The following is a 144179-nucleotide window of genomic DNA, read 5'->3' on the forward strand; positions in this document are numbered from 1 at the left end:
ACTGGTGGGCGACCTAGAACTGAAATGTATTCCCGCATTATACTGGTGGGCGACATAGAACTTAAATGTATTCCCGCATTTTACTGGTGGGCGACCTAGAACTTAAAAGTATTCCCGCATTATACTGGTGGACGACCTAGAACTTAAATGTATTCCCGCATTTTACTGGTGGGCGACCTAGAACTTAAAAGTATTCCCGCATTATACTGGTGGGCGCCTAATTGGTAAAGAATAATTTGAATTTGTTTCCTTGATTCTCCGAGAAAATTTCCACTTGTGGCAGAAAATTTTCTGCCCCAATTCTGGCGATCTTTCTTATGGCGTATCTTTAGGCCATCATCAACACTTTATTTTCCTGTTCAAATCAAAGAAAATTTAGTTAGATTTTTTTTTTTTCGAATATGGCGAGTGGTCATGTCACTCCTGATGGGGATGATTATCCCCTTTCCCTTATTCCTGTCCGGCGTTCTCAAAACTTGTTGGGGATGATGTTATTTGCTGGAGATAACATTCTGTTGGGGATGGTTTTTCCATTTATCCCTTCACCATTTTGTATCTCAAAAATTTCTGGAGGTTATTTTGCCGAAGATGGATTTTCCTTTCTTCCCTTCCACTTCTGTGTTGTCCGACCACCTCGGAGCTTGGTCGATATTCGGTCGGAGTACTCTGGGGATCGTCTTGGAACTTGGCTTACAATTTCCTCAACATGTAAGCCATGTTGGGGATCGTCTTGGGAATCGTTTTTCTGCTTTTTTTTTTTTCCGGCTCTTACCCGTACTTTCCTTGCCATTTTAGGACAGTATTATTCGGCCTGGCAATCAACATCTTCTGCCTTATTGCCTTGTCTCTGGATTGCCCTTTTCACCTTTTATGTTGTACCATTTTGGCAACTGGTAGTAAGCTCTGAAAGACCTTTCTTAAAACATAAATTTCTAGAAAAATTCTTTTAAACAAAGAAATGAAAAGATAGAAAAATGAGAAAATCTTTCTGAACAAAAAAATGAACTTATCTGGGTGATACAACCGATTCCAATGATCATGTTGTGCATTCCGGATTAATCAACCCAGTCTATTTGTGTCGATCAAACTTTCTGATGTCTTCACTTGCTGGGGATAAATAGGTGCCCAATTCTTCGCAAAATACGGATCTTTTCCGTCAATCTATCTTGTCGCCTTATAGTGCCCTTCGCGGGGTTTTCACTAACAAGGCTCTCTCATTTCTCACAACTCCCGTCGCCTTATGGTGCCTGTGAAGGTTTTCACCGATAAGACTCTCTCATTTTGTATTTCTCAGCTTACGTCGCCTTATGGCGCCTGTGAAGGTTTTCGCCGATAAGACTCTCTCATCTTATTTTCTCAGCTTGGGATTGGAGTGTTGCCGATAAGATTTATCTCTGCCGGGAATTCTTTTGGCTATAAATTCTTTCAATTCATGATCCTCATTCAGTCAGGGACCGATGTTTTATTCTTGGTTTTCATTTGCCTATCTTAACACCTCTCGGATACTGATCGGGAGGTCTTTTTTGGATATCAATATAGGTTTTAGAAGAAAAGGATATAAAATTCAAAATAACTTTGATGGGTAAAGTATTACAACTCTTGGAATCAAACTCTTTCTTTTCTTTTTTTTTTCAAAATTTAGAAACATAATTTCTGCCCCAGTTTTCTTACTTGGGGATTTTTCTTTTGATTTTTTTTTCTTTTTTTTTTTATTACCTTATGACCGAGCCGTGAGGTGCCTACGTATCCTCTTTGAGGAATCAGGTCGAACGTAGTTCACTGACTCCTTTGTTTTCTTGCGACCTTCAAAAAAAAAAAATTTCATACATTTTTTCATTAATGATTCCAAGAGAGGGGTATAAAAAGATAAGTATGGCTCAAAGGGGTAAAGCAAAGGTTAAAAGTGTTTGGATAGAAGAAAGAATTGTCTCCGTCATTTCATTATCCGATAAGCACTAAGTACAAACAAACAAATAAACAACAAAAGAAATTACACATAATATCTTTTGACTGCATCAGAATTGATAGCCATGTCGACGCATCTTCCTTCAACATCCGTCAGACGTAAAGCGCCATTGGATAATACTCTGGTCACAATATACGGCCCTTGCCAATTCGGGGCGAACTTGCCTTTTGCCTCAATCTGATGTGGGAGGATCCGTTTCAATACTTGTTGCCCTACTTCAAATTTTCTGGGGCGCACCTTCTTATTGTATGCTCTTGCCATTCTCTTTTGATACAACTGGCCATGACATACTGCTGCCAATCTTTTTTCATCCATTAAACTCAGCTGCTCTAGTCGGGTTTTGACCCATTCATCATCGTCAATCCCGGCCTCAGCGATAATTCGAAGGGAAGGAATTTCAACTTCCGCTGGTATTACTGCTTCGGTTCCGTATACCAACAAATAAGGAGTCGCACCTATTGAAGTACGAACAGTAGTGCGGTATCCTAACAACGCAAATGGTAGCTTTTCATGCCATTGTCTGGATCCTTCAATCATTTTCCTCAATATCTTCTTTATATTTTTGTTGGCTGCCTCAACTGCTCCATTCGCCTTGGGCCGATACGGGGTGGAATTACGGTGTGTAATCTTAAACTGTTCACATACTTCTCTCATCAAGTTGCTGTTAAGATTAGCACCATTGTCCGTGATTATTATTTTTGGGATCCCAAATCTACAAATGATATGGGAATGGACGAAATCCACCACTGCCTTCTTGGTTACAGACTTGAAAGTTTTGGCTTCAACCCACTTAGTGAAATAATCGATGGCTACCAGAATGAACCTGTGACCGTTCGAAGCTGCCGGCTCGATAGGCCCAATGACATCCATGCCCCATGCTACAAATGGCCATGGTGCGGACATTGTGTGCAATTCCGTTGGTGGAGAATGAATCAGATCTCCGTGTATCTGACACTGATGGCATTTTCGTACGAAACTGATACAATCATGCTCCATAGTGAGCCAATAATATCCCGCTCGCAGAATCTTCTTTGCCAACACATATCCGCTCATATGGGGCCCACAGACTCCAGCATGTACCTCTGTCATCACTATCGTGGCTTGACCTGCATCAATACATCTCAGCAATCCCAGATCTGGGGTTCTTTTGTACAACATTCCTCCACTGAGGAAAAATCCATTTGCCAGTCGTCGAATGGCTCTCTTTTGATCTCCGGTTGCCTGCTCCGGGTATATTCCCATCCTGAGGTATTCCTTGATATCATAAAACCATGGCTCGCCATCCATTTCTTCTTCTATTATGTTGCAGTAGGCATGCTGATTACGAACCTGAATATACAATGGGTCAACATGGATTTTGTCTGGATGGTGCAACATCGATGCTAAAGTGGCCAAAGCATCGGCAACCTCATTGTGAACTCTCGGGATGTGTCTGAACTCCACTGATCGAAATCGCTTGCTCAAATCGTGCAAACATTGTCGGTATGGTATAAGCTTCAAATCCCGTGTTTCCCATTCACCCTGGATCTGATGTACTAGGAGGTCCGAGTCTCCCAAGACCAAGACGTCCTGAACATCCATGTCTGCAGCCAATCGTAGGCCCAAAATACATGCCTCATATTCAGCCATGTTGTTGGTACAATAGAAACGTAGCTGAGCTGTAACAGGATAGTGATGTCCTGTTTCTGAAATAAGTACTGCTCCTACTCCAACTCCTTTTGCATTAGCAGCCCCGTCAAAGAAAAGCTTCCACCCTGGTTCCTCATTCAGTTCTAACTCCTCTATATGTATCACTTCTTCATCTGGAAAATACGTCCTCAAAGGCTCGTATTCTTCATCAATAGGATTCTCAGCCAAGTGATCGGCCAATGCTTGGGCTTTCATGGCCGTCCTCGTCACATAGACAATGTCGAACTCTGTGAGTAATATCTGCCATTTTGCCAATCTTCCTGTGGGCATAGGCTTCTGGAAAATATACTTTAATGGATCCAGACGTGAAATAAGGTATGTAGTATGTGACGACAGATAATGCTTAAACTTCTGTGCTACCCAAGTTAGAGCACAACATGTCTTCTCAAGTTGAGTGTACTTATTCTCATAGACTGTAAACTTCTTGCTGAGATAATAGATGGCTTGCTCTTTTCTTCCTGTGATGTCGTGTTGACCCAACACGCAACCAAACGAATGATCCAGGACCGTTAGATAAAGGATTAATGGCCTCCCCGACTCAGGTGGAACCAATACAGGTGGATTGGATAAATAACCTTTGATCTGGTCAAATGCCTCCTGACATTCTGCCGTCCATTCTATCGCGGCATCTTTCCTCAGCAATCGAAAGATGGGTTCACAAGTTGTTGTGAGCTGAGCGATGAATCTGCTGATATAGTTCAATCTTCCCAACAGACTCATTACTTCTGTTTTGTTCCTTGGTGGCGGCAATTCCTGGATGGATTTGATCTTTGACGGATCCAACTCAATGCCTCGCCGACTGACGATAAATCCTAACAGCTTTCCAGATGGAACACCAAATGCACATTTGGCTGGGTTGAGCTTAATGTCGTACCTTCGAAGTCTTTGGAAAAACTTCCTAAGGTCTGCTACGTGGTCTTCCTGACGCTTGGATTTGATGATCACATCATCTACGTACACTTCGATCTCTTTGTGTATCATATCATGGAACACAGTAGTCATTGCTCTCATGTACGTTGCCCCAGCGTTCTTCAAACCGAATGGCATTACCCGATAACAATAAGTCCCCCATGGCGTAATGAAAGCTGTTTTCTCTGCATCTTCTTCATCCATCAAAATCTGATGATACCCAGCGTAGCAATCCACAAAGGAGCCGATTTCTCGCCCGGCGCAATTGTCGATCAAGATATGGATATTGGGCAATGGAAAGTTATCCTTTGGGCTTGCCCTGTTCAGATTACGGTAGTCGACGCATACCCTGATCTTCCCATCTTTCTTTGGTACTGGCACTACATTAGCCAACCAATCAGGATATCGAGAGACCCGAATAACCTTTGCTTGCAGCTGCTTGGTTACTTCTTCTTTAATCTTCACACTCATATCTGTCTTGAACTTCCTCAGTTTCTGCTTGACGGGAAGGCATGCCGGGTCAATGGGCAATTTGTGAACCACTAGCTTGGTGCTTAAACCCGGCATGTCGTCATATGACCATGCAAAAATATCTTTAAACTCAATGAGTGCTTTGATTAATTCTTCCCTGATGCCAGGCTCAATGTGGATGCTGATTTTGGTTTCTCGGACATTATCCGCATCCCCTAGATTTACAGCCTCGGTGTCATTCAGATTAGGCTTGGGTTTCTCTTCAAATTGGCATAGTTCTCGGTTTATTTCTTCGAAGGCTTTATCCTCATCATATTCAGACTCATCGTCATAATCGATCTCTTGTATCATTAAATCAGAGTCAGATTGATTTATTAGACTAGGTCGAAGATCCGTCGTGCATGCCATGTCATTAGAACCAGTAAAAAGAGAACTGTTCAGAAAGAGAAAAGAATAAAACAAAATTAAAATGAGACAAGAAAAGAATTTTATTAAAATGCGGGATAACAGGGTTCACACTTTTACAAGATAAAATAAGATTTGGATTACACCCTGAATAATCCGAAAAATAAGAAAGCAAAAATCAAAGCCTACTACCAGGACTCTCCCCGAGTAGGAAGAGGAGTAACCGTCCAATTGTTGGTTTTGGCCTCAGGCCCCATAAACTGTATGTCTGTTCCGCTGGAACCCTCTCCGACTTCTACCATATTGACATCAGTGAACAATCTTTCGAAGCTCTGATTCAGATCCCCGTCAATCCCAATCAATGGCCCGAGAACTTTCGGGACCGGTGACCCCTTGGCGCTTGCTCTAACAAAAGATCTTGAGAGACGTGGCACAGGTTTGGGAAGAAACCAAACTTTCTTCTTCATTTTCCGCGCTCGTTTTACATCTGCCGCAGTCGGTTTGAACCCCAACCCAAAGGTCTCCAAATTCTTGGGCAAGGAAACAGGTTGAACAATTCCCTGAAGTTCAGCTCCCAAGCCTTTTCCTGGCATAAACCCATTACCCAGCATTTCTGAAACCATCATAACCGTTGCGGAAGCTATCCTAGGATGCTGAATGATTTCACCCTCGGGGATCTTGTTTGCCGACACTGCATCAAAAATCTGGTAGACCCAGGGACCTTTGTCATCATTGGTCTCTATGAAGGGTACAATGGCGCCTCCTACGGTGCACGCAGTGTCCTCGCCGTGCAACACGACCTCTTGTCTATCCCACTCGAACTTGACCATCTGATGCAAGGTGGATGGCACTGCTTTGGCTGCATGGATCCACGGTCGTCCCAACAGAAAGTTATAAGATACCGTAGCATCTAATACCTGGAATTCCATGGTAAACTGGACTGGACCGATGGTCAACTCAAGTACAATATCCCCCATGGTGGCTGTTCCATTTCCGTCAAATCCTCGGACGCAAATGCTATTCTTTTGGATTCTTCCGTGGTCGATCTTCAATTGGTTCAGGGTGGATAATGGACAAATATTGGCACTTGAGCCGTTATCCACTAATGCCCGAGTAACTGCCGAATCTTCACATTTGACAGTTAGGTAGAGAGCTTTATTATGCTCCGTGCCCTCCACTGGCAGATCATCATCTGAAAATGTTACCCTGTTCACCTCGAAAATTTTGTTGGCAATCGTTTCCAGGTGATTTACAGAAATCTCATTGGGCACATGAGCTTCATTCAGTATCTTCATCAGGGCCCGACGATGTTCATCCGAATGGATTAATAATGATAGCAGTGAGATCTGGGCCGGTGTTTTCTTCAACTGTTCGACCACGGAGTAATCCTGCACTTTCATCTTCTTTAAGAAATCCTCAGCTTCTTCTTCTGACACAGGTTTCTTTATTGCAGCTGGATTGGGTCTTCTCAACTCCGCCGGAGCAAAACACCGTCCTGATCGAGTCAGTCCCTGCGCCTCACAACTATTCTCCTCCACTTGTTGTCCCTTGTACATCACCACTGCCTTCTCATACTTCCAAGGCACAGCCTTGCTATCAATCACTGGTGTTTGGACTACTGGTTTTATGATGACCGGTTCCCTGCAGACCCCCTTCACAACAACCACGGGTGCAGATGATGCTCCCGTTATTACCAACTTGGCTGGTTCTGGTTTCCTTGTAGCGGCAGATGGATTCTTCCCCAATATCACCACTGGCTTGACATCTTCCCCCTTCAACTGTACCCCTGCTTCCTCATTGATCGATTTTTCTTTCGGAGTGGCACGGATCATCATCACTGTCTGTGAGGGTTTCTTCGGCTCCCCTCCTTCGTGCACAAGTTCGATCATGTGGGCTTCAGGGTGCTTTGGCAATGGGTTCTGGTTAATGTTGGGTGCCTCCGGTGCCTGTACCTCGATCTTGTTGGTATCAATAAGATCTTGTATTGCATGTTTCAGCCTCCAACATTTCTCGGTATCATGTCCGGGAGCTCCCGAACAATATTCACATCTTACCGAGTGATCCATATTTTGGGGTAAGGGATTTGGTAATCTAGGCTCAACAGGATTTAATAAACCCAACTGCCTCAATTTGTGGAACAAGGCAATATAAGTTTCCCCCAACTCAGTAAAAGTTCTTTGCCTCTGCAATCTTTCATTTCTGGCGGCCGGATTTCCCCTGAAACCCATCCCTGGAGGGTTCCTGTAGGCTCTTGGTGGTGGATAGGTGTTTTGTGGTGGTGGGTATGTGTTATGTGGAGGTGGGTATGTATTGTGGGGAACCGGCGCGCGCCATTGTGGGCGAACCGGAGGTTGGGTGTATGTCTGGGCTTGATGGACGGTGAAATGTTGTTCTTGTGGTTGGTAGTAGGGTTGTGGAGGGTAATTTGGAATGTGTGGGTAGTTTAGACGATGGGGTCTGGGTTGGTAATGAGGGGAAGGACCTCTAGATCTGGACCAATTGTCGGCCTCTAATGTCGTGACCTCCTCTCTCCTTTTCTTCCCTAGCGCACCTCCCGTGCCGCTCTGAATGGCCTGAGTTGTTGCCTTAATTGCCGAATAACTCAGGATCTTATTGGACTTAAGTCCCTCTTCTATCATACCTCCCATTTTCACAACTTCATTAAATGATTTGCCAACTGACGTCACCAAGTGACCAAAGTAAGTTGGCTCGAGAGTTTGTAAGAAGTAATCCACCATTTCTCCTTCTCTCATTGGGGGATCAACTCTGGCTGCCTGTTCTCTCCATCGGAACCCAAATTCCCGGAAGCTCTCTCCGGGTTTCTTCTCGAGCTTTAGCAATGTGAGACGGTCTGGGACTATCTCAAGGTTGTATTGGAAATGTCCTGCGAAAGCCTGTGCCAAGTCATCCCAGGTGTACCACCTGCTCGGATCTTGTCTTGTATACCACTCTAACGCCGACCCGCTCAAACTCTGGCCAAAGTAAGCTATTAATAGCTCATCTTTGCCCCCTGCTCCCCTCATTTTGCTACAAAAACCTCGTAGATGTGCCATAGGATCACCATGCCCTTCGTATAAATCGAACTTGGGCATTTTGAACCCTGCTGGTAATTGAACGTCAGGGAAAGGGCATAGATCCTTGTAAGCCACGCTGACCTGGTTACCTAACCCGTGTATGTTCCTGAAGGATTGCTCCAGGCTTTTAAATTTCCGCATCACCTCGTCCTGCTCTGGGCTCTTAGCCGGCTTTTCAATCTCCGCCGGGACCTCAAAGTGGGGATTATAGGTATGTGGCTCGGGTGCTTTGAATGTGAGTTCAGGGGGGTAGTATTGTGTATCGTGAGCCTGAAACAGTGGCTCACTAGATGATCTGTGCAATGGGGCTGGGGGAGGTGCCACAAAGACGGGAACATTTGGTGGAGGAGGGTTTTGAGTGGGTGGTGGAGCTTGGGAATCATAAGCCTCTCTTCCCTGATAATAGTGATGGCTTGGGAAACTTGTTGAAGGACCGGGAGAGGGGTATTCCGGCGTGTGTGTTGGTTGGAGGGTAGGAGTAACGGGTAGTTCTTGCCCCTTCTGGGCTCTAGCTAAGGCTATCTGCATTTCATTCATTTCTAGCCTCATTTTTTCCATTTTCTCCAGGGCTTCCTTCAGCATCTGATTGGCCGTTTTTTCTGACTCAACGCTGTTGTCTGACCCAGTCATGCTTTCTGGTATAGGACCTTTTGATCTTGTCTGATAATGGTACGGTGCCAGTACGCTCTAACAACTAACTGATATTGATTGGAAAAACAACAAACTTGTCAGTGTTAGAGTCTTAACAGATATTGTAATTGCACGTTAGGGGGATGCAATGCTCCTAGGCAGTTAATCATTTCTAACATGCTTTTGCTCTGACCGCATGCATCATCCCGACTTATTTTTTGCTCTGACAAATATATATTCTTCCTCTTTTTTTTCTTTTTTTTTCTTTTTAATTACGGTCGAATCCTATAGAGATTGCCTACGTATCGTGACCCCGCACGAATCAGACCAAGCGTAGTTCGTGCCATAAGACCAAATATTTTTTTTATTACTCAAAATAATGCTATTACAAGCCATCACAAAAAAAAACAAAAAATACAGACTTTATATATATATATATATATATATATATATATATATATATATATATATATATATATATTTTTTTTTTTTTTTTTTTTTTTTTGAGAATGTTTGAAGAAAGAAAAAAAAACATATGGGTAGACAACAGACTCGAAAAACAAACAAGTGCAAGATTGAACTAGGGATACATTAAAGCTTTGAATTTTGGTGCCCGCGAGGCATCATTCGGCCTTTCCGCGGGCTTGGGGGCCAGGCTTCTTTGCAAGCTTTTTAGTTCCTCCATGATCTGATGGACATAACCCATGATTGAGGCAAATAGGACATCACGAGGCATCTCTTCACATGTTAGGCACTTTGTGGTGATATAGCGCCCTATATCATTGATCCTACCCCTGATTCTATCCCTCTCTATGCACAGCTGTTCTATCCGTTGATTCTTTAGTCCCAATATTCGAGTATTGTCAATGAGCTGCTCTTGGAACCTCTCCATTTGTTCTTCCATCCGGGCTATCGACTCATGGCAGTGTTCTCTATATGTTCTAGCATCCTGGGCTTGTTTGAGGACCCGATTATTGAGAATGGAGTTTATCTCTCTCAATGTCGCAACACTCATTTCGTAGTCCCTTTTTACTTGCCATAGGTGCTCTCTCCGTGATGTTGTAACTGTAGCCCACCTGACCCGCATTCTTGTTATACAAGCCTGGGATCTCTCCAAGTCTTCTCGGCTTTGGCTGACTTGATTTCTCAATTCCGCTATCAACCTTTCATCAGATCGACGTTTCTGTCGGTCGCTATCACTCTTACTGACTTGGCGAATTCGGGCTTTCAGTGCCTGGTTTTCTTTGGCTAATTTGTTCTTCTCACCCTGCTCTGAGGCTACTTGAACGTTGTTTTCAAACATAAGCCTTTCAATTTGTCGCTTCAGCTTCCCGATTTCAACCCGGTAGCCTTCCTCTCTCACTAACCAGCCCCACTGTTCCTGCGAATCATCCGTAAATTGTTGGACGTGAGCTCTTTTGGCAGGCCTCTGACGAATCTGGAACCTTTTCCCGAACCAAACATCGTATTTTGGGTCTACCTCACCCTTAGCCAGCTCTCGAACCATAGTCTTGGGTTCAAGGAATCTACATTCGTGCCACAGCTTTCTAATTTTTCCTTCGGGGAACACGACTCCTGGACTCAACTCAATGGCGTGCTTGCTTAGATCCTCATCAGTGGGAATTACCTGAAATCTTCCTAGTTGGCGCAGTACCCGATGAGGAGCATATGGTTGGATGCTACGAAGTCCCATCAAAAGAACATGACATTCCTCGGCCGCCATGTATATTACCTCAGTATCATTCAACCACCCAAATGCCCATTCAACTTGGTCGGCTGTTGTTGACCTCAATTGTGCAAGCCATGCTTCGACGCCTTCGGGAAATATGACGCCTGTCATTCGTTTCTCAAAGCCGCTAATGCAGTTTTTCTCAGTCAACCCGTGGTTCATGTATCCCACTCGGTGATGGAGGTGTTCTTGCATCCACAGCTGGAGTAACAGATTGCATCCCTGAAAGAACTTGCCTCCTTCTCGGCATATAGTTAAAGCTCGGTAGATTTCAGACAAAATCAAAGGAACCACAGTACTGTCGGTTCTTTTGATTGCAACATCGGCCATCCCTACAAGGCCTATCTCTATTTTTTTATCTTTGCGGGGACAGACCACAACTCCCAGAAATGCTGTGATAAATGCCAAAGTACGTCTTGCTTCCCACTTGATTCTGTTCCCAGTGTGAATTAATCCGAGGTTTGGTTCTTCCAAACCCTGAGGAATTCCGTACCGTTGATACAAGAATTGGAGAGTACAACATCCCTTCGACAAATCATCATTCTGTACCTTCCGACTAATGCTTAGCAAATCCAAGAACGCGTGCGGAGATACTGGTCTTGGTGAAAGTAAATACTGCCCTCTTAGTTTCCCATTCAACCCCGCATATCCGGCGACTTCCTCTAGTGTAGGTGAAAGTTCAAAGTCAGCAAAACGAAACACGTTGCGTGTTGGGTCCCAGAACGGTATTAGAGCCTCGATGATATCTGTCCTTGGCTTGATATTCAACAGATCGACAAAACCTCCCAAAACTCTTTCCACTATCTTTATACTATCCTTTCCCATATCATTCCACCACATGTGGAGTTGCGAAGGGACCTCGCTACACACTGAGAATGGTTCATTTTGACTTGTGCTCATCCTGCACATTTATTATAGTGATTAAAGAAGGAAAAACTTTTATTTGACTTAAAAACTATCTATATTCTAAAGAAATATTTTTTGGATTTTAATTTTTTTTTCTTGAAAAAAAAACTTTTAAGGAGAAAGGAAATATTTTTGAACCAATATTCTGAATTTATGAAAGAAATACTACAGAAAAATATTTTTGAATTTTATTTTGAATATCTTTTAAACAAATAATTGGGATTTTGAGATTAAAAGGAAATATATATATTTTTTTTTAAAAAAAAAATTTGAGGTCTAAAAGAAAAACTTTCTAAAGAAGTGAGTAATGTTAAATATTTTTGGATTTTTTTTTTGAATATGGTGAGCCGAAACCAAAGAGGTTTGCCTCTGATCTCACATCCGGTGAGAATCATACCCGCGTAGTTCAGGCTATAAACTAACTAATTTTTTTTGAAAACAAACAAATTTTTCCTTTTTCTTTTATATCAAAAAAAACTATTTTCCTTTTTCATTTTTTTTTAAATAAAGCAAATTAAAATAAAAGACTTATTCCTACACACTTTCTGCTTTCTAGGCAAACCAACAATTCTAAAAGTAAAAATATATATGTTTTTTTTAAAAAAAAAAATTCGGCAGCATTTCGACAGTACTTGGACACTGATTTTTTCTAAATTAATCAAATAACTTTCCACTTGCTATTTTTATTTTATTTTATTTTTTACACTCCCGAGACTCAGAAGCCGGTCAACATGCAAGACCGAGCAAATAAATGCACATAAAACAAATAAGATGCATCAGGATGGTCATTTTCATTTTTGGTGCACCTGTCCTAGACAGACCCAACCCCTGTGTTGAGCCTCCAAAGTCAGATGCACGTGATGCAAACAAACGTTCCTACTAGGGATCCGACATGTGGTTTTGTTATACTAGGTTCAGAACCTGGGTGTTTGTTCTAGACCTGGCTTACCCGAGCGGACAGCTCGAGCCGAGGGGGGGTAGCGTACCGGGAATACAGAAGCTTCACCGGCTTAGCAACTTGTCCGAACCTCGTTCTAAATTGGGATTTTACACTATACAGAAAAGAAGTCGTACGAAGTACACCCTTCTTCATGATTTAGAAGACTCAGAGAGGAGATGGGTTTCGGCACAGTTTATACACAGTTCATGTAATATCAAAGCGGTAAAAGCAGCATTTAGCACATTAGGCTCAAACATGTAAAAATCAGATAAAACCAAATATAACAATTTATATGAGCTCGAATTTCTAACCCTGAACCAGAGATTCTGGGTTAATTCCCCAGCAGAGTCGCCAGAGCTGTCACACCTCCTTTTTCCGCACCCGATGGGGTGCAAGGGAGTTTTTTCCAATTAAAGGACAATCGAAACGGGATTGGTTTAATTATTTCAGAGTCGCCACTTGGGAGATTTAGGGTGTCCCAAGTCACCAATTTTAATCCCGAATCGAGGAAAAGAATGACTCCATATTACAGTCTGCGTACCAGAAATCCGGATAAGGAATTCTGTTAACCCGGGAGAAGGTGTTAGGCATTCCCGAGTTCCGTGGTTCTAGCACGGTCGCTCAATTGTCATATTTAACTTATTTATCTGATTTTCATACAATTGTGAACCGATGTGCCAATCTTAACTTTTTTATCACTTTATTATTATAATTATTATTTTTTAAAAAAAAAAATTAAAAATTGTGAACATTGTTTAAAACATGTCTTTGGATTACGTCACATGAAATGCACCCGCAATCCGGAACATATTTTATTCAATGTTTTAGGATTTAGATTTGGGTCGCATGAAATGCGCATCCGAGTTTAAGAAGGTAAAATTAATTAAATCGCGCCTAAAGAGTCTAGCGCGTTATTATCTTTGGGGAAGGAAGTGAAATTCACTAAACAGTCCATCCCAAATTCTAAGTAATTTTTTATAAAAAAATAATTAAATAAATAAATGAGATTAGAGAATTATGTAAATTTGTATTATTTACATCTATTTATTTTTAGCGAAATCCTTCCTTATTTTAAGAAAATCCTTTAATGACTACCTTTTTATTATTACTAAGTTTGTCTATAAATATAAAATCAATATCTACATTCTTGAAAATAACATATTAAATAGAAGAGAAAAACAAATATTAACAGAAAGTAATAAAAATTATAATCATAAATACAACATGGAATTATCGAAAAATAAAATAAAATAAAATAAAAAAAAAAACAAATTATCCCATAGTTTGATTAAAAATTTAAATTGTTAGTAAGACTTAAGCTTATTGAAACTAATTATTTATAAATACTGAAAATTGAAAGAAAGAAAAAAAACTTGATTACTAAACCATATTTCTAAAAATTTAAACGATTTAACCTTAACTAACTTTGTTTTAATTCACATCATGTCCTAATACTTGTTCGCAAACTAATTCATGTTTTAACTGAAATTGACTACATGATTCCGATTAAATTATTGTTGACGAAAAAAAAAAACCTTATGAATAAGGAACTTAGTTAACTTTTGCCAAACTGATTCAATAACGCCATTTTTACGTTATTTCTTCTATTTTTCTATTAAACAGTTTTAATTAATAATCAGGCTTAAATATATTTCCTAATAATCTGGTTAAGGCGTTATTTAATATGTCGCTATAATATGCCTAGTTATGCCTATGACAGTGATTTACAGAATAATAATACATGAATAACCTAAATACAATACAAAAAATTAAATTAAACTAAATTAAAAATTTAACACTCCATTCTTCCTTTCAGCTTACAAAATGCCAAAATTACAGTTGTGTACCTGATATTGTCAATATAAGAAGAAGAAAGTCAGCAACGTAATACGTAACACAGCAGCAGCAACAATAACCAGCAATAACCAGTCAACGAAAATCCCAGCGACAGCTTTGAAAAATTCAAAATAAAATCCAGGAATGCCAAAAATAACGGACAGAAACCAAGGGAGATTTTCAGATTTTTGAAAAGCTAGTTAATCTTCAACCCTTAATTTCTACACCTGTATACCAGAATATTTATCAGGTGTGTACTACTTTCTCTTCTAATTTTCAACTTTTTTTTATTCTTTCTTTGTATGTTTTTCTTTTCTTGAGAGTTTCAATATTTTTTTTTTCGGAATAATTTTTCTCTCTTCTATTCTCTGTCCGTTTTTTTTTTCTCTCTGTCTGTATTCTTCTTCCTATTTGTGTTCAAGACTTCACATATATATAACACATCCCATAAACCTTTTAATCAATTAAATCAATACTTTTTCTCTACCCAACCCATTATCTTTCCACTCATCCCCATTACATTAAATAAACATATCACACCACCCCATTATATTTTGTCCCCCATGCTTTATTTAAAATAATGCAAGATTCCCCTTTAATTTAAATCTTGTCCCCCCTTTATATTAAATAATCATATCACAACCCACCCCATTTCATTTTGTCCCCCATGCTTCAAATAAACAATTTCAAAATGTACAATTCCTAAACTACCCCTTCCGACCTTACTGAAATTACCAAACTACCCCTGAACGTATTACAAATTTACCAAACTACCCATCAGCTATAACACATCAATTAATCAAACTTAACCAAAATATAGACAATATGATCAATTTCTAACAATGTTCAAACAACAATATGAACACGGATGAACATCATAACAACAATATCACATGAACATGATTTTAACAACATTTCAACAACAAATCACATGAACACAAATTGAACAACCAAGAACAACTAAAATTTGATTGAACAATATTTTTAGCAACAACAAACCTATTTTTCGGATTTAAACAACAACAATCAAACAAGTATATTTAGATTCTTAAATTCAATAATATTGAACTTAAAATCAACTCTAACAACATTACAACAAACAATTCTTATATTAAATTTTAAACAAGATTATGAGACCAATTCAAGAAATAATCACAAATGATAAACAAGAAATCAAACTATACAAAATTCGGATTCAAGATCATCCAAACAAAGTATGAACATGAATGAATCTATTTAACACAACAAACATGACGGATTAAACGATTAAATCAATATATTCCTTTAACACAACTAAATTCTTTAAACAAATAACAAGATCGACGAAGAAACAATTATGAACTTAAACTTGAACTTAACAATACTAACAATTTCTAACAATACATAAACACATGAAACAAATTGAAGAAATAGTTAATTAAATTTCAATTTGAATCTAACAAACAACAAACTAACAAATATTCACTTAAACAATAATACAAACATGAAATGAATATGAAAACAACTAATTAAACTTCTATTTTGAAATCTGAAAATTAATTTTAACAAAGCACATGAACATGAACAAACTAGAAAAAATGATTTCAACGATAAACAACGAACAAAACAAGAATCAAATATTTAACGATTTTAACTTTTAGAAATATAAAAACGAAATATGGACAAAATAAAACTCAAAAACAACTAACCGGAGATGAATCAACGAAGAACTTTGATTGTAAACAAATCTGTCCGAGCCTCGACCAAAGCTCGAACAAATGACGACGAAGACGAAGAGAAGATGAAGCAGCCCGTAGCTACTGCCGCGACGAGCAGCAGCAGCAGTCCGTCCAACACCTGCTGCGACGAGCAGCAGCAGCACGACGTCAAGACAGCGGTCATGGCGACAGGCAGCAGCAGTCCGGCGGCGACAGGCAGCAGCACATCGCGGACAGCCATGGACGACGACATGGTCGACGTCGAAGCTCGTCCATGGCTGTGTTCGTTTGGTTGTTTGATTGAGACAGAAGCAGCAGCAGCTGGTCGATCATGGCAGCGGCAGTCCATCGAGGAGGATGACGGGAAGACGACGCACCGGCGGAAGCAACGGGGAGCAGAAACTGGCAGCAGTGCGCACAACGGAGGTTTGACGAAGAAGATGAAGCAACGGAGAAACCATGGACGACGTCGACGGAAAAATGAAGACGTGAAGATGGAGGGGAAGCCATGGTTGGGGTGTAAGGGGGCAGCCATGGTTGTGTTTTTTTAGCTTGGGGAAGATGATGAAAAGAGAGAAAGAGAAGAAAGGGGGGGCGGATTGGTTAGGTCGTTTTTAGGGTTTTTTTTTTTTGTGTTGTTTGTAAGATAATAGGATGTTGGGTTATGGACTGGGTCGACCCAGTTCGAAATTGACTGGGTCGTAGGGAAGATTGGGCCATTTTTTAGGCCTATGGCTTGAAATCGAAGAAGAGGCTCAATTCCGACTTTCTTTATATTTTCGCTCTCTTTTCTTCTTTTATTTCTCTAAAACTAAATTATAAAAATACTTAAACTATTATTAAGAACTAAATTAAGTTATAAAAGCGCAAATTAACTCTCAATAACAATTAACGCACAATTAAGTATTAATTAAGCATAAAATTGTATATTTGGACATTAAATGCTAAAAATGCAAACGATGCCTATTTTTGTAATTTTTAATTTTTGTAAAACAAATTTAATCACTAACAATTGTAGAATTAAATCCTATATGCAAAATGCGACATATTTTTGTATTTTTTATTAATTTAGCAAATAAACATGCACAGACAAATACAAATAATTATTCAAAATATCACAAAATATCACAAAATTGCACATCAAAGAAAAATCATTTTATTTTTGAATTTTTTGGGAGTAATTCTCATATTGGGCAAAAATCACGTGCTTACAGTGGTATTAGACCTTCTTGATGTACACTACTTTGTTAGAATCAGAAAATTGAGAAGCTTCATCGTGAGACCAGAATATAGAAGAAGAGCGCTAACTATGTACTATAGATTTTTCATATCGCCACAAAATCACATTAGATTTGGCTTCTTTATTTTCTTTTACTTTTTTCTCCAAAGTATAAGATATTCTCTGTATATAACTTTAGTCTAGAATCTTTTAAAAGCCCAAGATCAAACAACTTTTCATTTTGATATGATATGACTGAGAACCAAAAGAATTGCAACAGAAAACTATAAAGTCTAAGAACAAGCACATCACCTTTCAAAGGTCCAAGATCAAGCAACTTTTCTTTCTGAATTGAGAAGAATGCAAATATGACAACGAACAATATCAACCAAGGAATTTACTTTTACAAGAGTTAGACAGAGTTTTCTTACCGTGATGTCATCCATAAGTCTTGAACAACTTGTACCATCCGAACCACCTAAATTAGAAAAAATATTTATAATTGCAGCAGGAACTCCATTCTGTTAAACATAATAAAACTGCATAACTTAATTTGTTGTACAAATCAATGGAAAGGAATGATATAGGAACGAGGAAGAAACAAAGATAGTGCAACAAGAGTAATTTATGGATTCGACTACTTTAATATCTTTGGTTCCATAATCAAAGAGTTTTCTTTTCTCTGTCTCTTTGTTTAATTCTGTTTAAGCAGAGGGTGTAGAATCATTCACTATTCAATCATAGGGCATAGAATCATTCGTTGTAACAGTATCACAACACAAGACAATGAAAATGTCATCCCAGATGAGATCTATTTTACAATTTTATACCATATTTGAGAGAAGCAATGACCCTAGAGTTCCAAGGACAAAAACATCAACTGACATTTCGATTGTATCAGCATTGCATAACAACTGCTGCCAGCATTCCAGAAACATTAGCAGTACCACCACCATCACCAATTCAAGCCGTAGAGAATGAACAGAATACCACAAAAGAGGAAAGTGATGCTACCACTTTTACTGTTGTGTAGTTTGAACGAAATATTTTAGGACCAAAAGCAAGAAATTGAAATACCTCATTACTTAGTATATGTGATGCTAGTGCCATCATGCTCTCTTTTAATAGTTTTTGGTCACGCATTATGGCTTCTCGATTTTTTCGCTCTTCCTCAAGCTTAATCTTTACTTCCTTTAGCTGGCATTCTACACTCTCTCGTTTACGACGCTCTTCTTCTACCTCTTTTTGTTGTGCTTGTAGTTTATCTTGAATTTCATTCATGGATCTCCTACTTGTTGAATTAACTCCCGAACCTTGACCACGACAATAACTTGACGTTTCTCCAACAACTTTCACAAATGCAGCATTAATAACTGGGTCCAAATCAGTATCTTCTTCAATTTCTTGAATTTGTTCAGCAATATATTCTTTCACCTTATCCTACAAAAAATATATATAGGCTTTAACGTTCAATATTTATTTCTACGGACTCACATTCTAGGAATAAGGATAATAGTCTCGCACGTACATGTAACTCAGCAGATGCATCATTAACCCAATGTCCATTCTTCATGTGAGTCAATTCCCAAAGTTTCTGCAAGTTTGGCTCTTTTCCGGTGCTTGTATCTCTCTACCAAAATAAATCAAATTATGTTATAAAATTAAAAATAACCAAAATTCGTCAAAATAAAGATATATGTTACCTGTTCAAAAGATATTACCTGGAAGGATTTTCTGCCGCAAATATGATTCATTTCTTGTTTTGCCTTATTGGTTTTGTTTCGATCACTCATTCTCTGTATTGAATTTGAATTTGTAAATATATTTTCTTGATGAATTATAAGAAGTAGAATAAGAAAATAAATAATTTACAAAGTTAAATCAATTTAATTTTGGCATATTCCTAATTAATTACCTTAAAAGTATCAGAATCGAAATATTCAACCAAGAATTTCCATTCAGCTTCACTAACATCGGTTGGCATGTTCTGCAAGCGTTCCTCCTTTATAGCATATTTTTTGAAATGATCATGGAGCCTACTACAACGATATCTATATAAATTATTAGCTGTTTTAAGGATAGTATCTCGATTGTGTTGTGTGTCTGGAAGTTGGAAGGTGTCCTGAATTCAGAATAAACTTAAGTGAGCTTACTTGAAATAGAGTTGTGATTGTCTGCCAATGAACCGAGGACTGTTTCAGAGTCAGCTTCTCTATATTTGTATACTTACACTGAGAGTTTTCTTATGTTTACTAAACCAACAAGAAAATTCTAAGGGAACAGAGTGAATTACCAGCATATGAGCAACAATCCTATCTTTTGCTATATCAGGAACTTCCTTCCAATTCTTGACATCATGCCTAGCATTATGCATAACTTTAACAGAGAGCTCAGTAATGAAATCATTAGCTCCAGGACCTACTGCTACAGTTCGATCTGGTGGAATAATCACCTTCAGCTTTCCATTGTCACTATCTTTGCGTTTCTTTTGGATTGAAAGTCCTGTTGTCTTCCCTCTTCCTTTTCTCTTTTTACCTTCAGCTATATATGGAAATATTTAGATGTATAGTAAACATAACATATACAAGCTAGAGTTTTTATAGGGCAGAATTTTAACAAATAAATTAACTTACCCGGTGGTGGGTTTGAGATTACATCAACAGTTTCATCATTGTTAGAAACATGCACATCCGTCATCATGATATGCTGCAACATATTAAAAAAAATTGTATTATTGGACTAGTCGAATGTACAAGTGACAGAAGCAAAATACTAAGAAAGAGACAATATATTTTCAGAAACCGAGAGAAACAAATCAATTGAAAGCAAAAATTATAAAGAAATTACAGAAATAGAAAAGAAATTAACCATTTCGGCAAGGTGATGGAAATATTTTTGTGAAGAAAGCGATTGAAATAGGCAAAATTATCTGACTAGTTGAAAATTACAACCAGTCATCATCCTCAATTTCATCAAACTCATCAGAAAGATATTCTTAATCTGCATTGAAGTCATCTCCATTTTCATGATCAGATTCATCAAAAGCTTCTAAGTCTACTTCTTCCTCATTACTTAGAGAAGGGGCATCTACACTCACTCCATCAATGTCTTCTCTTTGTATTTTAATAACATCATTGTCGGACTCTATTTAAAGATCTACTTCTCCTCTTTCAACCAAGTCAATCAGTTGATACGGCTCCGTTTTATCTTCTTGTTCGGGTAAATCAAACAAATTCCGTGGTCTTACTCTTACCACAGCATGCCAATTCTCATTTTGATCGTGTTTAACATAATACACAGATTGTGCTTGTGAGCCTAAAATGAATGGATCATTTGTATAATGGACTCGTGTCACATCTACACATATGAATCCATATTCATCCCTTTTATAACCTCTACTTTGACTACGACCTTGAGTAGGAACTTCAAACCAGTCACATTGGAATAATATGACTGAATTATTATCCAAATATTGGATCTCTAAAATCTTTCTTATCTTTCCATAATAATCAACATTTCCTGTATGTTCATCACTTTTCACAACTACACCACTATTTTGAGTTTTCAAACCTAGCTCAGATTTCATTGTTCGAAACCTAAACTCATTCATGATATATCCATTATGGCAATAAGCACGAGGATCTGGACGTCTTGCCAAAGGTAGTAATCCACTGGTAATTCGGCCATCACCATTTTATTTTAACTGTGCCACCTATAATATTTCAATTACAAACTCACAAACATTAATACTATTTAAAAAATATAATTTACAAATTATCCTAAATAAAAATAAACAAGCATTAAATGATATAATTTACCTTTTTCTCAAACCACAAAGGAAATTCCTCCTTGTGCCTCTTGAAAACATTTCTAGTATTCTCATTCCTTAATATTTCTAAGTGTTGCCTATGGAATGTGAGCATTTAATAAAATCAAAATAAATAATATTAAAACATAGTTGTTGAGATTTCCATAAAAATAAAAGGATGTAAACTAACTGAAAGGTATCTTACTCAATCCAAGGTCTGACTTCCTCACAATTTTGGAGGATATAAAAATGAGCTTGATTGATTTCATGAGTGCTTAAGTTTATCCAATCACCCCCTACTAAAGGCTTACCACGACAATTAAATACAGATAAACCATTTGGTTCGATATTAGAAGAATCAAAATTTCTATCCGGACGATTTTGCTTTGTCTCCATATCAGTCAAATATTTGGAACAGAATATCATGCATTCCTCAACAAGATATCCCTCGGCAATTGATCCTTCCGGGCGAGCTTTATTTCGTACATAACCTTTCAAGGTGCGCAAAAATCTATGACGTAAAAATAGATCAGTTTTGCAACAAATTTTAACTAGAAGAGAAACTAAAGGAATAGTTTAGAGGAATACGAATCCAACCTTTCAATGTAATACATCCATCGAAATTGAACGGGACCACCCAACTTTGCCTCCATTGCCAAATGAATTGCCAAATGAACCATAACATCAAAGAACGTTGGCAAAAACACACGTTCTAATTTACAAATTGTCACCCGTATACTTTTATCTAGTTGATCTAACTTCTCCACATACAACTCTTTAGCGCACAAATCGCTAAAGAATAATGACAGTTCAACTAATGGATCACATGCATCCTTTGGCAAAATCCCTTTGATGATAAGTGGAAAAAATGCGTTGAAACAAAACATGGTGGTCATGACTTTTAAGTCCGAAAATTCTTGCTTCCTTAACATTGACACAACGACTAATGTTAGAAGCATAAGCATCGGGAAACTTGACTTCTTTAATGAGCTGACAAAATTGAATCTTCTCAGTTTTAGACATTGTATAGCTTGCTGGAGGAAGTATGTACTAATTACCACTTTTTATTGGATGAAGGAGTTTTTTTTATTTTCATCTCTTGTAAGACCAACCCAGATTTTAGTGTGTCCTTTGTTTTTCCTTCAATATCTAATAACGTTCCTATCACACTTTCACTGATATTTTTTTCTATATGCATCACATCCAAATTATGTCTCAACAATAAAGTCCTCCAATATGGGAGTTCAAAGAATATACTTCTTTTCTTCCAATTGTCATATCTTATTGTATCTCGTTTTCTTTTTCTTGTGATGCCGTCAACTAACATTTGTGAGGATGTATTAAGTTGTGCAAGCACATCATCTCCACTCAAAGCTTGTGGCGCAAGTCTTTCTTCCTTTGTGTTATCAAAAGAACTTTTATTTCGACGATAGGGATGATTTATTTCCAAGAACCTACGATGACCCATATAGCATTGCTTGCGACCGTATTTCAAGTAAATAGAACAAGTATGTATATGACAAACCGGACAAGCTAATTTACCTTTAGTGCTCCAACCGGACAAAATACCATAAGCTGGAAAGTCATTAATTGTCCACAATAAAGAAGCACGTAAGAAAAAATTTTGTTTCATAAAAGCATTATAAGTCTCAATTCCACTCTCCCATAAGGTTTTCAAATCATCTACCAAAGGTTGGAGATACACATCAATATCCATACCAGGGCCTTTTGGTCCAGGAATAAGTAAAGACAACAAAAGATTTGATTGTTTCATGCATAGCCATGGGGGGAGATTATATGGGATCAACACTACCGGCCACATACTATAAGCATTACTCATTGAACCAAAAGGATTAAAGCCATCTGAAGCAAGCCCAAGCCTTACATTACGTGGATCTGAAGCAAAACTTGGATATTTTTCATCAAAATTTTTGCACGCCAAGGAGTCAGCTAGATGTCGTAAAACTCCATCATCGACTTTCTTATTTTTATGCCATCTCATATCTTCAGCGGTACGTTTTGTCATAAACAATCGTTGTAATCTTGGTATGATAGGAAAGTATCTAAGAATCTTTCTAGAAATTCCTTTCTTTCTCTTATTCGAATTTTCTGAAGCAACCTCTTCATCAGTATGTTCTCCTTTTCTTACCATCCATCTTTTCTCACCACATTTAGGGCATTGCTAAAGATCTGCATATTCCTTTCTATATAAAATGCAATTATTAACACATGCATCTATCTTCACATAATCTAAACCCAAACCTTTAATTATCTTTTGAACTTCATAGATAGAATTCGGGAGCATATTTCCTTTGGGTAAAACATCACTCAATAGTTTCAATAAAAAGTCAAATGAGGTATTACTCCAGCCATGTAGACACTTCATTTGAAAAAGACGCATTACAAACGAGAGTTTGGAGAACTTTTCACAATCAGGATATAACTTTTGCTCTGCATCTTTTAATAATCTATAGAAAATTTTAGCTTCTGTAGTAGGCTCTTCAGAACTAGACTCACTGTTCTTATCAAACTCATGACTATGAGTGGGAATACCACGATACAAGTCATGCAACATTTCAAAAGTGGAAGCATCATCATTTCTTATATCTGAATCTGTACCAACATTTGTTCCATCATCTGAAGATGAATCCGACTCACCATGATAAATCCACCTATCATATGTTTAATCTATTCCCCGTCTAAGTAAATCTGTCTTTACTTCTTCTCGCGTTTTCCAAAGAACATTGTTACACCTAATACACGGACATTGGATTCTTACACCAACATTAGGATTAGAAAATGCGAAGTTTAAAAATTGTTCTACACCATTCAAGTATTGAGATAACGCCCTATTCTTAATGAATATCCAGCTCTTATCCATCATGTACTTGCCTACAATAAAATATAAAAGTAAAACTATATGATTGTCTTTCTCTCTATTTTTTATTATCTGTTGTATCGGAAAAAAATAGATTAGAGAATTACTTAGAAACATAAGGCTTTGAGTTGAACTGAAAAGCCAAATAATTAGAATTAGTGGACAAAATTAGGCAAACAAAAGCTCCACTTTGAGCTATGCATATTAGGCAAATAAAATTTTTACTTTGAGACTCTTGTTTATTGTGGGAATCACGGAAGTATTAATGTCTAGACAGAGTATGTGCCCTTCTTAAAAAATCGCATAGGAGCACCAACGTGATTCGATTCAGCTATGGTTGGACAATTTTTCTCTTTCACACTTTCTCAGGAATTAACAGAGTGCAAGGGAATGAAATACTTATTTTCTAAAAAATTTCTTTTCTCAAAAAATAGAATAATATAAATACTTAGTAAAATAATGCATTTTTCCAAAGTTGAAAGCATCTACAATTGCAAATCACTCATACTACAACCAGTGTAACTAGAAAATACTCCACGCTTTTGATGAGTAATCCAGAATTTACTTTACGTCGGATTCAATAATAGCAATACACAACAACAACAACAACAACAACAACAACAACAACAAATCTAGTGTATTCCCACAAGTGGGGTTTGGGAGGGTAGTGTGTACGCAGACCTTACCCCTACCTTCAATAGGTAGAGAGGTTGTTTCCGATAGACCCCCGTCTAAGGATAGAATGAGAAATAATATATTAAATATTCTAAAGTCCAAATAAAGAAATCTACAATTTTTTATTAAAACTTCACAAGATGTTAGTACTAAATGAAGGACACTTTAAATGGATACATATATAGTGGCTTCAATATTCCACCTTACTGTTTTGATGAAATTTTTGAAATTAACTTTCAGAGTATTTTGGGTAGAAAAGAAAGGGTAGAACCATTCGTGGAATACATATATCTATTGAAGATTAGTAATCACCTGCCAAATTATTGAACGATTGTGATATCCAGGAACCATGACATAATCAGCATAGATGAATAGCAATAGACATGAATAAAATATTCAAGAACCAAAAATTAGACAGGGGACATAAAGAAAACTTATGAACCAGACCAACATCAGAAATAACATCAAGTAATTGATAAACTTCTCACAAAATTAGTATTAAAACTTGAAGTGTAAATCTATTGACCTTCAATATAATCTATTAACTTCGAGAAAATATTGTTTCACATTAATATGAAAGGCAACAGAAAAGATCCATAATTCATATGAAAAGCAACAGAAAAGATCCATAATGCTACACGTAACAACAGAAAAGATCCATTCATATAAAGAACAAGAAATTGGACAATGCTAAAAGAAAAACTTTATGAAAAGTTTCTTTTTGAAAACGGTATTTTCATTATTCGGTGAACCAGCAATCGATAAAGCAATTTGAATAGGGTTCTTACCGATTCTTTTCCGATCAGCAGTAATACGACGCAGCAAGGAGGATGAAGCAGAGAAGGAGCTCGTTCAAGAATAGCAGATAAAAAAAACCCTAGCCAGATTGGTTATTAGAGAGTGCGCTAAAAATTTGAGTAAAGTTATTAAAAGGGGAAAAGTTTGTCGCGTTTAATTTTGGCGGAAAACTGGAAAGTTTTAGGCCACAACCCACGAACCTTCTTGATAAAATATTATGTATTGCCAACAAAAAGATTTTGTTGTTGCAAATTCTGTTTATATTTTAAGTTTATATATTATCTTAAAAGTTCTATTAACTAAAATCAGTTGTTGCCATTTATTAAATTCGGCAACAATACCATAATTGTTGCTAGAATATTTTTAAAATTTAAATTTTATTATCTGAACCATAGAATATGGCAACAAAATTAATACGGTTGCCAACAATAAAAATTTGTTGCAAAAAAGTTTATTCTATAGCAACAAATTTGTGGAATTGTTGCCATTTATCCATTTTTGCCAACAATATTTCAGTTGTTGCTAAAACATTGTTGTAAATTCCATTTTCTTGTAGTGATCCCTAATCCCTCAGTCAAAGTTAGACCAAACACTTACCTCGATCCACAAGGCACTCACTGCTCAATATTATATTGAGATTCAATTAATTTTGAAAAACTGCTCCAATTTTTGTTTTTTTTTGCCAAAAATATATTCTATGAAATATTTTTTTTATATACAAATACAACTATGTAAGGTAATTTTTCTACTATAAGTTATTTGTTTGCTAAAAAGGAATTTCTGAAACCAAGGAATATTGGTTCTGTCATTATATAATGCTTATTAATTAAATAAAATACAAAATAAGAGGACAGTATATTTGCCACCGAGCAACAAATACGTAAAGCTAATTAAGATAATATAGCTCCATAATGGTATATGAGATATGTCGAACGAATTTTCTACTCCAGATTTCATGGTAGATGCATGTAAAATACATCTAATGTAATTAGCAATAACTATTCTTGCTAAAACATATAGAAGAACTAAAACAATTGACCAAACATATAGAGTAAATTTATATCTCCACAAAATCTCCAAATAAAGCACAACATATGTACATCCACTGTCGCCCTAAGTGTTTAAAAGTACGTGATGATTATAGCTACTTCCATTAATGAAATACTTAATTACTCCACAACTAAAATACATGCACTTTCAATAAAGAGTACAGGATGAACATCGTGGATCTCTTTGTTTCAGCATCTCATCAACCTTTAGAAAGTTATCAGTTAATACAAGGGCCAAAGAGAAATAGTGGAGTAGTATCTAAATAAACAAGAGATGCAATAATTAAACATGATGCATATAGCTAACTCTAATGAAACATTTTTATTGCTAACTTGTTGAAGTATATATAGAATAGTGATGAGGGTCATCAGATTTTTTAGTTTTTCCCGCCCCTTGATAATGATACATTAAAAACACTTAATTCCCAAGAAGAGCTATTAAGTTCACATCTGTAATTAGTGCCAAGAAAAAGGTGCATGCACCTTACTTATGTGATGTGTCAATGGCTAATTTATTGTACATTACAATTACGAATCTATTTGTTGTCTTGCTAATAGATAACTTACGATTCCTTATTCCACCGTAAATTTTGAAATACATATTCATATTTTATAGATGGAAGGTAAAAAGGCCATCCAACTATTAATGGGTATTTTAGTATTTTAACTTTTACTTTGTGGCTTATAATATACTAATAATATAGTATGATGATTATATAGTCATCCTCACAAAAAGAATTTTTCTTGTTCTGAATCCAACCTTATGCTTCATTAAAATATATAATTTTCATGGAAATGGTGGAGTCCGCCCGGCCCTTGCAGATGATCCGTTTTTGTTTGGTTTCTTAGTTCGATCGGTAGAACTCAGTGTTTAGTGGTAATTGGAGCGTGTATATATATTATATGTGCAAACTATAAGCATAAATAGAGTTATGTGTACATTTCCGAATTGATCATTTTATAGCTCACAATCCACAGTTAGCATTTAAATTATTTTTGATCCGGCTATATGAACTGAATTTGGCCCTATGATGTCAAAGCGAAAAGAAAAGATGCAAACCCTTAGAAGATGGAGAAAAAGGTACTACTCCTATATTAAAAAGACAGCCATCACTACTAACTGTCACTGAAGCTATCATTGCATGGATAAACCGAAGGAAGAGAACCACCAAAACTATGCACTATTAGAATTTAAACTTTATGAATCCTAAATTTTAGAATAGTAATATTATGTGTTAGTAAATTGGGTTCCGAATTTATTTATACATATTTACTAAATTTCTTGATATAAATACAAGATTTGAAGTAAAATTTCTGAATTACACCGAACTCGTACCTCACTAGATCTGATGCCAATTTTTAACGTGACCTAATAACAATGGATCACGAGGATTATTCGAAGAAGAGAGTGCCTTCTTCGACAACAACAATAACAATCTAGTAAAATCTCATCAGTGGAATTTGGGGAGGGTAGAGTGTACGCAGACCTTACCCTTACTCTAGAGGGGTAGGGAGGTTGTTTCTAGGAGACCCTCAGCTTAGATACAATGTGACAACAAAACCCAAAAAATAATCAACAACGTGAGAGACAATAAATAAATGGAAAAGCAGGAACACAAATATTATGCAAAGGTGTGAAATACAACATAAATTGATGGCAGTGCTAGACAAAACACTATCGTACTCGTCGGTACAAAAAGGGAAACTAGGACAAAGAGGAAAACCGCTCAACTACCCTTTAACCTACAACCCTGATGCTCGACCTCCGCCTTCCTATAAAAAGTCATGTCCTCGGAAATCTGGAGTTGCGCCATGTCCTGCCTGATCACCTCGCCCCAATACTTTTTGGACCGCTCTCTACCTCTTCTTGTACCTGTCAAAGCCAACCGCTCACACCTCCTAACCGGAGCATCTGTTTCTCCTCTGCACGGTGTCCGAACCATCTAACTATGAAAACCGCATCTTCATAGTTGTTTATTTATTTATTAAATTACCGAATTTGTTTCTCTTTGTCCATCTCCTGCATGTCTTTTCTGTCTATCATTAAAAGATAAGTGGATGGGGTACTTTACTGAGCTATCACCCGATTAATTGGACAAGTATTCAATCGATAATTCTTCGAAACTCAACTCACTGAATTAAACTTTGAGTGGATGTATCAAATCTGATTAGACAAGACCAGACCTTTTGTATCTAACTTTGAGCTAGACCCTAATTGGACAGATACGTGACTCCGGAACCAAAATGTGGTTCTTTTGAACTCAAACTATACAAATAGTTGGTAAAAAAAAATTACATTTTTATATATAGCGCCATAATATCTGGCACTATACAGTAACAGTAACGGCACCGTTAATGTATAGCGTCAGGTATTGTGGCGCTATACTGTAAAATCTGACACGCCCAGGTATAGCGCTACAATACCTGGCGCTATACATACATCATTAATGTATAGCGCCAGGTATAGTGGCGTTATACATACATATTCGGCCGGTACCCCCTATTAAATATATGAGTGTTAATACAAATTCAATACGCCAAAAATATACATAATTAACACAAATGAAAATTGAAGTTTACCACTCGTCTTGTGAATTATGGAAAGCAGGGTATAAATTATTTTCTCGCTGGAAAGCAGGGTATAAATTATTTTCTCGCTGCTCATTCGCCGGCGGTGATAAGTTTAAATCAAGAAAAACTCTTTCATCTGGAACCTGTCCGGCAAAAACTGCTCCAGAATAACCACTCGATGACTGGGGGTTATCTCTACTACGCACAACCTCGTTTTTTGGAACGTCTTCGACCTTCACGTACATCTCCAACATTGTGATTACAAGAAATTCTCGGCATTCGTCCGGAGTCCTCAGAAAATTACTCAAAATGTTAAACTCCGAGTAAAAAGCAACCCCTTGCGGAGTGACGGAATACGGATATCTTCCGGTTACTTTAAGTATCACTGAACATTTCTTCACACTCAGTTTTTTGCATAACAACGATATCAATTTATCGTACTCTATTGTAAGTGGCAATTTAACATGACACTGAGCAGGTAAACTGTAGCCCACAGAGTTATTCTCCATCACAACCTCACCCCCCAATATAATGAAACTCTTATTCTACGCTCTTCAAACATAATGAAAAAATGCTGGAGAATTTAAGAACAATAAACGTTTCAACAAGAGTTAAAAAAAATTTGAATGAATTTCTATACAATCCTAACCTCTTTATATAGGAAATGGCTAGCCGGGAATTTTTTTTTATATATAGGTATAGCGCCCAAAAAGTTGGCACTATACGCTTTTGAATTATTGAAGTCAGAAATTATTGGTGGGGCAAGGAAAAAGAAGTATAGCGCCACTATACCTGGCGCTATACATTAATGATGTATGTATAGCGCCAGGTATTGTGGCGTTATACTTGGGCGTGTCAGATTTTACAGTATAGTGCCACAATACCTGGCGCTATACATTAACGGTGCTGTTACTGTTACTGTATAGCGCCAGGTATTATGGCGCTATATATAAAAATATAATTTTTTTTACCACCAATTTGTGTAGTTTGAGTTTAAAAGAACCACATTTTGGTTCCGGACAAGGGTCCAACATGTGTGATTATTTGATGAAGAATTAAGTTGTACACGTGTCACCATCAACCAAAAGATTTTTGGACTGTTTCATGTATCTTTCTACTGATTTCCCAAAAAAGGAAAAAAGAGATTCAAACAACAAACGTTACATTTGAAGAAATTACAAAGGTAAAAACATCTCCACATGTAATATGTTCAAAACATTAGATAGATCATAAGGTAATGGCCAGTGGGTCCAATAATATTTAGAAGAAAAAAGTGAAGAAGTTTAAGACTATCATTTTATAAAAGCCAACTACAGTTAACTGTTTATAGTAAGCATGGATTTAATACCTAAAAATTATTGCAAGTAATTAACTTGCTACGAACAATTAAACGACACTAATTAATTATACAATACCGGAAACAACCTCTCTACCTCCTCAGATAGGGATAAGGTCTGTGTACACATTACCCTTCAGATCTCACTTGTAGAATTATACCGGATATGTTGATGTTGTTGTTGTTGTTGTAATTTATACTATACATAACTTACTGTAATTCATAAAGTACTTACATCATGAGAGTTAACTAATAAGAAAAGTAATATATCACTACTAGAAATTAGGTAATTTCCGTCCAAGGCTTTCCAACCGAAATCGATCGGAAATAAGAGTATTTGGTCGCAAAAGTCAACAAAAATTGCATGCCAGCAAAAAAATAAAATTTCCGACCGAAATTGGTCAAATATTTGGTCATACTTGCATATTATGTACAAAAATAATTATTTATTAAAAATTTACAAAAATTTCCGATCGAATTCGGTCGGAAATTAGTCAACTATTTGGTCATATGTACAAAAATAATTATTTATTAAAAATTTACCAAATTTCCTACCGAGTGGTCAACTATTCAGCCTCCCTTGTATATAATGTACAAAAATAATTATTTATTAAAAATTTACCAAATTTCTGACCGAATTCGGTCGGATATTGGTCAAATAATTGGTCATACTTCTATATAATGTAAAAAATAATTATTTATTAATTTTTTTTTCAAATTTCCGACCGAATTCGGTCGGAAAATTTGATATTTTTTGTTTCCCGCCCAAGACAAAAATTATATATATTTATTTAACCAACCAAAATAATTATAATTCAATATTTCCGACCGAATTCGGTTGAAAAAATACTTTTATACAAATTTAAATATAAATTTAATAATATTTATGTGTGTAAATAATAAAGAGGGTTTAAATAAATAATATTTAATACTTATATATGTATAGATATATAGTATAATGTAGTATATATACTAAGTTTGACAGACAGTCGGTCCGCAATTTCCGAACGAAATCGGTCGGAAATTGATAATTTCCGACCAAATTCCGACCGATTTTAATTGGACGGGAAAATGTTGGTCCCAAGCGTCAGAATGATGGTCGCAAACGTATATCAAACTTTATGAAAGTATATATATATACCGAGATGGTATCTTACGTGGAAAGACAGGTCTTTTCCTCCTACGTGCATGAGTTTTTGTGGGTTTGGCAGAAGAAATGCAAGTAACAATGAAGAAATACCTCAGTGGCGAGAAGAAAAAAGATTGTGCAAATGGACAAGAAACTAATTAATCTTCGATTTCAAAGCCATTTTGTCTGTCGTAGTCTCACGTCTCCAGATATGAGTGAAAGGTCCTAATTAATCCAGTGCTTATCTTCACTATAACGTGAGGACATAGAGAAACTGGCGCACTTAGAAAACATATCCCCCCCAAAAGGAAAGCCACTAAGGCAACTTCCAATTATCTCTTCACTAACAAGTTCTTTTATTTTGTTTGATGTTATTTGAAGGTGAGCTTTGGAGCAACAGTATTACACTAATATTAGAATAGGCTGCCTACATTACACCCATTGGAACGCTAGTGTCAGAATAGCTGCCTACGTTATACCCATAGGAATGCGGCCTTCTCGCATCCTGCTTGAACGTGGGATGCCTAGTGTACCGGGTTGCTCTCTAATTATTCTTTGGTGCTACTTTTTGGGGTTGGTTTAAGACTATAAGTCAAAGCTAGACAGCACTTTTTCCCCCTTTTTTGTGCTTTCATTGACTATCATGGATTTTCTGTGACATGAAGTGTAAATATTCATGCATGTTGCCCTAATAAATCACTTTACGGGGTTAGAACTCTGTCACCTCTCCCAACTTCTTCAAATGTTTAGTAATGAAGAAGACAACTGCAAAATCCATTTTGCTGTTGGAAATGAGTAGCTTGGAAATGAGTCAAAGCTACGTTGGAGTAACATGCTACACCGAGGGCCTGTGCACCCCGGGAATAGTCGGGGCTCGAAGAGACTCGAATACCCGGTGCAAATAAAAAAAAAAAGCCATGATTTGACTAAGAGAAAAGGAGAACATAGTGATAAATAGAAATGTTTAAGGATTTGTTGCAGTCTACATCCTACTCCTAAAGGCATCACTAGAGATGAATGCAAAGAAAGCTAAAAGCAACTCGCATCAACAAGATAAGAACACTTCCACAAACAATCTCAATCAACCTTTACAGGGGAAAATGAAAGGACGAAACCAGAGTATATTCTAACAAAACCAGCATTTTGATTTCAACTTATCCTAACTAAGTTAATAATAGAAAAAGGCACACGTGGTAGAAGTGCCAATATAAGCTAAAAGGCACATGTGCATCATGCATACAGAGATATGCATTTCTAGCATAGTACTATGATTAATGTCTCGCAGTTTTAGAGTGTATGGCAGATCAAAGTATCACTATCCTTTACATCTTTGAGTATTGAAGTACACTAAGACACTCAGCAGTTTAACTGCTGAAAAATAAAAAGTATACATTGGTACAACAATCTATATACTACAACTGATGCTGGGATCAAAATCTCGAGTACATACATAATTTTCGTCCTCCCTTTAAACCACTATTGACCTATTGTAACCAATTGATGCAAAAAAAGGCCATTTCCTTCAGCTAAAACCTGAGACAACTAACACGTCACTAGCTACTAGTTGTAAAGCCAAGCAGTGGCAAACTAAGTTACGTTTTCCTGTATTACATGTAAGCAGCTAATTGAGGAGGAACAAAAACTTGGCCTGAGATTGCTTAAAGGGCTCCTCCTCGAACCCATCGAGCTGAACCTCCCTTTGCTGCACTAGAAAGATAATCACCAACATTAGCTACGAATAGAGGATCCCTCTCCTCAAATGTTATTTCATCAACATTATTCCCAGACAAATTTTTCTGATCTGTACATTCCAGTTCTTTCGTCAAATCTTCCATTGTCTTCTTCAAAGTGGCTTTGTTCACCTTCCCAGCCTCACCCATTGAGACACCAACCATAGTAATCTTTGGAAGCAAAGGTGATGGATGTAGTTCTCTGTATTCCCTGTCAGTATTAACAATTAAAATTTCAGTTTCTTTTCCACAAGGACTATTAATCTTAAGATGGCATGTTATTTTCATAAAACCAATAAACTGAATGGGACCTTTTATCTTGTATTATCTGCTGCTTCTGTCCTTTACTCCATGCAGGACTCAACCAACCCCCAAAAGGGAGCCGCAGATCCAGCCCTAGTTGTTTTTTATTAGAGACATTATCTGCTTCCTCCACTGCTGAACTGCTGATGCACTGTAGTTGGTTATCATTAGCCTCCAACTGAGATTTATTAACAAAACTGGAAATCCTGCATGCTCTCTGGAAAGAAGCTGCGCTCCTGCAATATCAGAGAAAATGTTGCGATTGAGATATTGCATCAAATGTTTTTACCATCCAAATCTTTGCTTACAGCTTGGAGAATTCTGAGATACCAAGATCTAGCCGCTGACAATGTGACATAAAATAGATGAATATCATCAGTGTTGAAAGATTTTAAGCTATGAACCATGTGAAAAGAACACTTCTCCCTCCAAAGAAACTCTTGAAAATGGATAACTTACCTCTTTTCAAATGAGTCAACCATGTAAGGAAACTTAGGTTGAATTCCTGTTGCTTTTCGTAACCACCTATTCCCTAGAAGAACTTTATCGACAGCATGTAGAAGATGAATTTCAGCAGCTTTTGATATTACACTCAAAGGTATCGCTGGTTGACCCACTTCATCGAGCACATCCTGAACCTGTCAATCATTTACCAATGGGTTAGTGATATTTTGCATTATCCACAGCACAACTAAACAAACGAATTGCTAAAACCAATAAAAGAATAAAAAGCAGGAAAAGAGAAGGAACCAAAATTGCTGGTGTACTTTGATCATGGGCTATAGCCACTCATAAAATGACCACAATGGTGGTTGACAGCTTTCCCTACCCTCATATCCATGTAAACGAAATTCAACTCATTCTATTGTCCATCTCTCTCCACCCCCAACCCAAAGGAAAACCACCTTAGAAAATATATCACGATCCTCATTTCTTAAGTTTTATTCATCACTATCTCTTTTGCCCCGAACACATACTTTCGAGCCTGACCAGTTTAGTACCTCAGGAGGCTCCCACATACTATCTCCCATCTCTTCAATTACTTCGGAAGCCAAATTATCATCAAAAACATCCCTTCGGCGTTGGACGTGTCGTGTTTGAATCAGCGAATGGAAATGTTGGTCAACAGATTCTTCAAGAATGTTATCTAACATGTTTTTGTCAAAGAAGTAAGGAGTATACCTGATAAGAAGACGAACAAATACATATAAGATAACAGGGAGAAAAGACAGAAGTAAAGACTGAAGCAGCCACAAATAGATTTTCAGAATAGTCAGTTGATAAGGCGGTACGGACAAAAGGTGAACTGGAGAGTCCGCCATAGAAGTTAAAATATATTTATAAAAAAAAAGGGGAGGACTGAATAGTCTAAATTCCATTCACAAGCTTTGCCATTTACTTCAAGACTGCTTATATTACAACTGTTTCATCCACATTTCAGTTAGTCTGACAACCTACAGAAATAAGTGATGAAGCAGATGGTTTATTTATTGATAAGAAAAGAAGATGGTTTATCCGAGGGTTTTTACACATCAGTCAATCACCTCATTCTTGAAAGTGTGTTGACTTGATATTCTGCCCGTTATTGTTTACTAACGACTAGATAAAATGTGGTTACAGCAAACCTTATCTACATCGAGTTAGTTTATGGAACATCATTATCATTATACTTAATATTAAATTGAATGTCTTGTAACTCTACAAGCTTCCGCATTGGTCAATTCCTTTGATAAGAGATCAGATATTTCCTATATTCTTATGAGGATATAGTCACGATTAAGTTATTTGCTCAATGTTAATCTGGGCTATAAATCATGATCCTCTGATTCTCAGCATTCATTACTGCTGGATCACAGAAGTCAGAAGGCTACACATTCAGATCCCTGTTTGACATTACGCGGACTTTTGTCTTTCATATCTGGCCTTCTTTACAGAAGGGCCAAGAAAAGCACCTAAAAAATGAGCACATTTAAAGACGTATACAGGAATTTTATAATGTACAAATTACGGACGAAGAGATTGAGTTCTTAGTTATAAATAGCTCCCCTAATAAATTAGAATCCTTCTCTTTTTCTCCTTTCCTTTAGGAAACAAGAGAGGTGATGCAAATGTTTGCTGAATATAATCATATTAAATGGTTTCTTTCATGAGGAACATTCAATCAAAGCAACTTGTGATGCTGCAGAAGTAAGACTCCTGAAAATGAGAATTAATTCTAAAAAGTGAACACCATGCAGAGATTGTGTATCACCATAAAGCTGGCCAATATTTAGGTTTCCATTCAATGACAATTTCATCTATCACATATTAATAAATTACCTCTCATTCTTAGGTTCTCCCAAAATAAACTCCATCATCCCTAAAGGAAAGCTTTAGAAAAAGTTTTGCACAATAAAGAGTAACATGTAGAATCCACCTTTAATCTGTTCATTTTTCTTCAAAAGTCAAAAGGTCGTCATATGACTCCACATCTTCCATAAGAGAATATTGATAATTCACACATTCAAAAAGATCAGTCCAATACAGAATATCATAACAACGAATAGGAATGAAACGGCTATAGCTCCTATACGAACTATTAGTAAGATTATACCGAAGAAGCTGAAACCTACCCATACACTCCATGTATTTTAATAACCACACATCAAATTAAATATTCAATTGGGCCAAAAAGAGTGTTATATTGAAGTTTTCACAAAGCAAAGATGGGGATTTTTGAGCCACTTCACTGATCAGAAAACAAACAACCATGCATAAAGCAGATAAATATACCATTTTATACCATCTGTAGTTGCTATAGCAATATCTAAGTTTTGAGCACTGAAAACAGGAACACCGTCCACCTTTTTCCTTCCATCAGACTGTGGCATAGCCTTAAGCAGCTTGTTGGCTTCCTTGACCTGAATGTGCACCAAATATTTGTAGAGATTTTAAGATGATAAATAAATAACTTTAACAGCTGCTTTCCAGAATTAAATCAAGATCTCAAAACAGGATCAAACCTGTTTCTCATTCGGAACAAATTGGAACAAGTGTGGTTTTTCCTGACAGAAAATTAATATGGTGTTAAAAAAATTCCTGGAAGATGAAAACATCATGAAGTTTCCAATAAGAAGGGGCAACAGAATCCCAGAACACGGCAAATGTACTATCAATAGTTTTCAGGTGGAAGGGAATCCTTAAACTCTAACAGGTATCATTTTCCTCAAAACTGTCTTAAACAATCAGAACTTGCAAGTTCACATCTCTCTTTCTAGTTGCTACACAACCCACAAACTACAGTGCCCTGATTAGAACCTTACTAATCTGGACACTGTAGGAGATGGGGTTGGTCCTGTTTCCTAATCCTATATGTATATTTTGTTCCTAAAAATATTGTTCCTTCATACATAGTTGGGTATCATTTTGGAATTGGACATCGTTGATATCTTATAGCTTAGCATAAATGTTTTGACCTATAAGAAATAAATTCAAATGCCTCATCATTAACCACTTAAGCTTTTAGATGAGTATTCGCATAGCTGGTACTAGAGCAGGCAGAAATCCAGCATCTGATTTTTTATTATCACATATCAATAAAATATTTCTTCGTGCTTGGCCAGAGAAAGATTCACACATGAGGGACGTCTTGCAGACCTATAATATAAAAATAAATTGTTCCCTTTTTAATAGTTTAAGTTATAATTCAATGATAGAGGGAAAAAAACATATTTAAGTTAAACCAAAAAATATATATAAAACTTATATATAACTTCTGTGGGTCGTTTGGAGAGAAAGAACTTGAGAGCTTTTGACGGGCATCATGCGGTAGAGTTGAATTTGGTACAATTGAGGAGTAGCCTCTTATTCTTGTTTCTTTTTGGTGCACCCATGAAGTTCCTTTATGTATAAAAATTTGAGTGTCGTTTGTAGAAAAACATATCATTGTGTAGGTTTTTCTACTTTTAGCATACTTCTCATATGCGGGTTTCTCTTTGCCCATTCAACTAAATAAAATTAATTATTTTATCAAAAAGAATATAAGAATATCTATAAATACCTACACATTTATCACTAAACTGTGTTCAATACTATAAGCTCTATAAAATATGTAGTCATGCAAGTTCGGAAAAAAAAAATCCAGAACAATGAATTTTTCAAGTAAGAGATGAGTAAATCCGAAATTCAATTAGTTTGATTAAATGCAAAGTAATTTTTTTAAAAAAATACTATATAGAGGAGGGTAGGGGAAGGGGAAACCGGGAGGGGATTACAAGGTGGGAAATCAAACCCTATATGCAAAGTAGGTTAACTCAATCTACATCATTCTCAAGCTAGGCCATAAAGCAGGACTAGATCCAATGTGATCCTAATCTCAGATTTCCCAAACAAATTGTGATGCTTCTCTCCAGCTCCATGTTCAAGATCAGTTTGATTCCTCTACAAGTTCTCGTTGTTGGCTCAACCTATCTTTCCTAAATATGAACTCGTCATAAAGAGTCTATCTTCCTTAATTCCTACATATAATCCCCCACCCCCTACAAAACCAAAACTTCTTTCTCTTTGTTTTTTATCTTTATTTTCATTTAAATGCAGTTTTGATGATAAATATTTGCTTTCTTTGTGGTTTGACATTTGCTAGACTACAACAACAACAATCCAGTAAAATCCCACAGGTGAGGGATCTAGGGAGGGTAGTGTATGCGCAGACCTTACCCCTACCTCGATGGAGTAGAGAGGGCATCTGCTAGACTATGCTGTATAATTATCTCATCTTTAGATACTGATTGAGATATGATCAGAAACATAAAAAGTTGAAAAAATATCCTATTAGAATAGGGTAGTCAAGTAAGCACCAACTATCCACTTAGCTAGTCTGTGCACCTTTCAATAAAAACAGGCAGTAAAACTCTGTAAAGTTATCTAGTTCAACTTCAAAACAAGAGAAAATGCATAATATTCATAATTTCCACCAAGAAAGTACCTTAAAATGCTCATATGCTAAATCAAGACGGCATGCGCCCACCACTCCACTAGGAATATTCAGCTTTTTTACATAAGAAACTGGAAAAACAAAAAATCCAGCATGTGAGAGATTTATAAAACAACTATCAAACAAGATATGAGGAACTTCCCCATCAAGGAGTTATTCAGTTTGAGGGAGAAACAAACAAAAGCACTCCACTTACATGAACTCATTCAGATAATTTTCTTATTTTGTCTTTGTTTTTGTTTGAGATAAACAAAAGAAAGAGTTCCACAAGAACCAAGGTTTAAAATGATATTTTCCATGTGAACATGAATCATTAGTGGATTGTCATATTTCTCAACAGTCTAACCAACAAAAACAAAAGAAAAGAAGTGAGAGGGAGGATGCAAGCTGAGGTCCTAAAATTCAAAGAGCCAATGACTATAATAGTAATAAATCTCTTAGTACTTTAAAACATATTAATGGGTCTCTATCCATTTCCTGGGAGAGTGGAGACATCACATGATAAACAGAAAATCTAAGTGGTTCAAATAAGACCTGCATCACCGAGATCCATGAAGAATCGAAATACAGGACCATTCCTTTCGCTCTTAGTAACTGCTGCAAACATTTTCTTTAGCCATTCAGGTGTCCTGGATATCACAAAATTAATCTTATGAATGACACAAAATATTCAAAATACAAACTTTTGGAACTATTCACTAGTATGAAAAGATACAATGAAGATAAGATAGTAATTCAAAAGATCAGAACACTTCGTGTAAGTAAATGTTATCAATATACTGACCAGCTAAGGCATTTGTTTGCCAATGACAACCAATTCCACTAAAACTTCAGACATACCAAATAAGATATGTTTTCCAGATGCACACTCAGGTCTTAGGACCAAAATGAGCAAAAGTAGTTTACTCAACCCAAAAATGAAAGATCAAAAACAAAGATAAGACACATCTTGCTTCATCATTTATATTTATCTTTCATGGAAACAGCATATTGGAGAGAAAAACAATAATGCTTTCTAACGCACAGCTGCATATCAAAGGGGAATTGCCATACAGGATTATCCACGAAGCATCTGTCCATAATACTAAAGACTCTATCAATCATTAGACTCCTAGTTTTATGCAAGATGCTTGCAAAAGTGAAAGAGACAGCTATTTAACTTTTTTTATAAGGCTGTTTAACATGAATTTGCACACAAAATAAAACTATTTAACATGTAACTTTGTACTTCCTGGTGAAAGTTTTCCTAAAATATTTCACTGGTGTGTATTTCATTGATATTTTTTCCACTAAACATGTTTTAAATTGAGAGGGTAAACATTCTTCCTCTCTTGATGACCAACGATAAACTGGTACGAGGAACTTATTCGGAGAAAAGCTAGTCAGACTGTCAGAGGAGAGGCACAGACAAGCAACAATGGCTTTTCAGCCTTATCGGTTCTTACCCGTAATCTTGGCGACCTCTATGAAATGCAATAGTTTTGTTGCCTTTACGTGATATGAGAGATTCTATTTTCAAGCCTCTACACTCGATTATGCTATGAGTAATTCAAAGTTTAATCGGGAAAGCAAAGTAGACTTCGTGCTAAGTTAAAAGTATAACTCCACTAGTTTTCCTAATCGTTTAGAAGTCTTAGCTGCTTTACTGACTAGCAATGCCCCTATTATTCAGTCATTTCCTCAATAATAAAAGGTCTTTAAAAAATCTAGACTTATTTATGCAATCTTACAGACCTCTGACGAATTCAAAACTCAACCAAGTGACTTCTTCTGAATAAGCTGATTATTGACACAACGGATATACGCTCATACTACAGCTTCTAAAGCTTTATTCATGTTTCAGAGCTTTTAGTAACAAGAACATCTTCTGATCTTCTTCATTTTCTTTCCCGTGTCCTTTCTGATTGCTAGCATTCATGATATCACACTTATGCTGTTTGCAGTACACAATTTTACTTTAAAAACAGTATTTAGCTACTTCCTATTTGGCCATCCTGGAGTACAACACTAAAGCTGTCCAAAGTTAAACATGTACCATGATTCATCAAGTATTTAGTACTCCCACGATTTAACCACGCCACCTAATACCAAAATTTTCTCAGTTGCTACTTGTGCCAAAAGAGTGCAATAGCAGCAAATGAGTCAACAGAAGTAAAAAACAACAATTTGTCTGTATCCATATCGATTCTAATAGCTAAAACACAATCTGACATGCTAAGTAGTGGGGGAGCTCAATTGAAAATAGGGAAAGAGAATATAAAGATTATACCTTTTGGAGAGAAAGGGTATGTCAAAGTGGGTAGAAACAGCCATAAGACCGGTCCCGGAAAGGTCACACATACTGAAAACCTGACCAACGAACGCTGGCCCACTCTTTCCGGTGGAGTTGAGGCCAGATATTTTCACCGTTGAGGGAAAACCCGACCCGGAATCCGAACGCATGTTGTTGGCAGCCGAAGACTCTATGTTTGTTCCCCTTAATACGATGAAGAATTCGACAAAATGGAGAGAAGGGACATTGAAGGAAGGGGATTAGATGAAGCGATGAGGTTCGCTACTAGCGCAGGCCATGGACCAGTGGATGGATGTAGGGGGAGGACATTTTGTGAAATTTGGATGTGAGCTAAATACGAGTGCGGAACCAAAATGCTCTTCTTTTGTATTTTTAAGTGTAAACAAAAAACAAAATTACATATCTATGTAAAACGTGGTTATTTTAAGGTACTAAGTATCGCATTTTACATGGAATACGGTAACAAACCGCAATTTATATAAAACTGAAAAGACAATTATATAAAACACGGTCCATTACAGTGTTTTATATAAAGCATGGTAATGAACCGCGTTTTATATATATAAATATCAGAATCCCTTCCCTTTCCCCACGGTCTGCCCAGTCTTTTTTTTCCGTTTTTTTAAAAAAAGGTCCCCCATTAACAATAAAAAAAGCTCGTGTGGACCTCACTCGTCCCCTAAAAAGTAGATATTGTTGGTCTCACATCCTAGCCAAGCCTTCTATTGTTGTGGGTTGCTTGTTTCGGAGTCAAGCTTTCAAATCTTCAACTTTCCGAAAAACATAAATCGAGGTATTCCGATTTAGCTTATGTCCAAACTCGAATAAATAATGCATATTTGTTGTTTTGAATGTGTTGTATGTTGTTTTGTATTTATTTTTTTTGCGATTAAATTGGTATATTATTTTTATCCAGACTAAGATATTAATGTTGTAAAAAAATCTAATATAATTGTGAAATGTTATTATTTGTTAATAAAAATGTTAATAAATAAATATTATTGTTTTATATGTATTTTTGTGATTACAATGTATTTGTTGTGTCTTATGTGGTTTAAATTATTTTTTTGCTTAAAGACTAGTAATATAGTGTCTTTTAGGGTAGTAAAATGTAATGTTTTTTAGCGTAGTAAAATATAGTGTCTTTTAGGGTAGTATAATGTAGTGTCTTTTAGCGTAGTAAAATGTAGTGCCTTTTAACGTAGTTTCCCTGTAGTTTAAGTATCTTTTATACTAAAAATACATCAAATAACTGATAGATCAAACACAAACTTTGTCCAATTATAGTCAACATATATTTGGTGCTACTGGGCCGCAAATATCGAGACGAGAAGCCATATATGAATCTTTAATAATTAAATATTATATAATTGTAAAAATTAATTATTTAATTTACAAACAAACACATATAAAATTATAAAACTAACACATAGAAGAATTGAGGATAAATTGATGCTACTGGGTTCCAAATATGGAGCTTGAAACCCATTTGTGAATATTTAATTATAAAAATTAAATATTTTATTTACAAACTAACATGTAAAATAATAAAACTAACACATAGTGATACTGGGCTCCAAATATGGAAGCCTGGAACCCATATGTGAACATTTAATTATAAAAAATAAATATTTAATTTACAAACTAACATGTAAAATAATAAAACTAACACATAGAATAAATTGGTGCTATTGGACTCCAAATATCGAGCCTGGAACCCATATGTGAATATTTAATTAAAAAAATTAATTACTAGGTAACAAACCACCATATAAAATTATAATAAAACTAAAACATGGAAGAATTTAGGATATCTTGGTGCTACTGGGCCTCAAATATCTAGCATGGAACCCATGTGTGAATATTTAATTATAAATATTAATTATTTAATTTACAAACTAACATATAAAATTATAATAAAACTAACACATGGAAGAATTTAGGATATCTTGGTGCTACTGAGCCTCAAATATCTAGCCTAGAACCCTTATGTGAATACATCATAATTAAATATTATATAATTATAAAACTTAATTATTTAATTTACAAACAAATGTTTAAAATTATAAAACTAACATGTAATTGATGTTGTTTAATTTACAGTAGAAGACATTGATGTCGCATATTCATCCTGGATCCTACAGCGATGCGCTACTCTCGTTACAGGGCGATCATAGGTTCGCCCACTATGGGAGGGTGAGTTACTGACCCATACTTTTCGCGCCAGGAGAGTGGACGACATATGGGACTTTCTGTATGACAAAGTTCTCCATGACCATGTAGTCGCGCGCCTGTGGGACACGGGTTTCTACAGGATGATTGAGATAGGGCGGTTGTAGCTCGATTGGTCTTTGATCACAACCCTGATAGAGCGGTAGCGACGGGAGACGCACACATTCCACCTGCCCATTGGCGAGGCCACCATCACACAGCAGGACGTGGAGGTGTTATATGGGCTGCTCGTAGATGGACTGCCCGTTTATCTGCCGGATGGCATGATAGAGATGACACGTGTGTAGTACCTGGATATGCTGCAACGGTTTACCGATTTCTGTCCAGAGGATGAGACTGTACTGCATGGGACCAGTCATTTTTCGTTGACGACTATTCGACTGTGGTTGGAGGCATTGCATCCTCAGATCGATGGCACTACACTGGATGATCATGTTGACTGGTATACGAGGTTGTTGCTACTCCTGTTGTTTGGAGGGGTCTTGTTCCCGAACACTTCGGGGAACCTAGTCAGCCTAAGATTTCTTCATCATCTTGAGCGGCTAGATGATTTACCCCAGTACAGCTAGGGCTTCGCTGTTCTCACCTACTTGTACAGATGCATGTGCCGGGCGAGCATGGGCACCCAGCGTGAGGCTGCTGGATTATTGTCGCTACTACAGGTGATAACATATTTGAATACTCTATTCATTTTAACATATCTTGTAAAAATATATCTTAACTTTTATGCTAACTTTTTATGTTAGGTTTGGGCCTGGGAGCGGTTCTTGCAGTTGCAGTCACCTCTACCACCATTTGATCCGGAGTTGCTCATTCTAGCTAGGAGGTGGGTATGCCAGCGAGGACATACGCGCGAGTACGAGGCTCGGCATAATCTCTCCTTGTGCAAGGATATATTGGATTTGTTGGATGGCGCACAGGTAAATGTATATCTAAGTTTACTTGTCATTGCTTCAAACAGAAGTTGCATATACTCCATACACCGACGTGCTGATAGTTGGCTTGCCCGATTGTTGCTCGGTCGACCGTGATATGTGGGCCTCTTTCGTCCCGTTAAAACTGCCTTGATATTGTGGAGTATCATGTCACCGAGCGGGTACTTCGCCAGTTTGGCAGGCTGCAGCTTGTACCGACAGCGCCCACCTGGGAGGCCACACATTACCAGCGGGATGATCGTAACTGTTTAACCAAAAATAAAGACTTCGGTCAAAGCTTATTGTAAGCACGTGATTTTTGCTTCACGAAAGTTACTCCAAAAGAAAAAAAAAATCAAAAAATATATGTTTTGTCATTGAGTGATTTTTGTTTAATGTTAAAATTGTGTGTTAATTGTTATAGGTGTTAACCAATATGTGTGTAAGTTTATGTTTAATTTTTACAATTTTTAGGGATTTTAGTTTAATTTGTTAATTTAAAAAGAAAATGATTGTGGAAAATCGGCTTGGGCCCCAAAATGAGGCCCAAAACCAGGACACAGATCCAGTCCAAACACAGGCTGCCCAGGGAACGTCCCAAACGACGTCGTATCAGCACCTCAATCTTCAGCCGTTGATTCATTGCAATCAAACGGTTCAATGCAGCCCTTGCTAAATCGAAACGACGTCGTTGTAGGCGAAGTCGATCTGAGCCGTTCATCTACATTGATCCAACGGTCCCTAGCTTCCCTCATGACCCGACCCAATGAAACCCGGTGTTGATCTGTTGATCCCGGACCAACCCGATCCCCTCTTAAGTGGAACGACGCCATTCTGCATCAGCCAGGGGATCTTGGCCATTGATCTCATCAGATCGAACGGCCCAGGATCAATCCCCTCCCCCGTATAAAAGTTTCAATCCTTCACCCCAGCCCCCCATAGCCAGACCCCTCTCCGTCTTCTGAAGCTCAGAGGCAGGTTCCCATGGAAACCCTAGCCGCCACCCCACCTCTTCGCCCGAAAGCCGGCGGCTACGGTGTTGTTGGCCCTAAAGCTAACACCATTGAACCACCATGACCCCCCCTCTCCAAATCCGCACTCAGATTACCTCGAATCTTCCCCGAACGTCTCGAATCTTCATTTGAAGGTTCGAGCAGAACCCCGATCTACACCAACCCACCCCGGATTCATACCAGCCACCACCCTGACCTCCCTCGTGGCCAAACCAAGCCTGGTTTGGTCCGAATCTACCCACAAATCCTCAAATCCCAAATCTAAAGATTCAAACCCTAGAATACAAGAACCTGGGGAATCCGACCTGTTTCATAGAGGGTTTGGGGTCTAATAGACTTTAATCAAGGTGTTCTCGGTTGAGAACACCCCGATTAAAGTTTGTTTGGCCTCAAATGGTCAAAACTGGTTCAGACCTGGCCCGTTCTTAGTTAAGCATTTAGTAAGTTTTTCTTTTTCTTTTCTGTTTTATTTGAATACTGATTGAGGTTATCAGCATGTTTTGTTGTGATTTGTTTGGTATTTCTGATATTTTCCTTTCAATTTCTTCCGTCTTTGTAAAGACCTTTTATTTGGTCGCTTGTTCTTCTGTGTATATGTTGAACACGTCTTGTGATATACAGTTTCATCAATTAGATTAGTCGTCGAGTAAATAATTCATATAGATTCTCTGTATTGTGCAAAGTTGTTGAAGGCAGTCGATTGCCCTGTTCGTGTTGTTTGATTGATCGACTAATTATTTCATGTTATAATTAGTATAGTCGACCAGATAAACGTCGTCGATTAGTTTTATAGGACTGAATGATCAAATGGTCTGATAACTTCACATGATTGTTCGAACTCTGTGATTAATTGGATGTTTGACATTGCCTGATATTAGCTTGTAACTGCATTGCAAAACAACTGAAAGATTCAGTCTAGGGCAGCTTTGAATTTGAACTTTCAGAATTTCAAAATGCCCTGATGCTGCAATGGGTTAATACAGTAATAATCAGGTTTTAACAAGGGTAGTCTGGGGTTTGAAAAGAACAGAAAAAGCTTAATTTAAGTGAGCTGACAAATAGGGTACTGAATTAAGATTAAACTAATGTATTTGTGGGGACAAAACATAAGAGCATGGGAGTTTTAATACTTAAATGAACCCATGACCCTTGAATAGAGCAATAGGTCAGGCGTGGGGAACAAAATGACTTGCATCAAGAAGATGCTTAGGCATGGGAAATGAAGGGGATGGGCAGTCACTGAGGCTGTGAAGTTCTAGGCAGCCCTTAGGGGTTCTCATTCAGTTATAAATAGAGTTGTTTTTAGTTAAGAAAGGGCTGGACACTTTTAGTCTTCAGAGAGGGAAAAACAGAAAGAAATTTCAGAATACTGTGAATGAGTACTGTCTGAAAACTGCATAAGAGTTCAAATTGGTCAAGCTATCTTTGCTAATTGTTGTTGGTTATTTGCCGAGCTGTTTGTGATTGTTGAACTGCTGGTGTTGTTACATTGAATACCCTGGTTTTCTGTTGGTTCACCATTCTGTTTCTGGGATTGCTTGTTTATTGCTCGACCACTTGTGAGCTTCATCATTGTGGCTGGTTGTTTGTTGCTGTGTTGTTGCTGTTTATCTGTTGTTGCTGTGTTTGTTGCATACTACTCAACTGATCATTATCCTTCTTCTTTTGCTTTGCTATACCATGTACACGATTAATACTGTCCATGTAACTTGAAAGTTGAGCATGAATACAAAAAGAGAAGAGTTGAAGATTGTTCATTTTTAGAAGTAGCTTGTATACTGAATATCACGGAATGTATAGTAGTTTTACATTTCTGTTTGGATACTTGAGTTAGCTCTCATACATAGCAAATGCCAATGGTAGGGTAACTTGATATTTTATTATGTGTGTAGGTTGACAGATAAAAGGTTTGACAGTATAATAGGCTATAGCTCAGAAATGAGCTATGTCTGTGATTAGCATGTCCATTAATGCATGAAAACTATCCATCATTAGTTAAACCTCCTTCCCTTTTGATAAACTGCCTTATTATAATTGATAAACCACACCTTTAGAACAAAGAACACAAGTTTACGGTCTCAACCTCATGAAGGTCGAGCCCAAGTTGAAACGGACCAAGCAGGCCCTCGTCAGAAAGTCAGTGGCCCAGGCTCGGCCAACCCCGCACAAGCTGGGTTTGGGCCCATGAGATTCGATCGCGTGTCCGTAGGCGTGGCCCTGTTTCTGAATTTTGTAAAAGTATTCGGAATCCTGCTGTAAATAACCGGCAAGCATGTAATTAACTAGGGCTATTTCTGCTTTCGATTAGTAGAGACAAACGCGACAAGAAACGTAGCTTCTATAGGATATCCTTTTAAAATAAAGACGGGATGAGCCTCGACAAATAAAAACGCACAAGATGCGGGGCCCTCGTTCAATGTATATATCAAAGCGTTCAGTTTTCCAGGGCGGGTCGTTTAGCAAATTTCACGTCCCCACCCAAAGTAATGACACGCTAGTCGCTTTAGGCGCGTATTTAATAATGCTATCTCCTTAAACTCGGGTGCACATTTATGTGACCCAAATCCAAATCTCAACGGAATCGAAATGTGTCTCTAATCACGGGTATATTGATTATGGCGTGGCCCGAGATACATTTCCATGACGTTGCAAATTCTTTAATAATAAATGAGACGAGCCTCGACAAACAAATGTACAAGTCGCGGGGCCCTCTAAATATATATATATTGAAGTACTTAGAATTCGGGACAGGCCGTCTAGCGAATTTTACGGCCTTCTCCAAATAACAACACGCTAGTTGCTTAGGCACGCTTTTAATAACCTATTTTCCTTAACTCGGGTGCACATTTATGTGACCCAAATCCAAATCTCAACCGAGTCGAGATATGTCAACAACCACGGGTGCATTGATGTAACGTGGTTCGAGATATGTTTTCACAACGTTATAATCCCTTATAAAAATAATAATAATAATAATTATGAAAGCGGTAAAAAGTTAAAATTTGCACATAAGTTCATATTAGTATAAAATCAGATAATCAGGCCGAATATAACAGTTGAGCGACCGTGCTAGAACCACGTAACTCGGGAATGCCTAACACCTTCTCTCGGGTTAACAGAATTCCTTATCCGGATTTCTGGTACGCAGACTGTAATATAGAGTCATTCTTTTTCCTCGATTCGGGATTAAAATTGGTGACTTGGGACACCCTAAATCTCCCAAGTGGCGACTCTGAAATAAATAAACAAATCTCGTTTCGATTGTCCTTTAATTGGAAAAACTCCCTTGTACCCTCTCGGGTACGGAAAAAGGAGGTGTGACACTTATATTAGAAGAACTCGGGTTACTGATAATCAAATAGAAATAGGAATAATTGAGAAATAATAACCGAATGCAAAGTAAATCAATGTATTCCAATAGTATTTCGTTTCCTTACAAATGATCAATCTTCTCCTTTTATAACTATTTCTAGGTAATAGGTTTCGTTTCTACCATAATTGAGCCATTATTGTCAATTAATGGCATTTAATGACATTTAATGTAACGTTACAATCAGTAATTATATTTGATTCAATACAGATTCCTTAACGTTTTTTGTATTCAATGCCCAATAGTACGTATCTATACCTTATTTACTATCAGATTCATTCCCTTCCACCATAAAGAGGTTTGAGCGCCTATCCTCCTTGCTTTTTCCCTGAACATCTGCCCGTGCCTATTGAAGCTCGTGCATCTTTGATTATTCTTCATCACCTATCCTTCTTTGACTGGTCCACGTGTCATGATATGTCATCTTATAATGAATTCCATGTATGAACTTAATTTTTCCCCATACAGATAGTCCCCCCACTTGCCATTTATTCATCAATAGAATATTTGGGAAGTGGACCTCATTAAAGCGGGAATATTTGGCGCCATTAATTCTTCCTTGGAACTGATGCTTCATCTATCTCTTCTATTTAATGTCCATGACACATGGCGTCTCCTGGTTGGCTATACAATCCTTCAGCGCCTTTTAAGGCTTTTTTACGGCTTCACCAATTACGAAGCGACAGTTCTCATTATGACGTTTCCATCATTGCACCTTTTCCTTTGACGGTTGATTCTGACTATAAATATAACTTTTTACCTTTGTCTTTTTCACAAAAAGTTTAGAGTATTCAATTTTAATTTTTTTCTTCCTCGTACTACTATGTCTTCTTCAAACCCTAACCCTCGGAGAGTCCCTATTGTTGACAACCTTTCTCTTGCTCATATTAGAAGTAGAAGAGGAGGAAGGCTTCATAGTTTAGTATTTTCTTCATCACGAGGCCCCTCTATTCCTTCATCGAGTTCTACTCCACCTTCTAGAACTAGAGGTGCACTTTCTCAAAGATCTTCATCTAGGACTAAAGAACCTACTGAACCTCTTCGTGAACCTTTAGTGGATGAAATTGTTCCTGCGGAACTATCTTTCTACAATGATAGAGAATCCATAAAAAACCAACTGTCTTCATTAGATCGTGCTGACATCTACCCAACTCAGATTACTGAAGGTCTAATTTCTATAGTTCATAAAGATTGCCATTGGAGTCATGACTTCCTCATTATAATCCCCAATGTGAACCAAAGAATCGCCTCTTATTTAATTGGGTTTTCTTTTGTTTATGCATATCCTATCACGTTGGGTTTCAAACTTGCTATTGACCATGTTATCCTCGAATTCTGTCACTTTTTCAACGTCTGTTTAGGACAAATTGGCCCTATTGTGTGGAGGGTTGTTGCTTGTTTGAGGCATTTGGCCAACATGGCTGGGATACCTTTTACAGTTTTTCATTTAATCCATCTCTATTCTCCCAAACTCTTTCGCCAAGGAGTCTTTACTCTAGTGGCAAGAAGTAAAAGAGTTCTAGTCAGTCCATAAGATGATAAAGACCATGACTGGTACGCCAGGTTTGTTGCTGCCCCCACTGTTGGTTTAGTGGGTGATGAAAATGTTCCCTTTCCTGAGAAGTAAAATTTTGCACGTGAGTTTTCTTTTCAATAACTTTCTCTTATCGTTTTCTCAATTTTGATGATCATCATTTTAATTTTCTTTTTCTTTTTCAGTAACCATGGGAGTTGTTGATGAAATTCCCAACTTCCATGGTTGGATAAGAAAGCTATTGAATGTTGATCCAATGGACGGTAGGTCTTGGAAAAACCTCTCTCATCGATTTAGTTGGAAAGTGAAAACTCATAGTAAGAGTTTTTTTTATTTTTATAAATTCACTTATTGCTTCCTCCAGAAATTATTTTGATCCTTCTTTTTGTCAGGATTTCCCATTCGAGGCATAAGTGCTGAGGCCGTTGTAGCTTCCAGAATTTCTTTAGAAAGGGCCCAAGAGATAATTTTGGGTTCCTCATCGAAAAGGAAAGCTACTGTTGATCAAGACTCCGAAGAGGAGGAAGAACAAGATGGGGGTTCTTTAATAAAAAGGTCACGGGCTAGAAGACGAATTATTTCAGATGATGAAGCATCTCCCCCTCTTTATATTCCTCCCACCGAGCATGTTGAAGCCTTGTTGGTGATTTCTGATGATGATACTCCCGCTGCTGCTCATGATTGTGCTGAACAGCTTTTTGCCCGTGGGTTTGGTAGTGAAAGTTTAGGCCCAGTTTCTGATGAAGCACCCATTGCTTCTTTTTCTATATCTGCTCCTGTGGTACCTTCTTTGCCAGTCATGACTGTTGCCATTGTTGCTCCTCCCCAAGCTATTTTGACTCCTTCCACAATTCCTCCTACAACTGTTTAACAAACTGAGGTTGGTTCTTCAAGTGGAAGTGGAGCCATGAAACAGGTTGTCATCGAGGTCCCTGCTGATGGTAATCTTTTGAGAAAATCCGGTGGGGCTGACGTGTGGTTGAAACCCCTAATTGGTCCAATCGAGATAGCCAAGCTTGAGAGCCACAACTCTTTAACTTGGATGAACGATATAATACAATCATCATTAAAGGTATTCCTTTTTAATGATTTGATATTCCCTTTTGTTAAGGTTTTTACTTTTTCCTCTTTTCTCTTTTTAGATTAACCTCATTGGTACAGAAATGATGAAGAGGGTTTCTCACACGGAGCAATTAATACATGAGTATCAAGTTGAAGCAGACAACTGGAGAGAACAATATGAAAACCTTCAAATTGACATGGAAGAGTTAGAAGAGAACAAGTGCACCTTAGAGCAGCAGTTGAGGATTTTAACTTCGGAATTGGCGGTTGAAAGAGCTTCCTCAAATCAAGCTGGTAAGGACAAGAATCTTCTTGAAACTTCTTTTTTCGAGCAACTCTCCAAGGCTAGTGAAGAAATTAGAGAGTTGAAGGCTCTCTTAAGTAAGAAAGGAGCGTATGCCGGTGAACTCGTGCAAACTCTGATCCAGACTCAAGAAGACCTCCGGGAATCTTCTGATAAAGTTCGTTCCTTAGAAAGTTCGCATGCTTCTCTTCAAACTTCTTATGATTCTGCCTTGGCTGAGAATGAGAAGCTCAAAAATGAAATTGCTGAATGGGAGAAAGATTATGAGATTCTTGAGTACAAGTCCGCAATTGAAGTGAGTTAGGCATTTTTGAATACCCGCCATGATACCCTTGTGGAAGTTAGCCAAGAGAACTTTAACTTGGAAGCTGAGTTAGCTAAAATTAAAGAAACCATTGAAAAGACTCAGCAAGGCCAAGACTTTCCCTCTTCCGTGGCTGAAACTTCTGAACATATTGAAGATGATTTGGGTATGGTGAGTGTTCCAACTCCTTCAAAACAACTTGAGTCTACTGCTATTGGTGATCCTGCTTCGGTTCCTACTTCAACCCCTTAGTGACAAGTCTATGATATGTGACTTTTTTTTGGTGGAATGTGGTTACAACCTTTGGTCTTATTTGAGGGTTTGTTAAAACATCAAGTCCCCAGACCTTTTTCGGGGTGTTTTGTATAAATAACTCTTAGTTTATGACTAGGTTCATATTTAGTCTAAACTTTTTAATACTAAGAACTTTTCGTAGTTATTTTTGAACTTCTGTTTTGCTCATTCCAGCCTTTATATTTTAAGGACTTATTCAATAGTTTGCACTTTGCAAAATGCTTTTTTAACTCCATGAATGTTTAAATCAATCATGAATTTTATAAAAGAGAACCTTTTTATATTCGACACTTAATGAAGAAGACGTCTCAACTTCATAATGGTGTTAATGTACGACAAAAGAAATAGGAATACACATGTTTCTTGGAATAACTTTGATAAGTTTTTATTTGAACTTGGTCAAGTTTTAAATAACACCTTACATGTATTTAAATAACTTCTATAACTTTTTCGTAACTGTTTTCCTTACAACAGATTTCAAAAAAGTAAATAAAATACAAGGTTTTTATTTATAACCCATTTCATTACATTGCCTTTAACCTAACTATAATAAGGTTTTTCTTTGGCTTTAGCTCGTAACTTTGCTCTACACTTGACTCATTCCAATGAATAAACTTTTCAGGCTTGAACTTTGATTATTTCCCAATCTTCTTTGCCTTCTTTATATTATATAGTCCCTCAAGTGTTTGAGCTTTGAAGTATGAAGTCTCGAGCACTTGATTATTCCTCTCATTTGGTCATTTCCTTGAAAAGGAAAAACATACGGGACTCGGAGGTGCGATTATAGATGAAGACTACTTAACCCGCCTGAATTCCTATTAGAATAGTTGTAACCCTAGACCGGAAATTTATATTTTTCCACGTGCCTTGCAGGTCGTGATTCATCATTTAGTATGGGTTAGCTTTTTGCCTATCATCTAAAATCGTTAATAAAATTTTAACAATTCAAAAATAAAATTTTAAAATGAGGATACCTGACCGTGGGTACTTCTTAGAAATAGTATCTCTTCAGGTGAACAACATTCCAATGTGAAGGTAATATCTTGTCATCCATTGTTTCCAACTCGTATGCTCCTTTTCCCGCGATACCATGAATCTTGTAAGGTCCTTCCCAGGATAGACTTAATTTACCCGTATTAGCTGCCTTTGCGGATTGAAAAACTTTCTTAAGTACGAAGTCCCCAATCTTGAAGTATCTTAGACGTGCCTTCCGATTGTAGTATCGTTCCAAGACTTGTTTTTGTGCTTCCGTTCTTATTAATACAGCTTCTCTTTTTCCTTCAAGTAAATCAAGGTTTATGCGCATTTCTTCTTCATTGGATTCTTCTGACGCTTGTGTATACCTCATGCTTGGCTCCCCTATCTCAACTGGAATTAAGGCTTCAGCTTCGTACACTAATGAGAATGGTGTTTCTCCCGTACTTGTTTTTGCTGTCGTGCGGTACGCCCATAAAATCGGGTAGCAATTCTGGCCAATTGCCTTTGGATTCTTCCAATCGTTTCTTCAAATTGTTGACAATGACTTTATTTGTTGATTCAGCTTGACCATTACCCATCGGATGGTAAGGTGTGGAGATAATCCTTTTGTTCTGCCAACTTTGAAAAAATTCTGTGATATGTGTGCCTATAAATTGTGGGCCATTATCACACACAATTTCCTTTGGTATACTGAATCGACATATGATATTTCGCCAAATGAAATCTCTGACTTCTTTTTTCGTACCTGTTTAAATGCTCCTGCTTCTACCCATTTAGTAATGTAGTCAGTGAGTACAAGCAAGAATTTTACCTTGCCTTTTGCTTGTGGAAGTGGACCCACAATATCCATCCCCCATTTCATAAAAGGCCACAGTGCAATGATCGGATGTAGCAACTCTACAGGTCTATGCATGTTATTACCGTATCTTTGACATTTATCACATTTAGCCACGAAAGTTTCCGCTTCTGCTTCCATTTTAGGCCAATAATAGCCTGCTCTAATCATGGTTCTTACCAGTGATCGCCCTCCTGCGTGATTTCCACAATGCCCCTCGTGTATCTCTCTCATTACATATTCCGTTTGAGAAGGACCGAGACATCTTGTTAAGGGTCCACCGAACATTTTTCGATAAAGATTGCCTTGCTTTAAACAATATCGAGCAGCCTTTTTTCGAAGCGCGTAAGTTTTTTTCTTGTCTTTAGGGATGATACCGTACTGCAAAAAAGCAACAATCTCATTCCTCCAATCCCAGGTTAAGTTATTGAAATTTACCTCATTTTTGTTTGGATCGAGTACTGAATGAAACAAATGAATTACAGAGGAATTTTCATTGCTCGGCACGTCTGCCGCAGATACGAGATTGGCTAGGGCGTCTGCCTCGACATTTTTATCTCTTGGTATCCGCGTAACTTTCCAGGTTTGGAATTGCCTAATTAGATCCCGCACCTTCTCTAAGTACTGCTGCATTCGTGCTTCCCTAGCTGTATAAGTCCCTAGCATTTGGTTAACTACAAGTTGCGAATCGTTTTTATTACAATCTGATTAATGCCGAGTTCTCGTGCCAGTTCTAAACTTGCAATCACAACTTCATACTCTGCCTCATTGTTAGTTATAGAATGACATTTTATGGCTTGTCGAATGGTTTCACCCATAGGTGGTACCAAAACAATTCCTAAACCTTCCCCATTCACATTAGATGAGCCATCAGTAAATAAGGTCCAAACTCTTGGATTAGACCCGTTGAACACCTGTAATTCTTTTTCTGCTTCTAATTGCATCCCTTGGCTAAAATCAGCCAAAAAATCTGCTAACACCTGAGATTTTATTGCGGTTCTGGGCTGATATGTGATGTCATATTCACTTAATTCTATGTCCCATTTGGCTAACCTACCGATAAATCATGCTTATGTAATATTTTGCGCAATGGATAAGTAGTTACTACGGAAATAGGGTGGTATTGAAAATAAGGCCTTAGTTTTCTAGATGCCATGATTAGTGCAAGTGCAACCAATTCCTGGTACTGGATGTCTGTTGATCCCCACGGATTTGACGTATTCCCCATGGTGATGGAAATTTAATAACTTAATGTAAGGTAGATGGAACATCATCCATCTCGTGAATCCATGGTCTACCGAGAATCATATTGTAAGCCATTTCCATCTCTATCGCTTGAAATTTCATATCTTTCACAACCCCTTCTGCGAATGTGGTAAGTGTTACCTCCTCTTTTGTCACAACGCTTGAATTGTCAAATCCAGACAAAGTATGTGCTTTTGGTACTAGCTTATCTTCAGCTTGCATCTCATTTAGTACTCTTAGCAAAATAATGTCCACGGAACTACCTGGATCAATCAAAACTCGTTTTACATTAGTATCATATACAAGTAGAGATATTACCAGTGCATCGTTATGTGGAGTTAACACGCCATCCGCATCTGTATCATCAAATGTTATACTTTCTTCCTCTAGAACATGTCGGACCCGCTTCCCATGAGTAATTGTAACTTTAGAAACATTATTGGCCGCTGTATATGTCACGCCGTTGATTTCTTCTCCCCTGCTTATAACATTAACAGTCCTTTTGGGAGAAGGAGGTTTAGGGGGCTCCTGCTTGTTTTTCATGTATGCTTGCTTACCTTTTTCACTAAATAATTCGGTGAGATACCCTTGCTTTAATAGATGGTCGACTTCACCTTGTAGCAATCTACAATCTGCCGTTTTATGACCATGATCGTTGTGCAATTCGCTAGTGATCAGGATTGCGCCTATTTGGATTTGATCTCATTTCTTTTGTCCACCGCACCTTATCACCCATGCCTCTTAATACCGCTACTAACTCTGAAGTGCTGACATTAAAATTGTAACTGCCAAATCTTGCCCTCAAGTTCCTATCATCATCTCGCATTTCTCGTGTGTTTCGATCGTTCCCAAACCTTGATGATGAACCCGACTCTCTATTCCTCGATCTATGATCATACCTTGAATTATCCTGCTTTGATAATGAGTCTTTTCCTACTGGTCCCATGTATGGTTTGTATCTATTTTTACCGGACTTTTTTTCGGTTTCTGCACGTCTTGAACTCACTTTCTCCTCTTTTTGGGATCGGGAGATAGTATCTTCTTCTATCCTTAGCTTTGTGATGTATCTGTTGTAAACGTCATTCCAGATTGTTGCTAAAAATTCACGCAAACTTTCCTTGAGTCGTCTCGTGGCTTCTGAGCCTTTCTCATTCAAATTACTGGCGAAATCCATAGCTGCCCAGTTATCAGGTACGCATGGTAATGTTATTCTTTCACGTTGGAATCTATCCACGAACTCTCTAAGCAACTCTGAATCTCCTTGCTTGATTTTGAAAATATCTTCCATCCGTTTTTCAACTTTTTGAGCTCCCGAGTGTGCTTTGATAAATGAATCTACAAGCTCATCAAAAGAATTTATAGAATTTTCGAGTAAAAGAGAATACCATGTCAATGCTCCCTTGGTGAGTGTTTCACCAATTTTTTTGACCAATACTGATTTGATTTCTTGCTTGGTTAAATCGTTGCCTTTTACACCAGTTGTGAATGCGGTCACGTGGTCTCGTGGATCCGTTGTGCCATCATACTTTGGAATGTCAAGCATTTTAGACTTCTTCGGGACCGGCACAGGAGCAGCACTAGGCTTCCATGGTTGTTGTGAGTACTTATCCATGTCTATTCCTTTGATTATAGGTGGTACTCTAGGTATTTGCTCTATGCGATCGCTTTGCTTCTTGAACTGCTTCTGCAAGGTTAGAACTAAATTTTGTAAATCAGAATTAACTATGTTACCTAGTTCGCCATCGCGAGACTCGCTTGGAGTTCCACCAGTGCCTGAGTTAACGAGCCTAGAACGTGGGTTTTCCAAAGTATTCTGATTCGAAGTTGATGTTGGTGGTGCAACTGGCAATTGGCTGGTAAAAGCTCGAAGAGCATTGCTGACTTGTTGAGCAATGAGATTCTTTAAGGCATCATCGAGTGCTTGTTCGCAACTCCAGCATTTTGATTTGCCTCGAATCCGTTTTCATTTGCAACCCCATTATTTGTTTCAGAGCTATCTGGAGTTCCTTCTCGTGACTAACATTGTGAATCATGCGATGAGGGAAGTGAGGTCCTGTCACCCGCATCATTCTCCTGATGTTGAGGATCTTGTTGGCTGTTGTCGTTGTTATTCGACATGGTAAGTTTTTTGATGAAAGAATTGATTAAGAAAGTAAACGATTATCAGATTCCCGGTAACGAAACCAATTTATTTAACCAAAAATAAGGACTTCGGTCAAAGCTTATATTAGAAGAACTCGGGTTACTGATAATCAAATAGAAATAGGAAAATTGAGCAATAATAACCGAATGCAAAGTAAATCAATGTATTCCAATAGTATTTCGTGTCCTTACAAATGATCAGTCTTCTCCTTTTATAGCTATTTCTAGGTAATACGTTTCGTTTCTACCATAATTGAGCCATTATTGTCAATTAATGGCATTTAATGACATTTAATGTAACATTACAATCAGTAATCGTATTTGATTCAATACAGATTCCTTAACGTTTTCTATATTTAATGCCCAATAGTACGTATCTATACCTTATTTACTATCAGATTCATTCCCTTCCATCATAAAGATGTTCGAGCGCCTATCCTTCTTGATTTTTCCCTGAACATCTGCCCGTGCCTATTGAAGCACATGCCTCTTTGATTATTCTTCATCACCTATCCTTCTTTGACTGGTCCACGTGTCATGACGTGTCATCTTATAATGAATTCCATATATAAACTTAATTTTTCTCAATATAGTAACAGGATGGATGACGCATATTTGGCATGGCTACAAGATCAGATATTTACTTGGGACCAGCGATTAGAGCTGATTCCCCCCCCCCTCCGACTTTGGAGGATGCTGAGCATGATTATATGCCCTGGTACCGTGGCATTACCCAACTTTTTGTCGGGAACCCCATTCACAGCTGACGATCGGTACGTTCCATATGCCGGGAGACACGAGACACTGGTATGTTATTTTGTATTCTTACTTATAACTGTGATATAGCATTCTGTAATTTATATTTTTATATGTTGTGCAGGCTATTGGTCTATATTTAGTCCACTAGTTGGGACTACAGATGCAACAACATGCTGGCGATCCTGCGGTCGTTTTGCAGGAGTATAACCGGCAGTTTACGGAGCTGGCTTCCCGGACACTGCATCGAGCCAGAGAGGAGGAACGCTTAGAGCACGTCCCTTCTTATATGGCGCCATAGAACTACCATTGGAGTAGGCCTATCCCACGACCAAGGGGACGAGGCAGGGTGCCCCATGGGGTTGTGGGGGCCGGCGAGGTGGTGGTCCCTAGCAAGGGAGCGTTGAGGCACCTGTTGAGCCACGTGATGAGGATGTTGGAGATGATCTGCCGGGTTACATCCCTCAACCAGACAAGCATCCCAGTAGTATGTCATCGTACAACCTCCAGTTGGCGCTGTCGGCATTGCAGGTGACCCCGTCAGATCCATTGTTGATCACGGGCATGAGCATTATCGGAGATTGGGAGCAGTTCTTTTCAGGCCTATCGACCGCTGCTGAGGATCGACCGACCCGAGATATGGATGGTGGGCGCCGACTGAGTTTTGGCTCATCGTCGAGAGGTGTTGTGGATCTTTCACAGGAGTAGGTATATTTGTATTACTATTAAATTTAAATTTATTTTTATCTCATTGATTCGCTATAAATAACTTTATAAATTTTTTATTAAGGCTTCATCCCAACCCGTCACGAAGGGCACTTTCTACGACGCTGAGGACCCCACGGATGCTTATATTCAGGAGCCCAACGAGACCATGGTAAGAATTGTTTTTGACTTAACACGTACATTACTAATATATATTTTCATATACTGAGTTGACTTATTATTTTGTAGGTTGCTGATGGACCGATGACCCCTTCTACTGATTTTGCCAGCGCTACTGACTATCATTCTGTAGCGCATCCTCATATAAAGAGGTGACGTGATGAGGATGATCCTGATAGCGTATCCGGGCGGGAAGGGATGCGCCTCAGGCCAGCAACTACATTGAAGCACACAGGTTGTTGGACTCATTGATTTTCTTTTTTTGTCTTTTTTATGTACACTATGTAAATATTATTTTATGTAAATAATAACAATAATTTTTTATGCTTATATAATATGCGCATTATGTTTTAATTTCCCCTTTTCTTCTTTATTTTAACACTACAACACAAACACAAACATAGAAACTTAACATAATTTAAATGCAGTACAACTAATAAAAACACATGACACGGGAAACATAAAGATAAAGTACTACACTCAACATATACATGTCATACATTAGTCACCGCCGCCTAATATTCTTTGCTCTAACCACTTAAATTTTTCTTCTAGCTTATTTTTCTTCTTTTTCCACCTCTTTGAGTTTCTCCTTCAACTCTGCAACTTCTCATTTGTATTCTCGTTCATATTCCCACTATTTTTTGGTCAAATCATGAAGAAACTGCAAAGATTATTTGTAGCATTCCTGGTGACAGGGTCATCAATCCATACCTCAAAATTGTAAAAAGGTTCGTCGGGAACCCTATAAAACTTGTTCACACATATCCAGTAGCGACGTCCAACTTCACCATCATCCCAATAGTCTTTCATGATGCATTTTTTTCCGCACTCGCACCTTGGTACATAAAGGCGTTCAGACATTTGTTAAAGCGTAAAAAAAACCTTGCTTTTACGGAAATTTTTGCTAATGGTTATTGTAAAGCACAAAAAATGACTAGAACGCGCCCGTTATTTATAGGCAAGACAACATACAAAACGTAGTATTCAACTGCGCTATATATATATTCACGCAAAATATAGTATTTAACCACGCTATGCTTGGCGTGCTAAAGATTCTTTCTGATACAAAATAGCTTTTTTGCAGTTGTGCAACTTTTCAGAACGACAAGACAACACACAAAACGTAGTATTCAACCGCGCTATATATATATTCATACAAAATGTAGTATTTAACCGTGCTATGCTTGGCGTGTTAAAAATTCTTTCTGATACAAAACAGCTTTTTCGCAGTTGTGCAGTTTTTCAGAATGATAAGACAACACACAAAACGTAGTATTCAACCGCGCTATATATTCACACAAACGTAGTATTTAACCGTGCTATGCTTGGCATGTTAAAGATTCTTTCTTATACAAAATAGCTTTTTCGCAGTCGTGCAGCTTTTCAGAACAACAAGACAGCACACAAAATGTAGTATTCAACCATGATGTATATATTTACACAAAACGTAGTATTTAACCGTGCTATGCTTGGCATGTTAAAGATTCTTTCTTATACAAAATAGCTTTTTCGCAGTCGTGCAGCTTTTCAGAACAACAAGACAGCACACAAAATGTAGTATTCAACCATGATGTATATATTCACACAAAACGTAGTATTTAACCGCGTTATGCTATGCGTTTCCCTATATATATAGTCACATACTCAAAACATAAAACACGCTCACATACTCAAACCCTAAAGACATAAAACATACCCAAACCCTAAACTATGGATGCCTCTTCCTCTACCAAACGAGCCCTATCTTACTCTTCTAATAACAGTGATGCCCTATCTTACTCTTCTACTAGCAATGATAATGAAGAAGAGAATCTTCCAATATTTTAAGTGGTTATGACTGATTCATGCATCGACGACAATGATCTGGTAAATTATTATGTCCATTAAACTTTATTTCTTTAACATAAAATACTTTTATTTCTTATACCTTAACTCCAGCAAATATATATACATGAGTATTGTATATCTTTATTCAGTTTCATATTTTCCGAAACTTAATAATGATGCTTTTTTTTAAAGTATATTCTAAGAAAAATCTACAAGCATCTGCCTCCAACATTAGAACACGCGTTTCTTCACCATCGTGCCAAAGAGTGGTATGTAAATATGAGCTTTGGTGATCAAAGACAGTTCAAGGTAGGCTAGAGACTTTTTGTGTTGGAGAATTTTATCAGGCGAGGTTTTGTCGTCAAATTTACGTTGGTTGATGTTTCACCAACGGGTGATATCTTCAATGTGGACGTGAAGGGAGACAAATATCTTGTTTGTACTAATCTGTTTTTTATTTTCTACTAGGATGTGTTTGTGTTGATTTATCCTTTTATTTTCATGTATGTTGCTTTAGTAATGGTTGTTGTACTTTTTTCTCTTGAAGTGTTATGTTATGAAATTTCAATCTTTATATTGGTCTTCTTTACTAACACCAATAACTTGAATGTTGGAACTATCATATCATCATCCAAATTCAAAAGGTCATGTTCCAAGTTCAAATCATACTTAACATCCATTTGCATGTAGTTTTCTAACAATTTTAGAGTGAAGTTCGAAAGTGAACGTTAAAATTTTCTGTTATTTAATCCAATACTATTTATGATTACATGAACGGGAGGGAGAAATTCATTAATTTAGTAAACTGAAAAAGGTTAAATATCAATAAGATGTAACAAGTCTGTGGAAAAATAATTTAATTTGATACATCTTGCAACATAAACAAGTACAGACACTTATTACAAAAAATATTACGAAAACAAAACACTAGGTGTATCCTTGATAGTTGGGTACATTAGACGAACTTGTACCAGGAGCTGGATTACCACCACCATCCAAACTAGCTTACGATGGCCGTGTCCTGTTTGCGAGCATATGCACATTTACGCGCATAAACGATATCACCAACATCCATTTGGTTATGTATACATGTTCTATTTTGTATTTACAGCTTGTGCAAATAGTCCTTGTTACACATCATTTTAAATGGTTCCGGCGGCCAATAATGCTCAGCACCCAATGGCTACAACTGCCCACTATATGTGTTTACGTATGCAGCAACACTGTATTGCCTATCAACATAGTTGGTTGCCCCTAAACCAACTTGTTGGAAGAACTTCATGGCATGTGAGCACGGCATGTGGTAGATGGTCCATTTCCCACATGAACACAACCTGCTGGCTTCATTTATGGTGTGTAGATTATTCTCCCGGTGTTGACTGATAGCGGTGCGAACTTCAAAAACACCCCGATCGTGATCATATTGTAAATATGAATGTCAATGTGCTCGCCTCTTGTATTTTTCAAATCTTCTCATCGGTATTGGCATAAATTCAACACCCCTATCCATCAATTCCGATGCACCTCTATGCCTTTTAACAAACCTCTACGCTATCTGTTTGAATGTCATTCAGGCCATAGCAGTGACAGGCAATCCACATGTAGACTTCAATAACCTGTCGAATGGCTTCGACACATTTGTAGTTAGGGCTCTCAATCGTCTGCCACCATCAACATGCAATGTCCACTTGTGAAGATCATGTCGCATCAACCAATTATAGACTCTTTCGTCTAACTGCCGGATCGATTCCATGTGCCTCCTGAATTTGCAATGCTGGTGATCAGTTATAGCCATCCATATTAAATCATGTGTCATGACCTAATTTCCCCTCCGTTGGGTTTCGTGATGGCACCTAGTCCTAAGGACTAAGTAAGCCCAATATTTACGGAATAACAACAATAAATAATAACATCTAAAATTCTTCTGGAATGAATCCTTTTGTTACAACCCATATCCACATGTGTTAGTTCATGCCATATATTAGTTAACATAAATCCAAGAAGGAATTATCTTTGAGATGATAAGAAGTCAATCCTATTGGTCTTAAGTGATACAAGAGTGTATAAGGGTGATTAACCAGTATTAGAAGTTAAACGAATCAAGGATGTTGTAACTCATATTTTCAGGTAATCTAGCGGTGCTTAATACACTCAAGAGGTCATTTATTAAGGTATTTTAATCATATAATATCCGTATCATAAGTCTTGAAGTCAAACGAGTTATGAAACAAAAGTCGACAAAAGTTGTCGCAACTTAGGTTCATAATTTTACTTAAACATTAGGTCAAATGTTTCTAATCTTTTCTCATAATTTACAAGGAATTACGGGGTGATCTACCAACCAAATTAAATATCTATGAGTCTAGTTTCCAACTCATTAAACCGTTCATCGATACGATCTCGGAGTAGATAGATATTCGCGTTTTCGCGAGACTGCGCCAAGCACCTCTCTATGGGGCCCACTAAGTCGGTTTAAGATATTTGGACCTATATAGGATGACTCCAACCCGTTTTAAGTCATTTCTTTTCACTATTTTCAGACCTTAGAACCCTAGGAACATCCTCTCAAGGTTCTCTCAAGATTCAAGACCCAAAAAAGGGCAAACAACACAAATCAAGTGTCGGGAATTCCGTGGCGCTAGTAAGTCTCTTGTTCTTCTTGTTGTTGCTCATTTTTGTGTCGTTTCAGCTCGTGTGGGAGGTTGTTTTAAAGGGTTTATGTTCTGTAAATACTCCCTCATGTTCTTAATATCAATCCTAGGTGATTTCAAGCCTTCTAAAGTGATTCTAGTGCCGAAAAACACTAATTGATCGCTAGTTTCGCCTTTTTGTTGTTGTGGCAGCATTGGAGGGATATTTCATGGAAATTTAAGGTCAAATTGGAGTTGTTCTTTCTGTATAAAGGTAAGGAACCTCTTACTCTATATGTATTTAAGATTATCCAAGTTGCAGCTAAGCCATTGAAGCTAGAACTTGTGAAATATATATCGAAAGGCTTGGAAGTAATGTTATTGTTTTGTGGACTGTTTTGCGTTGTTGTTGGGCTGCGTATTTTACTACTATCTTGTGGAGTTTTGGAGGAGGAAGGGTGTGGAGAAACACCATATATATGTAGGGTTATGGGCTGATAGTTATTCGTAACATTTCCAGGTTGTTTGACACGACTACGGTGGTCGTCGTATGTATGGAGTGATTAGGCTGTGTGTGGACTATTTTGGGAGGCTCAATATGTTTATTATTGATGTTGTTTGGGCTGTTTGGTGACTGTTTTGAATGGTGTGAGGTCATATATATAGGGGAGGTGCTGTCCGTTTCATCGTAAAATAGGTTGTGGTCGATACATAATAGTTATGACGCTTAAATGATAACGATAGTATCGTTTCTCTTATTGTAGACTAAGGAGTTTTGACAATTGCATAGCTTGAGATTGGGGCAGTATATACAAGGTATGTGAGGCTATCCCTTTCCTTCTTTTGCACGACTCCGATTGTACATAATGTAATGAACGAGCTTCCAAGATACTCTACTCTTAGAAGCTAGCAGTACTTACATTGTTTTCCCTCTTATGGAACGATTGATGTTAATGTTACTTCTCTTATTCTTATGTTATCAATGTTGTTCGTACTTCCTAAATCTTATAAGGTTCATAGTGAAGAGTTAGTCCTAATAACGTGTATAGAGGATACCGACCTTACGTCACTCCGAAAGGTTTAGAATGTGATTCCATGAGTCGAGCATGCATTATATATATGTATCTATTTTACTCTACCGAGCCACGCTATAGTTGGCCGGGTACGGCACCTATTGTGCAACCACTGATCAGTTGGGTTTTACCGAGCTCCACGTGGCCGGGTACGATTCTACCGAGCCTATTATGGCCGGGTACGATATGATGATGATGATGCCCACAGAGGCGAATGCTTTAAAGGTTTATGTATTTATACATATGTATCATGCATTTCATGTAAGTAGCCCTCAGAGGTACTAAGATGTTACAGGTTGTATATTCTCTATCCTTGCTTACATTACTGATCGTATTTATGGTTCCTTGCCTTACATACTCAGTACTTTATTCGTACTGACGTCCTTTTATTTGTGGACGCTGCATGTCGTGCTGCAGGTCCTGATAGACAGGCAGGTGCAGCTCCCCCACCACAGTAGACTGTCCAGTTCAGCGGTGATTGGCGAGATCCCTTCTCCGGACTTGCCTTGGTCTTGGTATGCAATTTTTGTTATAGACATTATGGGTATGTCGGGGCCCTGTTCCGGCTATGTTGCAACACTTATGTTCTTTTAGAGGCTCATAGACAGGTGTCGTCTCATGTATAGTTTGGTATGCCTTGTCGGCTAGTTTTTGTTGTATAGTCTTTCATAGTAGCGAGGTAGCTCATACCTTATACGTAGTTTCTTGATTGTCTGGTCATCCCCTGCTATGTATGTTCATGCCGTCATATTTTATTGCTGGTTGTCCATGATCTAGGTCTACCATTTATATTGATCTCGTCAGCCTTAAAAGATAATAATGAAGGTTAGATGAAATGTACGTTGGTGCTCGGCAAGTGTGGTCGGGTGCTAGTCATGGCCCTTCAGTTTGGGTCGTGACAAACTTGGTATCAGAGCAAGTCTGTCCTAGGGGTTGTCTATGAGCCGTGTCTAGTAGAGTCTTGATTATGGATGTGTAGCGCGCCACATTTATAATCAGGAGGCTACATGACATCTAGGGTTGTTACCTTCTTCCTGAATCTAGATCGTGCGTAGAGTTGAGTCGTAAGTGTTCGTCTCTAATATTCACCTTGTTTTTTTCAGTGATGCCTTCGACTAGGAAGCAAACGATTAGTAGACGGCTTGATACAGCAGCGGGAGAGGGTACCAGTCAGGTGCCCCAAGTCAGAGCAGGACAAAGTGAGGCTCAAAGTGAGATGCCCTCTCATACCTCATCTACTCCATCTCCTCCAGAGGATATTAGAAGGCACCCAGCGCCTCCAGTTCCTCCGTCTGGCACTCCAGACCAGGATATGCGGAGTGCTTTGCAGTTATTGACTAGCTTGGTAGCTGCTCAGGATCAGAGGCAGAATACAGGTGCTGCTGAGAAACCAGTTAGTACAAGAGTTCGTGATTTTATTAATTTAGACCCTCCAGTGTTTACCGGATCAGACCCCAAGGAGGACCCACAGACTTTTATTGACCAAGTTCATCGTACACTTCGGGTTATGCATGTTAGTGATACAGAGGCAGTAGAGTTGGCTTCTTATCGGTTACGGGATTTAGCGGTTCTCTGGTATGATAGTTGGGAGAGATCCAGGGGTCCGAACCCTCCTCCAGCTGTGTGGAAGGAATTTTCTGAGGCCTTTCTTCGTCACTACTTGCCAGTTGAGATACGACGAGCTAGAGCTGATAAGTTCTTGAACCTTAGACAAGGTAATATGAGTGTGCGAGAGTACAGTATGCAGTTTGATTCTTTGGCAAGGTATGCTCCCCATATGGTGGCCGAGATGAGTGATAGGGTGCATATGTTCGTGAATGGGTTGGGACCACATCTAATAAATGAGTGTACGACAGCCTCCTTGGTGGAGGGCATGGATATTTCCCGTATTCAAGCTTATGCCCAGACCCTAGAGGATCGTAAGCGCCAGCAGAGGGCAGTTAGGGAGCAGGATAGAGGCCAGCATAAGAGGGCGAGATTTGCAGGGTATTCTGATGACTTCAGAGGCCGCATCAGGCCACAGTTTTCGAGGAGTTCGGCGCCACCTGTAGCTAGTGCTCCTCCACAGTTTCAGAGGCCTCGATATGATCGATCCTATTCTGGTCCAGGTCAGAGTTCGCGGGCATCTGGCTCGCAACATCACAGGGATACTAGTCAGATGAGACCCCCAACACCACATTGTGATCAGTGCGGCAAGGCCCACTTTGGACTGTGTCGTCGAGGTTCTGATGCATGCTATTCGTGCGGGCAGCCTGGCCATATGATGCGGGATTGTCCTAATAGAGGAGGTGATGGTATGGCTCAGCCGACTGGATCTGTGTCTGGTTCTTCCTCATCAGTTCGACCTCCAGCACGGGGTTTTCAGCAGTCGACAGGTCGTGGTAGGGGTAGAGGTGCAGTGCCGAGTTCGAGTGGTGCTCAAAATCGAACCTATGCTCTAGTAGGTCGACAGGATCTCGAGTCGTCTCCAGATGTTGTTACAGGTATTATATCTGTGTTTTCTTATGATGTATATGCGCTGATTGATCCGGGATCTACATTATCATATGTTACACCCTTTGTGGCTAATAAGTTTGGCATTGAACCTGAATTGATAAGTAAACCCCTCGCGGTATCTACTCCGATAGGAGATTCTGTGATTGCTAGAAGGGTATATAGAGGTTGCACTGTGATGATTTGTAGTCGTCAAACCTCGGCAAATTTATTTGAGTTAGAAATGGTTGATTTTGATGTGATAATGGGAATGGACTGGTTGGCCTCATGCTATGCAAATGTTGACTGTCGTACGAAGATGGTTAGGTTCCAATTTCCGGGTGAACCCGTCATTGAATGGAAAGGGAACATTGCTACACCGAAAGGTAGGTTTATTTCCTATCTTAAGGCAAGGAAAATGATCTCAAAAGGTTACATTTATCATCTCGTTCGCGTTAGGGATGCGGAGGCGAAACCGCCTACTTTACAATCAATCCCTGTGGTCAACGAATTCCCAGATGTTTTCCCAGATGAACTCCCAGGCCTTCCTCCTGAAAGGGAGATTGAGTTTAGCATTGATGTGTTGCCTGACACTCAACCGATCTCTATTCCTCCATACAGAATGGCCCCGGCAGAGTTGCGAGAGTTGAAGGTGCAGTTGAAGGACTTGCTGGATAAGGGCTTTATTAGGCCTAGCACTTCACCTTGGGGTGCACCAGTCCTATTCGTGCGGAAGAAAGATGGGTCGTTACGGATGTGTATCGACTATCGACAGTTGAATAAGTCTACTATAAAGAACAAGTATCCACTTCCAAGAATTGATGACCTGTTTGACCAACTCCAGGGTGCCAAGTATTTCTCTAAGATTGATTTACGTTCAGGGTATCATCAGGTGAGGGTTAGGGAGAAGGATATTCCAAAGACGGCCTTCCGGACAAGATATGGGCACTTTGAGTTCTTGGTGATGTCGTTCGGGCTAACAAATGCCCCAGCAGCTTTTATGGATCTCATGAATACTATATTCAGGCCCTATCTTGATGTGTTCGTGATTGTATTCATTGATGACATTCTAGTGTATTCTCGTTCGGAGGCGGAACATGCGGGCCACTTGCGGATAGTATTACAGACGCTTCAGGATCGTAAGTTATATGCTAAGCTCTCCAAATGTGAATTCTGGCTGAACTCAGTAGCATTCCTTGGCCATGTGATATCTGATGAGGGTATTAGTGTCGACACTCAGAAGATCGATGCAGTAAAGAATTGGCCGAGACCTACAACACCATCAGAAGTCCGCAGCTTCCTAGGGCTAGCAGGATATTATAGGCGGTTTGTAGAAGGATTTTCCTCTATATCATCACCATTGACTAAGTTAACACAAAAAGCTACCAAATTCCAGTGGTCTGACACTTGTGAACGTAGTTTTCAGGAGTTGAAGAATCGATTGACATCTGCACCAGTGCTCACTCTTCCTGAAGGAACAGAAGGTTATGTGGTATATTGTGATGCCTCAGGTATAGGTTTGGGGTGCGTATTGATGCAGCATGGGAATGTGATTGCTTATGCATCAAGACAATTGAAGAAGCATGAAAAGAATTATCCAACCCATGATTTGGAATTGGCTGCAGTAATATATGCTTTGAAGATATGGCGGCACTACTTATACGGCGTCCATGTTGACATCTACACAGATCACAAGAGTTTACAATACATCTTCAAGCAGAAAGAGTTGAATTTGAGGCAGCGTAGGTGGCTTGAATTATTGAAAGACTACGACGTCGAGATATTGTATCATCCCGGTAAAGCCAATGTTGTGGCAGACGCTCTCAGCCGTAAATCAATGGGAAGCTTAGTACATATTGAGGCAGGTAGATGGGGGTTGATTAAAGAGCTTCATCAGCTAGCCAATATGAGAATCAGATTGTTAGACTCTGATGACGGAGGTGTTACTGTACAGAATACATCAGAATCATCTTTGGTAGCCGAGGTAAAAGCACGACAATATGAAGATCCTATCTTAGTACGATTAAGAGAAAGCATTCAACAGTGTAAAAGTATGGCTTTTGGGATCGGAAAAGATGGGGCACTGAGATACCAGAGCCGATTGTGTGTGCCTAATGTGGCAGGGTTGCGAGAGAAGATTATGAATGAGATTCATCAATCCCGATATTCCATCCATCCCGGCTCGACAAAGATGTATCATGATGTCAAGGAGCAGTATTGGTGGGATAATATGAAGAAGTCTATTGCAGAATTTGTAGCCCAGTGTCCCAATTGTCAACAAGTAAAGATAGAACATCAGAAACCCGGTGGATTGCTTCAAAATATAGAGATTCCGACCTGGAAGTGGGAGGTGATTAATATGGACTTCATTATTGGATTACCTCGCTCTTATCATAAGTTTGACTCCATCTGGGTGATAATTGATCGACTTACAAAATGTGCCCATTTTCTGCCAGTGAAGACAACTTACACGGCTGAAGATTATGCAAAGTTGTATATCAAGGAGATTGTTAGGCTTCATGGTGTGCCCATATCTATTATATCAGACCGAGGAGCTCAATTTACGGCTAACTTTTGGAGGTCTTTCCAGAAGGGTTTAGGCACACAAGTAAATCTCAGCACTGCATTTCATCCGCAGACTGATGGACAGGCTGAACGTACCATTCAGACACTGGAAGATATGCTACGAGCATGTGTTCTAGATTTTAAGGGGAATTGGGATGATCATCTTCCACTCATAGAATTCGCCTATAACAATAGCTACCATTCCAGTATTAAAATGGCCCCATATGAGGCACTATACGGGAGGAGATGTAGATCACCAGTTGGATGGTTCGAAGTCGGTGAAACAGAATTATATGGGCCAGATTTGATTCACCAAGCTATTGAGAAGGTGAAAGTGATACAGGAGCGATTGAGGACGGCACAAAGCAGGCAAAAATCTTATTCTGATGTCCGACGTCGTGATCTAGAGTTTGAGGTTGGTGATTGGGTTTTCCTGAGGATCTCACCAATGAAGGGTATTATGCATTTTGGGAAGAAAGGTAAGCTGAGTCCAAGGTATATCGGGCCGTATAAAATTCTTCGACGGATTGGACAGGTTGCTTATGAGTTAGAATTGCCATCCGAATTGGAATTTGTCCACCCGGTATTCCATGTATCTATGTTGAGAAAATGTATTGGAGACCCTTCTCGAGTCATCCCTATCAAAGATGTACAAGTTACAGAGGACCTATCATATGAAGAAGTGCCAGTGGCGATATTAGATCGGCAAGTCCGCAAGCTGAGAACAAAAGATGTAGCTTCCGTCAAAGTATTATGGAGGAACAAAAATATGGAAGAAATGACATGGGAAGCAGAAGAGGAGATGAAGTCTAAATACCCTTACTTATTCCAGAATGAAGATAACAAGGATGCTGGTGGAAGACAGGATACATTGGAAGAAGAAACGGCTCTATGAGGTAAGCAATAATTTGAGAATACTCCTCCTTAATACAAAATGGTGATATGTAGATAATGTAAATACGCATAATGCTTTGTGTAGCCTTGTGAAGCCATATGTTGGGCTTAATTACTTGCAAGTTTTGCTAGTGACCATTTTATAGGGGAAAATTGATCGGAAATTTCCATTGGAATCCACGATGATTTAAACTCCCCATAAACCCTTACATTCGAGGACGAATGTTCCTAAGGGGGGGAGGGTGTTACAACCCATATCCACATGTGTTAGTTCATGCCATATATTAGTTAACATAAATCCAAGAAGGAATTATCTTTGAGATGATAAGAAGTCAATCCTATTGGTCTTAAGTGATACAAGAGTGTATAAGGGTGATTAACCAGTATTAGAAGTTAAACGAATCAAGGATGTTGTAACTCGTATTTTCAGGTAATCTAGCGGTGCTTAATACACTCAAGAGGTCATTTATTAAGGTATTTTAATCATATAATATCCGTATCATAAGTCTTGAAGTCAAACGAGTTATGAAACAAAAGTCGACAAAAGTTGTCGCAACTTAGGTTCATAATTTTACTTAAACATTAGGTCAAATGTTTCTAATCTTTTCTCATAATTTACAAGGAATTACGGGGTGATCTACCAACAAAATTAAAGATCTATGGAGTCTAGTTTCCAACGCATTAAACCGTTCATCGATACGATCTCGGAGTAGAGAGATATTCGCGTTTTCGCGAGACTGCGCCAAGCACCTCTCTATGGGGCCCACTAAGTCGGTTTAAGATATTTGGACCTATATAGGATGACTCCAACCCGTTTTAAGTCATTTCTTTTCACTATTTTCAGACCTTAGAACCCTAGGAACATCCTCTCAAGGTTCTCTCAAGATTCAAGACCCAAAAAAAGGGCAAACAACACAAATCAAGTGTCGGGAATTCCGTGGCGCTAGTAAGTCTCTTGTTCTTCTTGTTGTTGCTCATTTTTGTGTCGTTTCAGCTCGTGTGGGAGGTTGTTTTAAAGGGTTTATGTTCTGTAAATACTCCCTCATGTTCTTAATATCAATCCTAGGTGATTTCAAGCCTTCTAAAGTGATTCTAGTGCCGAAAAACACTAATTGATCGCTAGTTTCGCCTTTTTGTTGTTGTGGCAGCATTGGAGGGATATTTCATGGAAATTTAAGGTCAAATTGGAGTTGTTCTTTCTGTATAAAGGTAAGGAACCTCTTACTCTATATGTATTTAAGATTATCCAAGTTGCAGCTAAGCCATTGAAGCTAGAACTTGTGAAATATATATCGAAAGGCTTGGAAGTAATGTTATTGTTTTGTGGACTGTTTTGCGTTGTTGTTGGGCTGCGTATTTTACTACTATCTTGTGGAGTTTTGGAGGAGGAAGGGTGTGGAGAAACACCATATATATGTAGGGTTATGGGCTGATAGTTATTCGTAACATTTCCAGGTTGTTTGACACGACTACGGTGGTCGTCGTATGTATGGAGTGATTAGGCTGTGTGTGGACTATTTTGGGAGGCTCAATATGTTTATTATTGATGTTGTTTGGGCTGTTTGGTGACTGTTTTGAATGGTGTGAGGTCATATATATAGGGGAGGTGCTGTCCGTTTCATCGTAAAATAGGTTGTGGTCGATACATAATAGTTATGACGCTTAAATGATAACGATAGTATCGTTTCTCTTATTGTAGACTAAGGAGTTTTGACAATTGCATAGCTTGAGATTGGGGCAGTATATACAAGGTATGTGAGGCTATCCCTTTCCTTCTTTTGCACGACTCCGATTGTACATAATGTAATGAACGAGCTTCCAAGATACTCTACTCTTAGAAGCTAGCAGTACTTACATTGTTTTCCCTCTTATGGAACGATTGATGTTAATGTTACTTCTCTTATTCTTATGTTATCAATGTTGTTCGTACTTCCTAAATCTTATAAGGTTCATAGTGAAGAGTTAGTCCTAATAACGTGTATAGAGGATACCGACCTTACGTCACTCCGAAAGGTTTAGAATGTGATTCCATGAGTCGAGCATGCATTATATATATGTATCTATTTTACTCTACCGAGCCACGCTATAGTTGGCCGGGTACGGCACCTATTGTGCAACCACTGATCAGTTGGGTTTTACCGAGCTCCACGTGGCCGGGTACGATTCTACCGAGCCTATTATGGCCGGGTACGATATGATGATGATGATGCCCACAGAGGCGAATGCTTTAAAGGTTTATGTATTTATACATATGTATCATGCATTTCATGTAAGTAGCCCTCAGAGGTACTAAGATGTTACAGGTTGTATATTCTCTATCCTTGCTTACATTACTGATCGCATTTATGGTTCCTTGCCTTACATACTCAGTACTTTATTCGTACTGACGTCCTTTTATTTGTGGACGCTGCATGTCGTGCTGCAGGTCCTGATAGACAGGCAGGTGCAGCTCCCCCACCACAGTAGACTGTCCAGTTCAGCGGTGATTGGCGAGATCCCTTCTCCGGACTTGCCTTGGTCTTGGTATGCAATTTTTGTTATAGACATTATGGGTATGTCGGGGCCCTGTTCCGGCTATGTTGCAACACTTATGTTCTTTTAGAGGCTCATAGACAGGTGTCGGCTCATGTATAGTTTGGTATGCCTTGTCGGCTAGTTTTTGTTGTATAGTCTTTCATAATAGCGAGGTAGCTCATACCTTATACGTAGTTTCTTGATTGTCTGGTCATCCCCTGCTATGTATGTTCATGCCGTCATATTTTATTGCTGGTTGTCCATGATCTAGGTCTACCATTTATATTGATCTCGTCAGCCTTAAAAGATAATAATGAAGGTTAGATGAAATGTACGTTGGTGCTCGGCAAGTGTGGTCGGGTGCTAGTCATGGCCCTTCAGTTTGGGTCGTGACATCTTTATACGATGATCATATTCCCAAAACCCGGTAGTACAAGTCATAAGCTCTATAAAGTTACCTACCACTTCTAAATATAACTGTTCGGAAAAGAGTGAAAACAGTTGAATACAAGTAAGAAGGTGACTCCGAAGCCTGCGAACACATCAAGAGATTTACCTTGAGTCTCCTCAGCAATGATCCGCACAGCTACTAACGATCGATACCTGGACCTGCACAACAAAGATGTGCAGAAGAGTAGCATGAACACACCACAGTGGTGCCCAATAAGTATCAAGACTAACCTCGGTTGAGTAGTGATGAGGAACAATCAAGACCTATTGGTCTAATAAACTATACAAATATAAGCATAAGGACAACAACACATGATGTATATATAAAGACTACACGATATGGATAACAATACAACAATCACAATAAGGGAAGAAAACAACAAGTAACAGCTAAAATACCATAATAATGACATAGGAGAGCGGGCGAAATCACAAACCCAAATCCTAAATTCACAAATACAGTAAAGGTAAGCCATAACCCAGAACCTACAATAGTGTTCACATCATGTCTTAGCCAACAAACTCCACGAAATACTGAATCTTGAACAAATGCAACTCACGAGCCTCAATACCTAGACCCTAATACTTGGCATCCTGTGCCCTCATCACACCTCATGGTTACACTGACAATTCACTTGCTAACTAGAGCTACTCTCACATATATGACAAGTACACGAGGGTGTACATCTATACTCAGCAATATCACGAGAACTTCTTATCCAATGGGAGTGTTCAACTACGTGTATGCTTGTGCAAGTGCTCTAACATAGTTTCTACTAGCTAATAAGCATAAGGAAAAGAACACACATCACGTAAGATATTTTCTCACAACTTCCACGAGATAAAACTCATACAGGTAAGCGTACCACAACACAATATCAAATAGCAAGAATGCCCCCAGGCTATCATAATTCATCATCATCAATCCCTGACATAGCCCACCTTGTCTTGCCACGTGTGCAATAATAATATAGTGATTGCCCGCCTTGTTTCGCCACACGTGCATCATAACGTTCCCACCTTATCTCGCCACATGCGCAATCCACATATAAGCATATATATATATATATATCCCGCCTTGTCACGCCGCATGTGCAATATATCAATAGTATCAATGGCACGACAAAAACCTCGTGCACCACCACAACAAGTACAACAGCAACAATGACCGTAATACAAAAATACAACGAGTGAATCCACTTCAAAACTTTAAATCACAAGAAAATGGTAGAACCAGTTTACAAGGAATAACCACAGTAAGGAAATGAAAGGCATAAAGGAAACAGTTCAACGAAAGGGAAAACTAACATGTAGTAACGATCCCACAATATACAAGTCAATAACAAGAAAATCAATACGAGTCTAGTAGTCCAAAATAAAGGCACGTCAATGAAGATGTAGGTTATCTAAACTCCTTTTAAGGTTAGAAAGTTACAAGAACACTCATTCCGCTACGAGTTCACCCATACAAAAATTATCAAATTCCAACACAATTTGGTCCTTCAAATCATCATTTTAAATTTTTGAAAGACTTTACAAATTTTCCCCAATTTCTATCACAAATCACGAATCAAATGATTAATCCAACATTATATTCATGTATTTTAGCCAAAACTGAATTAGAATCACTTACCCCGATGAATTTCTTGAAAAACTTTTGAAAAATCGCCAAGTCTCGAGCTCTCTAGGTCAAAATATGAAATAAAACCCTAAATCCCGTATTTATAGTGCACCTCTCGGATTCCCATTCCGCTAACAGTGGAAAATCACCGCTCCAGTGGTCCTCCACCACTGACCGCGGAAATTCCTTCGCAACGTGCTCCTTTTGACTCCATAATCAAGTTCCCAGGTCGCGCATATCCAACAATAGGTAAGCCTTTGCTAGATGCCCTCATTCACTGCCATTCGCATTTTGACAATCTGCAAGCCTTTTTCTCATCTTCCCCTCAAGCTCCATCAATCCTTGTTCCAAATATTCTAATCTCTGTGTTAACTTAGTGGAAATTTCCCTCCATTCGTTGATTGCTTCCATATCCACTTTGTGTTGTTCCAGATGTCTAGCTTCAGACTTGGAAACCCTTTTTCGTAACCTCCTATACTTAATCTGTGCTTTAGCAACATCATCTATGATCATGTTTTTCAAATTGATTCCCGGTTTGACGTCTCCTGCTATGTCTTCTACTAGCCATGATGGGTAGAAGTACACATGAACGACATGATACTTGTCTAGCTCAATAGTTTCCTTTTCCACAATGACCTTCTTGTTCCACATATGTTGTGCCTCGAACTTGAATGGAATGTGAAATCTGCTTTGTACTGGACCATATTGGAAACCCAAGGTATAACCTATTTTCTTCCCGCTTATCTCATTACCTTTATAGGAGCATAAGGATAGATACCCCTCAACCCTCTCAGTACCAAAGGAGTAGTCTCTCTTGACCTGATGATGAACTCACTACTAGGAAACCATTCAAATATCCAATGTACTTCCTCGTCTGTCAGATTGCTGAAGAAACGTACCCAACTTATAGCATTTTCAGGTTGTGTGAACCTGTCTGGGATAAATGTCATTTTCTTTGTGTGATGGTAAGCTATGTAGTCATTCATTGGTCATCGTAGAAGTTCTTGACGATATTCTCCCCGTCGAAAGTGTTCCAACAACCAAACTTGTAGTAACAGATTACAACCTTCGAAGTGCTCGAATCCTTGCTTGCACTGATCTAAAGCGCAGTACATTTCAGCTAAGATCATGGGGATGATGGTATAAGTTTGTCCTTCGATGCCTTCCATCAAAGTCCTAGCGACCATGGCTAGACAAGTATGGATCCTTCCCCATTTCACTGGGAATATCAATAACCCCAAGAAGCAGACAATGAACATATAAACTCGACGGTGCGTCCAACCAAAGGAAGTAATGGCGAGTTCATCATGATGAAGGCGATATGACTTATTGTGCCCATAATTCTCATAAAGGAATTCAAATGGGATGTATGATTTCTTCAAACAAAGCAACTCATCATTTTTCTTGAAACCTAGCATTTTCAGAAAACCGCGAGGGCTGCGATTTTCCGACAATAATAACCCTGAACTATCCCATGACAACTTAACGAAGCCTCTTATTTCTTCTCGAAGAGAGTCATTTTTATGTCACTGAAGCGGAATATGCCCCTTTTCTCATCCCAGAACATGGTAGCGGCCTCGTTCAATGTTCTATTTGGTCGGATGTCAAGCAAAGATGGCAAGTCACCAAGGACCCTTCTCACGTGATTCTTGTCACAAGGCACGAGGTTTTTCCACCAGTCAAGTAGCAGGGGTGGGATGTTTGGACCATGCCGAATATGGGGACTTCGTGCTTCATTTTTTGCAAACAAATAAAGGTAGCCCTTTCCCCCTCCAGATTCGACCACTTACACAATAATGATCAACATATTAGCATATTTTCTCTAAGTAATGCACACAACATGATAGTGTCCATTGGAATTGTGGAAATCCCGTCAGACTTTGGACGAGGTTTATCTTAGTGGGCTATTACGTTAACAACGTTCTAACCCGTACTAGGTTTAACATGATACATGTACATCTAATATTGGAGTAAGGTTTCTAGAATGGCCTAGACTCATACTCTCAAGTCGACAACTTGAGAGGGAAAGGCACAGGACCGTCGATTGCATCGCTGATCGACTAGTCTACCGCAAATAAGCCTTTTCGGTTTAAAAGGGTATTTTTGAAGAGCGTGGACACTCATCAAGCGCCGCTATGTTGATAATCGGCACGAGTGGAGTATGATGTGGAGCATGCTTTATGCATAGATCATAACATGTTATTAAGTATTTGCATGATAAATATGTAGAAGTAGTAAATACAACAGTAAGGTAAACATAGGAAAGAAAGACAAAAGGAAAAGTCAGTTTAATCTGTGGAATATATGCAAGAATGTAATAAAGCAGGTAAGGGAGTAGGGATGGGAGTGGCATGATATATCAGTCTTAAACAAAATGAAGAGCAACGAAAAGCAGTCATAGCAAATAGAGGTAAACGGGGATGGGATATACATGTTAAAGGTGGAAAGGGGAAGGGATATGCATGTCATAACATATTTTAAAAAAATAAAGGTGGAAAAAGGAAGGGATGTGCATGTCATAGCATGTAACAAAGAAAATAATCCACATAAGCCAAGTTCATTATGGTAAGAGCCTAAGTATAAATCCCCAGCAGAGTTTCCATGCTGTCGCACCCCTTTTTCTCGCGAAAGTGAGTTTTGACATTGTGACAACTCTTTTAGATGGGAGATAGAGTGCTAAAAAAAGAAGAGTCCACCTAACGATTTTTAAAGTGCGTTAGGGAACCTATTTGTGGGTAACTCTGTTTGACTAGTCAACGCCACCAAAGATGGGGTAAGGGCTCAAATTACCTCAAAGAGAAGGTTTTAGGCACTCTTCGAAGTCCACAACTATGGGTCTCGCCCAAACTTAAGATTATGTGGATTATAATTAGGCCAGATGATCAAAGAGAATAAAAGGTAAAAAAGTTTTATTATAACACAATGAGAATCGATAAAAGTCTTAAGAGTTACAAGGATATAACTATAACGGTCTATATTAGATGAATAAGTGTATAAACGAAAAAAATAGGGGCCCCTAAGTTTTTTAGCCTAAAAGATCACCCCGTGCAACATAAATAATACTTTGCAACTCCCTTGAGATAGGGAATTACTTATATTATTCAGTGGGCATAGACTATCATCTCCTGCTACCCGATTACTATGTTAAAGTTGTTTACCTAAAAGCGCTCTAATTCAATTCTAAGTCGTAATGTATGCGTGCACTACCCGTCCCATGCCTATGGTCCAGGAGGCATTGGACCTCTATTTGGAGTGGTTCTAGACTTTATATAAGCTGCTCAGAATGATAAAACTAGGCGACATATAAAACAAGTAGAACTTTATATAAAGGCAGTTAAGGGCTAAAGTTAGACTCCGCACTTAGACAACAAATGCACGCACACAGATTTTTTGCATCAAGCATTAGACAATTTCATAATTAAGACTTAAAATCATAGAGACATGGTTTCTAAGTGACTCTGAATTCCAGCATCGTATATACAACATTTTGCTCTTAGTGGCTTAGGAGAGGAGGTAGTAACTATTTGTAAGCTTAGAGCTATTAGCGGTAATTCTATAAATATGCGTCTTGGGAAGGTGACATTGTCCTATAGGCATGATTTCTAATAGTGGCATGGTTAAGCAATGAAATAGTGTTTGAGAGTTCAGCATTAACATTGTTGATATCATAAACCATTTTAAGCGAGTGATAATATCCTACAGGCGGGATTTCTAACGATTGACAAGTGAAATTGATTTTTTATACTTAGCCCCTATAGGCATGTTTTATAATCGAGTAGTATGATAACAATAGCAATAGAAAATTATCTAATTAAAGTCCTATATGCATGATTTCTATATTGGCATTAGTGATCTTATATGCATGTTGTCTAGTAACACATAACAGTAGATACGGGGAACAAATGAAGTACTTAAGCTCATGCTTTGATAGTGAAAAGTTGTGTGAGTGTGTGGTTGCCCGAATGGCATGATTTCTACTAGTGTGCATGGATATTGAATATCATATATATACAGGTTGGATAAAATAATGAGTAAATCATGTAAATCATATAGGCATGTTTTTCTACCCTTTCATACAAATATTAGAACATGCCTGCTTCCCCAATTTCATTAACACCCCAAATTGTTTGTTATTACAAATTATTACAGGCCCAAAGAATGTAAAAATATTACACAAGAAATAATAATAGGCCTACAGTAGGCCCAAAAGGAGATACCCAGTATTGCATGGGCTTTCAACAAACTCTTTCTTTGCAGATGGCATGCTCAGATCCAAGCAAGGGACTATACCCATCAACATATCCCAAAAGCCATAGAGGAACTCAGGCTAAACCAAACAGTCACAAATTAACCATATGACCCAAATATTGGATTACACAGAAATCACTTAAACAAACCAGTTTGTAGATTATACAAATAATGTGAGGAAGAAAAGCTAAATGCCAGAAACAGCTCAAGTTCCAGTAGCAAAGAGAGGGACCAAAGAACCCCAAATCCTAGTATGTCAGAGTTCATAAGGGTCTCAATTGGACCCCGAGCAGTGCTCGCACTAGGGAGGTCAATAGAGAAAGTTTTGGTGGCCTTGTCTTTCTGTCGGCCAAGAGTGATAGATTTATAATAGTGTAGATAACAAATGAAAGTGAGAGAACAATGATAAAATAATAGAATTTGAAGAGATGCACTTATATTTTAGAAGCAGACATGACAGGGGTAATTAAACAAAGAAACTAAGCAAAGAGAATCAACAAGATTCAATGGGCAGGTTGGTATCACAAGTTCAAACATTTTGTAAGAAGCAGGCGAATTAGGTTTTCTGAGATTACAAGATTAATATACAAGAGTGAACAATGCCATACAAGTCTAAAGTAGAGCACTAACTTAAAGTATTCAGCCTAGGGGTCCAAATTATGTCAAGTATCCATCACAACATCAAATGACATGCATGTTAACTTATATCATAAAGCAAACCACTATCAAACCTTATAGAAAAGTACAAGTTATGATAGTTACTCTAAAAGTCTCAAATAATCACTAAAAGATATAGGATTCAGCAAACAAAGACATAAATAGTAGCGGATCATAGTTAATACGAAGGTCTTAAGTACATTCCAAATTGGAGCTAGTCATTACAATGACTCAGGATAAAGCAGGGAAGCAAACTCATGCTAGGCAGTAAAGGTAAACATTCAAATACCAACCTAGTAGTCTAAACGAGCTTAAGAGAGTCCAAATTGTTCAAAGTTAAGCATATACAAATAATATATAGTGTCTCAAAACTGGAATCTTAGGTGAATTCAAATGCTAGAGAAGTTCATATCATGAAACAGGTTCAATGCCAACAAAGTTGCACACAGAGATAATCTAAGAACACATTAGGTCATGAAATTTCATAGGTGTGAATATGTAGTTCATAAACACAGAATAATGGAATCGTAAATCCAAGATACTTACCACTTATCAGTTGAATAAGCATACAACAAGAAAGAACAAATTATACAGTACTATGAATGTCAACAAAGAGCAATAGAACCCAGAATCTTACTACGTCAGAGTTCCCGAAGGGCTTCAAATTAACCCCGCGCAGTGCTTGCACCAAGAAAAGTTGAAAAATCGAATTTCAGTGGTCTTGGCTTTCAGTCGGCCAAGAACGAAAGTATAGAACAAGAGAATACTAGAACAAACTTCAATTTTTAGTGAATCGGGTGATTAAAAGTCCGTTTCAAAGGGGAATATGGAGGGATTTATATAGTAGTTACATCGGATGAGTAAATAAGGAAAGAAGTCAATCAAACATAAACAAATAAAGGAAAAAATATACATGCAATCATAAAGCAACCAGTAAAGAAAAGAAATCGAAAATCAAACCCTATTAGGGTTCAACATTTGAAAATATGTCTACTCGTATAAGAAATCAACTATTCTTCCGTGTATATGGACGAGAAATTGTTCAGATCTTAGCGATTGAAGTTGAACGAGCCCGAATCTGAGAGATGGTACTTGCCAAGTTTAGGCAAGTACTAAGTAACATCATAGTCTTGCAAGTAATACTGAGGTAACACATAAAAGGTAAGAAAATCACAGAAGGAATTCATGATTGAGACGGATTCAGAGAAGATTGAGGGGGAGGATAGGGTTTTTGAAGTAGGGAGGAGTGTTTAAAGGCGACTGATGAAAGGAAATGGGGATCAGGGTTTGGATAAGGGGATATAAGGAGAGTGGGGGGAGTGTTGTGAGCCGTTGATCTTTGATCAACAACTGGGATTTAAAACAAGTTGGGTTAGGTTTTGGACTGGGTAGGTTTATTAGGTCTCTTGGTCTGCTGAGGTTATTGGGCCAAGGGTCTATTTTAACCTTAATTGGTCCGAAATTAATCCTAATTTTGGGCCAGATTTTAAAAATAGGAAACTAAGGGAAAATAATATAATAAAAATAGTTAGCTAAAATATAAAAATTCTATTTGTGAAAATTAATACTTTAAAACAATAGTATAGGATTATTAAAATATAAGATATTATTTTGACATTAGGTAAAATGACAAGTGCAATAAAATTTTAAAAATATAGGCTATTATTGCAAGATTGTGCAAATAGCTTAAAAATACTAATGTAATTATATAAAATGAAGTAAAAATATTTGAAACATGTATTATAGTTGCAAATAGTGATTGTAGGTAATTAAGTCATCACAAAATAATTGAAAGGGCTTAAATGTAAGAAAATCAATTTTAAAGCTCTAAAAAATTATGAAAAATTATAGAAAATACTTGTATAAATTTTGTAAACTAAATTATGATGTAAAATGATGTTTTGAAAGTATATATACTATTTGAGAAAATATGAGGGCAAAATTGGGTGTCAACAGCATTCCTCCTTGGCGTCGAAAATCTCGTACACCTGGTTCACTACCAGTTGGGAGTCGCACTTTATTTCAATTATCTCGGAGCTTAATCCCCGAGCTAATTCAATTCCTGCAACCAAAGCATCGTACTCGGCTTCACTATTAGTTAATAGCACAGTTCTAATGGCATGTCTCAGGGTTTCTCTAGAAGGAGCGATTAATACTATCCCAAGATCGGATCCTTTTACATTGGAAGCTCCATCTATAAACAAGGTCCAAACACTTGATACAATTCCTGATAACAACACTGCTTCTTTATCAGCTAAAGACATTAATCTCGGACTAAAGCCATAAAGTCGGCCAAAACTTGTAACTTGATCGCAGTCCTATGTTTATATTCAATGTCAAATTTACTAACTTCGACTGTCTATTTATCCAAATGACCTGATAAGACACAACGGCTATAGGATGGCATTGAAAATAGGGCCTAAGATTTCGAGAGTCGACTACGAGAGTTAAGGCCAGTTTTTCAATGTGCGGATACTTGTCTCCGCTCTCGATAAAACTTTACTTACATAATAAACAGGAAATTGCATACCTTCCTCCTCTCAGACCAAAAAAGCACTTAACGCTACTTCTGAAACCGCTAGATAGGTTAACAGTTGCTCCCCTTCCTTCGCTTTTGGCAACAAACGAGGGCTAGATAAGTAACTTTTTAGGTCCTTCAGTGCTTGCTGGCATTCCATAGTCCATAACAAATCACTCTTATTTTTCAAAAGCGAAAAAATGATGACATTTCTCCGAACACCTCAAAATAAACATACTTAGGGCCGCCAACATACTGGTCAACCTCTGTACTTCCTTCACACTTGTCAATTGGTCTAGGATGTCCTCGATGGCTTTGATCTTATCGAGATTTAATTCGATTCCTCTTTGAGAGACCAAAAACCCCGGGAACTTACATGAACCAACTCCGAAGGCACATTTCTCCGAGTTGAGCTTCATGTTGTATTTTCTCAAAATATCAAACGTTTCTTGGAGATTATTCAAATGATCCCCTGCATTAAGAGACTTAACCAACACATCGTCAATATAAACCTCCATTACTTTACCAATTTGTTGTTCAAATATTTTATTAACAAGCCTTTAGTAAGTGGCTCCAACATTCTTAAGCCCGAAAGACATCACATAATTCGTGATAAATGAGGTATTTTCTTGATCCTCCAAATGTATTCTAATTTGATTATATCCAGAATAAGCATTAATATAACTCATTAACTCATACCCAGTCGTAGCATCAATCATTTGATCAATGTTTGGCAATGAGAAAGAGTCTTTGGGGTATGCCTTATTTAAATATTTATGGTCTAATATTTGACACACATTCTGAAATTATTATTCCTTTTAGGTACTACCACTATGTTAGCTAGCCAATCGGGGTAATTTAACCTATATTTAGTAACCGGGTTACCTCTTCCTTGACAAACCTATTTCTGACCTCTGCTATCAGTCGTTTCTTCTGCCTTGCCGGATGGAAATTAGGATCCAAACTCAACTTGTGGACATCCACTTCCAACGGAATACCTATCATATCTGAATGCAACCATGCAAAATAATCGACGTTAGATTTTGGAAGTCAATAATTTTTAACCTGAGTTCGAGACTCAACCCCGTTCCTAAGTGAAATTTTCTTTCTAAGAACTTCTCGAACAAGGCCACTTGTTCGAGCTCTTCTGCGGTTGCTTTGGTTGCGTCTATTTCCTCTGATACCTAAAAAGATCTCGGTACCTGATAAAATTTTGATGACTCTTCTTCTTTACTATCTTCAATCGAGGTGGAAGAAGGCATCGATCCTTGTAAATTACTATTTGCTCATTTCTTTGTCCTTGTTACTGGACACGATTACTGCGTTCATCTCCCTTGCAGCCGGTTGATCTCCTATGATCTGCTTGGCCGCTTCCGATGTGGGAAATTTTAATAGTTGATGATATGTTGACGGCACGGCCTTTATTTCATGTATCCAAGGCCTCCCAAAGATCACGTTGTATCTCATGTCACCATTTACCACTTCGAACATAGTGGTTTTCGTTATGCCTTCTACATGTATGGGCAGCAATATCTGTCCTCTGGTCATAACACTCGCTAAGTTGAACCTGGCTAAAAGTTTTATTGTCGGAACTATACTTCCGGTTAACTTTGCTTGCTCCAAGACTCTCCATTGTATGATGTTGGCTAAACTTCTGGATCAACCAATGCATGTTTAATTTTAAAATCTGAAATATTAAGAGATATTACCATAGCATCACTATGCGGTAGAAGAAGTCCATCAACATCCTATTTTGTGAAGGTGATGTCATCCTCCGCATCTTCTTGGATCCTTTTTCCATGAGTTACCGATATCTTCGACTTCTTTATTGCTGAAAATGTCACCCCATTTACTTTATCTCCACCAAAGATTATGTTTATCGCTATACGAGGTGACCTCGCAACCAGTTTTGATGGATCTATGACATCTCAATTTTTTCCATAGTTACTCTTGGCCCGGTCACTTAAAAACTCTCTGAGGAGACCATTCTTCAATAGTGTTGTCACTTCTTCACGAAGGTGATGGCAGTCCCTAGTCATGTGACATGCGTCCCATGGAACTCACACAGCAAATTGGGATCCCTTTGGCTAGGATCCGATCGGATTGGTTTCGAAAACCTAGCCTCCTTTATGTTCCTCATAACCGACAATAATTCTACCAAATTGATGTTAAAGTTATAGCTGAATAACGAAGGATACATTAAATCTTGGGACCCCGACACCTCTTTCTCCTGTAAAGTTCTACTACTCCGACCATGATTCGTTCTTCTATCGGAAGAAATCTATAGAATGACCGAATACCTTTATTTCCTTGCCGATAGGCCCTTTAGTAAGGCTGAAAGCGACTTCTGGAAGATCTCTAATCTGCATCAATATCAGCTTTAAACCTTTCCTAATTCCGATCACTATTACGCCCTTTGGAAGTCACCAAGGAACCCAGTTGATCATCTTTTATTCTAATCTTTGATTCGTAACAATTGTGCTCATCTACCCAAATAGTTGCCTAAAACTCTAACAAGCTCTCCTTCAGTTTCCTGGAGGCATCAGATCTCAATGGGTTAAGACCTTTTGTGAAAGCTTCCGCTACCAACTCATCTGATGCTACCGGAAGCAACATCCTTTCCTTCTGAAATCGGATTACGAACTCTCGTAATAGTTTGGACTCTTCATTGGGTATTCTGAATATATTTGCCTTCCTTGATTGGACCTTTCTTGCTCTAACATGAGCTTTTATAAAAGAATTTGCAAACATTTCAAAAGAATCAATAGAATGCTCAGGTAAAAGAGAATACCAAGTTAAAGTACCATTCGTCAAGGTTTCGCCAAATTTCTTCAACAAGACTGATTCGATCTCATGCTAGGCCAAGTCATTTCCCTTTACAACTGTAGTGTAGGTCGTGATATGTTCCTGTGGATCTGAAGTCCCATCATACTTCAAATTATCTGGCATCTTGAATCTTTTTGGAATCAAATCTGGGGTTGCACTGGTTTGAACGACAACTACATATACTTCTTGGAATCCGATCCTTTTAGCACCAGCGGCACTCCCGAGATCTGATCCATCCGATCATGGAATTCCTTAATGTTTTGGTCCATTAGTTCATGAATCTCATGAGCTCGGTTTTGAAATGGTCGTTTGCGTTGTTGTCGTTCCCAAATCCACTACGAGTACCTCAAGCCTCATTAAAATCGAACTCCTCCCTTGGAGTATTTTTACCGGTTCGTTGAACTGTTTGATTTGCAGGGACACTGGAAGGAATCCGAGCTCCTCCATTAGAATTATTGGAAGCATCCGATAGCACCTGTTCCAATTCTGTCATCACCTGGTCTTGTCTTGAGAGGTGATCCATAATTGCCCTTTGTTGCTCTCTCAAGATTTTGATTGTTTTAACAACGTGTTCATCATCTGTATCATCAAGAGTTGGATTCCTCACACATCGAGGATTTTGACTTTCGCGAATTGGAGTTATTTCATCTCCTTCATTGCGGGTTTCGCTAGTTGAATTATCATGTTGGAACACATCTTCACGTTCGTTCTGTACTCCAACATTATAGGAGTTGTTGACATCGTTAGCTGCCATATCTGATTTTTCTTTTGCTAAGAAAGGAATCAGAACTTGTTAGTAACAGATGAATGTATCAAAGCAATTATACATTTATCTATGCCCCACGATGGGCGTCAAACTGTTTACTCATAAAATAGTACAGTTAAATTTGTAACGTGGTTTATAGACACGCAAATTAATTTGATCCATAAATATGAAATAAATAAGAAAAGAAATAAGATTATACAATAAACTTAAAGGAAATACGAGTGGATATGAATTTAGCTTCTCCGATAGCAAAAACAAGAACAATATTAAGAACGAAGTAAAAGAGCAATATTATATAATGAGAGCTGGTTTTAACTTTTGTGTACAAAGTGTTTCATGTCCTACAATAAATACTAGTTCTCCTATTTATAGTTCTATTGAGGGACATAAGATCCCTAATTCAAGCAACTCTTGAATGAGAATAAAACTGTTATTGATGGCCGCATAACGGTTGGCTATAAATGCAGAGATTCTCTGTAATGACTGCTCATTGAATGTTATCCGATATCATCCCTTCAAATCTTTGCTATTGGTTCCCATGCCTTCAGAGTTCACACATCACCGATCACATATTTATATCCAGTGCCAACTACTTGTTGACTCACATCTTACTTGTTCTCCGTTCCACGTGTCATCTCATCATTTGTCCAACTGTCACTATTTAATTTTATCCCATATACTTATATTATTCACTAGTCTACTATTTACTTGATTACCGATGTATCAAAAGATATTGGCAAAAGAACAAAAGAAGTACATGAAACAACTCAGGACTCTAGAAATCTAGGAAGTCATATAAAGGACAACCCGACGCACTAAGCTCCCTCTATGCGCACGGTCCGGAGAAAGGCCGGACTACAATGGTCTATTGTACGCAGCCTTACCCTGCATTTCTGCAAGAGGTTGTTTCCACGGCTTGAGCCCGTGACCTCCTGGTCACATGGCAATAACTTTACCAGTTGCGCCAAGGCTCCTCTTCAAATATAGGAAGTCATTTGTCTACTATATTACCCGTAGCTAGGAAACAATCTTATTTTCTATTAATAACTTAATAAAATGCCAATAAGAGCATAATTTTAAGTTACAGAGAAATGTTATGGGGTAAATTGAGATACTTTTCTTGAAAAATCTATGGAGCATGGACGGATCCACCCTTTAGGGCGATTATAGTATGTCACCACTTAGGTTCGCAAAATTATCATATATTTTTCTTAAACTGGATTAAATATTTGATCCTATCACCCCTCAGTTACAAACTAGATAAAGGTGCCATGACTGGTAGACCTTTTGAATTTTGAAAGCTTTTCTAGTGTATAAATTCAAGTTCGAATTCATCTTGAACCTTGCATGACTTTTTTTTTCGTTGTGCTTTTATTTCCATTGTCCCAGTCATTTTCTTTTGGCTACCTCCCAATTTCCTATTTTTCATTTATTATTTTATATATTTTTTCTTCCATTCTAATATTTTATCTGTGATCTTTAGCAAGAATGCTAAAAAAAGAGCCTCCAAAATTTAAAAAATGTCATAAAATAAGCATTTCTCTTAATCTGAAATCTTTTAGTTTTTTCTTTTAAAATAAAAAAATACGAGTGTCGAACTTTTGGATTGAGATCAATTTAATTTTATAGTTTTTTATTATAATATAAAAATTTGAGTTATTCTATGATTATTAAATATAATTTAAATCTCTTTATTATTAAATTATGATAAATATTTCACAAGCATTGCTTAGATAAATATGAGATTTATGATTTCAATTTTTGGGATCTTGTAGTTTACCTAATTTTGCATTCACTTATGGGGTATAATTTATCTATTGAAGATATTTTTCAATTTTTCTTATTCTGATTGTGGAATCTCCTTATTGAAATGTTATTGTAACAACCCGACCAGTCGTTTTGCTTTCTAGAATCCTGTTCCCCTAAATAAGACTTTCCATACTTGCTTTTACTATTTTATAACTTGCGGGAATGATTAGTTCGGGATTTGGAATGGGGCGGGTTGAAATCGGAACACTTGGTTCCTTAATGTTGACTTAAAAGACCAACTTTGACTTTGGTCAATATTTTGAGTAAATGACCTCATAATCGTGATTTGACGGTTCCAATAGGTTCGTATGATAATTTTGGACTTGGGCGTATGTTCGGATTGGGTTTTGGACAACCCGGAGCTTTTTTGCGCCTAATAATGAAAGTTGGTTCTTGAAGGTTTTAGACAACAACAACTACCCAGTAAAATCTCACATAGTGGGGTTTGGGGAGGGTAATGTGTACGCAGACCTTACCCCTGCCCCGGTAGGACAGAGAGGCTGTTTCCGATAGACCCTCGGCTCAGAACGACGGAAATAAAGAAAAACAAGGAAAACAAGAAAAGAAAAGAGAATTCATTAGTAACTCCAGTAAAAAACATTATAGTAACAGAAACATAAAAATCAAAAGATGAATGACATGCAATAACAGTAACCAGAGTCTAAGGAATCTAAGATAAACAACAAGAATAGTGTGAGTTCAACATAAACTGCAAACCATCTAAGATCAACCCCAATCCAACCCCGCCTCACCCCCAACATGCAATAAGGAAAGCTCCACTACCCCTATCCTACAACTCTAATGTTATTCCTCCAGGCCTTCCTATCAAGGGCCATGTCCTCGAAAATCTGCAGAAGAACCATGTCCTGCCTGATCACCTCTCCCCAATACTTCTTAGGTCTCCTTCTACCTCTTCTCATGCCCATCACGACCAACCGCTCACACCTCCTCACCGGAGCATCGATGCTTCTCCTCTGCACGTGCCCGAACCATCTGAGCCTCACTTCCCGCATCTTGTCATCCACAGGGGCGACGCCCACCTTCCTCCGAATATCTTCATTCCTGATCTTGTCTATCCTAGTGTGCCCGCACATCCACCTCAGCATACGCATCTTTGCTACTTTCAACCTCTGGATATGGGAGTTCTTAACCGACCAACACTCTGCCCTATACAACATTGCTGGTCTAACCACCGCTCTATAAAACTTACCTTTGAGTATCGGTGGTACTTTCTTGTCACACAAGACTCCAGATGCAAGCCTCCATTTCATCCAGCCCGCCCCTATGCGGTGAGTGACGTCCTCGTCGATCTCTCCATCCCCCTGAATCACCAACCCAAGGTACTTAAAGCTATCTCTCTTAGGGATGACCTGTGACCCAAGCCTCACGTCCTCACCTACATCCCTCGACTCAGTGCTAAACTTGCACTCCAGGTACTCTGTCTTAGACCTGCTCAATTTGAAACCCTTAGACTCGAGAGTCTGTCTCCAAACCTCCAATCTCTCGTTAACACCTGCCCCCGTCTCGTCAATTAGAACAATGTCATCAATAAATAGCATACACCATGGCACCTCGTCTTGAAGGTTTTAGAAGTTCTTTAAATTTGGTTTGGAACGGGTTTTTGTAATATCGAGGTCCAAATGAAATTCTGAGAATGGAAATAGTTTTGTAATGTTATTTAAGACTTGCACGTAAAATTTGGTGTCATTCCGAGTAGTTTCAGTACATTTCGGCGCATTGGAGGTAAATTGAAGAACTTGAAGTTCTTATATTTGATTCAATTGATTTTGGGGTGTGATTCTTAGTTTTAATGTTGTTTCGGGCATTCTGAGAGTTCGAACGAGTCCGTTTTATGATTCCAAACTTGTTAGTATGCTCGGACCAGGCCCCGGGGGTCCTGAGTGTCAAATGGACGAGGCTCGAACCAAGTTGGAAGTTTGGACAACAACTGAAGCTCCCCAATTCTGTCATAATCGCACTTGCGCTTGGCAAGCCGCAGGTGCGGGCTCGTAGGTGCGACTCACGAGCCGCAGGAGTGAAGCAGGGAGGACAGCCCAGGCACTACAGGTGCGGAACTTGTGGCGCACCTATGCGACCGCAGATGCGAGGTCAATGGTCGCAGGTGCGAGCTTGTGCGCAGATGCAGCCCCTTGAGCTCGCAAATGCAGAGCTTGACCAGTAGGGGAAAAATGCGCACTTGCGATGGTTTTTCCGCAGGTACGAAATCGCTGGAGGCAGTGAGGTTCATTTAATATGGGACTTAAGCCATTTTTACACATTTCACTCACTCTTTGGGCGATTTTTGGAGCTTCTTGAGAGGGGTTTTCACCTAGCTTTTGAAGGTAAGTAATTTCTATCTAATGTAAGTTAAATACGTAGTTTATGGGTAGATTACAACATGTACATTAGTGAAAATCATGGGTTTACATAAAAAACTAGGTTTTTAATAAAAATAAAATTTAACCACGAAATTTATTATGGAATTTAGTAAAAATTATATATTTACGTTCCTAAGGTCATGAGTAATAACTTTCTTCGAAAATTTCCGGAATTCGAGCACGTGAGCCCGGGGGCAAATTTTAGGAACCTTACATTTATGGTTGGGTAATCACTTAAATAGTTAGAATATGAACTTTTGAACATATATTGTTTAGATTTTACACTATTTGAATAGTTTTGGATTGTTCGGCTCCGATTTGAGGGTTTGAGGATAATCTTGGACCGGAAAGTAGGCCTTGAAATGAGGTAAGTCTCTTTTCTAACCTTGTAAGAGTAAATTTACCCATAGGTGAACTAAATTAATATGTGTTGTTATTTGTGGGGGCTACGTACGTACAAAGTGACGAGAGTCCGTACGTAGCTACTATTCATGTTATGTCAGGGTAGTTTTAGGCTTACACCATGCTTTGTGGGCACTGTTATCTGATGTTATTTGTTAATTGTATCGAATGGAACTAAGTTGAGGATTTTAAGATTTCAAAAAGCTTCAAGTTGAATTTTATTTATTTGAAAAGAATCGAGAAAGGTCATGATTTATTGATAAATGTATATTTGACCGCTTCGCAAGCATATTCCGTGAGTGGAGTGAATCTTTCCATTACTCTCATGGAAGCGGGTCGTTCACCTCGGCAGGTTAATAGATGCATCTATGGTTCGTGCCGTTCAACCCTCGTAGTGCACATTTTATATTTATGTTGGATCGGGCCGTACGTCCTTGGCTAACCTCGTGTGTGATAATAGAATTGGTAGTCCCTTTTGATATATGGTATTCTTTCACTTGAATTGAGAAGTTATTGGTTTTAAATGAAGGAAGTGATTTGGTTCTTTTATTTGGAAAAAGGATTGTTCAGTTATTTCTTATTTTGAGTTCTATTGTTATCTCTATATGACATGCTTAATTAGGATTTCATATTATCATATTGTTGACCCTTAGTAAGTATCGGAGTTGACCCCTCGTCACTATTTCTTCGAGGTTAGACTAGATATTTACTGGGTACATATTATTATGTACTCACGCTATACTTCTATACTTAATTGTACAGGATCTGAGGCAGGTGTATCTGGTTACCAGTCCGGCGCGCAAATTTGATCCCCATTTCAAGATTTCACGGTGAGATGCCTTCTGAGCCGTTCTACAGTAGCTGGAGTCTTCCTTATGTTATATTTTTCTGTCTATTTCCTTTCAGACAATAGACTAGTATTCTTTCGTATATTCTACTACAATGTCCACGTACTTGTGACACCAGGTCTTGGCACACACACTAGTAACTTATAATTTTGGATTTATTTTCATGATTACGATTTGCACTCGTTTGCTTCCGTTTAATTATTTTACATTTGCAAATTTCTAAACCCTTTTAACAATGAGGAAATGTTATCCACTTAGTAATTTAATTACACCGAAAACCCACTAGATTGATTAATGTTGGCTTACCTAACAACGTTGTTGGACGCCATCACGGTCTATCATAGAAATTGGGTTGCGACAGTTATTTTACTTGTGCAAATTTATTTTTAGCATACAAAAAAAGATGTAATCCCCTAGTGAAAATATTGATTTTATTTATATTGTTAATAATAAAGGTGTGATTCCTTCTTTAAAATGCTAAGTTGCAACTTGAGGTCTAAGATGTAATTGACAGACAACAACAATAATAACATATAAGTGAAACTCACAAGTATGGACTAAAAAAAGAGATATAATTTTCATATTTGCAAATAAAAAATACTTTTTAAATTGCCCGAATAAACTAAAAAATAAATCGATCAAACGTTTCGAACAAACTCTATATTATTTATTACTACAAGGTATAAATTAAAGGAAATTGGGCATCCATCACCTCCAAATTCTAAATTCGCCTCTAGTTATGCAAGGGCAAGTATGAGAGAATTTATTTGTATAAGGGTATAAATGGAAAAAATATATATTTTGAATACTTTATTAAGATTAAAAAGAAAAAAAACACATGTTTCATGCAAGATTTTGTTTACTGCAAAAGGTACAATTTTACCCTCAACTTCATGGTCCCGGTTCCAGCAGTAAGAAAAAGATTGTAAAAATCTTCTACTGTATTACGTTAGATTTCGCATTGAATGCTTCAATGTCAAATCCTTAAACCCACAATTTTCAATTCCAAGTTGCAAAGTAAACAACTACTTGAGAATTGAGATTTACGTTTTGGGTTACCAGACCTCAAATCCAATTTTAACCTCCACAGCTGAATTTTGCAGTTCTCACTGCACTTGGAGAATCGAACATATCCACAGAGGCAAGATTCTTCTTTTCATTCTCCCATTTCGTTTCTATGCAAATCTTCGATTTTGACTTTTGAGGAAATAGTTTGTTTGGGTGCTGACTGATGAATTAATATAGGCTGTCACTTTTTGACCTAAACCTGCTCTTGGTCTTAACTTGCACGTCAAATGAGAGTCTTTATATGGGCTTTGTCGTTGTCTGAGAAGAAGAATAACTTCGATTTCTCATCTTATTTGTCCTATGCGGGATTCGAGCTTGCAAATTTAGAACCCCGATTATGATGATTGCTCCGACGGGTTTAATGGGTTTACTCATTCGCGAGATTACTGATAGGTTACTGTTTACATAGTTCATTTATGTTTATGTGCTATTGAGGTTCAATTCAATCCTCCACGTTATATTTCAGGAGGAAAGGTGCTACACTGTATATACTAATTTGCCAGCTTATATATGAATGGATCAGTTGATTGAATTGAACTCCACTGATAATTCAGTTATTTTCCCTACAATTGCCTATCATGATGTTAGGAGCTGGTATAGTATGGTATCAATCACACACGCTTCAATTCGAATACTGCATATGCATCACCAGCTGGATTCAGCTATACGAATCCTCTGTATCCATCTGGTTTTATTCCAATACTAAATGATTTGTCTTTCAAGGCCAAGTAGGATTCTTTAGAAACAGTGCAGTGTAGATTGTCTTGATAAAGTAATAATTTTTACTAATGAAATTGGGCAAAAGACACTTGTATACAAGAAGTATACCAAAAGTAAAAACCCAAACAAAAAAGTTGTTTTCCACCCATATAAGTAGAAATAGGGCAGTATCGTTGAGGTAAAAAATGCTAGCTGATTTATTCTGTCTGCCCAAGCCTTGACGGGCAGAGTTACCAGGTACCCGTGTTGGTGGGAGGTAGCAGATACCCAGTGAAATAATTGGATGTGCGCAAGCTAGTCCATACACCATCGTCATAAAAAAAGTAGTGCAGTATAGTTAGCTATCATTATTATCCACATCGTGCATCTGAAAATCCTCGACCACCGCAGGGTCCCTTGTATTTCTATCTTTTTGCATGTATTGTAATTAAGGCTGCTAACCCTACTTGGTACTGTTATAATCAATTTATTGATACTATCTCATTTTTGCAGGCTATAGCATCTATAAGCTATCTGTGCAGAAGTTCACATGGCTGACTCTGGAGAAAATAGTGCCTTATTCCCAATTTTTATATTGTCAGTAATTGCCCTACCCTTAGTACCCTATACAATACTTAAATTACTTCGTGCTGCTTCAAAGAAGGATAAGAGTATTCACTGTGAGTGTTCAGTTTGCACTCGATCTGGAAAATATCACAAATCCGTTTTTCGAAGGGTGAGCTATCAACCAAGCATCTATATTTTATTTTATGTTGGATGTGTGCATGGAGATTATTATTGGTATTACAACCCAATGTCCTGTTGTCTAATCTTTGAATTTCCTCGTGCAGATCTCTAATTTTCTATCGTGTAGCAACTTGACCGTGCTGCTGCTTTGGGTTATTGTGGTCTTCCTTGTTTATTCCATCAAGCAAAGTAGTCGTGAGGTGAAAGTCAACCACGTTAGAATTACTTCTCTAAATGAGATTAATAGGTCATCCTAGATTTTTCTCCTTGCATATCAATGTTAGGAAAAGCTGCTATCGCGACTCCCCTCCACGCCTCCTGCCCCAAAAGAATTGGAAAAAGAAAACACGAGCCAAGAGTTGTTGCATGTAAAGTTTACAGTGATTTTTGTCTGGATCTGGCTGACATCGTAGCCCTTTCTTTTGAATCAGATTGAAGCTTTTGATCCATTCAGTATTCTTGGGCTAGAACCAGGAGTTTCCGAATCTGTAATAAAGAAGGCATATAGGAGACTTTCAATACAATACCATCCAGACAAAAACCCTGATCCAGGTGAGAGGTGTTACGGAGATGCAGTTAATATGTCTACATCTAATTGATGAAGTTCCGTCTCACAAAAAAGAAAAAAGAAAAAAAAAAAGAAGAGTATGTAAAGGAAAAGAAGAAAGAGGAACAAAAATTGATAAAGAATCGGCTATTCTGTATTGTGATCTGTGCTTACCAGTTATTAATCAATTTTCTTCTCCATTTTCAGCTGCTAATAAGTATTTCGTGGAGTATATTTCCAAAGCTTACCAGGCGCTGACAGATCCAGTCTCAAGGGAGAATTTTGAGAAATATGGACATCCAGATGGCAGACAGGTGTTGCATTTTATCCAGTAACAAAATTATACTAGTCCTCTTATCTATGTGGAATGAGAGAAATATGTTCAGTGCCTTGAAGTCCTTACACATATATTAACAATATTACATCCTGCTGTAGGGTTTTCAAATGGGAATTGCACTTCCTCAGTTTCTGCTTGATTTCAATGGTGCATCTGGTGGGATATTATTAATTTGGATTCTTGGAGGCTTTATACTGTTGCCAATGGCATTTGGCGTTGTTTATCTATCAAGAGCATCAAAATATGGGGGAAATTTTGTCAGGCGTGAAACTTTAGCCACTTATTTTGATCTAGTGAAGCCCTCCTTGGCTCCAAGGTAAAAACATTTTTCCAAACATATGCACTATAATTGTTTAATACATAAAATACATTAGACAGGTTGCATCATGAAACCTCATGTAAAATATGATGGTCCATTAATGAAGTAGTAATACTAGCTCATTTGAATGTCTTCTTACCTGAACAAATTAACTCCCTTGAATTTATCTTTAAAAAGAAGGGGAAAAAAACCAAAAACTTCTTTTGAAATTTGTACATCCTCAGAAAAGAAAGAAAGATATAAATAGTTGTCTTTGTCGGAGAAAACTCATTCAAACTTTGGTATAAATCTTTAACTAGTGCACAGATTTTGTCCGTATTAGTCAAATCTCCATTTCTTTGCTGCCCTCCATGATACATGTGCTTAACCAATGTAGATCAGCTATTTGTTAATTGCTATTTAGCTTCTATTGTTCTTCTGGATAGATTATGTTCACATCCAGTCAGAGATATAATTATTTCTTTTATCAATTCTGAGCTAAATAATGACAAACATTTTTGGTACTGGAGATATATCACTTGGATTGATAGATAGCTGATTGGTTGATTGAGTTTATATACCAAGAGGAATCAAGTCCAGATGCATATGCCTTGCATATTGTCCCCTCTAACATCTTACATGAATATGTTTGAAGACAATACACTTACCTCTGCATGGTCGCTATCCTGCTTATTTGGACATTCACTAACCTTATGAAATTCTAGTTGAAATTTTACGTTCTCGAGGCTGCTCCGAATCCTCAATCTCTGAACATTAAGGTTTTTGCCTTGGTCGCGGTTGCAAATCGAAGGAGGAATTTCATACAATCTATAGTGGTGGATGGGGTGAGAATGGAGGGAGAGGAAGAGGTCAAAGGGGCAATAGTGGGGTTTTATGAAAAATTGTACAAGGAGGAAGCTAGCTGGAGGCCTACTTTAGGGGGAATAGAGTTCAACCATATAGGGGAGGGAGACAATGAGTGGCTAGAGAAGGCTTTCGAGGAGGAGGAGTTGCACGAAATTGTGTCGAGTTGTACTGGTGATAAGGCCCCTGGGCCTGATGGTTTTTCCTTGGCCTTTTTCCAGGTTTTTTGGGACACCATTAAGGGGGAATTAATGGAAGCCATTGAATACTTCCACTTGATTGATGTTTTCGAGAGAAGCATCAATGCTTCTTTTATTACCATTGTGCCTAAGAAAGAGGGTGCAACTTCTATCACAGACTACATGCCTATTAGTCTAGTGGGGAGCATTTACAAGATTATTTCTAAAGTGCTATCCAATAGGCTCAAGAGGGTTCTTGACGTGACAGTGTCGTCCTCCCAGAATGCATTTGTGGAAGGAAGGCAAATCCTGGACACAACTTTGGTGGCAAATGAATTGGTAGACTCCAGAAGGATAAATAGAGAACCCGGCTTACTATGCAAATTGGACCTTGAGAAGGCTTTCGACCATGTGAATTGGAATTTCCTGGATTTCATCATGATGCAAATGAGATTTGGGGCTAGATGGAGGGGATGGATCAAGTACTGCATTTCCTCAGTCAGATTTTCTGTTATGGTTAATGGTAGCCCGTGTGGTTTCTTTGGCAGCTCCATGGGTCTCAGGCAAGATGACCCACTATCACCCAATCTATTTATTTTAGTGATGGATGCGCTGAGTAAAATGATGGATCGCGTTGCAGGCGGAGGTTTCTTGCGAGGATTCTCAGCTCTGATCGGGGTGCCCAGTGCACGAAGAGTCTCTCATTTGCTTTTTGCGGATGACACACTGGTTTTTTGTGACGCGGATATAGAGCAACTGACCTACCTGAAACATGTCCTGCAGTGGTTCCAGATAGTATCAGGCCTAAAAATCAACCTTGGCAAGTGTGAGATTTTTCCAGTGGGTGACGTTGCTAACATTAATGCTTTGTCTCACGTTCTCAAATGTAAGGTGGGCTCTCTCCTCACTAATTATTTGGGCCTCCCTTTGGGAGCTTTGCACAAGGATACTTCAGTTTGGAACCTAGTAATCGAAAGGGTGTAAAAAAGATTAGCAGGATGGCAGAAACGCTACTTATCAAAAGGCAGTAAGGAAGTGCTTATTAAAAGCACCTTATCGTCCATGCCCACATATTACTTGTCCCTGCTGCAAGCTCCTGTGAGCGTCGTAGAAAAACTAGAGCGGTTTCAAAGGAATTTTCTTTGGGATGCGGCGGATGGAACTAGAAAGTTTCATCTGGTGAATTGGCAGATAGTCACTTCCCCAAAGAAGTGGGGGGTCTAGGAGTAAAAGATCTTAGGGTATTCAATACAGTTTTATTAGGGAAGTGGCTGTGGAGATTCAGGATAGAAGATCATGCTTTATGGAGGGAGGTCATAGTAGAAAAGTATGATTCCACGAGAGGGCGCTGGAGGACTAAGGCAATCACATCACCTTTTGGGTGTGGCATGTGGCGAAGCATCATGAAGAATTGGGAAGACTTTAATGAAAACATCACTTATAGGGTGGGAGATGGAAAGAGAATCAGCTTTTGGAATCATAGATGGTGTGGAGAGGATACTCTGAAGGTCTCTTTCCCCAACGTCTACAGAGTTTCGAACCAGAAGGAATTGATGGTCCAACAGATTCGCAAGGAGCATGAAGGGGCATAGTACGAGACCTCTCATTTAGAAGGAACATGCAAGATTGGGAGATTGCAGAACTCTCAGATTTGTTGGCACTATTATATGGCCAACATAGGACACACACTTCTAGCGACTCTTGGAGATGGGGGATGCGTGGAGATGGTCTGTTCAGCGTCAAGTCTTATTACCAGATCATGCTGGTGAGAGATGAGGCCAATTTTCCATGCTCATCAATCTGGATTCCTAAAATGCCCACGAAGGTGTGTTTCTTTGCATGGCTAGCAGCGAGAGGGGTGATCTTGATTGCTGAAAATTTGCGGAAGAGAGGAATTACAGTTGTTAGTTGGTGCTACATGTGTAAAATTTCAGGGGAAGAAGTTGATCACCTGTTACTGCATTGCCCTGTTGCAGCGGGCCTGTGGAGAGCAATCTTGTGCTTCTTTGGAGTTCAATGGGTCATGTCTAGCACTGTTAAGGAAATGCTATACAGCTGGGCCGGTTCCCGTCGAAGAAGAAAGCAAAAGGCGTGGACGTTCGCTCCCTTAGCTCTCATGTGGATAGTTTGGGGGGAGAGAAATATGAGAGCCTTTGAGGGGATTGAGTCTAGTTTTTCTCACCTTAGGAAGTCTTTTATCTTTAATCGCATTCTGGTGCACCCATATAGCACCTACGTGTATGGAAGATTGAGCTTCTTTTGTAGAGAATCATGTTATGTTGTAAATTCTCTACTTTTTTCTATACTTCTTGTACACGGGAGTTCTATCCCTTTTGATTAATACAATTTACCTTATAAAAAAAAAAGGCTTTTGCCTTGGTTGATATTAAGTGTGCTCATATTGTGATATTTTTATTGTCTTTTAAACTGCTTGTGACACTTGAAATGACAGCAAAGTTCTGGATGTCTTCATTAAGGCAGCTGAATTCATGGATATTCCAGTTCGAAGAGCCGATGAAGAACCTCTTCAGGAACTCTTCAAACTTGTGAAAAGTGAATTAAACCTGGATGGTAAGAATGCCAGGCAGGAACAAGCAAAATTCTGGAAACAACATCCTGCTCTTGTTAAGGTGAAGCTAATAGGAGATCTAACCATGATAACTGAAGCATTTTGTATTTGTCATGAATCTCTTGTAGCTAAGTTTAATTCCCTTCCTTTTTTCAGGCAGAGATGTTGATTCAAGCCCATTTACTTCGCAAAGCAGACACTTTCTCTAGTAACTTGCGGCAAGATTACAAAAATATGCTGCAGCTTGTGCCTCGTCTTCTGGAAGGGCTGATCAAGGTAATTTTTTGCGTTACCTCTTAAAGCAAGGGGCATTACTCTTGCAGGGCGTTACTAGTATCATGCAGTTTTTCACTCCCAGAGTTAAGTTTCGTGCTATTATTATTCGTCAGATGACATGTCTGATTCTAGTTTCAAGTTATTCTCTTACTGGTATGTCGACAAAAAATATTCAAATACCAAATCCGACTCCTATCTCAGTACTTTGAGTTGAATTTGATATATTGAATTTGTGATGGAATTACTGGGATACTGATGGAAACCTTTCCTGCTAAAGAACATAATGCCTTTTATTATGCAAACAGAAACAATCACAACAGGCACTCCAAAGTAAATAAAAGGCTAAAATACTAAATGAAATACAAGATTGCTATGATAATAGAGTAGACATGAAAAGGCAAAGCTCAAACCTGAAACATTCTTGGGAAACTGACCTGGCTTTGACATTCATCAATAAGTCCAGGTTGACACGTTTTTAGCAAGTTTTCATTAATTGTCTGAACCAAATTTCCGTTCTTTAGCTTCTCTTTTTGTTCTTCAACAATCCAGACTCCTTGTCGACATTCTTGTTTGCAACATCATAGTAAAATGTAAATTATGAGGACAAATGAAGAAACTAGAACAGTATTTCACATTCCTTGACATATTTATGGCGGTTAGATTGTAACGTTTGGAGAGAAAATTTGGATCGGTATTGTATATTCTAGATAGTTTGCTTAGACTTAGTTTATTTCTTATAGATGTTTTTTGTTTTGGTGGCGTGAATATCATTTGCTGCTGTTCTGTATGTGTTGGCAAGTATAAGTCTGACTTTACACTTTAATTTTGGTTTCTCGTCTGCCCTCTTTTTTCAATTGTGACTTGGAGTTAGTACCCTTGTTTATTGTTGCATGCAGATGGCAACAGTGCCACGCACTGCTAAGGGACATGGTTGGCTAAGGCCTGCAATCGGAGTCATCGAGCTATCCCAGTGCATAATTCAGGTCTTTGATTTACTGCTGTTTGAGCGATTCTGCTCTGATTGTCTCTTTGGAAAAAATTGCTGGAAAAATTCAACCAAATATTGAAACTTGCCAATGACCTCCTTGTTGTCATAAAACTGGCTGAAGATTTCGCTGAACACCCCCCTGCAATTAACTTAAACATCAATTGTAACGCAAGTGTATATGACATCCGACAACCACACACTAGATGAACCTTAATACTTTTATGTTCTAAAATGCCCTTGTGTAATAAATGTGTCAGACATATCCTTAGTACTTTCTTTTAAAACATCCTCTAAGAGACTATTTTCTCTTAAATTATGCCTTCTTTTTCTGTTTTTGAAATTAATCCCTGCACATATTGTTAGTGAGAAAGAAGATTAATTGTAAGGAATTAGGAAATAGGAGATTTAAAGTTTCATGGGTTAAGTACTTCATACATAGGATTGCCTTCAGACCTGTGCTGAAGAGGGGTGGCATTGGTGGTTGTTACTGCCCTACTGGTAAAGTTTATCTTAGGTTGAATTAGCAGAAAGGGAGTATTTGGAAAAGTTTTTTACACCCACAAGGAGATACTTTGATTATGTTTTGATCTTAAGGGAGGTAATCTATGAGTTCCACCATACACGTCAGAAAACTAGATTTTCGTCAAATGTCAACTAGAGCTGGCAACTGGGACAGGTTGGCCTAGCAAACGGGCCAATCCGGACCAGAAAGGAGGTCCAAGACTGTCCCAGATGAAAAGGCAGGGCTATATTGGTCCCAAATGTAGCCCAAATTCGGCACGGATGGACCCGGGCTTGGCTATAGGCGTGACCAGGACTGAATTGGCTCGTAATTGAGAAAAAGTAACTTACATTTTAATAATACTTGACTTGAGGTTTCAATTTGAAGAATTCTTTGAAACAATCATCAAGTTTTCTTTGAAGTCTTCCATAAATAACGAGGTTTCAATCTGAGATTTCTAGGTATTCCATTTGGAATTCATTTCAAAGTTAATAATATGTGAGATATTTCTCTTAAATAGTATTAATTTTCAGTTTTAGTAATATTTTACATTTTACACTGTTATGCTTTACATCCTTCAATATTATGATTATAGAATAAGTTACCAAAACAAAAAAAAGGGCGTCACCTAGTAAAAGCTAGTACAACTGGTTTGGGGGCTGGAGCCGGTCCCTACCCCCTGGAAATTTTAACTGACCCAGTTGGTAGGTCAATGTCAAACCCATGCTTTCTTTCATTATTTTAAAAGCCGCGAGACCTTAAATTATCCGCGTTAAAAGAAAAGCTTCTTCAGCTTTTCAGAAAATTGAATCTTGTGCGTCTGTTGTGGATGCAGGCCGTTCCTCTTAGTGCTAGGAAGGCAGGTTCAGGATCCTCTGAAGGTGTTGCTTCACTTTTGCAGCTTCCACATTTCAGTGATGCAGTCATCACAAAGATAGGGAAGAAGGTAAGCGTTCTTTTCCTATCCAGACATATTAGAGATGTTCCATAAGAAGATAGCTCTAGACAGTTATTAGGAAAGCATAGTTTATTTTGTTAGTGTTTTTGTATCATCTATTTTATTTCCTTTTAAATGGATACAAGATTTTGGTTGAGCTTTTCAAACCATTTGGTCCAAGCGAATGCAATGAAACGGAAAAGTCGTTTTCTGACATCTCTTGGATACCATTCAATTTCACTTCAATTGTTAGCCTTTTTTTTCCTGAATAAATTTACTAACAATGTCCGTTTCTCTTTCTCGCACATAGATTAACCATCATTTAAAAAATGCTAAAAAAATTCTAGCTCCTGGAAGCTTTAAGTTCTTTCTTGTCCAGTTGATGGATATCCGTAAGTTCTAAATCTTAGGCATGCTATATTAGGTTCATTAAATGGTACGGTACAGGCAACAGTCTTGTTTCTGTTCCTATTTACTACGCTCTAATTGTTGTGTCATTATTATTCCTGGCATGGTTCTTGTCATAGGCATAACCTTTAGTTTTTGTTGTCCATGTAAGGTGCGTACGCTACAGGACCTCCAGGACATGACCCTTCAAGAACGTGCCGAGCTGCTTTCTGGTGTTGCTGGCCTCTCTTCTTCTGAAGTACAAGACGTGGAGAAGGTACTGGAATTGATTCCTAGTGCAACAATTGAATTTACTTGCGAGACTGAGGGGGAGGAAGGCATACAAGAGGGGGACATTGTCACAATTCAGGCATGGGTGACTCTCAGACGTGCTAATGGTTTGATTGCAGCCGTTCCACACTCCCCATACTATCCGTTCTCCAAGGGAGAAAATTTCTGGTTTTTACTTGCAGATGCCAATTCAAATGATGTCTGGTTTTCCGAAAGTATCAACTTTATCGATGAAGCAGCAGCCATAACAACTGCTTCAGCAATAACTGAAGCGAAAATGGAAGCATCAGGGGCAAGTATGGAGGAGATCACTGCCGCTGTTAAAGATGCTGTCGCAAAAGTTAAGAGCGGGTGTCGACTGGTGTTGGGCAAGATCCAAGCTCCACAGGCCGGAAATTACAATTTAAACTGTCATTTGATGTGTGACACGTGGATTGGGTGCGACACGAAGACAAGCTTAAAACTAAAAATATTGAAAAGGAGCAGAGCTGGAAGTCGAGGCGGTCATGTGGCTGAAGGAGTGCAGGGGAAGAATAACCTTGAAGATGAAGAAGAGGATGAAGATGACATTGAAGAAGACGAAGAGGGCGATCAAAGCGAGTATAGTGAGGATGAGGATGAGGATGAAGATGAAGATGAGCCTGAGCCTGAGGTTGAGAAACTGAATAATAATAGAAAGGGCCTTGCTAATGGCTCCGCTCGAAGAAAAGGTAGAAAATAAGGTCAAGGCGCATGAGGGGTGAAAGGGTCTGTCTCTTGATGTACTCTGGAAATTGGAATAGTGTTACTCATTTTCTAGAATTGGTTTCTTGGTACTGAATGAGCCACAATTTGAGAAAATTTATTTTTAACAGTTTCACATAAAATTCTACATGGTTTGGACCAATTTCTACTTTCATTCAAATTTCTGATTTCTCCCTCTACATGTGCACCAAATGATCTTTTACCCCCAATCCCTTCCCTTCGGAAAATTTGGTTCCTATAATTGTTCTCAACCTTCGCCCATATACAAACTCGTACGCTCTTCCTCTTGGCATATGCACGAGGTTATCGATTCAAAGAGAATTACCCCTCAACGACTACAACCCCACTTCTGCAGTCAGATTAACTTAAATTACATCTATGGTTTTAGTGTCGTTACTGGTTCATTTGATGATGAGCAGTTAAGTTCATCTCACACGAGAGGCAATGCAGTAATAAATGTCAAACAATGAGATTTTTGATAGGATACAAAGCATTAAGTTAACATAGAAGATTCCCTTGATTCGCTAGGTACAGTTGATATTTCACCAGGTTCATACTCGTCAACTTCTTTGAGTTGCTCTACATAATCTTCATCAACTTCATCTGCTTGATCTTTTGATTGGTCGCCTAACTCAGACTCACCTACTTCTTCAGACTTACTTACAACATCACTATTATTAGAGTTATAAAGATCTTTTGTTCTTATTTTGACCCTCTTTCCTTTTATGTATCGATATTCCCACTTTGGGGGTGGGTATTTCTTGTTCAATTTCTGGTACTTGTCCAACATTCCAAGTTTCTGAAAAACATTTCCCACCATTGTGACAACCGCCACAGTGGGCCTAATACCAAGTTCTTCCATGTCTGCGAATATCTGCAGATGAACACAAATCCAGATATTCAGCAATAGAACAAGACAGATACATTAAATCAATTAAAGAATACAATACATTGATGGTTCATGTAGAAAAAAAGCTTCCTACCAAAATATAGTGTCAACTGAAAGTAGAATAAGGAACTCCCAAACGCTTCCAATGCAATCTATACCTTCTCATACCGAAAGAGTAGAAGCAAAAGTAGCTAAACTAAAGCCCGTAAATCTGGAGAGAGGTTCCCCGGCTTGGTGACAAAGGTGAGGAACAAGTCACATGTAGCATATAACGTTCATACAGTACCACAATAAGTCTACAAACTTAGTACACCCACCAAAATTAACCTTCAAGCTTTCTTTTTGAGTAAATTCAAAATCGTGTTCATTTGTTAAAAAGAATTGCTACATTTTGTATGTTAACAGAAGGTTCACTCGTCTCAGTTTACTCTTCCCAAGACAACTTATTAACTTTTAATTCCTGAAAGCCTAACCAAAGGCAACAACTTTCACCAGTAATCTGGCTTGAGGGACAAGTTACATGTACCATATAAGGTTCATACAAATTTGGCACCCCCGACAAGTTAGATGTACCATACAAGTCCAATCATGACAGTCAACCTTTCCTTTTTGAGTAATCTCAAAATGCGTTAAAAAAAGTTTACCTTTTCATTCCTGAAAGCCTAACTAATGGCACAAAAGGTACTCCTCAATTTAGAATCACTAAGCTATAAAAATGTTTCTGCTTCTTAATGCTCACGTCAAGTAAAAAACGAAAACTCATAAATGGATTAGTAGTTTAGCAACTCGAAAAGCTGCTTTTTTTGGTCAGAATTAGGAGAAAGGCATTACCCATGGTGTAGCTGGGAGATTTTCACAGGTTAACTTAGCCAATCTAGCTTTAATCTACCAATTGAGACAATGTAATACTTTAACTTACAATTTCAATATTATTTTCAGACTATATATATTATCTTCTTTTTGAGAATGGTATAGCATTTTCATCTATCTATCAGTACAAAGGTTGTACTGAGAAAACAAATTACATTCCCAGATTGGCAAAATAAAAGATCCCCCAGATAAAAACTTACAGGGACTCTATGATTTCGAGTTTAGATTCACAATCATTTACAAGGTTGCTCTTACACCAAAATAAAAACATTAATATACAATTCAATTTTATTATCTGGATGGAATATCTTTGATCCTCAAACATCTGGAATTTCTTTCACTCCACATTGTCCACCAAATACACGCTGGAATCTTTCTCCCCCATTTCTTCTGATCTACACCCCCAGCTACACTACACCAGCATCTTAGGAGATCAATAGTTAGCTTTGGCATAACCCAACTCATTCCAACCATACTTAGGAACATTTTCCACAATTGAGAGGTACCAACACAATGTAAGAACCTGTGGGAATTATCCTCAACCTCCCTTTCACATAGGTAGCATCTGGAACTCAGATAACCCCCTCTTTATATATATTATATCCACTTATAAAACATTTCCACCAGTGTAAATAGGTGCATTATTAGGTCTTCTTTGACTTTGTCAAAACAACAACTACGCCTCAGTCCCGAACAAGTTGTCGGCTATATGAATTCTGTCAAAAGCTTAAACTTTTTTACCTGTAGAGGTTCTACAGAGATCATCCACTAATCCGCATTTATTATATGTGTCACTCTCTTTTGGGGTAATTCCACTTTTCATTTCTGTGCTTTTGTGCTTAATTGCAGAGGCCTAAGGGATCATGGGTAGTGAAAGAAAAGGCACTATTTCATGGAAATAAAAGAGGAAGTACCAAGATATGATTGGGAGAGAAACCAATAAATTGAAGGAAGAGAAAAAGGAAAAAGTAAACAGATGCGGGATACCTCAAACATCTTGTCATTCATCTCCCTGTGATAGTATATGGAGATCATTTTCTGAAAGAAAATACGAGGCATGCTTTCCAGATTGTCAGAGAATAGTTTCAGCCAAAGCTCTTCAGCTTCCTCAAGTCTTCCATCCTCGCCCAAGGCATTTAGCAACGTGAAATAGCTCCCCATTGTTCTCCCTTGACCCTTACTTAGCATCCACTTTGTCACCTATAATTACATATGCTTGATTGATACAATTTATTCTAGGACCTGACAAGCCTGTCAAAGAATGAAAAACTAGAGCACCAAATAAAAGAAGATACCTGAATTATCCTTTTCCACTCCTTTTCATTCTCAAGGATCTTTAATGCTTTCTTCACTGTAATCAAAGGGAACTCCAGTTCCCATGCAATGAAAGAATCAAGAGCTCCATAGACTTCTTCCTTGACATTCGATAGTCCCTTTATCTACGAAAAAGAAATCCAAGACCAAACTAAATTCTCTTGAACCAGACTAAATATTATATTATTCTGGAGAGGTGCCTGGCATGCTTCACGGAAGAGACTGAGGCAAATCTCATGCTAATGCAGAGAATGTTGAGACCTTTGCTTTCAAATCATAGAGAAAAACTAGAAAAGAGAAAAGCTTACACACTCAACAAGCTTCAGTGACTTGGAAATGGTCCCAATTTTCCTTTTAGTTTTCCACACTCGAGGATACCTTGGTCGTGGACCTTTAGCTTCGCACACCTGAGGAACATCAAAATTATGACTAAAGGTGACTTCAACTGCAAGAAGAGAGGAAAATAGAAAAGAGCTGTATGCAGCTAAAGGAGAAAAAGGAAGACAAGGCAAACAATACTGAATCACCGAAATCCAAATTGAGCATATTTCAATTAGACATCCATGTAGGCGACCAACGATTCCTCCTAAAGGGAAATTGAAGTTCTTTACAGTTGCCATAAAGTTCCTCTGATCTTGCACAACTTTTTTTCTTTTACTTAATAGCTTCTCTGAACAATGAAGGTACTAATTAAATCAAAGGTATAACAAAAATCTTTAAAAAACTACATGAACAGATACCCTTTCTCTAATTACTTTCAAACAAAATGAAATTAACGCTGCAGTTTAGTAGCCTAGCATAGAGCTAATAACATAGCAGTGGGGAACGACGAATTTGCTAGTCTTTACAAAAGCTGCAGAATCTTACCACAATGTTACGATTATAGTTCTTCTTGGGGAGTTCAATTGATTCCAGTCGTCTAGTAGTAAAAACTACAGGAGAATACCTCAAACAAAGCATTTTTAGCGGGGAAGATAAAGCATTAGTTGAAACTCCTGCACCATACAAGATAAAATATTACTCAATTGAGTAAAAACGAATTTAAACCTTATCCATACACTCCACACCAAAAAGAATAGTCCTTTTATAGTCAATAACTGCGACATGGGTGAGAACAGAATTAGAAAGAGAGAAAGATTTACCAGACAATGTTCACAACTAATTGAGAGTCGAAAGTGAGAGACTGCGTTATAGTAGCTTCCCTTTTCTGGCATAGAAAATTGAGATATTTTCTCAGCTGGAGGGTTTATAGCTCCTAAACCAAAATATCAAATGACCTCCAAGGGTACTATTGTAATTTCATAAGGTTAGTTTGGAGGGTGGACTCAGTTGTGGGGACGGTATGGAGGCAAGCATGGAATCTTTTATCGCATATTGTAATGAGCAAAGAAGAAGCCACAAAGCGAAGAGCTTTCAAAAGGATAATAAGAGAACCACACGACCCAATCACAAAGAGAGATGGACGAAAAAGATCATTGAAACCCAGCACTTTTTGCTTCTATTTCATTGATCTCTCTCCCTAATTCAATTCCTCAGTTGTTGAAATTCCGAAAATGCTGATGGTAGAACCCGCCGTCGCCGCCGTCCGTTTCTCGGCCAGTAACTTCAACTCCACCCACCCCCGGTTTTCTCACTCCGCCAGCTTCTCAATCCCTCGGTACTACTACTACTTTTCCTATTACTGCTAATTACAGCTAATTATCTTCTAATAACAGTAAAAGCACAGCTAAAATGAGAAGTTTGCTTGTAGGAATAAATTTAGGAGATTAACGACGGAGCATGGCGGTGGAAGAATAAGAACGGGTAAGGGAAAATGTGGAATTAAAGCAAGTACGAAAGATCAGTCAAGTGCGGGTACTGGACCGGTGAAACAGAATGCGAAGCCGTCCAGGTATCATCCGTTTGAAGACATTTCGGATTCAGAAACTGGGGAGAATGAGGAAGCTCAACTTACGCCTGCTGAAACTTCTAAAACAATCATTGAGGCAATGATCGTACTCTTTCCTTTTATTTTGCGGAAAAATTGATGGGTTCATCTTTGCTTCGAGTTACTTATAAAAAGAATATCTTAGTTCTGAATGGTATATTGGAAGAATTTAGTGCTTTTAATGCTAATGTAAAGAGATTCTTAGTGATTAGCTGTTGGAAAGTTATAAAGAAAGAAAGAACAGAAAGTTTGGAATCACCTAAGACTTTGTTTCCTCGCTGAACTGTAGCTTCTCAATGCCCTTGGATATCGACTTTTAAATTTTAACAACTTTAACGGTAGTTGAATTTAGTGCTGATTTTGCATAATGCTATAATGCTTTTACAAACTCTCGGTGGCTCGGTGCCAGGACATTACTCCCAGGCTCTCAATATCTTATTGCTTTCCCTTCATTCCTGTCACGAACAAATATGATATTTCTTTTACCACTTGATCTTTAGTTACACAGCAAAACAACAATCATGATTTCAGGTTTAGTAAATAATGGAGTGCATGAGAGCTTTTTCTGGCCAGATGTGTGTTGCATAATTGCTGAACTCGGAAAGCTACTTATCATTGTAGCTAGTTGTGGTAAAGCTAATATTGCTTTTACCACTTGATCTATAGGTAAACAGCAAAGCAACACTCATGTTTTCAGGTGTGGTCAACAATGAAGTGCATGAGAACATTTTCTGGCCAGACTTGCCTTACATAACTGATGAACTTGGAAGTAAGCTGTTCAATTCTTGTCATTTAGCATGTTTTCCTGCTGCCAGTACTTTTTGGTCATGGTTAGTGGCATATTCTCACTCCTTTATGAAGGTTTATGTGCTTTGCCTTTCTGTCAGACATCTACTTTCAAGTAAAGAATGATGAAGACATCCTGCAAACTCTGACAGCTGAAGAAAATGTCGTGGTATGGACATTGAAGCTAAAAAGTTCTGTTATTCCTGTTTACATAATGGTTAATTGCTACATTTTCCTTTTCACGTTTTTGGTGATTGTTGACTCAGACAGAGCATACTGCCGTCTCCAAGTATTTCCAAATGATTTTGCTATGCTTGATATATATTTTTTGATTAGTCAACTATCGTCCAGTGTGATACTTACCTTTTTGCAAAATCATGTCATCAATGTATAATGATGCAAGTTGTGTTATGCTCGTTTATGTATCACACTGGATAAGTTTGTTTGAGTAAAGCAACTTCTTGATAGCTGTTTCTATAATTATTTTCCGTGGAAAGACTGTCCTATCACATAATTACTCGCCTGTGAACTTTGGAGATAAACTGGACTTTGCCTTTACACATTCTTGTCTGTTCCAACTATCTTGGAGCTCTTTTAACCTTCCAGAAAAGGAAAAAGGAAAGGCTTTTGAATAGTGAGAGGCAGCTAGTGCATGCATAATATTAATAACTACGATGAAGCTCGCACAAGTCATCTTTTTTGTTATCTTCCTAGGTAGTTTCTAACAAAAAGTTGATAAGAAATGAGTTCTGAATGCTTGCTTAAATTTCAAATACGATGCAGCAAGTAATTATTGGCCTAGATACCGCTGAAATGCTAAGTGAGCTAGAGTCATTTGGTCAATCTGAAGTTGATTATGGCATAGATGAATTTGACGACGAGGACAGTGATATTGATGACGAAGATGACCTCGATGAAGATGACGACGATGATGGTGATGAAGATGAAAGTGACTATGACAAGGTATTTGCTTATTTGATCTGTTTTACTTTTTAGAATGTGAGTAACTGCACTTTCCATTTATAAACATCAGTTAAAATGCTTGTTCACAGGATTGGGTTGCCATTCTTGATGATGAAGATCAGGATGGGGATTCTGACGGGTCATTGGGAGACTGGGCTAAATTAGAAACCATGCGCTCTTCTCATCCAATGTATTTTGCCAAAAAGATTGCCGAGGTGATTTTCCACGTCATTGGTTTCATGGCATGAAAAGTCAAAGTTAAATCTAAGAGAGGCATCAAGTCGGCTTCCTATTAAGTGAAATTAGCACATTATTACATTCAATTTTCGGCATACGCACATGCTGTGCTGGCATTATATCTTTTGAATCTGCTATTTAATTGGTAATTTAACCCATTTCTTTTGTGGTCTACTTTGGTGCTCAGGTTGTGACAGATGATCCTATAGATTTTATGGACCAGCCTCCTGCAGGTCTTGCTATACAAGGCGTTCTAAGGCCGTCCTTCCTTGAAGAGCACACTACTATTCAAAAGCAGATATCCGAACATAGGCTGAGTGACGCTGACTTAAACCAGATGGAAAAAGATGAAGACCATAAAGAAAAGGGCGGTATTCATATAAATGGCCACAAACATGAGAGTGGATCATCACAAGATAGTCCAAGCTGGGCAGAATTGGAGAAGGATGAGAACCTAGGAAATGGAACTTCATTTTACAAGCTAGAGATGATCAAAATTCAGTTAATTTCTTCCAATGGGAATCAGGTAATGTGCGTAGGTTTTATGAGGTTCAACCTTGAATGTTGTTAACATTCCATTCTTCACTCTGCATGTATCTCAGTTTATATAGTGCAAGTTGTGTATCCACAGTAATTATTTTGGTCATCTCGAAACTCATTGTAGACAAGATCCATGGGATATTATTTTATTATTTTTAATTCTGAATCAATTGTTTTAAAAGAAATTTGATCAGTTCTATATCTGCATTCTTTGACCATTTTGTGCTTGTGGTATTCCTGTTAACATATTTATCATTATTCAGGGATTACCAAGTTTATGTTGTCTATTTTGGTGCTCACAGATCTTTGTTGAGTTAGATGATTTTAGGAGAGCTAGGCCTGATGCAATAGCACATTCAACTGCCAAAATAATATCTCGGCTTAAAGCTGCTGGAGAGAAGACTACACAGGCTCTTAGATCTCTCTGTTGGAGATGCAAGGGAATTCAGGTGGAGGTATGGCCCTTCAGCCTTTAATAAGAGATTATAGGATTGCCCTGAGATCAATCTTGTTTTTCAGTCCTCAGAATTCATTACTATACAACCCACTAACCCAGGGATTGGTTTACCTGTTTCGTCCTAGGTAAAATAATATAACAAACCATGCAACTCAGCCTCCCTTTCTCCTGCACTGGAGAAATTTTTGATAAGATAAGATAAAAACAGAAGCCTGAACATGTTACTGGAAGATAAAATGTCCTCAATAATCCTTTTCTCCTGATAACAAAGCCTAATATTGTAGCCAGCATTTTGAATTGAAACAGACGAATTTCAGTTCTGTTATGTATTCACATTTTGGAAATACGAGTGCTCAGCACTTGGCTGAGATTATAATGGAAAGGTATCTTATACATAGAACCTAGTTCCTCCATTTATTATGACGCTCACTGGGGAATTCATCTCGAGTTTCTTGTTGTGATTTATGTCAGGAGGTGTCTCTGATTGGTGTGGACAGCCTTGGTTTTGACTTGAGAGTTTGCTCTGGGACACAAGTCCAAACACTGCGGTTTTCATTTAGGAAGCGGGTAAGACATTTTGGTACTTTTGCTTCTTAAGATTTTCAGGACCCCATCATTAATTTCTAGTCTTGTTGCATGTCAACTATTTTGTAAATGAATTCCTTCTTGGTGGATCAAAGTTTTTGACACAAACCTACAAACAGGCTCTGCCTAGTGGGTACAGAAGTTAGACGCCACCTTTAAAGTGTGTGACCATCTCATATAAAAGTTTAGGTTGTTAGAGAGGCACACTTTTCTTTCTCAATTATGTCTTAACGGAGTACCCTCACGAGCATGCCTGATACTTCATTATTGGCCAAACACGTACGATTTTCTTTTCGGCAGAGGATGGCGGTGAAAAACATGGTCAATGAGAATTGGCAATAGCCGATCTCAACTTGTTTTCTACTGAAGCGTAGTAATTGTTGTTGACAAGTGGTGGTGAGGCTTGGATGTAAGACATGCATTGCTGTGATACGAATGTGAAGTATGCCACCACCTTATTTTAAAACTTTAAACTATTAGAGAGAGCACACCTTTTGTTTACTTAACTATTTCTTCCACAGCTAAACTCTCATGGTTTTAGCTTTTAGGGAATCATATGTTCTACTACCATAGGTAGTCCTTTTTCGTTTTCATTTCTTTCAGCAAGAGAAAAGTTAGAAACCTTGAAGACAAACTGTATTCTTCAGTGGCAGCATATCTCCTTTATTCAATGTCGGAGAAAAGGTAATAGAATGTTGTTTTTGCAGGCCTCGTCAGAGTATAGTGCTGAAAGACAACTCAATGATCTACTGTTTCCCCGGATCCACCACAAGTCGCGCCAAAAGAAAGAAAGTCACCAAGCTGAATCATGAAAAGCTAAGAGACAAAGGTCTAGTTATTCTCTAGACTAGTTCTTGTTGTGCTTCTGACTCAGAATTGTATATAGCATGTAGTCATTGTTTGATCCACCCCATCATACTTATTTCCGTTGAGAATCATAATTACTCAGTGATTACTTTAATTTTAATATGAACTCGACTTTGTACAGCTTAATTCCCCTGTTGAAGGAATTTTGGTAATAGTTATTCCTTTTTCATTTTTGTGTTGTGCGAGACTTCGGAACATTTTGCTTATGTTCAGCCGAACAAAAGGTCATCGGTTGTATACTTAAATATTCATAAGAACAAAAGGTGCGATTTGTTGTACTGGTACATTTGTTTCGCTTACAAGCACAGGAATAATTTTAACTTAAAATTACATGCAGACACCAATGGAATATTGAAAAACAAAAAGCTGTCAAGAGACACATCTTTGAGGTCCCTCTAATTTTGTTTTTGTAAAAATTAGTCTTTAGTGTAATTTACTATATGCACGTTGTGAAATGCCACTCTTCAAGCAATGGTTAATTACTTTTTAATATCTATACATTATATCCTTAAATTTGGTACGCCTATATTTTTTTCTTGCAGAACTGCTTCTAAGAATCTAACTTTAATATGCATGGACCTTCAAATTTTCAGAGATTTGGTAAACAGTATGTTTATTATTTTGTGAAATAGTTAAATAAATTTTTTGTCTAATTTGTCTATTCCATTTTCCACAGTTAATTTGGTTTACAAATACTAGCATTGTAAAAGGTGAGGCATTTCACCTAGTACAGAGTGAGGCATAAGCCACGACACATAGGGATAAGTCCCGTGGATAATTAACTTTTTTTAAATAAATTAATAAAATTATATAGGAGTGTTATAAAAAGTATGAGAGATTTATAAGTCTGCAAAAAATTCAAGAATTTCAAAAGGCAGGAAAAAGTAGTAAAATATCTAAATATGTTCATTCACATGTCCTCGAACAGTAATAAGTCCTTGAATTTTTTATTTTGTCCCTAAAATTAATGATGATATTTTGTACTTCAATACCACATAAGAGGAGGGTGATTTGTGTGGTGTTCAATTTTTTGCGTGCAAAGGTTATAGAAGGATCTGGTTCTTCTATGTGTTCCTTATACTACAGTAGTTGAATAATAAATGCAGAAAGTAAAGAACACACGTATTTTTACGTGAACAACACCCGGCTCAAACGGTGAAAAAACTATGACCTACTACCCAGGTTGATTTTTCACTAAATCACTGAGCCGAAACAGCACTACAAAACTCTTGTAAACCTAAGGATTACCTCTAACCTTTTGTGGTAACCAGCCTCAGACTGTTGTGACAATTTCAAGTTAACTCCCATTTGAATAATACACTAGAGTACCTAGTACAAATGCTTCTATAGAAAGCTGAAAGGTACAACTCAAAAGCCCTACTACAATGAAACTAGAATAAAAGACAGACACTTAGAACTGATTCTTCTATCTGGTTCATGTCGCTTCAGGTTCGCACACTTAAATCACACAGGAATTGCTTACAAAATGCCTTGCTAGTTTGCTCTCAATTCGTGCTTCCACTTATGTATTTGTGTGTCCCTATAAAATGAGAACATCCTTAAATATATAGAGTTAGTAGAATAGGAAATAACTAGAGTTCTAATGATATACTCTTCCTTGGTGGAAGAGTTCTAGTTATCTTCAAATTCTAACGCCTCCATTATCTAGGATAGAGTTCTCTTCGAGTAAGGAGTCCTGCTCTTTATCAAATATACAACCTTTTCGTTCAGGAGATATCCAATATAACTATTTATGCTTATCTCCTTCACGTGCATGCCTTGTGCTCGAATCTGCCCGTGTCTGTATATACTATATATGGACCTGGTTCATGCGTGTGTTTCTTTGTCAATCATCAAAACATCAACTCAGCTCAACATCAACACAATATTAGAATACATTCTATTTAAATACATAAATCATCAAGGACCAGGTTCATTAGGTTATTAACATTATAGTCCAAAGTAAAAAGTACAACCTATCTTCTCTTTTTTGGTATCGAAAAGTTGCATAATTATTTTAGATAACCAGATTTTATTAGATCTTACTCATGGCCATTTAGGCAACTTCAAATGCTATCATGGAGTCAAGTATCACTTACCAATCTAAGGATATTAGCCATCTAAGAAACATCAACAAAACAACTAGAGAAAAAGCAGTTGATTAGCATTGATTAGATTCATCCACAAAGCATAAAAGAAAATAGCAGTACTGTACCATGAGCAAAAAGAGTTTTAAAAAAATTCCATTTGGGTCACTATTTTTCTAACTAGGCTAGGAAAGATTTAATGCTGGGAAGGACCAGGTTCTTGGTTTCTGGCCTGAAGCAGTTTCAACATGTCATGAAGAATGCCTTCATTCTTCTCCTTTTCCTTTGCAAGCTCAGTCCTGAGAGCATTCCTCTTAGTTTCTACTTCAACCAGTCTCTTCTTCAACCTCTCAATCTCAGCATCCTTAGCCCCACTTTCCTGCACCAAGGCTCTCACTTTGCTGTTCATAGGAACCTTCTTGGATGAACCAAATTCTTTGGGAGCAGTATGGACTTCATAGTCACATGCAGTCAAGGTGTTGGCCTCAAAGTGATCTTTGCTTGTGCTAACATCCTACCTTGCAGTGAGCAAGCACAACAGTGAGAATCAATCCATATGGTATGGCGTGAGTTTTGGTACCAGTTAGAACCCTATCAAGGAGTTGGATGATAAACACCAACCAATTGATCTGCCTCCCACTATCCGACACTCCATAAGGATCGGGTCTGTGAAGGTGGCAATGTGCCTTCTTTCCTGCCTTTGCAACACAACCTTGTTGATGAATTCAAAAAGAAACTTGTGGGTAGGCTTCATATCACTTTTGTACACAGCCTTGGGCTATAACTCTGACTCATTGTCAGCAAATTTCCTTGTAATGGCAAGGGAGGTAGGTAGATTTTCTAGGCTTGGCCATTTCAGCTCTTTGTAATCATTGTACCTTTCAGCATGTACCCGTAGAATCTCTCACAATTCCTTGTCGTCAAAGCTCACAGTTATCCCTTTCATCACACTATAACCATGCCATTCTTGATTTTACAATTTGCCATGAGCTTCACAATCTCAGTTCTGGCAAGTCTTCTTTCCATCTGAAGGACTATGTCCTTCCAACCCTGAAGTTCTAGCTTCTCTAACAGCACCACCATTCTTTCCTCCTCCAAGTCCCTGATGAGTCTATCTTTCAAGACTATTTTCTTGCCAAACTTCACCATCTTGTCCTATTCTTCATCACTTTCCTCTTCTTTTTCACTTTGTTCTTCCTCCACTACTTGCACTTTCCTAGATTTTCTGGCAGACCTGGTTCTTTTTGCCAAGGTAGAAGGCTCTACATCAATAGTGTTTGAAGGAGACTTCTTTTTTGAAGTCTTTATTTTGTTTGCCTTTGGAGTCATAACCTCTACCTCCTCTCCCTTGTCTTCATCATGAAGAACCAGGTCCATACCTCATTTTTCAATTACCTCAACAGGCTCACTCACTTTCTTCTTTCCCTTTGCAACAACTTTTCTTTTGCTCTCTTCTAAGGTTCTTTCAAGTTCAGCCTCACTCTGCTTCTTCTGACTTCTTGTAGCTCTTCCTCTTGTAGGAGGAGTCTCTACAGGGATAGAAGAGGTAGGTTTTCTTTTCTTGTTTGCCCTAGCAATTCCAGGGATTTTAACTCTTAAACATTTCTTCTTTTTCGGATTGTAGCTGTCATACACTCGTTTCAGTAAGTCTTCGAGGGGTTCCTGCATAGATGGAATAGGTTCTTGGAACCTCTTCCTCAACCTAACCATCCCCTCAGTTGCACTTGCATCACAAAACCCACTTCCCCTTCTTCTCTCCAACTTTCTTCCTCCTTAACAACTTCCTCACTCCACAACACCATAGCCACTGTCTTCCCAGTCAACCCAACAGGAGTAGGTGAACATTCAACCACTCCTTATTTTCCCTTTCCCCTCACATCACCTTGATCATCATCACTATCTTTTAATTTTGTCTTTTTATTTTTACCACCAATTATTTTAAACTCAATGATCTCTACCCCACAATAGTACCAACCAACACAAATCTGTTCTCCAAATTTTCAGCAACTCCAGAAATTATATTAGATGTAATATTAGGACCAAATGTTACATGCTATATTTCAGATGAAACAATTTCTTCCCCCTTAGTTGCAGACTTAAAGGATTCTTCAGATTTTTAGGATTCTTCTACCTGGCTTGCTTTCAATTTTTCATTTATTTTCTTGATTTATTCACTGCTAACGATTGTCTTGCGAGCCAGCCTCTCAATCCTTCCTTTCTTAGATCTAGGTGTGGTTAAGGGTGTGATCGAAGGTGTAGGTGTAGCTTTCTTGGGTGTTGAAAATGGGTTTTGAGATAGGTTTTCCATTGATGTTTGCAGATGGGATCTGTGTGTAGAAGAGATCAAAGAAGATAGAGAGAATTATGGCTGCTAGAAAATTAGAATTGAGGAAATAGGTAAGGCCAAATAAATTTAAGCAAGGAGAGTTTAAGTGGGTAACGACAACTTTTAGAAGCTCAGAAGTCTAATCAATTTGGGAAAGTCAGTTTGAAAAGACATTAGTGTCTTCCCTAAAATCTAGGCAATTATGGCGCGTGGGACTCTCTTTAGGTGAAATTGGTTCATTTGTAATGGATAAACTTGAGGGGGTTGGAATTAAATGGGACTCTTTTTTTTTATCATTGATCCAAATACAATTATTTCAAAGTTTGCAGAGTAGAGAGTACATACTATGTAATGTTGATGAACCAGGTTCTTCACTGAGAGTTCTCTTGTGTAAGTCTGAATTTATTTTTTAAGAAAATAAAGATAATATCATAGAGATTAATGAGACATTTTAGCACATGGACAAGATTATACTAGTGAAATTATGAGACTAAGCAAAATCTAATCTAATTATGTACAAAATTCACAAATTATCTAACCAATTATTAAGTTAGAACTGGTTCCTTTTAGGTGATCTTAATCATCCCTAATTCTAACCTATTCTTTTCAAAGTGATCTCTACTTAGAGCTTTTGTGAAAATATCAGCTATTTGCTTGTCAGTAGCACAAAATTCTACAATGATCAAACCTTTTTCATAGTTGTCCCTTAAAAAGTGATACCTAACATCTATGTCCTTAGTTCTTTTGTGATAAACTGAGTTCTTGATCATACTAATTGCACTGGTGTTGTCACAAAAGATGTGGATAAAACCGACATCAATTTCAAATTCTATTAATTTTTGTTTGATCCATAATAATTGTGCACAACAAGAGGCAGCATCCACATACTTAGCTTCAGCAGTAGACAGGGCCACCGAATTTTACTTTTTGGTGGCCCAAGACACAAGATATGAGTCAAGAAAGTGTGTCATACCTGAGGTGCTCTTTTCATCCATAAGAAAACCCACATAATCAGCATCAGCATATCTCACTAAGTTAAAATTACTACCTTTTGGATACCATAGACAGAGGTCAATGGTTCCTTTTAGGTATCTCAAGATCCTCTTCATAACAGTAAAGTGAGACTTCTTTGGATTTTCCTGAAATCTAGCACAAAGGCCTACAATGAAAACAATGTCAGGTCTACTAGTAGTGAGATACAATAAAGAGCCAATCATTACCCTATACATCTTCTCATCAACAGATGAACCAGGTTCATCTATATCCAATTTTGTGGTTGTTTCTTTAGGAGTGTCAATTTCTTTGAAATCTTCCATTTTAAACCTTTTAAGCAACTCTTTTACATACTTTTGCTGATGGATCATAGTTCCATTTGAATTTTGTTTAATTTGTAAGTTTAAGAAGAAATTAAGCTCACCCATCATACTCATTTCAAATTCACTCCTCATTAGTTGAACAAGTTCTTTACTTAACTTATCTGTAGTTGCTCCAAAGATTATATCATCAACATATATCTGAACTACCAAGAGATCTTTACCTTTTTCTTTCAAGAATAAAATATTATCAATTTTACCTTTATTGTAGCCATGCTCGAGCAATAATTTTGACAATCTTTCATACCATGCTTTTGGATCCTGCTTGAGCCCATAAAGTGCCTTGTCAAACTTGTATACATGATCAGGATATTCCTTGCTTTCAAAGCCAGGAGGTTGCTTGACAAACTCTTCTTCCTTTAGGTAACCATTGAGGAATGCACTCTTGACATCCATTTGATGGAGAGTGAATTCCATGTAAGCAATAAAGGCTATAAGGAGTCTAATTGCTTCCAATCTTGCAATTGGAGCAAAAGAATCATCATAGTCTATGCCCTCTTCTTGACTATATCCTTGAACCACCAATCTTGCCTTGTTCCTTGTAACTGTTTCATCTTCATCAAGTTTGTTTCTGAAGACCCATTTTGTGCCAATTACTGATATGTCCTTGGGTCTTGATACCAGGTGCCAAACTTGAGTTCTCTCAAATTGGTTGAGTTCATATTGCATTGCATTCATCCAGTCTGCATTCTGCAAAGCCTCAGTAATATTTTTAGGTTTAATGAGAAATAAAAAAGTATCAAAAGCACAAAGATTCTTCAAAGAAGATCTAGTTTCGATTCCATAGGTTGGATCAGTGATTATGTTCCCAATGAGATGAGAATTTTGATACTTGTAAAGTTTCACAACCAGTTGGTTTCCCTTAGATGTTCCTTCAATGTTTTATTGCTGAGGAACAGGTTCATGGACAGGTTCCCTCGAGGTTTGAGGATCAGTTCCTCTTTGTTCAGTTCCCTGTCAGGTTGCCCTAGGTGGAAGGACCTATTCCATTATCTGTTCCTTCCTCTAGTGCAAATTCAGTATGGGATGTGGTTTCATTTGAGTTTCTTACCTGCCCAATTGCTTCATCATCATGTTCCTGCCTCTTAGAAAGAATGTTAATTTGATCAAAAATCACATGTACATTTTCTTCTATACACATAGTTCTTTTGTTATAAATCTTATAAGTTTTACTCTGTTAAGAATATTCCAAGACAACTGTCGCATTACTTCTGGGATCAAACTTACCTAGGGAGTCTTTTCCATTATTGTACACAAAGAACATGCATCCAAATGCCCTAAGATGGGATACATTTGGTTTTCTCCTTTAAGTAACTCATAGGGAGTCTTCTCAACAAGAGGTCTAGTCATGCACCTATTTAGGATGTAGCATGCAATGTTCACACCTTATGCCCAGAAACTATGGGCCAATTTACTAGCAAAAAGCATAGTCCTAGCCATTTCTTCTAATATCCTTTTTTTAACTACTCCATTTTGTTATGGAGTACTAAGAGCAGAAAAGTTATGATTCAGTGCCATGATCAGACCTAATTGATGCAATTTGATTACCTAGTTATTTCTGAATTTTTCTATCGAATGAAGTGAAACATGTCAAATTCTTCATATTTAGATGTTAAGAACAATGTTCAAGTATACCTAGATTAATCATCAACAAGCACCATAACATATCTCTTTGCACCTCTGCTCAATATACTCATTTGTCCACAAAGATCCATATGGACCAGTTCTATCGTCCTGGTAGTACTTGCCATGTTCTTGCTTTTGAAAGAGGATCTTATCTGCTTCCCCCTTGCACAAGCCTCACAAACTTTATCTTCCTTGAACTTAATGATAGGCAGGCCTATCATCAAGTTCTTGGAGACTAATTTGTTGAGTTGGCTTAGACTAGCATGTCAAGTCTCTTGTTCCAAAGAAGGGGATCATTATCCAATACACTTAAGCAAGTGAGTTCATTATCTAACAGTGTGGACAAATCCACCACATATATGTTATTCACTCTTTTTTTCCTACAAAACTATCTTGTCGGTGATTAATCACAAAGCATTTTGTAGAGGTGAAGGCAACCATGTTACCTCTATCACACAATGTGATACACTTATTAGATTATACTTCAGTCCATCTATCAAGTAGACATTCTAAATAGAGTAAAAATTTAGTCCTACCTACCTTTCCAATCCAAATATTCTCACATTTCTTTTCATTTCTAAAAGAGATATTACCTCCTTTAAGGTCCTCAAATGAAAGGAATTGGTTCTTGCTTTCTGTCATATGCTTAGAACAGTCGCTATCCATGTACCATATTTGGATGCTTCCCTTTACTTGGACCTGCAAAAGCAATCGGGGGCTAGTCTTAGGAACCCAAACTAGTTTGGGTCCCTTTCTATAGACAAAATGATAAATCAAATTCTTTTTAGCCAGCTTGGCAACCTATTTTTTCCTAGAACAAAATTTTTGTTCTTTTGACTTGCCTTCTCTTTTGCAGTGCATTCACTCTTATAGTGACCATTGTGACCACAATGTGTGCAAATCTTATTCTCAGGGAGTGTGGGTACTTGCTTTTGGGATTCCACTTAGGTGCAGGGTTCCCATAGCCAAGTCCTCTTCTGTTGGTACTATGATGTTCTTGTAGCCATGAAAGTGCATCAGAGGACCTGTTCCATTTACAAGTTCTGTCTAGCTCATGCTTGACCTTGTCCAGATCTTCCTTTAAGACTTTTACCAGTTCATCCCTCTTATACAACTCTATCTTTTATTTTTCCTACATTTTCTTCTAAAGTGAGTTGTGTGTGATCAACTATCTTTTTGCCTGTTCCTAATTTCAATTTTAGATTTTTATATCTAAGTTCTAGGACAGTTGTATCAAGTGCATGAACCTAGTTCTTCAACACAGTTTTTTCACTTTCAATTTCACAAGCCCTAAGTTCCAGATTTTTGCACTTAGCTTTCAAATCACACATTCTTTTAACAGCTGTTCCGTTTCATTATTCACATCCTTACATTCATCTATTAGCTCTAGTAATAACTCAAATAATCTTTCTTTAGACAAAAATTTGATCTTGTCTTTGAGATGAAGGACACTTACCTCAGCTTCTTCATCAGATTCTCCAATGGCCATAAGTGCTCGTTCATCATCATCAGCATCTGAGCTTTCTCCTCAAGCAACGATTATAGCCTTGGTTGATCCTTTGTGGTTGATTTTCTTGGGTTGAACTTGTTCCGTCTTCCTGTTACTTCGTTCAGCTCTTTCCTTCTTCCATTCAATTTCCCACAAAGTATAGTTTTTTATCATGTGATTGTAGATATGTAATTCTTGACCCTCCCCAAGATTTTACATATTTTAGCATTTAAATGTTTAGTTTAGGCCTAATATCACTATTCAATTAGGAGGTATTTGTTCAGTCGCACGCCGAGGTTGATTTTGATGTCGTTCGCAGTTCTGGTCCAGGTTTCTAGTCTGTAGCTCACTTGAGGATTTGTTGTATGACTTGAAAAATAAGCTTAAGTGGGCGAAGTTGCTCTTGACAAGTATGTCACTGATTTCAAATTGATTTTCTTGTTTGCTTGTTTCATTTCTACGTATGCGTCTCTCTTTAATTAAATGCTATTGTTATTCTTGTTTCGTCAATCTATTTGGACGAATGTTTGAGCATATTACCTTATCAACTTTTACATCTTAATTCTTGATTATCATTGAAATTTCGCTATTGTTAGGAAAGATTTGGATTTTTCCTCACAAATGCTAATAAGTCATAACAGCACATATCTGCACTCTGTTCTTGAATGAATATTAAATTGTTAGATTAATTAAGTTGTCGAGTTAGTGGTTAGTGTCAGAATCTTTAATGAGGTGATGGAATTTGTGACAATGAACATCCGTAGAAATGTTTTTTTTAGGCACACATTTAATCAATCATCGTGATTGTGTACACGTTCGTGTGACATTATTATGATTCTTTTAAAAATAAATCGAGGCATGCGTTCGCGCAACTTCGGCCAAACATTCTTAATATAATAAAGCGTGATTAATTGTAAACACGTACGCGTGACATGATTCTTGATGCGCCAAACGAAATGAGTACACGTACGTGTGACTCGTTTTTGAGATAACTCCTTAATTACGAATAATCAAGCAATTAAAAGCGGTTAAAGGGGTAAATATACATAGGTTTAAAAATAAGTAATTAAAACTATTAATTAAGGGTATGATTAAAGCGACCGTGCTAAACTCATGGAACCCGTGAATGCCTAACACCTTCTCCCGGGTTAACAAAATTCCTTACCCGGTCTTCTATGTTCGCATATCATAAATAGAGCCAATTTCCTTGATTTGGGATTTAAAATAAACCGGTGACTTGGAACACCATAAATTATCCTAAGTGACGACTCTGAATTTAAAATGAATAATCTCATTTCAATTTTGTCACTTTAATTGGAAAAATTCCCTTATATCCCCTTTCGGGTAAAAAAAGAAGGTGTGACAGCTCTGGCGACTCTGCTGGGGATAGAACCCAGAACTTCTGGTTCAGGGTTCAGAATTCGAGCTTGTTAATATGATCTATGCTTGGCTTTATTGTTTGTTGATATTACTATATTTGTGGACCTAATGTGCTAATTGCCGCTTATTTTACTGCTTTGATATTATTTGAATTGTGTTAAACTATCTTCTTACACCTTCCTTCTGAGTCTTCTAAAAATATGGTGCACACGTATGTATGACCCACTTTTTTGTTATAAGTCATACCAAATAGAATGAGGCTTGGGTCAGCAACAAGGCCGAGTAGGCTTTCGTGCTCCTGGTACGTTGCCCCCACCTCGGCTCGAGTTGTCCGCTTGGGTAAGCCAGGTCTAGAACACAACCCCAGGTTTAAACCTAGAATAACATAGCCTCATGCTGGATCCCTAGTAGGAACGTTTGTTTTCATCATGTGCATTTGACGTTGGGGACTCAACACAGGGGTTGAGTCCGTCTAGGACAGGTGTACCCAAAAATAAAAGACCATCCTGATGCATCTTATGTGCTATATGTTCCATTCTTCGAGGGTAAAAGGGGTCATTTGAATGACCAACGATGGTTGAGGATAAATGAGAAAAAAAGGGGGTGAAGTGTAAAATAAGGCAAGTAGGGACCAGTTATGTTTTTCTTTCACATTTTTTTTAAGAAAAAGACAAAAAAAAATTAAAATCCCAAAAAAAATTGCATTTTTCCATCATTTTTCGAAAAAAAATCCAAAAAAGGAAAAGAAAATCCAAAAAGAGTTTACATGTTTCATCATTTTTCAAAAAAAAAAAAAAAATATGTTTTCTCCAAATCAGTTACTTTTTTATTTATTCCTCGCCCGTATCCAATCTTCCCGAACTGCGCATACCTGATTCTCGTCTTTCGGGGCAGGATAAGTAGGCAGCCCACATAGGGACCAATTTTCTTCGTGAGTCTTAAGTTCTTGGCTTCAAGGGTCGTAGCCAAATCTTGCATCCCTAGCCACTTTTGGCCACATCGGCCGTTTTGCAAAATTAGGCTATTTTCGCAAAGTGACTTGTTTAATTGTGTCTGGAGAGTCTTCAATCCACAATTAGGTGTCTCTTTACTTAAAGTCCGTCCTTGTTGAATTTGCATGTCTAGCCGTTTTTGGCCACATAGGCCATTTTTGCAAAAGTGGTTCACTTAACACATGTCTTAGAGTCCTAAGTCCACAATAATGTGTCCTCTCTGTTTATGGTCCATTATGTTGAATTTGCAATGCTTAGCTGTTTTTTGGCCACATAGGCCATTTCTACAAAATGGATCATTTCGGCAAAGTGATTTTCCCATGTCTTTGTGGGAACCTTTGTCGAGTTTGCACTAATGAAAACATTTGGCCACATAGGTCATGTTGCAAAAATCGCCTCAATTATGCCTTGCATGTGTCCAGTAGGGAGTATTATTGTCTCACATAGTGTTCTAAATCTTTAACTCTATTTAGTTTTAGCTTTCTCATACATATGTGGATCTACTTACCGGAATTTGAGCATGACAGACACTCCAGGACCATCTGGTCAGGACCGTTGCATCCAGGAGTTGCTTAAGGAGATTTTTTATTTTTATTTTTTTTGAGTCTATTTTTTTGTCTTGTACTTTATAGTCATGTTCAGTAGCACTGATTCTTTTACTTGGTGTCAGAGTTTGTCGTAGTATAGTTGAGTTTGTCAAGTCTCTCGCTATCGTATTTACTATTTTATATTTGAAAACCAAAAAAAAAGTTATAAATGAAAACTCAAAAAGATTTTTGTTTTTAGTTTATTACATTTCCAGAACTACGCTTGGTTTGATTCATGAGGGACATGATACGTAGGCAACCTACATAGGGTTCGATCAAATCATCATTAATTAAAGAAAAGCAAAACAAAAGCAATAAAAAAAGAAAAAAAGAGAATAAAGTTGTGGGACGTGAGAAATGAGAGGAAAGAAAAGAGCGATAAGCAAAAGAAAAGAGGAGAAAGGAAATAAAAAACCAAGCGGTGCTAGAAAGGAAAATGAAGAAGGAAACGGGGCAAGAAGAGTGAAATTGGGATGATGCCATATGACCTTCATGCCCTCGAAGTCATTTTAGAACCGATAACTATGACTAGGTGCATTGCATATAAAGTGAGATTATCTTATCTTAAACGCCCTAATGCTAACATGATGACTTCATTTTGTTCCTCTTTGTTATCTTCATTATAGCAGAAGGGTGGTTGGTTTGTGGTTCTTAAAGTGGTAACTCTTCTCTACAACATAAAGTCGAACGACAATGGCATATGGCAACAGAATTGAGTTGGTTGATACTGGTGCCCAAAAGCAATTGGTTGAACAGGACAATGGGTTGGTTGAAGAGGTAAGGATGTTAAGACAACATATGACGGACATGTATCAGGCTTGAATGACTGGGAAGGCACCACCTCCGCCACCACCTAGCTTCCTAGATCCTACCCTTACCCAAACTCCGGTCATAGTGCCAGATGATCCCCCATATTCTCCAGATTCTCCCGCTTATCACATCTTTCCCAACCACCCTAGTAGCTCTATCACTCGTCCTCTAACTACCTTTCTCAAAAATTGCCCTCCTGTCATATCCACTATCCCCACGATCATAACTTCTCAACAATCTTCCCTTCATAGATCCAACAATGAACACCCACTCAAAACTCATGATACCCAATATTAACCCTCAGAGGTTGCCCATAAGGTCCCTGACTCACATAATCATAGCCCTCAGAATGAGCCTTATATTGAAAATGAAAAATTCACAGGAAAAGAAGGGTGAAATGAGATATCCAGGAAGCTGAAAGGTATAGAATAGTCCTTAAGGAGCATGCAAGGGATGGGAAATCAGATTAACATGTCTTACAATGACTTGTGTATGTTCCCTGATGTTCATCTGCCCATGGGGTTTAAAATATCAAAGTTTAACTTATATGATGAGCGTGGAGATCTAGTAGCCCATCTGAGGGGTTATTGCAGTGAAATGAGAAGCGTTGGCGGGAAAGATGATTGGTTGATGGCATATTTCAGTGAGAGTTTGAGTGGGGCAGCCTTGGAATGGTATACTCATCAAGATGTCAAGAAGTTTCATGCATGGGATGACATGGCTCAAGATTTTGTTTGACACTTTCAGTACAATCTAGACATTATCCCAGACCACTCCGCCCTGTCTAAGATGGAAAAGAAACCCGAGGAAAGTTTTAGGGAGTTTGAGCTCAGATGGAGGGAACAAACTGCTCGGGTCAGTCTCCCGATTGGTGAAGAAGAAATGGTTGAGCTTTTCCTACAAGCCCAGGGACCCACCTACTTCAGTCATTTGTTCGCGGCCTTGGGTAAACCTTTCAACGATGTGGTAAAAATGGGGGAGGTGGTAGAGGAAATAATCAAGCCAGGCAAAATCATGACTTATTTTGCATTGAAAGATACTACAGAAGACATTCAGAACATCTCAGTAAGTTTGGTGGAAGAAAGAGTAATAGAAAAGATGATGTTGAGCCCCGCCAACGACAGGATCCAGTGGGATTCCTGCTCAACGCTTTCATTTTCAATATCGACCCCATGGATATCCCTGTGCTCCAGATAATCCTCCCTAATGCTACTTCTCTCCACAAAATCCCCAAAGTCATACCTCACCTTCACAGCACTCCATCTACAATGCACCACTATATGCTCCGCATCCACAGGACCTGCGATGGCTTGCACCATTTCCGCGAATATCTTACCCGCCTCCTCAAGCATATCAACCACCTACCCGCAAAAGGTTCCAACCCAGGCCAGAGTACAAAATGAAAAGGCAACAGGAAAAAGAAAAGACTTTCACTCCTATTGGAGAATCATATGCCAGTTTGTTCCAAAGGTTGAGGCAATTGGACATGTTGAAGCTGATTTAGATAAAAATGTCAAACCATCTTCCAAAGAATTTTGATTATTCTCAAAGGTGCGCATATTGCTCTAATGCCCCGGGTCACAGCATAGAAAAGTGTTGGCATCTGAAAAGAGCAGTTCAGAAGCTTATTGAGGCAGATGACATTGTCGTGCAAAATCCAGATGCTGTAGATACTAGCCAAAGTCCATCACCTGTTCATAATGAGACGCATATGGTGGTTATGATTTGTGTTGAAAAAGAATATGAGAACTCTTCTGAAATCCTCAGAGGGCCATTTTCCGCAAATATTTCAGCATTATCACTCTCGGTTCCGGAAGTTGATCTTTGTTAGTTTGTATGAGTCCACCAAATAGTAGAGTACCTGGTCCTCTATGAGGTTATGATGAGAATACTAGTAAAACTGTAAGTAAGTGAGACACAGGATTTTCACGTGGAAAAATCCCAACTCAAGGGGATAAAAACCACGACCTACACCTGTAGGCTTTCAACTTCACTAACTTGTAAACACCTATTACAAGCCACTTTGTTATAACTCTATTACAAAGGATTCAACTCAACTAACTATGTGTCACTCTCACCACAAGCCATTTTGTGACTCTCTAGTTACAAAGACTTTGACTAACTTGTGATACTCTCACCACAAACCACTTTGTCACTCTCTAGTGACAAAGACTTTAACTTATGGCTAAACCTAGTCACAACATAAACTCGGAGAGTTTACGGATTTTACAAGAGGATTCCTAATCAATGATTCTGACAAAGCAGTTTAGGAGATACAATAAGAATAATCACAAATTTACAACTCAACTAAGGATAACAACATACTAACTTTAGGAACTGGGCCGTAATAGCGTTTAACTTTGTTCTTCAAGCTCGTGAGGATTGATTTCTCTGTTTTGCAAAAGGCTTGAATGAGGAACATAAATGTTCAAGTGATGTTTTGATATAAACTCATTGTTGATACACCTTGATGATATCACTTGAAATGATGTAAGCACTTTAGTTGGTCAAGGAATAAGTGGGCACTGGAAATAGTGCAGTGCAGGCAGAAACAGTGCAGGCGGTCACGTCGCTTCCAGCTGTGTCCAATTGACTTTGTAATGCTATGAGGGAACCACAAGGGTATCAGGTCCTTGTTTGGTTTCCTATCTCCTGAAGCTATAGCAGTTCACATTTAGCTAAAATTTCTGTTAATCTTGCAGTGTAGTCCAAATGTGTCAGGTTCCCTATCTGGTTCTTAACAGTAAGTTTGTTAGATCATCAAAATATAAGGCAAAGACATTTAAAACCTATCAATTTCCCCCTTTTTGATGATGACAAACTTAACATTGATAAAGTGGATTTAGAAGAACAATCCGGCAAAAGGGACTCAAAAGCAATTTGCTAAGGTCAATGTGATGGAGACTTGTGAAGGTCCTAGTACCGTTGATGCGGAACTTAGTGGCTAAGATGTTGAGGTTGGTGATTGGAAAAATGCTCCTTTCTTGGATAGTCAGGGAGGAGTCTTGGTGGTTTATTTTGTTGTCATTTTTGTTATCCGGTTTATTTCAGGGTTGTAATCCGGATGTTGTCTTGTGGCTCAAACCCTTCTATCCTTTTATTTTGTCTAGTTCGTTTAGTTGTAGTAACTCGTTTAGTGTTATCTAGGTTTGTTCCAGGGTTGTAACCCCAATTTAGTTTTCTTGTTTTGTTGTTCAAACCCTTTCACCATCCGTCTAATGCAATTTTCTATTTTTTGTTATTTCTAGTCACTTTTTGTTTAGTTCTCTTTTCCTTTTATAGTTCTTTTCCTGCTGACTTTAGTGACATGACATGCACGCGTAATTTTCAACCTAGTCTTAAAAGTTAGTTTAGTCATGAAGCAATGAAACAATCTCGAAGATGATATGGACGTTTGAGGAAAATAAGTACAGATTTGGACATTTTGAGATAATTTAGAGCCCGAACTATGTAAAACTGGGCAGATAGCTTGGGAAGTCAATTGGATGACAAGAATTTGTTACAAGAGAGTGCATCTCATACAATTTGAAGCGAGAAGTTTTGAGTTCAAGTGCATCTCAAGTAACAAGATAAAGCCAAGGGATTTTGCTCCAAACAGATGGAGGGTATCCAATGTGAAGAAGAAATTATCCAACGAGAGTTCTGTACTTGACAAGACACTAAGAAAAAAAAAGTGGAAGGCATATAAGTGATATCAATGCCAAAGCTGCAAAAGAAATGTTGTATTTGGCATTTTCATGGATTGGAAGGTCCTCTTTCAGCTACCCAAACATTTTATACCATTCGGTACACCTTTTGAGCTTATGCTAATTTTTTTTACCTCCCCTCTTTTGGAATCAAGTTAGAGTCATTACATATAAAAAAAAATCATGCTCCATAATGTTTGTTTTAGAAAATTCAAAAAAAAGGACAAAAAAATAGAAAATAGAAAAAACAAAAAGAAAAGGAAAGAAAAATAGCAGCAACAACGAGTAGTCTTGTGAACTACGTTCGAACTGATTCTTGTCACCACAAGATACGTAGGCAGCCTTAAGGTTCGGTCGCACTAAATAAAATATTTCATAATCCCACGAAGTCAAGAGTGGGGCAGTTTTTCTTAGAATCAAATTCTCTTATTTTAGAAATTGGGGAAAAGTTTTAAAATGGATTCCGAAAGTTGTAAATAAATTAATCATGTTATCTTAGTTATTTTGAGCCTTTATGATATTCTTTCTTTCTAACCCTGTCCAAAAGCTACATTACAGTCCAAAAAAGACCTCCCAGATAATCTTTGAGAGTGCTGAGTTTAGACATGCCAAGAGCCTATGATATTTTTACCATGATTAATGCCTTGTCATATGCAGAATCAGAGGAAATAAGAAGAAAAGAACAAAATGAGAGAGTCTTATTGGTGAAAATCTTCACAGGCATCATAAGGCGACGGTGAGTTAAGAAAAAAATAAAAAATAAGAGAGGATTAATGGTGAAAACCCTTTGGGTACTACAAGTCGAATAAGGATCATGAATCAGATAGGGTAATCGGAGCATTGAAGCGCAGTTTCGTTGCAAAGAGGTACAACAAGAGTTGAATATTAGACTTGCTTGACAGATTAGGCCACTTAATCCAAAGGTGCATGTCATGGTCGTTAGAGTTGGTATCCACATCTGATAAGTTTCTACTTGGTGATTTTCTTGTTAGATGTCATCTCTTTCCGTTATCCCCTTAACTCTGTTCTTCTTATTTGTTTAAGTCCTCTTGAGTCTGTTTTGTCAGAACAAGTAAGGAATGACTTCAAAATCTGCTACCAGCTTTTCAATTGCACAAAGCGGAGTTTGGCTAGTACATCAAAATGGTATAAGTCAATAAAGAGCAATATGCACACTGAGTTGGCGATGTTGGCATGATTTGGGATTCATGTGAAATACAAAGGTTCGGTATATGTCAATATTTGAGCACAATGCAACAGATAAATGGTATTGGGTTTGAACGGATCAGATGTATTTTTTGTGATAAGGGTGACAGAGAAAGTGGTTAGTCAACAAACAAGAAAGGTCTTTCAAGTTGAAATCAAAGTTATCATGGCAAGTGAAGGAGCAATCGCCCTCAAAGTCAAGGCCACAAACCAACCACCATGTTTAAACTCACAAGTTTTTGTTGTTTGAAACAGGGACAAAGATTATGTCCAAATCACAGCTTGGAAGCTTGAATTTTTCAAGTGCAGTGCCCAAATTTTGTCAGCACAAAGGTTTTGAGAAGGTTTTTGCCTCCCACACATTTTCCCTAGTTGAGAAGAACCGTACCTCCTAGGCATTCTCCCTATCCGGAAGAGTTTTTAGTTTTCTCCTTAAGTTCAGGGTCCCGCATGGAGAATAGAGTCAGTTTTAGTTTCCTCAAATTATTTAATCTTTAGCATTCCTTAAGTTTAGGGGTCCCGCCTGGAGAATAGGGTCATTTTTAATTTTCTTAAGTGGTTAGTGTTTAGTTTTCTTTGAGTTTAGGGATCCCTTCTGGAGAATAGGGTCAGTTTTTAGTTTCCTTAAGTTGTTAATCTTTAGTTTTTCTTAAGTTCAGGGGTTCCGCCTAGAGAATAGGGTCAGTTATTAGTTTCCTTAAGATTCTAATATTTAGTTTCTCTTAAAGTTCAGGGATCCCTTCTGGAGAATAGAGTCAGTTTTTAGTTCCCTTAAGTTGTTAGTCTTAGTTTTCCTTGAGTTCAGGGGTCTTGCCTGGATAATAGGGTCAATTGTTAGTTTCTTTAAGGTTTCAATCTCTAGTTTTTCTTGAGTTCAGGGTCCTGCCTAAAGAATAGGGGCAATTTTGAGTTTAGTCAAGCTTAGCTTATAGTTTTCCTTAAGCTCAATCTCATAGGAGACGTATATCCTAGTCGAGTTTTTAGTTTTACCCTCAGCATTGCATCCTTCATCAATAGCATAGGTGATTTACAGTTTCGCTAACAACTCAAAGATCTTCCTAGTGCAAACAGGGGCAGAAAATTATGTTTGTTTTGTTGTTTTTGATTGCAGGCGCCCACCTAGAGAACGAGGGGCAACATTTCAGAAATCGGTTTTAGGTCCAAGTCAAAGAAGCACTAGGAACCCGCCTAAAGAACATGTTCAGTTTTCAATTTGAAGTTAGAGAAGCATCAAGAGAATCCTACCTGAAGAACAGGGCCAACTTTCAGTTTACAAGTTCAAGTCAGGGAGGCATCAGGAGCCCGCCTGAAGAACATGTTCAGTTTTCAATTTCAAGTTAGAGAAGCATCAGGAGAATCCCGCCTAAAGAACAGGGTAAACTTTCAGTTTACAAGTTCAAGTCAGGGAGGCATCATGAGCCCGCCTGAAGAACATGTTCAGTCTTCAATTTCAAGTTAGAGAAGCATAAGGAGAATCCCGCCTGAAGAACAGGGTCAACTTTCAGTTTACAATTTCAAGTCAGAGAGGCATCAGAAACCCGCCTGAAGAATAGTGTCAACTTTCAGTTTTCAAGTTCAAGTTAGAGGCATCAAGAGGATCTCGCCTGAAGAACAGGGTCAACTTTCAGTTTCAAGATTCAAGTCAGAGGCATCAGGAGGATCTCGCCTGAAGAACAGGGTCAACTTTCAGTTTCAAGATTCAAGTCAGAGGCATCAGAAGGATCCCGCTTGAAGAACAGGGTCAACTTTCAGTTTTTAAGATTCAAGTCAAAGACAACAGGAGTCCGCCTGAAAAATAGGGTCAACTTTCATTTTACAATTTCAAGTCAAAGAGGTATCAGGAGCCCGCCTGAAGAACAGGGTCAACTTTCAGTTTATAATTTCAAGTAAGAGAGGCATCAGGAGCCCGCCTGAAGAACAGGGTCAACTTTCAGTTTTCAATTTCAAGTCAGAGGCATCAGGAGAATCCCGCCTGAAGAACAGGGTCAACTTCCAGTTTTCAAGTTCAATTAAGAGGCATCAGGAGGATCCCGCCCGAAGAACAGGGTCAACTTCCAGTTTTCAAGATTCAAGTCAAAGACAGCAAAACCCCGCCTGGAGAATAGGGGCAATTTTTAATTCAAATCAAAAGTAGTACGAGCCGCCTGAGGAACAAGGTTTTCAAGCTCAAGTATACTCTAAGTTTAAGTTTATTTCAAGTGCAAGCAGCAGGATGTCCGGCTGAAGTACAAGGTCAACCTCCAGTTTTCTTCAAATTCAAGTCAACAGGATGCCCACCTGAAGAATGGGATGAATTTTCAGTTTCATATTGAAGGAGCAAGTGGAGATTCAAAGAAGATTCAAGACAAGAAGTAGATAGGATCTTGTGTTTTTCTTTTATTTTTGCTGTAATTTTTCCTTTTATTTTGATGTAATGGCAGGAACCGCGAACCAAAACCTCGACGGCACCTCAATCGTCTCTCCACCTCGGTACTTCAACGCTTTTCCTACTTCTGAACTACATGTGGCCTAATTCCTTTATATCTAAGGATATGTAGGCAACTCAGATACCAGGGCTTGGTCACATTCTCCTTTCTTTTAGTTTTTGATCTCCCTAAATAAGGGTGGGGTCAAAGAACCTGTCTCGTCGTTCTTTGTCTGAAAACTCTTCACGTTTCCAGTCAAAGAGGGGCAACTGTAGACATGTAATTTTTGACCCTCCCCAAAATTTTATATATTTTAGCATTTAAATATTTAAGCTAGGCCTAATATCGCTATCTTCAGCCGTCACCCCTAAAAGAACCAGCCCAAATTTCGACCATCTCTCTCTCATAAGGATCCATTATCGCCGCCACCGGTGGATAGCCGCACACGACCGTCTTCTTCACGCCACAAACAACTTCAGCAGTCGCTGTGAGCACGTGATTTTTGCCCTATATGAGAATTACTCCCAAAAAATCCAAAAAAAAATAATTTTTCTTTGCGTGCAATTTTGAGAATTTTTGTAACATTTTGGATAATTATTTGTATTTGTCTGCGCATGTTTTTTTTGTTAATTTAATAAAAAATACAAAAAAATATGTCGCATTTGCATTTAGGATTTAATCCTACAATTGTTAGTAATTAAGTTTGTTTTACAAAAAAAAATCATAAAATAAATGTACGTTGCATGTTTAGCATTTAAACGTCTAAATTGTGTGATTTTTGTCGTTAATTGCTATTTAAATGTGCGATAATTATTTTTAGAGTTAATTAGTTTTTTTTAAAGATAATTTAATTTAGAATTTTAGTTTTATTAATTAGGAAGTAAAAGAAAAGAGAACAAAAAATACAAAGAAAATCAGAATTGGGCCTCTTCTTCAAATTCAAGCCACAAGCCCAAAGAATGCCCAATCTTCCCAAACGACCCAGTCCATTTCGAACTGGGTCGACCCAGTCCATAACCCAAAGAGACCCAAACCCCCTTTCTTTCATTTTTCATAAAACAAAACAAAACAAAAAAAAACCCAAGAAAACCCTAAAACTAAACTATCCGCCACCCCCCCTCATTTCCTTTCTTCTTCTCTAAGCTCCAAAGCTCCCCCAACAATGGCTGCCCTCCTATGGTTGTTGCGTTGCTTCTTCTTCTTTGTCTAGCAGCCATGAACGACCTCGACAAACAACCACCCATCGCTGCGTCTTCTTCTTCTTCGTCCCACCTCAAACGACCTCCGAACTCCCCAAACCAGCAGCCCCAGAACCAACAGCCGTCGTCGTCGTCGTCAACTGCATCTCCTCCTCTCGACGCAGTTGTTCCTTCTGCTACGTTTAGCCATGGATGAGCTTCATCGAGCTCGAATTCGAGCTCCCATGGCTGCCCGCGTCGCCACTGCTGCTGCTGCCTACTGCTGTGCCGCTGCTGCTGCTGCTGTTCCGCCGCTGCTGCTGCTCGATGATGTTGCTGCTCGACGATCTTCATTGCTGCTGCTCGACGTTGTTGCTACTCCATCAAGTTTAATCCGTCGAGGTCGTTGTGTGATGTTTTGAGTTCGTCAAGTTTAAAAGGAAGGTGAGTTTATCGTTAAAGGCAAGATCTGTTAGGGCGTTGGTAGTCTTGGTACGATAATCGTTTTCGGGCAGATTTGTTTTCATTCAAGATCATCGTCGTTTCGATCCGGTTAGTGGGTTTTGAGTTTTATTTTTATCCATATTTCGTTTTGATATTTCTCGAAGCCAAAATCGGTAAATGTTTGATTCTTGTTTTGTTCGTTGGTCATCGTTTTGTTAAATTTTTAGTTTGTTCATGTGTTTTGTTGGTTTAATTTTCAGACTTAAATGAAAATTTAATTAATTGTTTTTCAGTTTATTTCATGTTAATTTTATTTATTTTTGTAAAAAAGGAATTGTTAGTTTAAGTTTAATATTGTTAGATTTAGTTTAAATCGCTTGAATCCGTTGTTTGTTGTTAATATAGATTTAATTTGTATTCATTTTTTTTGAAGTTCGTTTTTAATTCAGTGATTTAATGTGAAGTTATGTTTTGGTTTTTAATTTTTGGATCATGTATCTTTGTTATAATTTTGTTGGATTTAATTTAAAAAGATTAATTGATTATTTGAAGATTAGTGATTTGAATATGTTTATTTGTTTTTGTTTAAGTTTAATTCGAAGTTGAATAAAGCTTGTTTGTTATTGTTGTTGAATCTTTTCATTTATGCTCATACTTTGTTTGATTGATCTTGAATCCGAAATTAGTATAGTTTGATCTTCTTGTTTGTTGATTATCATTTTTTGATTATTTCTTCAGTTTGCTTCATGATTTTGTTTAGTTTTAATATAGGAATTGTTGGTTGTAAAGTTGTTAGATTTTAAGTTCAAATGATTATTGAATTTAGAAATCTGAATATATTTGTTTGTTGTTGTTGTTGTTGTTGTTGAATCTGAAAGTAGGTTTGTTTGTTGTTAAAGATGTTGTTCAATCAAGATAATTTTAGTTGTTTCTTTGTTGTTCATCATTTAGTTTGAATTTGTTGTTGAACATTGTTAGAAATTGATCATATTGGCTATATTTTGGTTAAGATTGATTAGGTGAATTGGTTATAGCTGATGGGGTAGTTTGGTAATTTGCAGTACGTTCAGGGGTAAAGTAGTAATTGCAATAAGGTCGGAGGGGTAGTTTGGGAATTGAACAGTTTGAATAATTCTTTATGTTAAGCATGGGGGACAAAAGGTAATGGGGTGTAGGTGATATAATTGTTTAATATAATGGGGGACAAGACATAATGTAGTGGAGGGAATATGGTAATTGTTTATGATAAGCATGGGGGACAAGATGTAATGGGGTGAGGTTGATATATTTGTTTAATTTAGTGGGATTAAAATGGGGATGAGTGGGAAGATAATGGGTTTGGTAGGAGAAAATGGTTGTTTTATTAATTAATTAAAGGGTTTGGGGATGTGATATATATAGGAGGCTTGATCAGATTTTAGGAGGGGACAAAAAAAAAAGAGGAGACATATAGAGAGAGAAAAAAAAAGAGCTGAATATTTAAGAGAGAAAGCAAATTCCGAAAAAATATTAAAACTTTCAAGAAAAAAAATACAAATAAAAAAGGAGCTGGAAATTAGAAGAGAGAGTAGTACACACCTGATAAATATTCTGATATACGGGTTTAGAAAAGAAGGGTTAAACATTAATTAGCCTTTCAAAATTTGAAAATTCCCTTGGATTCTGCCCGTTGTTTGTTGTTGGTGTTTTTGGATTTTATTTTGATTTTCAAATCTGTCACTGGGATTTCTGTTGACTGGATTGCTGGTTATTATTGTTGTTGCTGTGTTACGTACTACGTGGCTGACTTTCTTCTTCTTATATTAACAATACTAGGTACACAACTGTAATTTTGGCCTTTTGTAAGCTGAAAATGAAGAATGGAAGTTTAAATTTTTTATTTAGTTTTTTTTATTAATTGCATTTAGGTTATTTCATGTATTATTATTCTGTAAATCGCCGTTGTTTTGCATAATTAGGCATATTGTAGCGATGTATTAAATAATGCTTTGCTTTAACCTGATTATTAGGTAGTATATATTTAAGCATGTTCATTACTGTTTAAACTGTTAAATAATTAAAATAGAAGAAAATAACGTAAAAATGGCTTTATTAAATCAGTTTGGCAAAATTGATTAAGTTCCTTATTCATAAGGGTTTTAGTATCGCCAACATTACGTTAATCGGAATCATGTAGCTAAATTCAGTTAAAACATGAATTAATTTTGCAAATCAAATATTAGGACAGGATTTGAATTAAAACAAGGTTAGTTAAGGTTAAATTATTTAATTTTTAGAAATACGGTTTAGTAATCAAGATTATTTCTAATTTTCAGTATTTGTAAATAATTAATTTCAATAGCTCAAGTCATCTAACAATATGATTTTTAATCCGACTATGGGATAATTAATTTTTTTTTTTTAAAAAAGAATTATTTGACAATTCCATGTTGTATTTATAATTATAATTTTTATTACTTTCTGTTAATATTTATTTTTCTATTCTATTTAATATGTTATTTTTAAGAATGTAGAGATTGATTTTATATTTATAGACAAACTTAGTAATAATAAAAATGTAGTCATTAAAGGATATTCTTAAAATAAGGAAGGATTTCGCTAAAAATAAATAGATGTAAACAATACAAAAATTTGCAGGATTCTCCAATCTCATTTATTTATTTAATTATTTTAAAAAAAATACTTAGAATTTGGGATGGACTGTTTAGTGAATTTCACTTCCTTCCCCAAAGATAATAACGCGCTAGACTCTTTAGGCGCGATTTAATTAATTTTACCTTCTTAAACTCGGATGCGCATTTCATGCGACCCAAATCTAAATCCTAAAACATTGAATAAAAATGTGTTCCGGATTGCGGGTGCATTTCATGTGACGTAATCCAAAGACATGTTTTAAACGATGTTCACATTTTAAAAAAAACAAAATATATATATATATATATATATATAAAAGCGGTAAAAAGTTAAAATTTGCACATAAGTTCATATTTGTATAAAATCAGATAATCAAGCCGAATATAACAGTTGAGCGACCGTGCTAGAACCACGGAACTCGGGAATGCCTAACACCTTCTCCTGGGTTAACAGAATTCCTTATCCGGATTTCTGGTACGCAGACTGTAATATGGAGTCATTCTTTTCCTCGATTCGGGATTAAAATTGGTGACTTGGGACACCCTAAATATCCCAAGTGGCGACTCTGAAATAAATAAATAAATCCCGTTTCGATCGTCCTTTAATTGGAAAAAACTCCTACGCCCCTCGCGGGTGCCGGAAAAAGGAGGTGTGACAGCTCTGGTGACTCCACTGGGGAGATAATTTACCCAGAACCACTGGTTCAGGGTTAGAAATTCGAGCTTATATAAATTGTTATATTTGGTTTTATCTGATTTTGTTACATATTTTGGTTCAATGTGCTAATTGATTGTCTTTTACCGCTTTAATATTACGTGAACTGTATATAAATTGTGCTGAAACCCATCTCCTCTCTGAGTCTTCTGAATCATGAAGAAGGGTGCACTTCGTGACTTCTTTTCTGTATAGTGTCTAAATTCCCAATTTAGAATGAGGTTGGATAAGTTGCAAAGCCGGTGAAGCTTCTGTATTCCCGGTACGCTGCCTCCCCTCGGCTCGAGCTGTCCGCTCGGGTAAGCCAGGTCTAGAACAAACACCCAGGTTCTGAACCTAGAATAACTCAGCCTCATGCCGGATCCCTAATAGGAACGCTTATTTGCATCATGTGCATTTTGACTTAGGGGACTCAACACAGGGGTTGGGTCCGTCTAGGGATAGCAACCTGAAATAAAGACCGTCTTGAGGCATCTTATTTGTTTTATGTGCATTTATTTGCTCAATCTTGCATGTTGACCGGCTTCTGAATCTCGAAAAAAAATAAGAGTTAAAATTCAAAAAATATTTCTTTAGACGTCTTACTTTTCAAAAAAAAAAAAAAATCTCTTCGTCCTCAAAGGCCGTATTTGAAAGCCGGGTCATTTGGAATATAGATAGTTTTCGAGTCAAATAAAAGTTTTTCCTTCTTTAATTACTATAATAAATGTGCAGGATGAGCACAAGTCAAAATGAACCATTCTCAGTGTGTAGCGAGGTCCCTTCGCAACTCCACATGTGGTGGAATGATATGGGAAAGGATAGTATAAAGATAGTGGAAAGAGTTTTGGGAGGTTTTGTCGATCTGTTGAATATCAAGCCAAGGACAGATATCATCGAGGCTCTAATACCGTTCTGGGACCCAACACGCAACGTGTTTCGTTTTGCTGACTTTGAACTTTCACCTACACTAGAGGAAGTCGCCGGATATGCGGGGTTGAATGGGAAACTAAGAGGGCAGTATTTACTTTCACCAAGACCAGTATCTCCGCACGCGTTCTTGGATTTGCTAAGCATTAGTCGGAAGGTGCAGAATGATGATTTGTCGAAGGGATGTTGTACTCTCCAATTCTTGTATCAACGGTACGGAATTCCTCAGGGTTTGGAAGAACCAAACCTCGGATTAATTCACACTGGGAACAGAATCAAGTGGGAAGCAAGACGTACTTTGGCATTTATCACAGCATTTCTGGGAGTTGTGGTCTGTCCCCGCAAAGATAAAAAAATAGAGATAGGCCTTGTAGGGATGGCCGATGTTGCAATCAAAAGAACCGACAGTACTGTGGTTCCTTTGATTTTGTCCGAAATCTACCGAGCTTTAACTATATGCCGAGAAGGAGGCAAGTTCTTTCAGGGATGCAATCTGTTACTCCAGTTGTGGATGCAAGAACACCTCCATCACCGAGTGGGATACATGAACCACGGGTTGACTGAGAAAAACTGCATTAGCGGCTTTGAGAAACGAATGACAGGCGTCATATTTCCCGAAGGCGTCGAAGCATGGCTTGCACAATTGAGGTCAACAACAGCCGACCAAGTTGAATGGGCATTTGGGTGGTTGAATGATACTGAGGTAATATACATGGCGGCCGAGGAATGTCATGTTCTTTTGATGGGACTTCGTAGCATCCAGCCATATGCTCCTCATCGGGTACTGCGCCAACTAGGAAGATTTCAGGTAATTCCCACTGATGAGGATCTAAGCAAGCACGCCATTGAGTTGAGTCCAGGAGTCGTGTTCCCCGAAGGAAAAATTAGAAAGTTGTGGCACGAATGTAGATTCCTTGAGCCCAAGACTATGGTTCGAGAGCTGGCTAAGGGTGAGGTAGACCCAAAGTACGATGTTTGGTTCGGGAAAAAGTTCCAGATTCGTCAGAGGCCTGCTAAAAGAGCTCACGTCCAACAATTTGCGGACGATTCGCAGGAACAGTGGGGTTGGTTAGTGAGAGAGGAAGGCTACCGGGCTGAAATCGGGAAGCTGAAGCGGCAAATTGAAAGGCTTATGTTTGAAAACAACGTTCAAGTAGCCTCGGAGCAGGGTGAAAAGAACAAATTAGCCAAAGAAAACTAGGCACTGAAAGCCCGAATTCGCCAAGTCGGTAAGAGTGATAGCGACCGACAGAAATGTCGCTCTGATGAAAGGTTGATAGCGGAATTGAGAAATCAAGTCAGCAAAAGCCGAGAAGACTTGGAGAGATCCAAGGCTTGTATAACAAGAATGCGGGTCAGGTGGGCCAAAGTTACAGCATCACGGAGAGAGTACCTATGGAAAGTAAAAAGGGACTACGAAATGAGTGTCGCGACATTGAGAGAGATAAACTCCATTCTCAATAATCGGGTCCTCAAACAAGCCCGGGATGCTCGAACAGATAGAGAACGCTGCTATGAGTCGATAGCCCGGATGGAAGAACAAATGGAGAGGTTCCAAGATCAGCTCATTGACAATACTCGAATATTGGGACTAAAGAATCAACGGATAGAACAGCTGTGCATAGAGAGGGATAGAATCAGGGGTAGGATCAATGAGATAGGGCGCTATATCACCACGAAGTGCCTAACATGTGAAGAGATGCCCCGTGATATCCTTTTTGCCTCAGTCATGGGTTATGTCCACCGGATCATGGAGGAACTAAAAAGCTTGCAAAGGAGCCTGGCACCAAAGCCCGCGGAAAGGCCGAACGATGCCTCGCGGGCACCAAAATCCAAAGCTTTAATGTATCCCTAGTTCAATCTTGCACTTGTTTGTTTTTCAGAGTCTGTTGTCTACCCTTATGTTCTCTTCAAACATTCTTAAAAAGAAAAGTATGGAGTTTGTATTTTTGTTTGTTTTTGATGGCTTGTAATAGCATATTTCAATAATAAAAGTTATAATTGAGTCTTTATTTTTATGGCACGAACTACGCTTGGTCTGATTTGTGCGGGGTCACGATACGTAGGCAATCTCTATAGGATTCGACCGTAATTATGAAAAAAAGAAGGAAGTAATAAATAAATAAATGTATAGAAATATATATATATATATATATATATATATATATATATATATGTCAGAACAAAATAAGTCGGGATGATGCATGAGGTCAAAGCAAAAGCATGTTAGAAATGATTAACTGCCTAAGAGCATTGCATCCCCCCCAACGTGCAATTACAATATCTGTTAAGACTCTAACACTAACAAGTTTGTTGTTTTTCCAATCAATATCAGTTAGTTTGTTAGAGCGTACTGGCACCATACCATTATCAAACAAGATCGAAAGGTCCTATACCAGAAAGCATGACTGGGTCAGACAACAGCGTTGAGTCGGAAAAGACAGCCAATCAGATGCTGAAGGAAGCCCTGGAGAAAATGGATAAAATGAGGCTGGAAATGAATGAAATGCAGATAGCCTTAGCTAGAGCCCAGAAGGGGCAGGAACTACATGTTACTCCTACCCTCCAACCAGTACACACGCCGGAATACCCCTCTACCGGCCCTTCAACGAGTTTCCCAAGCCATCACTACTATCAGGGAAGCGAGGCCTATGATTCCCAAGCTCCACCACCCAGTCAAAACCCTCCTCCACCAAATGTTCCCGTCTTTGTGGCACCTCCCCCAGCCCCATTGCACAGATCATCCAGTGAGCCACTGTTTCAGGCTCACGACACACAATATTACCCCCCTGAACTCACATTCAAAGCACCCGAGCCACATACCTATAATCCCCACTTTGAGGTCCCGGCGGAGATTGAAAAGCCGGCTAAGAGCCCAGAGCAGGACGAGGTGATGCGGAAATTTAAAAGCCTGGAGCAATCCTTCAGGAACATACACGGGTTAGGTAACCAGGTCAGCGTGGCTTACAAGGATCTATGCCCTTTCCCTGACGTTCAATTACCAGCAGGGTTCAAGATGCCCAAGTTCGATTTATACGAAGGGCATGGCGATCCTATGGCACATCTACGGGGTTTTTGTAGCAAAATGAGGGGAGCAGGGGGCAAAGATGAGCTATTGATAGCTTACTTTGGCCAGAGTTTGAGCGGGTCGGCATTAGAGTGGTATACAAGACAAGATCCGAGCAGGTGGTACACCTGGGATGACTTGGCACAGGCTTTCGCAGGACATTTCCAATACAACCTTGAGATAGTCCCAGACCGTCTCACATTGCTAAAGCTCGAGAAGAAACCCGGAGAGAGCTTCCGGGAATTTGGGTTCCGATGGAGAGAACAGGCAGCCAGAGTTGATCCCCCAATGAGAGAAGGAGAAATGGTGGATTACTTCTTACAAACTCTCGAGCCAACTTACTTTGGTCACTTGGTGACGTCAGTTGGCAAATCATTTAATGAAGTGGTGAAAATGGGAGGTATGATAGAAGAGGGACTTAAGTCCAATAAGATCCTGAGTTATTCGGCAATTAAGGCAACAACTCAGGCCATTCAGAGCGGCACGAGAGGTGCGCTCGGAAAGAAAAGGAGAGAGGAGGTCACGACAATAGAGGCAGGCAATTGGTCCAGATCTAAAGGCCCTTCCCCTCATTACCAACCCAAACCCCATCATCTAAACTACCCACACAATCCATACAACCCTCCACAACCCTATTACCCACCACAAGAACAACATTTTTCCATATATCACTCCCAAACTTACACCCAGCCTCCGGCTCGTCTGCAATGGCATGTGTCGGCTCCCCAACATACATATCTACCTCCACAAAGCACATATCCACCACCGAGGGCCTACAGGAATCCTTCAGGGCCGAACTTTCGCGGAAATCAGGCTTTCAGGAACGAAAGGATGCAGAAGCCAAGAACATTCACTCCGTTGGGAGAAACCTATACTACTCTGTTTCACAAGTTGAAACAGATAGGCCTACTGAGCCATGTAGAAACCAAAATTCCAAATCCCCTTCCCAGAAATCTGGACCATTCAGTGAGCTGCGAATATTGTTCAGGTGCTCCCGGGCACGATACTGAGAAATGTTGGAAGTTGAAGACTGCCATACAAGATCTTATTGACACAAATAGTATCGAGGTTCAGTCACCAGGGGCCCCAAACATCACTGAAAATCCATTACCGGTGCACCATGAAGCCCACATGATCGAATTAGTGCACGAGGGAGGGAAACCAAAAACACCCTCACAAACGGTAATGATGATTCGCGCCAGTACTAATGAAGAGTCAACCAGTGGAAAGGCAGTGGTACAGTCGGGAAAGGTATATGACAAGCCCTTTGTGATAGCAGGGAAAGGATCATTATTACTGCGAAGAGGCCAGAGTCAGTCAAAGCAGTATTGCAGGGAGTAGCAAACAAGCCAAGATTGGTAGTAAAAGGGGTCCATGTGGGACCAGTTGTTATCAAGCCGGTCATACAGTTGCCGATAACAAATGAGAAGGCTGTGCCATGGAGCTACAGTCAGGTGACAGTAACGCATGAGGGGAAGGAGGTTGTAGAAGATATATGCGAGGCACAAGGGTTAACTCGATCGGGAAGGTGTTTTGCTCCCGCAGAGTTGAGAAGGGTCAATCCTGAAACAATAAAGAAACCTGTAACAGAGGAAGAAGCAGAGGAATTTTTGAAGAATATGAAGGCGCAGGCTTACTCAATTATAGAACAATTGAGAAAGACCCCAACCCAGATTTCATTGCTATCCTTGTTAATCCATTCAAGCGATCACTGTCAGGCCTTAATGAAGATTCTGAATGAGGCCTATGTCCCGGACAAACTCTCAGTGAACCATTTGGAGAAGGTAGCGCACAAGATCTTTGAAGTAAACCGAGTGACATTCTCTGATGATGAGTTACCGGTAGAGGGTACTGAGCACAACAAAGCACTCTATCTGACGGTAAAATGCGAAGAATCGGTGGTCACTCGAGCATTAATTGATAACGGGTCAAGTGCCAATATCTGTCCTTTGGCCACTCTCAACAAGCTAAAGGTTGCTGATGATAGGATCCGCCAGAACAGTGTCTGTGTTCGAGGTTTTGATGGAGGCGACATTAACACAGTAGGTGATATCGTACTGGAACTAATCATTGGTCCAGTTGAGTTCACCATGGAATTCCAAGTAATAGATGTGGCAGTGTCGTACAATCTTTTGTTGGGTCGGCCATGGATCCATGCAGCTAAGGCAGTACCTTCTACACTGCATCAAGTGGTCAAATTTGAATGGGATAGACAAGAGATTGTGATACACGGGGATGATGGCACACACGCCATCAGTGATGCTATTGTGCCCTTCATAGAAACCGACGATGATAAGGGCCCGTGGGTTTATCAGGTTTTTGATGCAGTCTCGGTAGACAAAATTCCTGAGGGCGAGGGCCTTCCACTTCCCAGAATCACAGCTGCAGCCTTCATGATAGCAGCAGAAATGTTGAATAATGGGTTTGTACCAGGGAAAGGACTGGGGGTTGATTTGCAGGGAATGATCCAGCCAGTTTCTTTGCCCAAGAACCTGGAAACTTTTGGGTTAGGATTCAAGCCTACCGCAGCAGATGTGAAGTGAGCCCGCAAATTGAAGAAAAGAGTTTGGGTCCTTCCTAAACCAGTCCCACGCCTGTCCAGATCATTTGTCAAAGCAGGATGCAGAAAGTTGCCAGTCCCAAAAGTTCTTGGACCTCTGATGGGGTCAAACGGAGATTTGAATGAATGCTTTGGAAGAATGTTTGCCGACGTCAACGTGATAGAAGCTGGAGAGGGCTTCAGTAAGGCAGACATACAGTTTGTGGGTCCCAAAGTCAAGGTCAACAATTGGATAGCTACTCCTCTTCCTACTTGGAGGGAGTCTTGGTAGTTGACTCTGATTTTCCTTTTCTGTTTTCTGGATTATTCCAGGGTTGTAATCCAGAATTCTTTTATTACATCGAATACAGTGTGAAACCTTGTTATCCCATAAATAAAACGAAAAGTTTCTTCTTTATTTCTTATCTTATTTTCTATTATTTTAATTTTGTTTCTTTCGTTTCTTTTCTGAACAGT

At 38.2% G+C, this 144179-nt stretch overlaps 8 protein-coding genes and 1 long non-coding RNA gene across 10 annotated transcripts; 3 read left to right on the forward strand and 6 right to left on the reverse strand.

Annotated features, from left to right (window-relative positions):
- Positions 1-17898: 17898 nt before the first annotated feature.
- On the reverse strand, positions 17899-19845 carry LOC104214773 (uncharacterized). Its single transcript, XM_009764488.2, has 6 exons — positions 19765-19845; positions 19387-19593; positions 19193-19267; positions 19000-19101; positions 18549-18911; positions 17899-17949 (listed from the first exon to the last, which is right to left on the reverse strand). Exons 1-6 carry the CDS (start codon positions 19843-19845, stop codon positions 17899-17901), a joined length of 879 nt encoding a protein of 292 aa, XP_009762790.2.
- A 3-nt stretch (positions 19846-19848) lies between these two features.
- Positions 19849-25683, reverse strand: LOC138886921 (uncharacterized). Its single transcript, XR_011405879.1, has 3 exons — positions 25621-25683; positions 20105-20177; positions 19849-20012 (listed from the first exon to the last, which is right to left on the reverse strand). It is a non-coding gene; the product is annotated as an uncharacterized lncRNA (long non-coding RNA).
- Positions 25684-33012: 7329 nt separating this feature from the next.
- On the reverse strand, positions 33013-41358 carry LOC104214772 (uncharacterized). Its single transcript, XM_009764487.2, has 9 exons — positions 40990-41358; positions 39255-39349; positions 38712-38791; positions 36751-36792; positions 36521-36648; positions 34750-34930; positions 34208-34386; positions 33757-33984; positions 33013-33656 (listed from the first exon to the last, which is right to left on the reverse strand). The coding sequence occupies exons 1-9, from the start codon at positions 41160-41162 to the stop codon at positions 33374-33376; spliced, it is 1389 nt and encodes a 462-aa protein (XP_009762789.1). The 5' UTR covers positions 41163-41358; the 3' UTR covers positions 33013-33373.
- A 9625-nt stretch (positions 41359-50983) lies between these two features.
- Positions 50984-51998, forward strand: LOC138888098 (tropomyosin-2-like). The gene is made up of 3 exons (XM_070169910.1): positions 50984-51148; positions 51219-51737; positions 51846-51998. Exons 1-3 carry the CDS (start codon positions 50984-50986, stop codon positions 51996-51998), a joined length of 837 nt encoding a protein of 278 aa, XP_070026011.1.
- Positions 51999-53031: 1033 nt separating this feature from the next.
- On the reverse strand, positions 53032-54797 carry LOC138888099 (uncharacterized). The gene is made up of 4 exons (XM_070169911.1): positions 54555-54797; positions 53764-54234; positions 53521-53629; positions 53032-53408 (listed from the first exon to the last, which is right to left on the reverse strand). Exons 1-4 carry the CDS (start codon positions 54795-54797, stop codon positions 53032-53034), a joined length of 1200 nt encoding a protein of 399 aa, XP_070026012.1.
- Positions 54798-88539: 33742 nt separating this feature from the next.
- Positions 88540-89313, reverse strand: LOC138888100 (uncharacterized). The gene has a single exon (XM_070169912.1). The coding sequence runs from the start codon at positions 89311-89313 to the stop codon at positions 88540-88542; it is 774 nt and encodes a 257-aa protein (XP_070026013.1).
- A 3041-nt stretch (positions 89314-92354) lies between these two features.
- On the forward strand, positions 92355-102957 carry LOC104225645 (dnaJ protein ERDJ2A-like). 2 transcript variants are annotated; one of them, XM_009777490.2, is made up of 11 exons: positions 92355-92523; positions 93663-93885; positions 94001-94096; positions 94328-94448; positions 94651-94757; positions 94879-95096; positions 98574-98751; positions 98847-98966; positions 99863-99949; positions 101292-101402; positions 101953-102957. In XM_009777490.2, the coding sequence occupies exons 2-11, from the start codon at positions 93700-93702 to the stop codon at positions 102790-102792; spliced, it is 2064 nt and encodes a 687-aa protein (XP_009775792.1). In that variant the 5' UTR covers positions 92355-92523; positions 93663-93699; the 3' UTR covers positions 102793-102957. The 2 variants fall into 2 exon arrangements, with proteins under 2 accessions (XP_009775792.1, XP_009775793.1); XM_009777491.2 differs by lacking the exon at positions 92355-92523 and adding an exon at positions 92754-92843.
- A 311-nt stretch (positions 102958-103268) lies between these two features.
- LOC104225644 (pentatricopeptide repeat-containing protein At4g21190) lies at positions 103269-107143 on the reverse strand. The gene is made up of 6 exons (XM_009777489.2): positions 107031-107143; positions 106756-106883; positions 106197-106295; positions 105870-106013; positions 105562-105774; positions 103269-103689 (listed from the first exon to the last, which is right to left on the reverse strand). Exons 2-6 carry the CDS (start codon positions 106846-106848, stop codon positions 103309-103311), a joined length of 930 nt encoding a protein of 309 aa, XP_009775791.1. The 5' UTR covers positions 106849-106883; positions 107031-107143; the 3' UTR covers positions 103269-103308.
- Positions 107144-107261: 118 nt separating this feature from the next.
- On the forward strand, positions 107262-112423 carry LOC104225643 (uncharacterized protein At3g49140-like). Its single transcript, XM_009777487.2, has 10 exons — positions 107262-107545; positions 107639-107873; positions 108482-108584; positions 108703-108770; positions 109385-109564; positions 109654-109779; positions 109989-110327; positions 110644-110796; positions 111270-111365; positions 112091-112423. The coding sequence occupies exons 1-10, from the start codon at positions 107442-107444 to the stop codon at positions 112193-112195; spliced, it is 1509 nt and encodes a 502-aa protein (XP_009775789.1). The 5' UTR covers positions 107262-107441; the 3' UTR covers positions 112196-112423.
- Positions 112424-144179: the final 31756 nt, after the last annotated feature.

Source organism: Nicotiana sylvestris, chromosome 3, assembly GCF_000393655.2.
Source record: "Nicotiana sylvestris chromosome 3, ASM39365v2, whole genome shotgun sequence".
Taxonomy (NCBI): Eukaryota; Viridiplantae; Streptophyta; class Magnoliopsida; order Solanales; family Solanaceae; genus Nicotiana; species Nicotiana sylvestris.

Bases quoted from the DNA above. Each gene is read 5' to 3' on its own strand.
- LOC104214773 (XM_009764488.2), bottom strand. From the start codon at position 19,845: ATGCATAATGCTAGGCATGATGTCAAGAATTGGAAGGAAGTTCCTGAT. The intron at 19,268-19,386 runs GTAATTAATTAG...AATTCAATACAG, and splicing joins TCGATTCTGATACTTTTAAG to AGAATGAGTGATCGAAACAA. The intron at 19,102-19,192 runs GTAATATCTTTT...TTATTTTGGTAG, and splicing joins GCGGCAGAAAATCCTTCCAG to AGAGATACAAGCACCGGAAA.
- LOC104214772 (XM_009764487.2), bottom strand. From the start codon at position 41,162: ATGCGTTCGGATTCCGGGTCGGGTTTTCCCTCAACGGTGAAAATATCT. The intron at 39,350-40,989 runs GTATAATCTTTA...TGTGATATCCAG, and splicing joins ATACCCTTTCTCTCCAAAAG to GACACCTGAATGGCTAAAGA. The intron at 34,387-34,749 runs GTACTAAACTGG...AATGATTGACAG, and splicing joins GTATGTGGGAGCCTCCTGAG to GTTCAGGATGTGCTCGATGA.
- LOC138888098 (XM_070169910.1), top strand. From the start codon at position 50,984: ATGAAACAGGTTGTCATCGAGGTCCCTGCTGATGGTAATCTTTTGAGA. The intron at 51,149-51,218 runs GTATTCCTTTTT...TTCTCTTTTTAG, and splicing joins TAATACAATCATCATTAAAG to ATTAACCTCATTGGTACAGA. The intron at 51,738-51,845 runs GTGAGTTAGGCA...ACCATTGAAAAG, and splicing joins AGTACAAGTCCGCAATTGAA to ACTCAGCAAGGCCAAGACTT.
- LOC138888099 (XM_070169911.1), bottom strand. From the start codon at position 54,797: ATGCAATTAGAAGCAGAAAAAGAATTACAGGTGTTCAACGGGTCTAAT. The intron at 53,630-53,763 runs GTACGAAAAAAG...CAAAGTTGGCAG, and splicing joins AAGCAGGAGCATTTAAACAG to AACAAAAGGATTATCTCCAC. The intron at 53,409-53,520 runs GCAATTGGCCAG...CCTTAATTCCAG, and splicing joins ACGATTGGAAGAATCCAAAG to TTGAGATAGGGGAGCCAAGC.
- LOC138888100 (XM_070169912.1), bottom strand. From the start codon at position 89,313: ATGCTATTTATTGATGACATTGTTCTAATTGACGAGACGGGGGCAGGT.
- LOC104225645 (XM_009777490.2), top strand. From the start codon at position 93,700: ATGGCTGACTCTGGAGAAAATAGTGCCTTATTCCCAATTTTTATATTG. The intron at 94,097-94,327 runs GTGAAAGTCAAC...CTTTTGAATCAG, and splicing joins TCAAGCAAAGTAGTCGTGAG to ATTGAAGCTTTTGATCCATT. The intron at 94,449-94,650 runs GTGAGAGGTGTT...CTCCATTTTCAG, and splicing joins AGACAAAAACCCTGATCCAG to CTGCTAATAAGTATTTCGTG.
- LOC104225644 (XM_009777489.2), bottom strand. From the start codon at position 106,848: ATGCTTTGTTTGAGGTATTCTCCTGTAGTTTTTACTACTAGACGACTG. The intron at 105,775-105,869 runs GTATCTTCTTTT...ATGTAATTATAG, and splicing joins AGTGGAAAAGGATAATTCAG to GTGACAAAGTGGATGCTAAG. The intron at 103,690-105,561 runs GTATCCCGCATC...GTTCATCTGCAG, and splicing joins TGAATGACAAGATGTTTGAG to ATATTCGCAGACATGGAAGA.
- LOC104225643 (XM_009777487.2), top strand. From the start codon at position 107,442: ATGCTGATGGTAGAACCCGCCGTCGCCGCCGTCCGTTTCTCGGCCAGT. The intron at 107,874-108,481 runs GCAATGATCGTA...CTTGATCTATAG, and splicing joins CTTCTAAAACAATCATTGAG to GTAAACAGCAAAGCAACACT. The intron at 109,780-109,988 runs GTGATTTTCCAC...TTTGGTGCTCAG, and splicing joins TTGCCAAAAAGATTGCCGAG to GTTGTGACAGATGATCCTAT.